Below are 121896 nucleotides of genomic sequence, written 5' to 3'. Positions count from 1 at the left end.
TCAGAAATGTTAAAAAGCGGGAAAGCGAGAGACTTGGGACCGTGGAAGTATTTATTTTAATGCCTTGGTTTTTGGCAAGGAGGGACGCCCTGGGCCTGAGGAGGAAACAGAGAGGATCCGAGTTGCGGACACGATCGCCTGGGGTCCAAACCCGACCGAGGGGAAGCCCTGCGGGGGATTCCCTGTGCAGGCCCGGCCCCCCAGCCCCAGACCCCGCCCCCGCCCCGCCCCGGCTGCGGGCCGACTCCGCGGCGCCTTCGGCCAGCGCCTGCGCCCCCGAGCGCGCGCGCGGGCGGAGTTGCGGGCGGGGAAGGGCTGTTTTGGGGGGCGGGGGTCCCGATGACGGCATCGGAGCGCGCCGCGCCGGGGCTGGGAGCCTTGACTGCAAGACCTCGGGCTGTGCTCGCGCCCAGGCTGGTGGGTCTGGGGCCGAGAGGGGGCGGAGGGCGAGGACCCGGACGGGTGGGGGAAGCGCGCGCTCGCTGCCCCCTGCGCAGGCCCGGGCGGGGAAGAGTCTAGACCCGGCGCTAGTGGCTCCCCAGCCTTGACCCCCCACCCCCGGCTTCCTGGTGGCCACTCCTTGGGCAGGCCAGCGCCCCCCAGCCCTAAATCTGGGGACGGAGGCCGGCATCCCGGGCCTGGCCAGGAGGAGCGAGCGCCGAGGCTGCAGGGGGACGGTCCTTGTTTGTAGTCGCTTCTAAAAACTTTTCGGGCGCTCTTGTCCCGTGCCCGCCGGGATCGCGCGGTCGCGCCGTGGAGTTGCTCAGCGAGCAGGGGTGCGGAGGAGGCTCCCCGGGCCGGGCTGCACCCCTGCCCCGACATTGCTGTGCAAAGCCGTGCACTGAGTGAGTGAACGGACCTAGGGCTGCGGTGCCCAGTGGTTCCACAGGAAGTGAGCGGTGCTGCGGGCGGGGTCCCCGACTGAGGCGAGCGGGCCGAGGAGCAGGGCGGAGCGAGTTCCTTGGATGGGGATTGTTCCTTACTGTGTTCTGGGCAGCGTCGGACCCTGTGCTGGGCGCTGGGGACCCAGCCGGCAGGGGAGCCTGGGAGGCGGGCGGACATGAGCACCCGAGTGGTCAGTGGAGGGGGCCGTGTGTATTGCCGTGGGGCGCCGAGCAGCAGTGTTTCCCTGGCCCCTGGAGAAAGGGGGGCACCCCTGCCCCGGTAGGCTGAGGAGGCTGGGGGACACCAACGTTGCAGAGAGAGAGAGAGAGAGCTCGAAGCAAAGTCTGGGGCCCAGGAGGTGGGTGGTTAAGGTAGACAGTTTATTTTAAGGCTTATCTTTTTTTATTTCTATGTTTAGATGTATTTACCTATTTGAAAGGCAGAGTGACATAGAGGATGAGGCAGAGAGAGAGATCCATTGGGTGCTAAACTCCTCGGATGGATAAAATAGCTGGGGCTGGATAAGCCTAGATCTCACCCAGGTCTCCCACATGGGTGGCAGGGACCCAAGCACTTGAGCCCTCACCCACTGCCTTTCCAGGTGCAATAGCAGGGAGCTGGATTGGAAGTGGAGCGGCCAGGACTTGGGCCATCTTCTACTGCTTTCCCAGGCCATAACAGAGAGCTGGGTCGGAAGTAGAGCAACCGGGACTTGAACTGGCGCCCATATAGGATGCTGGTATTGCAGGAGGCAGTTTTACCCGCTAAGCCCCTGTGGCTGCCTGTTTAAAAAAAAAAAATGCCCCCTGGCTGCCTGGTTGGAGCACAAGGGGAGACCAAGGCCCGCAGGGAAGGCCAGGCAAACTCATGCCACCAAGACTGTCACAGCCAGGACCAGGGCCTTGGCCGCAGGGTGGGGAGCAGCAGGTGGATGTGAGAGCTGTTGAGGAGAGGGACATGGGCAGGATTCGGTGGTGGGAGCTGGGGCTTGGCGAATCTGTTGATAGTTTTGAAGAAAGGGGGAGCGGGTTGCAGCGGTGACGTGATAAAGGCAGAGGCTGTGGTCTTGGGGCGGTGATGTGTGGAAATGCACACGGAGGCCTCTGCTGTCAGGTGGAGCAGTCGGGCCGCCTCTGGCCAGGATGGCAGCTGTGACTTGTGACTGTGTAAGGCTGTATCGGGCTCCTCGGCCCCCGGGCCTCAGGGCAGGATCTGGCCTCTGGTCACCTGCAGGGTTGTGTCTGGCCCCTGGAGTGCAGGTGCTGATGGCAAGGGCCTCTCAAAGCTTCTCCCCACAGGGCTTGGACCAGTCTTCCCTCCACATGGGGCTGGAGGCTCCGAGGCTGCCGGCGGTGGAGGAGGCCCCGGTGAGGGTGGCCCTGCGCGTGCGCCCGCTGCTGCCCAAGGAGCTGCTGCATGGGCATCAGAGTTGCCTGCAGGTGGAGCCGGCTCTCGGCCGCGTCACCCTGGGGCGCGACCGCCACTTTGGCTTCCACGTGGTGCTGGCCGAGGACACCGGGCAGGAGGCTGTGTACCAGGCCTGCGTGCAGCCCCTTCTCGAAGCTTTCTTTGAGGGCTTCAACGCCACCGTCTTCGCCTATGGCCAGACGGGCTCCGGGAAGACCTACACCATGGGGGAGGCCAGTGTGGGTGAGTGACCTTGATCGTGACCGCGGGCCCCTTTGAGGGATCTCAGTGTCTTCCGGGATTTCTGCTCCTGTTGAAGGTGGGGACCCTGGAGGAGGGGAGCAGGTTTCCCCACTGGGAAGCTGCAGCCATGTCAGGGGGCGGGGCAGGTAGGGAAGATGGGTCATTCATTGGAGAGCTTCTACACTCCATGGAGATGGGGCCATGCTACCTGGTCCTGGGGACCTCGGGGGAGCAGCTGGGAATGGGCACGGTTTGTCCTGGACGAGCTGTTGTCATGGCTGCCACAAGAATGCTTTGGATCAGTGGAAGGAACAGCCCCCTCTTAAGTAACATGAATTGCCTGCTCCTAGGCTGCTGTCCACCTAGGAGGGTGGACATTGCTATTAAAAAAAAATATTGGCGCCTGGGTGTTTTATGGAGAAAAAAAGCTTTATTGCAGCTTGCAGCTTTGGAGGCTGAAAGTCTTCAGAACAGGTGGCCCCCCCTGTTCAGCCTCTGGTGAGGGCCATCTGGCTGGGCTGCAGCGTGGCAGGTGCCAGTGTCCGAGGGACAGGGGACATGATGAGGCAGGAAGCCAGAGAGATTCAGGGGCCAGGCGGGGGCGCTAACTGGAGCCCCTGAAGAGCTACCTTAGTCCCCTCTGAGGGTGATGATGCTCAGTGACCCAGTGACCTCCCCCTGGGCCTCACCTCTTAAAGGGGCCAACACAGCCACCCTGGAAACCAAGCCTCTGACATAGTCAAGCCACAGCAGCTCCTGCGTTGGCCCGTTGGGCTGCCGTAGCAGAATGCCCCAGACTGGGCGGTTTATACACAGAAGAAGCTTACCCTGGAGTCAGCAACAGCAGATTCCAGGGGCTGATTGCTCCCAGGCAGCTCCTCCCCGCTCTGAGCCCATGTGCTGGAAGCAAGGCATGGCCCTGGGGTGTCTTCCCATGTCTTTCATGCCTCCACTCCCAGGCCCCACCTCCCCTCACCATGGGGAGTGTTGATTTCAGTACAGGGACTGGGGGAGACATACACATCCACATCCACATCATAGCAGTTTCAAAAGCATCCAGTGCAGAAAAACAGGTGCACGAAGTAAAGCTTACCTTATAACTGCCTTTCAGAAATCACTCACCCTCCTCACCCTCCCTGGATTCCAGTTTCTTTCTTTTTTTTTTTTTTAAGATTATTTATTTATTTATTTATATGACAGGTAGAGTTACAGACAGTGAGAGAGAGAGAGACAGAGAGAAAGGTCTTCCTTCCACTGGTTCACCCTCCAAATGGCCGCCACGGCTGGCACTGTGTCTATCTGAAGCCAGGAGTCAGGTGCTTCTCCTGGTCTCCCATGGGGTGAAGAGGTCCAAGGACTTGGGCCATCCTCCACTGCCTTCCCGGGCCACAGCAGAGAGCTGGACTGGAAGAGGAGCAGCCGGGACTAGAACCTGGTGCCCACATAGGATGCCGGCACTGCAGGCGGTGGTTTTACCCACCACACCACAGTGCCAGCCCCAGCTGCTAGCTCTTAAATTCTGTGAGTCTGCCTGACCACGTCAGAGCATGGCTGGGCTCAGCCTGCCCCTCCTAGGTGGGCCGCTGCCACTCGCTGGCTTCTCTATGCCGGAGCCCCGGGCCCCAGCTGCTGCCAGGGTCCTAGGGGCCTTGTGCCCTGTCCAGCTGAAGGCACCGCGGCAGGAGGCCCCGTGGTGTCTCCGCAGCCTCCCTCCACGAGGACGAGCAGGGCATCATCCCGAGGGCCATGGCCGAGGCCTTCAAGCTGATAGACGAGAACGACCTACTGGACTGCCTGGTGCACGTCTCCTACCTGGAGGTGTACAAGGAGGAGTTCCGAGACCTGCTGGAGGTGGGCACTGCCAGCCGTGACATCCAGCTGCGGGAAGACGATCGTGGCAATGTTGGTGAGGAGCTGACTGCGAGCGGGGCTAGGGAAGGCTTCTAGCTCAGAGCGGGTATCGTCCGTTCCCTCAGAATGCACGCCGCTCACTGGTGGGCAGCAAGCCGATCACTGCCCGTGGGGTGGAAGAAGAAAGCAGGGATTTATCACAAAGCCAGGAGCCAGGAGCTTTTTCCAGGTCTCCCACGCGGGTGCAGGGGCCCAAGGACTTGGGCCATCTTCTATCACTATCTCAGGCCATCAGCAGGGAGCTGGATCAGAAGTGGAGCAGCCGGGACATAAAGCAGCGCCCATATGGGATGCCGGCACTGCAGGTGGCAGCTCTACCTGCTATGCCACAGCGCCAGGATCAGGGGCTCTTGAGTCTGGGGATCCAGGACCCTGTCCCTTGGTTCAGCGAGTTAGTTTTCGTAGGATGCTGATTGGCTAAGGGAGGCAGACTAGGGCCTGCTGGTGTCTTGTATCAAAGGATTCCCCGGGGAGCTGGGTTTCAGGGGTGTGTACCTGTCAGGGCAGAGCACCTCCTCCGGGGAAGCTCCGGCCCTGCGTGGTTTTGCTTGACTTTCTCTGCATTGAGTCTGCACCCAGGGTGAGCAGCACTGAGCTGGGCGAGGGAGGGAGCAGAAAACCCGGAAGCCCTAACGGGGATGGGCAGCCCCCCCCCCCCCCCCGGCGGGGGCACCTGGGTCAGGAGGAGCAAGTGCGGGGCTCCTCCTGCCTGCCCAGCCCCGCCTGTGCACCTGCTGGCCGGTCCGGGCACTGCGCACAGCTCGCTCACGGTCTTCCGTGCCCACAGTGCTGTGCGGGGTGAAGGAGGTGGACGTGGAGGGCCTGGACGAGGTGCTGAGCCTGCTGGAGATGGGCAACGCGGCGCGGCACACGGGGGCCACGCACCTCAACCGCCTGTCCAGCCGCTCACACACGGTCTTCACCGTGACGCTGGAGCAGCGGGGCCGCGCCCCCAGCCGCCTGCCGCGCCCTGCTCCGGGCCAGCTGCTGGTGTCCAAGTTCCATTTCGTGGACCTGGCGGGCTCGGAGAGGGTGCTGAAGACGGGCAGCACCGGCGAGCGGCTCAAGGAGAGCATCCAGATCAACAGCAGCCTCCTGGCGCTGAGCAACGTCATCAGCGCCCTGGGCGACCCCCAGCGCCGCGGCAGCCACATCCCCTACCGCGACTCCAAGATCACCCGGTGAGCAGGGCCCAGGTGCGGGTGCCCGCGCTCGCGGGGTGTGTGGGGTGTCCCCCTCTGCCTTCCAGGCGCGGAACGTCTGCGGCCCCCAGGCGGCCACGCCCGGGAGCCGGTCCAGGCCTGGCGCGCGGGGCCCCTGACGCCCTGGCCCCCGCGTCCCCAGCATCCTCAAAGACTCGCTCGGCGGCAACGCCAAGACGGTGATGATCGCCTGCGTCAGCCCCTCCTCGTCGGACTTCGACGAGACCCTCAACACCCTCAACTACGCCAGCCGCGCCCAGAACATCTGCAACCGCGCCACGGTCAACTGGCGGCCCGAGGCCGAGCGGCAGCCCGAGGAGGCGGCGGCTGGGGCGCGGGCGCCCCCGCGGCACCGGTCGGAGACGCGCATCATCCACCGCGGCCGGCGCGCCCCAGGCCCCGTCGCCACCGCCGCCGCCGCCACCGCCGCCTCCTCGGCGGCCGCCGCCCGACTCGGTGCCGAGTGCGCGCGCTACCGGGCCCGCACCCACGCGGCCTACAGCCTCCTGCGCGAGCTGCAGGCCGAGCCCGGGCTGCCCGGCGCCGCCGCCCGCAAGGTGCGCGACTGGCTGTGCGCCGTGGAGGGCGAGCGCAGCGCGCTGAGCTCCGCCTCGGGGCCCGACAGCGGCATCGAGAGCGCCACCGCCGACGACGGCGGGCGGAAGGTGTGGCCCCGGGCCCGGCAGGCAGGGGGAAGGAGAAGGGTCTTTGGGCAGCAGGCTGGGCCTCTGCTCCATTTGCCAGGGGGGCGGCCGGGAGTCCGAGTCGCTCGCGCGGGTGCCCGCGGTCACTTCCTTAACTTCACCAAGTCCCAGGGCTTCATATGTAGCAAACCGCTAACCTTAATACCTATACGTGCATGGAGGGCCAAAGGCCAAGGAATGAGAGACGGTGTAGGGGTCCCCAGGCCGGGGTTGGGGGGAGGGTTGGGAGAGCCCTTCCCATCCCCCAGTGCAGGCTCTGCTTGGAGCAGAGGGGAAAGCAGGGCCAGGCCAGCCGGCGGCAGAGAAGGGGCCGGGGTGCCCCAGCTCCCCGCCCAGCCTGAAGCCCCTCTCTGTCCCACAAGGAGGACGAGGGGACGCAGCAGCTGCTGACCCTGCAGAGCCAGGTGGCGCGGCTGGAGGAGGAGAACCGAGATTTCCTGGCGGCGCTGGAGGACGCCATGGAGCAGTACAAACTGCAGGTGGGGAGCTCCTTACACGGTGCAGGGAAGGTTTCATGGAGGAGGGGAGCGGGTGCCTGCGGTGACTGTCCGAGGAGGAGAGGGAGACAGCCGGGGCAGGGTACCAGGAAGGCCCTGTAGAGACTGGGCGCGCAGCGGGCATGGCTCGGTCAGCCCCGAGCCATGCGCCCTCTGGTGGCAGAGGCTGGAAGTGGCGGCCTGGCACGGTAGGAGTATGGGGACCCGGCAGGGTGGGCGAGAGCTTGGGGTTGCGCTGGGCAGTGTTTGTGTGTTTGTGGCTGAGGTGCTGGGCGGGAGGTGGTCGGGGCGCGACCCTCTTCAGCTTTGCCCCCCACCCCGAGAGAGTTGCTGGTCTCAGACCTGTCCTTAAGCATTCTGCCCTTCCACCTGTTGGGAGCACCCCTGCTCCTGGCTGCCTCACTGTGCTCGGCGTGTGGCCCGTGTCTCGCAGAGCGACCGGCTGCGTGAACAGCAGGAGGAGATGGTGGAGTTGCGGCTGCGGCTGGAGATGGTTCGGCCTGGCTGGGGAGCCCCGGGGCTCCTGCAGGGCCTGCCTCCTGGTTCCTTTGTGCCACGACCTCACACAGCCCCCCTGGGGGGTGCCCACAGCCATGTGCTGGGCATGGTGCCCCCCGCCTGCCTTCCTGGAGATGAAGTTGGCCCCGAGCAGTGGGGAGAGGTGAGGAGACGGCAGCGAGGCTGGGTGTGTGCTGTGCTCTCGTGGGAGCGCCTGTGAGATGTGGGATGCCCAATTGTAGAGGAAGGGTCCAGAGTTGGGGGGTTGGGGGGGCCTCTCATAAGGGGCTGGTGCCGCTGGGCGTCCCTGGGGTAGCTGGGCGTTACTTGGAGTGAGGATTGGCTTCTGACAAGAGATGGGAATCTTGCATACCCCCAGATATGGGGAACTCACCACTGGAAGGCCACCTGCTTTGCAGGTTCACTTTCCCGTGAGCCCTCACCTGTCTCCCTGAGCCGTGGTCTGCTCCCAGTTCTGCCACTTTCAGGCCTGAAAGCTGTGGGTTATCTCAGCCCTGAGGCCCAAAAGGATGTGGACTGGGTGGAGGTCAGCTTGGCCTTGGAGGAACAGAGGGCTTGAGGAGGCAGGGACGTGAAGAGGGCTGGGTGCAGAGCAGAGGTGTGGGAGATGGGAGATGGCTCATGGACGGTGATGCGCCCCCTGCAGGTGACGGATGGCAAGGAGGCTGGAGCAGAGCTGCGGGCAGAGGGGGAGAAGCCAGGAAGTGGCTCTTCAGCTGCATCCAAGGAGGAAGAGGAGGAGGAGGAGCCACCCAGGCGGGCCTTGCACCTGCGCAGGTGAGTGGGACCCGCTGCACACCAGACAAGGACCAGCACTTCTCACGACAGCAGCGGGGCGACCCCTTGGGTCTCGAGGCGCCCTCACCTGCATCACCCTTGCCAGCCCCTTGTGGGGAGAGCAGGCCAGTGGCTATGGGCTGTGAGCCACGGGGTATCCCTGGGTGGATGTGATGTGGGGTGAGCCCAGGCCTCCTAGGTCTCAGCCTGCACCCCAGCTCTCAGTGTCCCCCACCAGCCGCCCTGCTCTGCCAGACACCTGGGGTGACGTTGAGCCTGGGGGACAGAAAGTCTGGTGGCCTCTCTTCCTCTCGCCTGGCCTGGGAGGTGACTGAGCTACAGGGTACAGATGCCTGCTTCTGCCTTCCAGAAATGGGATCAGCAACTGGAGTCAGAAGGTGGGGGCCCGCCCAGGGAGTCCATCGGACAGGAAGGGCCTGGAGCCCCACCTTGAAGAGCTGGATACAGCCGTCCCTGGGTCCAGAGGTAAGCTGGGTCCCTCCGTGGTCCCGGGACAGCCACCCTGGGCCCGTGCACACTGTCCCTGGGAGTGCTGCTCCTTCCCATTCCTCCCCCTCCCCCATTCTCAGTTGGGGTGGTGAGCTTGACCTTGACTGCCTGTTCCAGTGGCTGGTGGGAGCAAGGCGCAGACCTGCCAGGCCCCCGCTGCCATGGCCTCTGAGTGGCGGCTGGCCCAGGCCCAGCAGAAGATCCGCGAGCTGGCCATCAACATCCGCAGGAAGGAGGAGCTCATTGGCGAGCTGGTGCGCACAGGTGAGTGGCAGGCACCGGGTCAGGCCTGCCTCCTGGGGGTGGCTTCCCACCTGCCCCGTTCTGGAGCCGGCTCGAGGGTGGAGGGCTGAGGAGCAGGGGCCAGGAGACCAAGGTTTGAGCCTCACCTTCCTTTGAGCAAGCAGCGAAAGGCCTCCAAGCCTTCGTTTTCTCATCTCTGAAGTGGGGCGAGCGTCGCAGGTTGTTGGGAAGGCGATGTGGATCAGTTCCGCTGAAGTGCTTAGGAGAACTCTCAGCTCCTGCCAGGGAGCGCTTGGCACGACCCATGCACGCTGTGCACAGAATCTCTGGGTTACACAGTGTGACAGGGTACCACGTGTCCCCAGACCATACCGCACCTGCTGCCGGCAGGTGACAGGAATGGAGGAGCGGGCCAGTTTTAGGTGGCGGCCAGTGGCTCCCTCCGCCCTCTGGAAATCCCCATGTGTTGACCCGGTGGCCGACTCTAGTTGTTTTGGGTCTGTCTCCTGCCTCCTTGTGGTGCCATTTAACTTAGCCCTCTGTTCCCTTGTTTCCTACACGTGAGTTTGCTTCTAGAGGCTTGATGATGTGCGAGTTAAAAAGCTGGTTAATTTTGTAATTTGCTTGGGTCACTGCTGTGGATGAGGTTCATTCAGAAAGTGAGCTTGGCCTGCCGGTTCATCGTCCCAAATCCCACTCCCGCCTCTAGCTCCTGACCCCAGCTCCCTGAAGCACAGTGGTGGGCCCCTGCCCCCCATGTCGGAGAGCTGGATCCAGTTCCCAGCTCGCAGTCTGGCCCAGTCCTACCCAGCCATTGCAGGCATTTTGGGAGTGGTCCACTGGATGGGAGACCACCCCCCGAGCCCACCGCTGTCTGTCTTTCAAATGAACAAATAAAGAATGAGTGGACCGGAGGAACAGGCTGAGTCAGTCGTGGTGCAGCAGTAGCACCGCTCAGGGAACACGCAGGCCTCCATGGCTGACGCGGCTGGGGGTGGGGGAGCTGCCTGTTTGATGCGCTCCCCGCTGGCTTTCAGGGAAAGCAGCCCAGGCCCTGAACCGCCAGCACAGCCAGCGCATCCGGGAACTGGAGCAGGAGGCAGAGCGCGTGCGGGCTGAGCTGAGCGAAGGCCAGAGGCAGCTGCGGGAGCTTGAGGGCAAGGAGCCCCAGGACGCCAGCGAGCGGTCCCGGCTGCAGGAGTTCCGCAAGCGGGTGGCCGCCGCCCAGAGCCAGGTGCAGGTCAGTGTCGGGGCTGGGGATGGCGTGGGGCGGTGGGGGGAGGGGAGGGGTGTGCTGGCTCTGGCCTCCAGGCTGCAGTCCCTGGAGCCAGGGCACAGGCGCTGTGGGGCCCAAGCCCACTGTGGCTCCCTGGCTGGTGGCGCCGGCTCCCTCTTGGCATCTTGGAGCAAGGCTGTTATCAGTGAGCTTTGTGTAGGACCTGGCGTTGGCTCAGCTTCCGACACAGAGGCAGAGGGGCCAGTCCTGCCTGCCTGGTGCTGCCTGGGGAGGGGCAGCCGAGCAGCCCTGCCCTGCTCTGCCCACCTGTCCCTCCTCCACCCATCCCCCATCTGCCTACCTATCAATCATGTGTCCATCTAACCACCTATCCATTCCACCTTTGTCAGTGGACGTGTCCGTCTGTCTGTCCGTGTGTCCGTGCGCGGCCTGCCCATGGACTTGTGGGCTCTGCCAGGGCTGCCATCATCAAGTGCAGGCGGCCCCCAGCTGTGGAGGCTGGAGTCCAAGGTCAAGAGGGTGGCGGGTCTGGATTCCCCTGAGACCTCTGTCTGGCTCGCGGGTGGCTGCTTCTCCACTGTGTCTTTTCCTGGCAACTGTCTGTGCCCTGGCGTCCGTGCTGTCCCCTTCTGCTCACAAGGTCACCGGGCACCCAGCTTCCTCACCTGCCATTCTCTGTCTCCAAATTCAGCCACGTTCTGAGGTGTACAGGGGGTGGGGCTCCCACAAAGGCGTTCAGCCCCTAATACGTCCATCCTGTTTTTGACTGACCCGTGATCCCGCCCACCTATCCGCGTGTCCACCCTTCCACTCATCCCTGCAGTTGTCCGTCTGTCATTCATTCCTCAGTTCAGGTGCCAGAGCTGGTATGGTTCAGATGCTTGGGAGCGTGGCTCTGCAACCCAGCTGCTTGGGTTTGGGTCCCACAATGCCGCAGCCTGGCTATGTGTCCTTGGTCAGGTCTCCTAACCTCTCTGTTCCTTGCTCTATAAATGAGAGCTAATACTCATCATTTTTTTTTTAAGATTTACTTATTTATTTGAAAGTCAGAATTACACAGAGAGAAAAGGAGAGGCAGAGAGAGAGAGAGAGAGAGAGAGAGGTCTTCCAGCTGCTAGTTCACTCCCCAATTGGCCGAAACGGCTGGAGTTACGCTGATCCAAAGCCAAGAGCTTCTTCCAGGTCTCCCACGTGGGTGCAGGGACCCAAGGACTTGTGCCATCTTCTACTGCTTCCCCAGGCCATAGCAGAGAGCTGGATCAGAAGAGGAGCAGCCGGGACTCGAACTAGTGCCCATGGGCTGCTGGCGCTTTAGGCCAGGGCATTAACCCCTGTGCCACAGCGCCGGCCCCTCATCATTCTTTTTGATTGGGTTGTTCAGGATCACTTAGTACACAGAAGAGGACTTTGCACGGTGCTTGGTGTTTAGTGAAAGTCTTGGTAGAACCGTTACTAGCCTTCTGTCATCGCTACTGTTTGTTCGGCACGCACTGGCCTTGCGCTTCCGTCTGTCGCCCTGTCTGTCCGTCCATCCATCCTTCCGTCCTGCCCACCGCTGAGTGCCAGGCGCTGTGCCAGGCTTGCGCTATCTGTGTGTGGCCCAGGTGCTGAAGGAGAAGAAGCAGGCGACGGAGCGGCTGGTGTCGCTGTCGGCCCAGAGCGAGAAGCGGCTGCAGGAGCTGGAGCGGAACGTGCAGCTCATGCGGCAGCAGCAGGGGCAGCTGCAGAGGCGGCTGCGCGAGGAGACGGAGCAGAAGCGGCGCCTGGAGAGCGAGATGAGCAAGCGGCAGCACCGCGTCAAGGTCAGGGCCACGGCCGCGAAGCCCGGGCAGGGCGCCACTCAGTCCCCTCACCTCTCTGTGGTCTTTGCTGAGACGCTGGGGAGCGACAGAGACGTGAGGCCAGGGGGAGACTTCAGCGGGGTGATGGGGAGCAGGTGCTGGCACCGTGGAGGGACTGGGTAACCTGTGCTGTGTCTGCCTGCTGGGCCCAGACAGAGTGGCAGGTGGTACCGGGAAGACGCGCCCCAGGGCCGGCCGGCGCTCCCGTGGGCCTCTGGGCGTCACTGGCAGGCCCTGGGAAGGCTCCGGCACCGCAAGTGGCCCCGTCCACCGAGCTTCCTCCCCCAGGAGCTGGAGCTGAAACACGAGCAGCAGCAGAAGATCCTCAAGATCAAGACGGAGGAGATCGCGGCCTTCCACAGGAAGCGGCGCAGCGGCAGCAACGGCTCCGTGGTCAGCCTGGAGCAGCAGCAGGTGGGGCCGCGCCTCCCCGGTGGGCCCCGGGAGGCAGCCCCACCGCCCCGGGGAACTGAGTGCCCTCCCCGCCTGCTTAGAAGATCGAGGAGCAGAAGAAGTGGCTGGACCAGGAGATGGAGAAGGTGTTGCAGCAGCGGCGGGCGCTGGAGGAGCTGGGGGAGGAGCTCCGCAAGCGGGAGGCCATCCTGGCCAAGAAGGAGGCCCTGATGCAGGAGAAGACGGGGCTGGAGAGCAAGCGCCTGCGGTCCAGCCAGGTGAGCCCCGGTACACCCCTTCCTCGGGGGTCTGAGCCCTCTGTGTCTTTCCTCTGGGCCCCCTGCCTCCCCAAGCTTCTGGGAACTAAGAGTTGGGCCTGCCTGGCTGTCGGGGCTGTAGGTTTGCTGAGGGCAGGCCCCGGGTGGTCCTTAGCATCCAGGGACCGCCAGCCCGTGAGGACGGGATCTGCTCCGGCCCTGATCGCTGGCCGTGCCGCCCACAGGCCCTGAACGAGGACATCATGCGGGTATCCAGCCGGCTGGAGCACCTGGAGAGGGAGCTGTCCGAGAAGAGCGGGCAGCTGCGGCAGGGCAGCGCCCAGAGCCAGCAGCAGATCCGCGGCGAGATCGACAGCCTGCGCCAGGAGAAGGACTCGCTGCTGAAGCAGCGCCTGGAGATCGACGGCAAGCTGCGGCAGGGCAGCCTGCTCTCGCCCGAGGTGCGCCCCCGACGGCCAGCCTGCACGGCCTCGCCTGAGCGGAGAGCAGACCTGCGGTGTCCCAACACCGCCCTCCGTGCAGTGCCGGGGATCCAACTTCCTGAGTGCAGCTCACACCCTGGACATGGGCTTGAGAAAAGGGCGTCTTAGCGGGGCCCCACCCTCCCCCAGGGCCGAGTTGTGACTGACGTGTCCCTGCTGCTGTGATGAGCGGGGAGGGGGGAGCTTTTCTCCTGATGTGCTCAGGGCAGGACCCCTGAGGCTCAGTTGTGTCTGCCTAGTACACCCATTCACACACCCACCCACACGCGTGTCCCTGTCCCCACAGGAGGAGCGGACGCTGTTCCAGTTGGATGAGGCCATCGAGGCCCTGGACGCTGCCATCGAGTACAAGAACGAGGCCATCACGTGCCGCCAGCGGGTGCTGCGGGCCTCGGCCTCGCTGCTGTCCCAGTGCGAGATGAACCTCATGGCCAAGCTCAGCTACCTCTCGTCCTCAGAGACCAGAGCCTTGCTCTGCAAGTATTTTGACAAGGTGGGTCTGGAGCCCCTCACCTCCTCCTCCTGCCACTCTTGAGGACTAATGCCCGCCTCCAGGGCTGCCTGGCTCCAGTCTTCAAAGCCGGTTTCCCCTAGTGAAGTTAAGACCCAACCTCCTCCACCCCGTCTTCCTGTCTGGTCCGCTTCAGGGTGGCCTTGTCCAGTGGTTCCCAGAGCCCGGGGCCATATCTGGTGACACTCGTGGTTGTCACAGTGGTAGGGATGGAGGCCAGGGATCCTAAACATCCTTTATTTATTTATTTAAGATTTATTTATTTATTTGAAAGAGTTATACAGAGAGAGAAGGAAAGGCAGAGAAAGAGAGAAGTGTTCCATCCGCTGGTTCACTCCCCAGTTGGCCACAATGGCCAAAGCTTCTTCCTGCATGCGGGTGCAGAGGCCCAAGGAGTTGGGCCATCTTCTACTGCTTTCCCAGGCCACAGCAGAGCGCTGGATCGGAAAGGAGCAGCCAGGTCTCGAACCGGCACCCATGTGGGATGCCAGCGCTTCAGACCAGGGCGTTAACCCACTGCGCCACAGTGCTGGTCCCCTAAACATCCTTTAACATGCAGGGCAGGCCCCACAACCAAGAACCACCTGCTCAGGATGCCCGAGGTTGAGAATCCTGACCTGGAGGACATGCTGCAGCTTGAGGCCCTGCCTAGCAGCTCAGCAGGCTGTGGGCAGGACAGGATTCACAGCAGGAGACAGTAAATGCCACCCTGAGACCCAGCTATGATCACTTGGGGCTGGCTGCCTAAGGCACCGTTGGTGTCGGAGGCTACACCTTGGCTCAGCAGGAAATACCCCGGGGATTTCTTGGTGGCGTCTGCCGTGGGGGCACGTTGGCCAGATTTGGCGTCCCCACCAAGGCTTCCCAGGGGGACGGGGGCTGAGCCGGCTGGGTCTCGGGACAGGTGGTGACGCTCCGAGAGGAGCAGCACCAGCAGCAGATCGCCTTCTCGGAGCTGGAGATGCAGCTGGAGGAGCAGCAGAGGCTGGTGTACTGGCTGGAGGTGGCCCTGGAGCGCCAGCGCCTGGAGATGGACCGGCAGCTGACCCTGCAGCAGAAGGAGCACGAGCAGCACGTGCAGCTGCTGCTGCAGCAGAGCCGAGGTGCCGAGGCCCAGCCGAGCCCTGGCGGGGGGCGGGGCGGGGGCTGCTCGCACCCCCTCACCGCTCCTCTCTGCCTTTCCACCGTAGACCACCTCGGCGAGGGGTTAGCAGACAGCAAGAGGCAGTATGAGGCCCGGATTCAAGCTCTGGAGAAGGAGCTGGGCCGCCACATGTGGATCAACCAGGAGCTCAAACAGAAGCTCAGCGGCGGGAACGCTGCGGGCCAGAGCAGGGGTAAGGTCCTCCCAGCTGGCCGTGTGCGGCCCGCGTGCCTGGAGTCGGGCTTACTCTTGGTCTGGGCGAGAGCCCAGCAACCACTCTCACTTCAGATCTCATGGGGCATTTCTTGGCTTACAAGGGGGCTTCAAAAAGTTCATGGAGTTTAAAAATAAGGCAGCCAGAACTCAGTCCAGGCCTCCTGTGTGGTTAGCAGGGACCCAGGTATCTGAGCCGTCGCTTGCCCCCCAGGGTGCACATCAGTAGGACGCTGATATTGGGGGTGGAGCCAGGCACTGCATTATGGGATTGGGCGTCCCGAGTAGGGTCTTGACTGCTGGGCCAAACGCCCCCGTCCCAGCTGAAACTTATCTCTGCCGCGCAAGTACAAGCAGGCCCTACCCTGCTCAGCTTCCGATATCAGCGAGATGGGGAGCATTCAGGCCGGCATGGGAATGGATGAGACTTCCATTTTTCCCACAAACATTTCAAAGTTCCCTCCTGTTGTCCTGGAGTGTTGGAAAGCCAGGACCTCAGGAAGCCAGGCCGCCTCTCTCTCTGACAAGGACAATTCCTCTCCGTGACAGGTGGGGAGAGGAGGAGCCTCTGCTTGGAGAACAGACAAGCCCCTGGACACGAAGACGAACCCCAGCCAGCGCCCGAGCTTCCCTGGCAGTCCCCGCTCAGCGAGGCAGCGCCCCGCACCCGGGAGGAGACACGGGACTTGGTCCACGCTCCGCTGCCCGTGACGTGGAAACGATCGAGCCTGTGTGGCGAGGAGCAGGGCTCCCCAGAAGAGCTGAGGCCGCGGGAAGTGGCCGAGCCCCTGGTGGGGCGGGTGCTACCCCTGGGCGAGGTGGGCCTGCCCTGGAACTTGGGGTCTTTGCCCAAGGCCCGGCGGGAGCCAAGAAGAGCCAGCCCAGGAATGATCGATGTCCGCATAAACCCCCTGTAGGCCCTTCGGTGGGCGCTGCCTCTGGGGAAGCTTCCCGGTCCTGTTTGCTTTTGTGGAGGGTCTCGCCTCACCCCGAGTCCAGCTCCTCCTCTTTACACTTGGGGCAGTCAGCAGGGCCACAGCCCCTAAGAACTGGACTCCCGCAGAAGCGGGACAGACTTTTCCCGCCCTCGGCCTCGCAGCTGCGGGACCTGGTCCCTTTGCCTTGCTCTGGGGTTTCAGGCTGAGCCTCCGTGCCCACGGTCTTGGGGTTCAGGGAGGCTTGTTGAACGGCGTCCAACAACAGCTGGGTTGGGGTCTTATGTTCATGGGGGGACTAGGAAACCGAGCACATTTTTTAAAAAAACCGTTTAATAGTAAACAAGAATAATCTCTCAGTTTTCACTTGGAGTTTGATTTACAAGACAGCCAGGTTTGGTCCCTTTTTTGGAGGCCGTGGTGCAGTCCTCAGTGCTGTCACTGCCGGCTGGGCCCTTGTCCCAGACCCAACAGCAGGCCGGTTGCTGCTCCGTGGGTGCTCCGGAAGGAAGTGCTGTGCTCTGTGACTGGGCCAGGACTGCCCGGGACGGGCTGGCTCTCAGGGCACAGCTGGAGATGTGGTTGCTCTGGGAGCCCTGGAGCTGGACCGTGGTCAGTTAACCACAGGCTGAGCATTACAGAGAAGCACCGAACGCCGAGTAAGCAGAGATGGTTTTATTGTTACTCAGGGGATGCAGAAAATCCCTCTGCAGCAGCTCCGAGAAGCATCGCACACAGGGCTCCTTCTCTGTTCTCACCGCGGGGCATGGTGGTCCCATCTCACTCAGGCCCTTGTCTGGTCTCCTGCTCCCCAACTGCCCAAGGCACAGCTGGGCCGGGGATGGGCGAATGCAGGAGGGGACGTTAACACTGAGGGCATCCTTGCAGGAATCGGAAAGCCGACCATGCTGAACGGCTTGGTTCCAGGTCCCAGATTGCTCCAAGCCCGTGGGACCTAGCTGACTTCCCCGCATCTTCTGAGCTTTCTCAGTCCCATCAGGCTGCGGTCACGACTGTTCCGGGACAAACCGCTAGGATTCCTTTATGGTACGAGTGTGGAGTCCCCCGCGCGTCCGGAAGACCCACGCTCAGAGCACTTCTGCCCGTGACAGGCAACGGATCTGGACGGGTTCCGTGTGTGTGTGTAGTCCTGAGTCCGCCCGGCGCCTCCCTGGCTAGCTGAGGAGCTTCTTCCGCGTGTAAGTTCTGCCAATGGGGCGCCTCCTGGAGAGTGCTCGGCTGAAGGGAGATTCCTCGGCGTTGGAGGGAAACACATCCGCATCCTCATCTAAGGAAAGGCAGGGAGACTCAGCGGCCAGTGACTGAGGACCGAGCAAAAGGCCTAAACGGCAGAAGCCACACGCAAACATGGACTCGGGAGCCAGCTGTCGGCACTGCTTAGAGGTTTGTTCATCCCGCAGAAATGTTAGCCACGCTTCCTACGAGGCCCTCCTCCCTGACAGCAATGAGCCTCTGCAAGAACGCACAGCACCGTGGGACGAGTGCTTTTTAGATCTTGGGTCTGTGGGGTTGATGTTATTGTCTGATTTCTATCATGGGCTCCAGGGAAGAGAACCACAGAGCTCCCTCCACCCCGTGCTCCCCTGCAGTGCGGCACAGAGGGGGAAACACCCAAACAGTGCCATTCACGGGCCAAGTCCAAGGCCTTTACACTTGGGGGTGAGGAGGGGTGCCAGAGTCTGAGGCTGACCACTGCGGTCAGCGCTCATCTGAGAGTGCACAGTGCAAACCCACCGTGGGCTGTGGCTGGCTTCGAACACAGCAGCGATCACTCCTGCTGCTCAGAACACCTTCCTGCCCAGATTCCAAGGCCATGACTGACGGCTGGCGCCAACTGACCCTCTGCTGTCCCTATTGAGAGACTGCAACATTTCAGGAGGACCTGGAGGTCTGTCTGATGCAGATTTTCTAAGGCAGAGTTTCTCTGGGAAGGGCACATGACAGACTGGCACAAAACCCATCCACCCCATGCCTGGCATCCCTGGGGCTCCCCCCACATCCATTTGCCTGACAACTCTGGCTACCCCGGGAGGAGTCTCCAGGACCTGTAACAGACAAGTTACCTCTGGTGTCTCTGCACTGAGAGGATGGCGTTTTCCCCTGGAACAGCAGCGGGGACTGGGTCAGGGCCTGGAGACCACTGGCAGACAGGCAGCTGCGCACGGCGTAGCCGGGAGGTGGGGTGGAGCCTACAGAGATGCCACGTGTAAGACACAACCAAGAAGCAAGCCTGGGCCATCCCAAGGCTTCCCTGCCCCACGCTCTAGTCTGCCCAAGAGAAACAAACTCACCAGAAACGAACACCTCGTCGTCCCCCGTGGAGGGGAGTGGTCGCCCACTGCAGCTCGGAGACCTCTCTTCACTCTGCCCCTCTTCTGGGTCTTCTCTGGGGCCGGCACAGACCCTCTTGGTTCGATAATCAGGGTCTTCCTTGGTGGACAAGAGTCTCTTCCTGGAACCCAGCCCAAACTGTCCCCACGAGAAGGCGTCCTCAGCCTTGGGCACGCTGTCCCTCGGAGGTGACTGGTCTGGCAGCTGACACACACCCTCAAGCTCAAAATCGCCCAGGATGGAAGTCTTGTGCAAGCTGAGTTCAAGGCCCCGATCCTTTGCCTCGGGGTCAAGTGGTGGCAGGACGCCAGGAAGGTCCGCACCGACCTCGCCCCTCCCAGCAGAGGGGCCGGCGCTGCAGTCCACTGCCCTCTTCCTCCGGGGCCAGTCTTTAATTGTGTCGGGAGTGGTCTTCCCACTGTGCTTGGGGGATGGTGTCCAAGGAACCCCGACATCGGTTTGGAATGGGGAAGGGGTGCTAGAGGGGCAGCGGGTGGGGGTGCAGGACTGGCAGATGTAGGTTTGTCCCCCGCCCTTGCCGGGTGTGCTGTGTGAAGGCCGCAGGCAGGGGGGCGACACGTAGGTGCATTCGGGTTTGCCAGACGACCTGGCCTTGGCCACGCTGAGAGCAGGGAAGGGGCTCTCCTCCCCCAGGCCGCTCTCCTCCTTTCTCAGGGACTCAGCCTCACACAAAGAGCCGCCGTCGACCTTTTTAATCCGAAGCCTGGGAAGGCCAGAGGCTTGCATCTGCAGCTCAACCTCGTAGGTCTCTGGGCTGGCAGCAGCTTGTGGGTGCTCAGCTGAGGCCTGCAGCTGCTCCAGCTGCGCCACAGCCTGGCGCTGCCTCCTGTCGGCTGTGCAGCGCAGGTCGTATGATGGCATCAGAGGAGACAGGGGCCCAGAGGAAGGAGGAGTCGGAGGAATCCCGGGGTCGGACGCAGACGGCTTCTCACCAGCAGCTGAGGTCCTGAGCCCCTCCCCTCCCCCCACTGGCGAGATGGCACTTTTCAAGCTATCACTGCCCTGGCATTCAGCTTCCTCAAGAATCAGACACTCTGTGTCGCTGGAAATAAGCAAAGGAGAGGACCTGCGCCAGTCACTCCCGAAACCAGTGCCCAGGGAACTCTGACCCTCAGATGCAGACTGGGGACAGAGACTCACTTCTTTCTGGCCCCTTCTGCAGTCTGTGATGGCTGCCAGGGTGTCGGTCCTCACCACAGGGGACGCAGGGGTGTCAGGCTGGCACTGCAGGAAGTTTCTTTCGGGATTAGAGGTCCTTCTGCACCATTTCCCAGTTTTGGAGGGTGGAGGAGGGGGGACATCAGAAGTAGCTGCCTGGGAGGTTTTGCAGGGAGTCGAGGGCACAGGAGAGAGAGGGGGTGCTACATTGGAACACGCTGGGAGCGCTTTCCAATCCAGCTCTTCAGGGGGAGGAGACTCTGTTGGTTCCCTAAACAGACTCTTCTTGGAAACATCACATAGAGGAGGGTGAATGCGTTTCTTTGGAGAAGTGGGTGGGGAACAATTCGCAGTCGCCTTCCCTGATCTCTTCCGGGTTTTGACAGCATAGTCCTTTGGTCTCTGCGCTGGTTCCTCTGACCGAGCAGCTGGGGGGCTGAGGCGCTGTGGGTGTTTCTGATTCGGAGGTGAGCTCGCGCAGCCTGCCCTCGGTGGTGTTCTGAGAAAGTATCTGCTGGGGGTCGCACACGTGCTTCCAGGGTGGGCGGTCGATGGAGGCGGGGATGCTGGATGCTGGGGGCGGCCTTCAGGATTGGAATTAACTGAATGTGGCCAAGAACAACTGGGCAAAAACTCAGATGCCTGAGCACCTAGCCTCCTGGGAGTTCTTGGTAACTTTGTTTCAAGAACGGCACCTTCTCCTGCCAGGGGGAATCCTTTCCCAGGAGTCCCTCTGGATCCCTGTGGATCCCAGCCTCGCGAGGAATCTCCTAGGGGCTTCTGGGGAGCGGCCTGCTTTGCAGGTGTCACCTGCGGTCCATCAGCAGCACACGGCGGAGTCTGCGGCGTGCGCGGGAACCTCCCCGGTGTGGTTCCAGGAAAACTTGGAGATTTCTGGTAACTCTTTTTGGGAGTCTGTAGAGAAAAATGTTTATCTCAGTGCTTGAATATTATAACCCGTATTACCTAAAGAAGCGCTGTAGTCATCTCTAAGGTTAGTCAGCCAGAGGCAGGATCTGAAGTTGGAAGTCTCAAACAGGGACCAGCTTCCCTCTCCAAAACACCACTCAGGATTTGCTTGACCTCTTTTCTAGGACCAAGCACTGGATCCACCATCAGTTGCTTCTCCTAAGAACAGAGTTTCCACACCTTGCGCTCTAAGGCTAAGCTACGCTTTGCCTGCAGCTGCATCATCACAACTATTCACTTGCTCCTGTGCTCAGCTCCACCCCGCATGTGCTTACTGAACCCCTATTATGGGCCAGGGGATGTGTGTGGGGGATGGGGTAGAGCGAGGGAGGGAATATAAAGATACATAAGGCACAGAAGCAAAGATAACATTTCAGAGAAAACAAAACTTCCCTTCCTTCTTGCAAAAACACCTGTACTTAAAAGCTGCAATAGGTGAGGAGGTCCCACGCCTATCTCCCTGCAGCACCTTCCTGATGCTCTCCGGAAGTCCCACGTTCAGCGGGACACAGATGGGCAACACAGTGTGGGCAGGGCAGTGACAGGGACGGCACAGGCATCATGGAGCACAAGGGGGCGGTCTAAGCTGGTGGGGAGTGGGGCGGGTGAGTAGTAAGCGGATCTTCAGGAATGGATGTCAGCAAAGGCTGGCAAAGTTGGGGAGAGGGTCTGTGGGCACAGAAAACAACACGAGTAAGAGCGCAAGTGTGAAGAGCCGCAGCCGTGTGCCAGACAGTGCACACACAGCCTGAGGCACTGGGGAGGGGGAGTGAGGCAGGGAGGGCTAGGGCTGAGGCCAGCCAGGCTGGCAGGGACCCGACGCGGAGGACCCTCTGCCCGAGGGAAGACAGCGATCTGGGTCCTGTAGTGGGGCTGTGCTCTCCAGGCACGTCCCTGGCTCTGCTTCTGCCCCCTCGCTCTGAGCAACTTGTTGGGATTCACACAAGGTTCCATTTTAGAGAAACTGGGAAACCAACATTAGCAGATGGGGGGGTCTCTGGAGCTTCGAGCTAAGGACACATCTAACAGATGACCATTTCAGAAGGATCGCCGAAGCCTCGGGGAGATGGCAATGGGAGGGGGCTGTTGGAATGTTCTAGGCAGAACTGACCAAAGACCTGACTCAGGGGTGAGGAGGAGAGGCGGATACAAGACAGAGCAAGTCAAATGGGCGGGAATGGGTCGACTGGCCGTGCCCCAGGGGAGGGGGCGGCTGGGCATCACTCCTAGGTTTTTAACGAGTGATCAAGTGGGCTACCAAGCAGACACAGAGGGACGTTGGTACGTATTTCAGAATAACAGACACAGTGAAAAAAGCCCAGAGTCTACACAGGATCACCTCGGCCAAACCTGCTGCTTTAAGTTCCCGGTGGCTCACCCCCGCCACCCACACCTCCATCCATGTAGGGATCCATCAGCTGCTTGACTGCCTGATGTTTCTATGTTCCCTGAGACAACAGCGCTGTAAACGTTCTAGAGATTTATACCTGGTACGCCGTACGTATCTCAGACCCGGACATGCTTCCTGAAGACCTTTTAGTTCGGGCTGAACCCTTTTCTGAGGGGCTGATCATCCCAGATACTGCCCCGAAAAGAAGCCTTTTGGGAGATCGAATACTTCGGACTGGAGAATTTCCTCTTTGGCCTGTAAACCAAGAACAGCAAAGCTTTCATTCTTTCTCAACACTATTCAAACAGCCAGTCCATTCAGGAAAGACAATGAATGCTGCTGTCCTGAATTTTCATTAAGACTTCATATTAACCCCAGCTCTGGTGTCAGGAAATGGAGGCAACTGAAATAAGCTAATTTACAAACATAAAAACGTGCATTTATTAGCCAAACTAATTAATCATGGATAAAAGAATAAAGAACATATGAACACGTATCAGCTTCCACCTGGGAAATTCACGTGTAGGATTTTGTCACAGGAGGGAGATTACGGGCAGTTTCCTCTTTTCTTTTTTTAAGATTTGCTTGAAAGACAGAGACAGAGAGGGCAGGCACTGTGGCTTAGTGGGCTAAAACTTCCACCTGCAGTACCGGCATCCAATATGGGTGCCAGTTCTAGTTCTGGCTGCTGCACTTCCAATCCAGCTCTCTGCTATGGCCTGGGAAAGCAGAAGATGGTCCAAGTATTTGGGCTCTGCAACCATGTGGGAGACCCAGAAAAAGCTCCTGGCTCTTGATCGGCCTAACTCCGGCCATTTCAACCATTTAGTGAGTGAACCAGCAGATGAAAGACTTCTCTCTGTCTATAACTCTACCTCTCAAATAAGTAAATAAAAATCTTAAAAAAGAGAAAGAGAGAAAGAATGAGACGTGAAGAGACAGGATCTTCCATCCACTTTATTCCCCAAATGGCTACAACGGCCAGGCTGAAGCCAGAGGCAGGCACTCTATGTGGTCTCCCACATGAATGGCAGGGACCCAGGTACTTGAGCCATCACCTGCTATTTTCCCAGGCACATTAGCAGGGAGCTGGATTGGACGTGCAGCAGCAGCCTGGGCTCCAACCGGCACTCCAATATGGGATGCTGGGGTCACAAGCTGTAGCTTAAACTGCTGTACCACAATGGCCGCCCTGGCAATCTCCTCTTGAGTGAGCGAGCTACCCATAACGACTGTGGAGGATGAGTTTGCAGAAACCAAAGGTGACAGATTACAAGGGTCACGGATTATCCCTCTGGTCACTGCCCTGAACTTTGACTGCACATGACCATTCCTCTTCTTCACTGTCAGGAAATGTCAAATTTCATGGTGCTCCTTCCACTGATCAGCACGGACCAGTAAAGATGGACGGCCCTTGGGTTGCTGACTTACCTTGCTGGAACGAGTGGACTCTTTGCACACTTCGGGATTTTGGCTGAGACAAAGAATAGAAGGATCCAGAATGTGTCCTGCTAAATGACAACTGCTTGATTCGAGGACTCCTTCTCAAATTTAATTCTGCAAAACAAGAACCACAGTGAGCAGGGAGAAGTACAAGTCTGACATTTTCCCTTGTGTCAGAAACGGGCAACATTCATGTCCAAACACAAGATGGTTCAGTTTTTTTTTTTTTTTTTGACAGGCAGAGTGGACAGTGCAAGAGAGAGACAGAGAGAAAGGTCTTCCTTTGCCGTTGGTTCACCCTCCAATGGCCGCCGCGGAGGCGCGCTGCGGCTGGCGCACCGCGCTGATCCGGTGGCAGGAGCCAGGAGCCAGGTGCTTTTCCTGGTCTCCCATGGGGTGCAGGGCCCAAGCACTTGGGCCATCCTCCACTGCACTCCTGGGCCACAGCAGAGAGCTGGCTTGGAAGAGGGGCAACCGGGACAGAATCCAGCGCCCCAACCGGGACTAGAACCTGGTGTGCCGGCGCCGCTAGGTGGAGGATTAGCCTAGTGAGCCGCGGCGCCGGCTAAGATGGTTCAGTTTTAAGAGACTTCATCCGCTGCCTGCCAGGGTACACCTTAGCAGGAAGCTGCAACTGGAAGCCAGGATTTGAACCCAGGCATTCCTGGGCATCTCAAGCTGTGTCTTAACCACTAGAACATTTACCCCATCAAATGATTTTAGAAATTGTGGCTTCTCTACACTTTCTGATTTTTCCACAACAAACATGAATTACTTGAGCAGTTAACAAAAAAGAGTTTTCCAAAACCCCTTTGTCACCATATATAATTTTAAAAATAGGTCATAGCATGCTGTATAATACAGTGTTCAGCCCTCATCTTAAATCCCATTTCTGTTTCATAAGAACAGTTTTTTCTCCAGAAATTCTCTCAGTAGATTGTGTATAAAGGAACATTCACTTCAAATACTTGAACTACATAGTGCAACCAGAGCCAATACAACTTCTATAAAACACCTTAGCATATGCTGAGTAGTAAGTGTGCAAAGGTTTCCACAGCAGCTCAGCAGAAGGCGGAAAAGCAGCAGTGAGGGGGAAGGCATCGTGGTGCCGTGGGATAAGCTACCGCTTGGGATGCCCACATCCCGTATCAGACCCCACATCACAGAGTTTCAGCCATGCCTCCACTTCTGATGTAGCTCCCTGCTAATGTGCCTGGGAGGCACAAGTACTTGGGTCCCTGCCATCCACATGGGAGACTTGGATGGAGCTCTTGGCTCTGGCTGAGCCTGGCTTAGTCCTGGCTGTTGTATGCATTTGGGGAGTGAACCGAGAAGAGAAGATCTCTCTCTGTCATTCTTTCAAATACATACATACATACATACATACATACATACTGGAGGGAAAAAAAAGTCAGTAACCTCACCTTGTTCTCCTTTTTCAGGTGACTCTTCAACAACTTCAATATCAGGACCAGGATCAGAGGACCTCAAGAAAAACAAGCACAAAGATTCAGTATCCCTCATCATTACCACCATTAAAGAGAGACGACGTCTCATCCAAGGTAATGCCAGTGTCGGTAAGAGTGGTAAGAGATGAAATTGGTGGGGCTGGCTTCGTGGTGCAGCAGGTAAAGCCACCACCTGTGATGCCAGAAGCCCATAAGGGTACTGGTTTGTATCTTGGCTGCTCCACTTCCAATCCTGCTAATGCATCTGGGAAAAGCAGCAGAAGACGTCTGGCCAAGTGTTCAGGCCCCTGCTACACACATGGGAAACCCAGATGAAGCTCTTGGCTCCTGGCTTCAGTATGGCCCAGCCCTGGCCATTATGGCCATCTAGGGAGTGAACCAGCAGATGGAAGTTCTCTCTCTCTGTCTCTTGCTCTAACTCCTTCGAAATAAATAAATAATTTTAAAAAAAGCTTAAAAAATTGTAACTAAATGTTGGACTGTCACAATGAGCAGAACATTCAAGTTTCTGGACAAGAGCCTTAATTTCTGCCCATCTGTCAAGAACTTTATATAGAAATTAATTAGATATATACATGCCTCCTGACCTACCAATTTCTTAAAATTTATATATATAAATAGCACCAAGACAGAGCCTTGCAATAGAAGCCATCCTCTCTACTCGCCTTGAAAGCATCAATAAAACCCTAGATGCCATACACAAAACATCTCTGAAAGGTGGTGAGAAGGCGGCCTGGCTGGGGACCATGGGGCTCTAGGAGAGCAGGGCAGTGAGCTCCCAGACTGGGGGCTGGAGAAGCAGACAACCCAAAGCACCCACGTAAAGACAGCTCTCTTGAACCAAAGAACCAGGCAAGAGGCCTAGATCAGTGAAAGGACAGAAAATCCTGAGACAATAACTGCCCTATGCCACCGGATCACCATAGAAAACCTACAGCCCCACCCACGTCCCAACAGCAGAGGCCGAGTCAGGAACCCAGACTTCCAGCCTCGCCCATCAAGGAGCCACCTTCCCTGAGTCATACGTGAATGGATTTACAAAGTGTGGAATATCCACTCAATAGAAAACTACTCAACAAACAGGGAGGAAGTGCTGACGATGGCAACAACGTGGGTGTAGGCGGCCAGACAACTGCATGTCCTGTACGGTTCTCTTGCCATCCGTGAGAGCTTATGGGATGCTGTTTGGTGATGAGCCACACAGCTCAGAATTAAGTCACTGAAGGTCAAGAGAAGGCCACAGTGGCCCACAAGATGGTGAGGAGGGCGGCGTGGTATCCCTCACCTGCCTTTGATCTGTCTATGAAGCAGCCTTCTGGAGATCTGCTTATGTACTGGAGTTTCAGCCACACTCTTTGTCAGCAGTTTGTGATAACCTAAAAGGTAAAAGGAGTTTCAGTTATAAATTTCATCGAATCTTATCAAGAAGCAGCAGCAAGGTGGAGGGAGCAGTTTAAGCTTACTACCCAGCTGGGCTGGGTCTGAACCATCTTTGGCTAAGTTCTGGGCTCACAGGACTCAGTCAACATACTAGATCAGTTTATCAACACTATCAGAGATGACTGGCAGAAGCTGATGTGAAAATGTTATAAAGTTACTTCTCTAATAAGCAATCCCAAGAACATGAATAGTGCTCACTTGTCAGGACTAACACATCACAATCTATTCAAGGAAACAAAGAGACATAACATACACAGAAAACAAATATAAAATGGCTAAGTTCTTCCTTAGTCAACACATTAAATGTAAGCAGATTAAACATTGCAGTTAAAAAACAGAAATTGGCAGAGTGAAATAATACTACATGATATGTACGCTGTCTACAGGAGACTCATACATACAAAGATGCAGAGGTTCAGAGTGAAGGAACAGCAAAAGATATTCTGTACAGAAGAGCTGAGTGGTCACACTCCTGCCAGACTCCAGGAGAGATTTTAAGTCAAAAATGGTAATGAAAGACAAAGTATGTTACTCATCGATAAAAAATTTATCCATCAAGAAGATAAAAATAATGCACATCTGAGAGTATCAAATATATGAAGCAAAATCTGACAGAATTAGGGAGAAATAGATAATTTAACAGTAATACTTGGAGATTTTAATACTCAACTTTCAGTAACAATTGGAATAAACAGAAGTTCAATAAGGAGACCTAAGACCTGAACAGCACCATAAACAACTCGATCTACACACATCTATAGACAATTTTATGCAACAAGAATAGAACACACTTTCTCCCCAAGCACACATGGGACACTCTCCAAGACAGACCAAATGTTAAGCCATAAACAAGTTTTAATAAATTTGAGGGGCTGGCGCCGTGGCTCGCTTTGTTAATCCTCCACCTGCGGTGCCGGCATCCCATATGGGCGCTGAGTTCTAGTTCCGGCTGCTCCTCTTCCAGTCCAGCTCTCTGGAGGACAGTGGAGGATGGCCCAAGTGCTTGGGCCCCTGTAACTGGCTTTGGGGAATGAACCAAAGGAGGGAAGACCTTTGTCTCTGTCTCTCTCTCTGTAACTCTACCTGTAAAATAAATTAAAAAAAAAAAAAAAAAAAAAAAAAATCGCCTTTGGGGCTGACGCTGTGGCACAGCGGGTTAACGCCCTGGCCTGAAGCGCCAGCTTCCCATATGGGCGCTGATTCTAGTCCCACTGCTCCACTTCCCATCCAGCTCTCTGCTATGGCCTGGGAAAGCAGTAGAAGATGGCCCAACTCCTCGGGCCCGTGCACCCATGTGGGACACCCAGAAGAAGCTCCTGGCTCCTGGCTTCAGATCGGTGCTGCTCCGGCCACTGCAGCCAATTGGAGAGTGAACCATCGGATGTAAGACCTCTCTCCTCTGCGTCTCCTCTCTATGTGTAATTCTGACTTTCAAATAAAAATAAATAAATCTTTAAAAAAAAATTTGAAAAGACTGAAACCAGAAATCAATTAACAGAAGAGAATGTGGAAAACTCAAATACATGGAAACTAATGCACTACTAAATAATCAGTGGGTCAGAGAAGAAATCACAAAGAATGTCAGAAAATATTCTGGAATGAAAATGAAGAGAACACAAACACCACAACTTAAAGGACACAGCTAAGGCAGTGCTTGGAGGGGGATTTGTTGCTGTTAACATCTGTATTAACAAAGAAAGATCTCAAATCGATAACTTAACCTTCACCTAGAAACTAGAAGTACAAGCTAAAAATCATGGCAAGTAGAGGGAAGGAAATCAAGATTAATAAACAACGGAGAAAATCCAATGAAACCAAAAGAGAGTCCACTGAAAGGATGAACAAAACTGAGAAACCCGAAGAAGACTCAAATCACTCAGCCAAGACAGAAAGAGCCCCTCCTCGCTGATGAACGGAAACACGGTACCTCTGGTCTTTCTGTCCAGTTTATACTCCAGACCTTCGACAGCTGACACAGAATGGCTTCTGGGCAACCCCCGCTTAAGAGATCTTTTTGAGGGAGATAGTACTTCTTGGTTGAAGAGATTTCTCCGAACTTTGGTCACTTCTGGAAATATACACAAACACATAAACACACATACCCCCAAGAAATAACCAAATATTACCAACAATAATACAGAGAGCTGTTATCCAAAGAGAGGTTATATTCACATTTACTACTAAGCTTTCCTTAAATAGTACTCTCCCATAGGGTACTAAAATTAATCTTACAAATTCAAAAAATTGTGATTTTTGTGTCTTATTTTTGCACGAAGTAGGGGGCCAATGTCATTCTTTTGCATGTGGATATCCAATTGTCTCTGCACTATTGTGTTTGTTTTAAAAATTTATTTTCATTTGCAAAGCAAAGAAAAAAAAGCCAGATGGACAGACATCTTCCATCTGCTGGTTTATTCCCTCAGTGCCTGCAACAGCTGGGGATGGGCAAGGCCAAAGCTAGGTGCTCAGAATTCAGTAAGGGTTTCCCAAGTGGGTGGCAGGAACCCAAGTACTTGAGCCACCACCTGATGCTTCATAGGGTACGCATTAGCAGGAAGTGGAATGCGAAGCAGAATAGCTGGGACTTAACCAGGCACTCTGATATGAAATGTGAGAATCCCAACTGGGGACTTAATTGCTGTACCGGTTGGTCAAGATCGTTCATTCCTAATGAATTGCTTTGGCTCTTCCTGGTCAAATCAACTGACCACACTGAATGCTAGCATGTTCATTCTTTTTTAAATGTTGGGTAGAATTCAGCAGTGAAGCCATCTAGTCCTGGTGTATCTGTGGGAAGCTTTTGATAAACAAATTAAGGCCTTTAAAGTGTTATAGATCTATTTATTGAGATTTCTTATGTCTTCTCATCTGTTTTCAGTAGTTTGTATCCTTCCAGGAATATGTCCAACACATCTAGGTTGCCTAGATGTGTTGTATTTGTATTTATACAGTTTTATCCCCCAACATTTTGAAAAGTTGAATACCCACAGAAAATAGCAAGTAACAAAATAAACACATAGACATCACAAAAATTCACCAGTTGTCAACATCTGCTTTCTCCCTTCATCTCTCTCCACATGTACAGTTTTTCCCAGTACACTGGAGATTTAGCTGTGGACAATACAACTCCTTACTTCCTGGGTAAGTGGGCATTTCGCTTAGTAGTTAAGTACCTGAGTTCTATTTTCTTTCTTTTTTTTTTTTTAAGATTTATTTATTTTGAAAGGCAGAGTTACACACAGAGAGAAGGAGAGGCAAAAGAGGAGAAAGAGAGAGCGGGAGGGAGATCCTGCATCTGCTGGTTCACTCCCCAGATGGACGCAAACGCTGGAGCTGTGCCGATCTGAAGCCAGGAGCCAGGAGCTTCCTCCAGGTCTTCCCACGTGGGTGCAGGGGCCCAAAGACTTGAGCCATCTTCTACTGCTTTCCCAGGCCATAACAGAGCTGGACTGGAAGTGGAGCAGCCGGCACTCGAACCAGTGCCCATATGGGATGCCGGGACTTGCAGGCGGTGGCTTTACCTGCTACACCACAGTGCCGGCTCCCGCCAAGTTTGATTTTCAACTCCAGCTTCCCACCAACGCAGAACTTGGGAGTCAGTGGTGATGACTCAAATAACTGGGTTCCTCTCACCCACATACGAGACCTGGATTGAGTTCCTGGCTAGGGCCCTGGCTTAGCTCTACCTTGGCTGTTGTGGACAGTTTGGGGAGTGAACCAGAGGATCAGCATTCTCCCTCAAGTAAAAATTTTAAAAACATTTTAAATTGATACCATATTACCTAGCATGCAATCCTTCCTAAACTTCCCTATTTGTTTCAATAATATCTCTTATGGTTTTCCCCCCTAAATTTAAGATCCAAATAGGGACCCTGGAGTGCATTCAGGTTCCATACTTGAAAGCCTTTCACCTAGAACAGTTCCATTTGGGAATTGTAGGTGTTTGGCATCGTGGTTAAGACACCACTGGGACACGCATATTCCATATCAGAGTGCCTTGGTTTGACTCCTGGCTCCACTCCAACTCCAGCTTTTTGCTGACTGCATCCTGAAAGGCACCAGGTGATGGCTCAAGTACTTAGTCTCTGCTACTCACATGAAAGACTTGGATTGAGTTTCCAGCTCCTGGCTTTAGCCTGGCTGTTGCATGCATTTTGAGTGAACCAGCAGATGCTGTGGTGCAGCAGGTAAAGGCCCCAGCCTGCAGTGCCAGCATCCCATATGGGTGCCGGCTCGAGTCCCCGCTGCTCCACTTCCGATCCAGCTCCCTGCTAATGAGCCTGGGAAAGCAACGGAGGATGGTTCAAGTCCTTGGGCCCTTGCACCCATGTGGGAGACCTGAAAGAGCTCCTGGCTTCAGATTTGCTCAGCGCCAGCTGTTGCAGCCATGTGTGTGGAGTGAACCAGCGGATGGAAGGCCTCTCTCTCTCTACTTATCTCTGTAACTCCATCTTTCAAATAAATAAAATAAATATTAAAAAAAAAAAAAAAAGATTTCAGGCTGTTTTGTAGTGTAACATGTGAAGAACATGAATGTCTGATTTTCAAAGGGCATGGTATTTGGACATATTTTATTAACCAATGATTTATAATGGAATTCAGTTGCTTAAATGCATGTCATAAGAGTAAATGTGTCATTCTTGGGAGTCAGGCACATGCTGGGAAAACAAAGCCTACCTTGTCCTGTATCTTTCCCTGGAGGCGGAGGCTGCTGAAGGGCAGGGCGAGTGCTCTCCTGGAAGATGAGAAGATCCAGTAGGAACATTTAAATAGCATGCATTGAAAATCAGAGTAAAAATTCCACACAAAACCCCCACTTAAAGGGAACCATGAAACAAAGAGTAAAGCACACAGAAATACGTTATGTCCCATAGACAGTCGTTACTATACTATAATAAATTATACATCGCTCTAGTGCAGACATTAAAAGGTGAAGGGGCTGGTGCTGAGGGGTAGCGGGTAAAGCCACCCCTGCACCCATGTGGGAGACCTGAAGAAGCTCCTGGCTCCTGGCTTCAGATCAGTTCAGCTCTAACCGTTGTGGCCATTTGGGAAGTGAACCAGCAGATGAAAGACCTCTCTCTCTCCTTCTCTGTGACTCTTTCAAACAAATAAATGAATCTTTAAAACACACACACACACACACATAAGGAAAGGGAACCACCAGCATGGATTAAGCCTCCACTTGTGATCTGGCATTCCATTTGAATGCCAGTTCAAGACCTGGCTACTCTACTTTTGACCAGTTTTCTGCTATGGCCTGGGAAAGCAGTGGAAGGTGGCCCGAGTGCTTGGGCCCCTGTACCGCATGGGAGACCCAGATGGAGTTCTGGGCTCCTGCATTTGGCCTGGATCAGTCATTTGGGGAGCGAATCAGTGGATGGAAGCTCTCCGTTTCTCCCTGTCATTCTTTCAAATTAACAAACCTCTGGGAAAAAAGTCTAAGCACAGTAGATGAAATCATTTTTTTAAAAAAAAGATTTATTTATTTGCAAGGCAGAGTTAGAGAGAGGGAGAGACAGAAAGAGATATTTTCCATTTGCAGGATCACTTCCCAAATGGTTGCAATGGTCAGGACTGGGCCAGGCTGAAACCAGGAGCTTCTTCTGAGTCTCCCCCATGAGTACAGGGGCCCAAAGACCTGGACCTACTTCCACTGCTTTCCCTGCACATTAGCAGGGAGCTGGATTGGAATTGGAGCAGCCAGGACTTGAACCGGTGCCCATATGGGATGCTGGCATTGCAGGCAGCAGATTAACCAGCTATATTACAACGCTGCCCCCAAAATCACCTAATATTTTTGAATATGTGTTTGATAAGATGTGTGTAATCGTCCTGCTACTGGTCTATACAGGACACGGTCTGGATACACGTAACAGACTGTCTAAAGGGATTACTTCTGAAGAATAGATGGAGACTGCCGGCGCCGCGGCTCAATAGCTAATCCTCCGCCTGCGGCGCCGGCACCCCGGGATTCTAGTCCCAGTCGGGGCGCCGGATTCTGTCCTGGTTGCTTCTCTTCCAGGCCAGCTCTCTGCTGTGGCCCGGGAGTGCAGTGGAGGATGACCCAAGTCCTTGGGCCCTGCACCCCATGGGAGACCAGGAGAAGCACCTGGCTCCTGGCTTCGGATCAGCGCGGTGTGCCTGCCACAGAGCGCCACCGGAGCAGCCACTGGGGGGTGAACCAATGGCAAAGGAAGACCTTTCTCTCTGTCTCTTTCTCTCTCATTGTCCACTCTGCCTGTCAAAAAAAAAAAAAAAAAAAAAAAAAAAAAGATAGAGAAGAGCACTCTGACTTTAACTTAATGACTAACTTTTTAATGATGATCATGTATCTTTTATTCCCCATGCTGCCTGTAAAAGAGTGGAGAGTCATATAAACTAGTTAGAGGGTGAATATACACTTAGGAACAGCTCTAGATCCAACTCTTCTCTACTAGCCACTAGAGTTCAAGACTGCAGAGTCTGAACTCCCGATACACCTACACAAGGGAATAGTGTGTGTATTCAGTTTGCCATTGTAATAGTTGAAGAACTTTCATACAGAGAAACTTAATTGATCTTAGTGATACAAAACCAAGGTCTTGCTGCTAAGATATGTCATGTAATAATCCTCAGTCATTTATATTGCCCGGCAATAACTGTTTTAAAGAGGTAAATTACAACTATGAAAATATGTCATACACCAGATTCCCTAAAACAGAGATCAGCAAACTACAGCTTGTAGAGCAAATTGGGCCACTCTTATTTCTGAAAATAAGTATTACTGACACACAGTCACATCGCTTAGTTTACATGTTGTCTCTAGCTGCTCTCCCCTGCAACAGGAGAGCCAAGTAGGCGTGACACATACTGCATGGCTCACAAAGACGTTAACACTTGCTATCCAGTCCTTTACAGAAAAAGTTTCTCAATGCTTGCTAGTCCATATCACCAAAAGAAAAGCTGAGTACATACTGGAAGTACTGGAGCAGCACAGTCCAATCTTTTGCAGACCATTGTGCTCTTCTGAAGTTAAGATGCGCAGAGGAATTATATACATGAGGTAGTGAGCCGTAAGCGTCTACACCTATGCTATGATCTCACTGCTTCCTGAGTTAACTGCACAGATCCTCCAGAGACTCAGACTTAGTCTGTAACAACTTAACATCTGGTCACTCCAATTCTGGCACTTATCTATGGCACTGATTTGGACACAGGAAAAAAATTCTTTATTAACCAAAGTTAAACCCCGATCTCAGTAAATCTGATCATAAAACTGTGTTGGCCAATCTAAAACAAGTCTGCAAGAGTGCTAGAAAGGCCTTCAGGTCACTTATGAAATCCAGTGAGAGAGGAGGTCTGACCACTGTTCCTGTCCACTTTTGGATTCTGCATCCTTCATTCAGGATTACAAAACACCCAAAACGTGCATTTTATTCATGGGCAAGGGGTAGTAAGAAAGTGAACACCACTAACTCAGAGAAATCCCACCTCCAACTCCAGAGAGCAGCTCTAAACAGCTAGAAACACAGCTGCTACGGAGGTGGTTAATGCTTGTCCTGCTGATTCTCAGAGAATTTAACCCTTCTCACATAGGTCCCGTGTGTCATTTTTAGTCTCCCTTCTCTGCTTTGCAGGACATTAATTATACTCAGTGAACTGATCTCAGCTATTTTTCTTTTTCTTTGCAACCAGTACAACCCTCAGTTCCTGTATCTTCTTCCACAGAAAACCCAGTGACCACCTGGTTTCATGACGGTCTTCTTTTTCTAAAAACTTGTTATTGAAATAAAACATATAGTACTGAGAAGGACTTCCTGTTAGGTAATCACAGTCCTTTTGAACTATATTACTTCAGTGACTTCTTTGCTTAGTTATTGCTTTGGGAGTTTTCTCACATTAAAGATTTCTGAATTAATTTACTCATTCTTAATTGTCATTTTTCTTCATATTTCCTCTATCACATTTCTGGATAAAATGTTAATCTTCTAACAAATTATATTTGTTTATTCCTCAGATTCGAGTTTTATACAGTTTCATAAAAATACTGGCATTCTTTTTGCTATTTCTTTTTTTTTTTAAGATTTATTTATTTTTTGAGAGTCAGAGTTATACACAGAGAGGAGAAGCAGAGAGAGAGAGAAAGAGAGAGGTCTTCCATCCGCTGGTTCACTCCCCAATTGGCCGCAACGGCTGAAACTGAACCAATCCAAAGCCAGGAGCTTCCTCTGGATCTCCCACATGGGTGCAGGGGCCCAAGTACTTGGGCCATCTTCTACTGCTTTCCCAGGTCATACCAGAGAGCTGGATTGGAAGTGGAGCAGCCAGGAGTAGAACCAGTGCCCATATGGGATGCCAGCACTTCAGGCCAGGACATTAATCCATTGCGCCACAGCACTGGCCCCTATTTTTGCTATTTCTTAAAAGCAGACAAGGAGGGCCGGTGCTGTGGCATAGCCGCCACCTGCAGTGCTGGAATCCTACATGGGCGCCGGTTTCGAGTCCCGGCTGCCCCACTTCTGATCCAGCTCTCTGCTATGGCCTGGGAAAGCAGTAGAAGATGGCCCAAGTCCTTGGGCCCCTGCACCTGCATGGGAGACCCGGAAGAAGCTCCTGGCTCCTGGCTTCAGATGGTTGCAGCTCCAGCCGTCACAGTCAGCTGGGGAGTGAACCAGCGGATGGAAGACCTCTCTCTCTCTGCCTCTCTTCTGTGTGTAATTCTTTCAAATAAATAAATAAATCTTTAAAAAAAAAATAAAGTAGACAAACTGCTTCTCATTCTTGTTTATTGTGTAAACTAGAGCTGGAAGGAGTAACTGCCAAGTGCCATTTTACCTCTACAAGAGATTACTTACATTTTTTGTAGCTCTCTTGGACATTTTGGGAACTTCAATTTGTCGAAGATTCTGTGAAACCTCTGCAATGCTTTTATGTCTTATTAATGCATTTTTCCTTTAAAAATAGAAACAGTCAAGACACACTAGTTACAAGTTGCACATAAATAAGAGGCTTCTTCCCAGTTGCTGAAAGACCCCATGAGGATGGTAAAGAAGGGCTTTGTGAACTACAACATAAATGTCACGCACTCCCTAGAGTACACAGGGAATGTCAGATGCTGTGTTAGCAACTCCACAGTTAGCGTCTGTGATTCAACTACTAATTCAATACACCCAATGGACAAAGACAACTGGACTTTGTCAGAATTATAACTAACAGTGCAAATAATTCACTTGATTCCATGAGCTTCTTGGGTTAATATATTAATCTTTCAGAGGACTCAGATTTATTTCACTAAAAACTTAAAATATAGGGGCTGGTGCTGTAGCACAGCAGGTTAAGCCACCAGCTACAGCACTGGCAACCCATATGGGCACCAGTTCAAGTACCAAATGTTCCACTTCTGATCCAGCTCCTTGCTGATGTGCAGGGCAATATGGCCCAAATGCTCGAGCTCCTGCCCCCCCATGCGAGACCCAGATGAAGCTCCTGGCTCTAGGTGGCCCAACCCTGGTCATTGTGGCCATTTGGGGGGTGAGCCAGAGGATGGAAGATCTCTGTCTTTCCTCTGTTACTAACTCTGCCCTTCAAATAAATAAATCTTTAGGGGAAAAAATTAGTATCTAGTTCTTCTAGCTAACAACTGTACCTATCTGACACTGATATTGCCAAGACCTCTGTAAATGTGATGGTAAAGAAGGAAGCTGTTGGGGCTAGCACTGTGGCATAGTGGGCTAAGCCTCTGTCTGCAGCCCTGGCATCCCAAATGGGCGCCGGTTTGAGTCCCAGCTGCTCCTCTTCAGATCCGGCTCTCTGCTATGTCCTGGGAAAGCAGAAGATGGCCCAAGTGGTTGGGCCCCTCCTGTGTGGGAGACCCAGAAGAAGCTCAGGAGTGGCTTCAGATCAGCCCAGCTCCTGCCGTTGAGGCCATCTGGGGAGTGAACTAGTAGAGGGAAGACCTCTCTCTCTCTAACTCTGCCTTTCAAATAAATAAATAAAATTTTTAAAAAAGAAAAAAAGGCGGGGGGCTGTCTTGGCTAGTCTAAAACAAAAGTTTCAGGGGCCAGCACTGCAGCCTAGTGGGTTGGCCTGCCCCTGCAGTGTCAGCATTGCACACGACGGTGGTTCAAGTCCCAGCTGCTCTACTTTCAGTCCAGCTTCCTGCTAATGTGCCTTGGGAAAGAAGTGAAGAATGGCCTGAGTGCTTGAGCCCCTGCCACCCATGTGGGAGACCTGGATGGAGTTCCAGTCTTCTGGCTTCAGCATGGCCCAGTCCTAGTCATTGTGGCCACTTAGGGAGTAAACCAGCGAATGGAACCTGTCTTTTTCTCTCCCTCTCTGTGCTCTTTCAAATAAAAAAAAAAAAAAAAAAAAAAAAAAGTTAAGTTTCAAAGAGTGCTAGAGAGGCCTATAGGTCACTGTAAAATGTAGTGAGACAGGAGGTCTGACCGCTTTTGCTCTCTGCGCCCTCCGATCAGGGTTACAGACACAGACTCACCTTCTCTTCTTGGCTGATCTGGTGCGCAGCTCTTCCAGCTGGTCTGATTCGGTGCTGCCCGACACTGATCTGTGAGAACTCGGCAGGAGAGGCACGGAAGGAAGTGGTGATTTGCTCTCTTGTGTTATGGAGTCATCGCTGAAGAAGTCTGTAGGCAGGACGCCAGCCAGCTTCTGAGGAATCATAAACCCGAGGCTGTTGTAAAGGTTTCCCAGCGTCTCTGGGATCGAGTCAATGTACCTGCGGGACAGATGGGTGAAACGTGGAACAGAGGTACCGTCTCACCCGCTCTACTCCCTCCATCAACGCAGTGTTAGAAATACCCCTGACAATCCCATAATGCTGTGACGATAGCACACGTAGCTCATTCAGTAAAACGATTTTAAAGGTAGTTGCCAACAAACTTACAGTTTCAAAATTTCCTCCAGAAAGTTGGACAGGTATGCAGAGTCCTCAGTGAGACACAACATGCGCAGCAAATCTGTCACCTGGCGGAAAGGTGAGAAGTCACCGAATGCCCCCTGCAGAGAAGCCCAAGGCATCCAGGCCACACTCCCGACGGCACTGAGCTGTATACTTGCCTCCTCCACCGTGTGCTCCATATCATCAGGACTTTCAAGTACTGAAGGGCACTGTACACACAGCTCCAAACGAAGAAACACCTGGAGCTGGCACCTGGGCAGAAGAAAATATTTGGTCGTTATCTACTACGAATGCCACTTAGCTAAAAGCGCCTTCCTTAAGCATGCATCTATTTATTTAAGGAAGAGCTAAAAAGGAAAAGAACCACTGTTTTCTCTAATAACCGAGGCGATCATTAGGTAGGATCACAAAAAACCAGCAAAGGGCAATCAATTTTAAACTGACCCACACCACCTCAGAGCTCTGTTTCAGGACTTTATTTTTTAAATTTTTATAAATTTGACAAGCAGAGTTAGACAGTGAGAGAGAGAGAGACAGAGACAGAGAGAAAGGTCTTCCTTCCATTGGTTCACCCCCTAAATGGCCGCTACAGCTGGCGCTGTGTCGATCCTAAGTCAGGAGCCAGGTGCTTCTCCTGGTATACCATGCAGGTGCAGGGCCCAAGCACTTGGGCCATCCTCCACTGCACTCCCAGGCCACAGCAGGGAGTTGGGCTGGAAGAGGAGCAGCCGGGACTAGAACCCGGTGCCCATATGGGATGCCGGCACTGTAGGTGGAGGATTAACCAAGTGAGCCACGGCGTTGGCCCCTTGGAATAATATTTAAAGAGTTAAAATGCAGGAACTTACTCTCTGACTTTGTCTTCTTTATCCAGCTTTTTCCCTAGATTCTGTCGAAGACTTTTGCTCGTTTTTAAAAAGTTACTTTTTACTTGATTCAGACAAGTTACCTGAAAATATAAAATTTTAATCAAATAGTAAGCTACTTGCTATTTTTTAATTTCTTTCACATTTGACTAACTCCTTAAAATGGGAAGTATGTTACAAATTTCTCTATTCTTTCATTTGGATGAAGAATAGTGAATCAAATATTATTCTTTTTAGATCTTTAAAAAAATTGCAAAAAAGTATTTTTGGGCAAATATGCATGGTTACAGCAAGTCTGTAGATTTAAACTATCTTAAGTGGATGGTTCTGGGGGCCTGTTTTGTGGTGTAGTAGGTTAGGCTGCCACCTGTGTCACCAGTATCCAACATGGATGCAGGTTCAAGTCCTAGCTGCTCTACTTCTGATCTGGCTTCCTACTAATGTGCCTGGGAAAGCAGCAGAAGACGGCCAAGTAATTGGGCCTCTACATCCACGTGGGCCAGATGAAGCTCTTGGCTGTTGCAGCCGTTTGGGGAGTAAAGCAGAGGATGGAAAATCTCTGATTCTCCCACTCTCTGTAACTCCACCTTTCAAAAAATAGATAAATCCTTTTTTTTTTTTTTTTTTTAAAGAAAGATTCCACAAAGTAGTGACTCTTTATGCTCATCACACAGAAAGAGCCCTGCTTTTCTGCTTTCACCACTAAACATGAACAGAAATGATAATAATATGGTCTAAAAGAGTGGTGCAGAGAATCCTGTGTGTAAGGATCTAGGGAGCTTTTTCAAAGTATAGCTGTCTGGTTTCAACGCAAAATCTGTTTCAATTCATCTGGAGGAAGCCAGGCATTAACCTGGCTTTATTTGTTTATTTGAGAGGTAGAGTTACAGAGAGAGAGAGAGAAAGGTCTTCCATCTGCTGGTTTACTCCCCAAATGCCTGCAACAGCAGGAACTGGGCTGATCTGAAGCCAGAGCCATGCAGGTGCAGGGGTCCAGGTACTTGGGCCATCTTCTACTGCTTTCCCAGCCATAGCAGAGAGCTGGATTGGAAGAGGAGCAGCCGGGACTCCAACTGGCACCCATATGGGATGCCGGCAGCATAGGCAGAGGGTTAACCTAGTGCACCACAGCACCAGCCCCCGGTATCAACATTCTAAAAAAGATTTAAAGTACAGCTGGGATTAAAACACACACACACACACACACACACACACACACAATGGCACTCACATGAGCAAAACAGCTTTCCACAGGAGAAAAAGACATGTAACTGTCTGCACTCACACCACTTCTTTGATCTCTGCCTTAGCAGTCATTGTGTTCACCTTCTCGGATCTGGAGCTACAATCACTCCCTTGCTCATCTTATCATCCCTGCATCACACATAGCATAACAGACATCCCCCAACAGGTATGAAGCAAACCACTACTGCATCTATAACAGGCAACGACATCTGGACTCTTACTTCTAATTCCTTGATGCCTTTTGATTTCAGGAACACTTTAATGGTGGAGATTATGTTCCGAGCACACGAACACAATGTGGTTTCTCCTGAGGCCACAGTCTTTTGGTAATTTTCATGTATGTAAGACAGTAGTTCATCCTCAGTTTTAAAATCTGTGAAAAAAGGTAAAATTGATTATCACATCCAGCTCAAGCCCTTTTGTTTAATTTAATTTAAGCCACTGGTTGTCAACTAGGGGAGATGTCTGCCTCTTAGGGCTAATTTGGCTACGTTTGGATTATCCCAGCTGGTGGTGAGGAGTGGCGGCTGTTACTGGTATTGACTATGTAGAGGCCAGGGAGCTAAACATCCAACAGTGTGAGACAGCCCTCACCACAAAGAAGCATCTGGCCCAAAATGTCTACAATGTTGAAACTAAGAAAGTGCAGAGAGAGGTGATTAGTTTAGGGCTTTGCAAATCAAGTGTATTAGTAAAAAATGTAAGGGTAGGAAGAAATAAAATTGTCTTTGTTCACAGATGACATGGTCGTCTACATAGAAAATCCAAGAGTCAACAACTGCTGGAACTAACAAGCAATCACAACAAGGTTGCATGTTCGTGCACAGAAGACGCAATGTGTCACGATCTCAGTTCTCCTCAACTTGATCTACAGATTCAATGCCCTCCCAATCAGACTTTCAGGAAGTTACTTTGTGGATCCACAAACTTATTCTAAAGTTTACATGCAGAAGTCAGAGGTCCAGCCAGCAAAGTTAACTCAACATTGACATGAATAACAAAGTTGGAGGACAGATGTCATGACTTATATAAAGCTACGGAAGTGTGGTATCGGCAAAAGAATAAACAAACAGGTCAATGGAACAGATTACAGTACCACATTAACACAGCCAATGGGTCTTCGACAAAGGGGGAAAGAGAATACAATGGATAAAAAGATAGTTTTTCAACAAAATAACATATTAGTAATACACCTGAACTAGTCAGTAATCATGACTGTGAACATTTACTGACAAACCTGCTATAGTTAAGAAGAAATTATCAGACTGGACTTTTTAAAATGTATGCTTTTTACAAAGATATATCCAAAACATAATGACAAAGAGACACTGAAAATGTTAATAACCTTAAGGTATAAGGTTATTAGAAATAAAGTGGTTATTATTCATTGCAAAAGACATAAGAGCAAGGAAGATATAAATAATTATGATCTCGTATGAACCTAACAAGAAAGTCTCAAAAGATATGATGTAAAACTAGAAGGATCGCAAGGGAATTCTGACAAATATACATGGAGAAAGACTAATATAACCATCTCAGTAATGGATAAAAGAAAAATTTAATGGCCAAGAATATTGAATATTCAAACATTAATAACCAAGTGCTCAACAATTAAAGAATACACATTACTTTCGACTACACATGAAATATTAAAACTTGACCACATACTAGGCCAGGTTGCAGCAAATATTAAAGAAGCAATATGTTACAGACCACATTCACTGAACCAGTCCAAAATAGTAAAAGCTAATTATGAAATAAAACATTTTTCAAAAAAGATAAGCTAAACAAAATGGAGAGAGGAAAAAATAAGTCATAAATAAACAATGTTAGAAATGAAAAAAAGAGAAAAAGCAGATAACTAATAAGAGGGAAGGTCAAATTTTTTTCCATAGATATGCAGTTGTTCTAGCAACTTGTGTGAAAAGATTATCCTCTTCCTCTTACTGGGCTGCCTCTGTCATTTTACAACTGTTATCTAGGTTTATTTCTGGATCTAGTTTAGAAGTTACATGAAAACCGTCTGATCTTTAACACTGCTGTGTTTGCTCTCCCTTGCAGGTAGGTATCTATCAATCACCCAGATTCTCACCTACCTTTACGAGCTCATTAAGGATGCTTTGTCATGGCTGGTGCCGTGGCTCACTTGGCTAATCCTCCACCTGTGGCGCTGGTACTCCGGGTTCTAGTCCCGGTTGGGGCGCCGGATTCTGTCCCGGTTGCCCCTCTTTCAGGCCAGCTCTCTGCTGTGGCCCAGGAAGGCAGTGGAGGATGGCCCAAGTACTTGGGCCCCTGCACCCGCATGGGAGACCAGGAGGAAGCACCTGGCTCCTGGCTTCAGATCAGTGCAGCGCCGGCCGTAACAGCCATTTGGGGGGTGAACCAACAGAAGGAAGACCTTTTTCTCTGTCTCTCTCTCTCACTGTCTAACTCTGCCTGTTTAAAATAAATAAATAAAGGCCGGCGCCGTGGCTCAATAGGCTAATCCTCCACCTTGCGGCGCCGGCACACCGGGTTCTAGTCCCGGTTGGGGCGCCGGATTCTGTCCCGGTTGCCCCTCTTCCAGGCCAGCTCTCTGCTATGGCCAGGGAGTGCAGTGGAGGATGGCCCAGGTGCTTGGGCCCTGCACCCCATGGGAGACCAGGAAAAGCACCTGGCTCCTGGCTCCTGGCATCGGATCAGCGCGGTGAGCCGGCCACAGCGCGCTGGCCGTGGCGGCCATTGGAGGGTGAACCAACGGCAAAGGAAGACCTTTCTCTCTGTCTCTCTCTCTCACTGTCCACTCTGCCTGTCAAAAAAAAAAAAAAAAAAAAAAAAAGCAAGAGAGAGAACAAAGTCTTCTATCCCCTGGTTCACTCCCTAAATGGCTGCAATAGCCAGAGCTGGGCTGATCTGAAGCCAAGAGCCAGGAGCCTCTTCCAAGTCTTCCATGTGGGTACAGGGGCCCAAGTACTTGAGCAACCCTCCACTGCTTTCCCAGGAACGTTAGCAGGGAACTGGATCTGAAGAGGAGCAGCCGGGACACGAACCAGTGCCCATATGGGATGCCAGCGCTGCAGGTAGAGACTTAGTCCACTGCACCACAGCGCCGGCTCCAAGAAGAACCTTTAAACGAGCAGAAACCTTCACTCGAGAATTTCCAAAAGAACTCAAAGGTGGCATCATACAATCATTGCCAGAGTTTACAAGCTATGTTCACGCTCGTCCCATAGGACTAGCACTATCACTGAGTTAAGAATGTACATTGACAGTAAGAAACACACTTAACTTCCATCTATTTACCAGGGAAAAAAAAAGGAAAAAATATGCAAATAGGAAAATAAAAACAGTGCAACTAAATTCTTCTGCCCACCTCTGTAAGACTTCAAAAAGCCCAGCCCTAGGTCATTCAAGAACCTTTTCCCTCTCGCTCTACTCACAAAAGCAAGACTTCCTTAACCACTGTCCTATGGCCAAGCCATGGCTCTTCCTGGGGACTCCGCTTAGCTGATCCTGCAGATGGAACACTCGTCTTTTACCTGTCTGCCCTCTGACTGCTGCTCATTCTTGGAAGTGCAGCCTGACCTCCACGGTGTTTTAGAAGTCTTCTCTTGATCTGAGCCCTGACCTTCAACCTTCCCTCTGCCGGGTCCCAGTCTGGTCTTGACTTCCCACATGGGCATGTATTTCCTTTTTTAGATTTGTGGTTCTTCTAGATACTGATAGTTCATCAGTTTTGTCTCTACAGTTAGATCAGAAATCTAAGGATAGGATGCTTTCATTGTATTTGCCGTAACATACTTTGGGACACGAGGCAGATATCCAAGCAATCAATTAAGGGACGTGATACGAAGGCTTATTTTAAAACATGCAGACTATAAAGGAGTAAACGCAGACATCAGAATGCTACAGGCTGGAGGAGTACCTTTGGGTTTAGAACTTCTTAACGTCCTCCCTCTGTCTTCCAGCTTATCTGCTGCTCTTCCACCAGCTATCCTTGGGATCCCCTTTTCCCCAGCCACGTCTGGACTGCCATCCGGCTGTAACTTCTGAGCCTTTACATTGAGCCTGGCAACGTTCACCATCTTCAAGGAACGGCACATGGTATTCATCTTCTGCCTCACTGGAGTGCGGGGGACACCGCCTACAAAAACGGCATCAGGGGAAGAAAAGTCAGTCAGTGTTGCTTCTGCAGAACCAAGAATTACTGTAATTCAGATTACTGTGAAAGAATATTGAAGTACATCCCTTCAGAATGATCTGATTTGGTGGTTTTCTCCCCCCTATTCAGGGTGAAAAGAGCCTTTCTTTAAAAAAACTTTAGAAATTAAACATCGCGGGGCTGGCACTGTAGTGTAGAAGGTAAAGCTGCCGCCTGCAGTGCCGGCATCCCACATGGGCGCTGGTTCAAGACCCGGCTCCTCCACTTTCCATCTGGCTCTCTGCTATGGCCTGGGAAAGCAGTAGATGGCCCTAGTCCTTGGGCCTCTGCACCCACATGGGAGACCGGGAAGAATCTCCTGGCTTAGGATCAGTTCAGCTCTGGCCTTTGTAGTCATCTGGGGAGCGAACCAGCAAATGGAAGACCTTTCTCCTTCTCTCTCTGTGTAACTTCAACTTTCAAATAAACAAATAAATTAAAAAAAAAAAAAAAAAGAAATTAAACATCTCAGTGTGATGAGTTTTCTGTAAGGCAATTGCCAAACATGTATTCTGGGATCGCCTACTAGGCTGGGATGAAACTTTTCCAAAGGGCAACCTAGCAATCTGCATCAGGGGCCAGTTTTCATAACCTATGACACAGTAACTTGTTCCTGGAAACCTCCCCTTAGAAAATCAGTCAAAGATCATGTTTTTTACATGATGTACACTGTGGTATTATTTATAATTTTTTTTTTTTGACAGGCAGAGTGGACAGTGAGAGAGAGAGAGAGAGACAGAGAGAAAGGTCTTCCTTTTGCTGTTGGTTCATCCTCCAATGGCCGGCGTGCTGCAGCCAGCGCACCACACTGATCTGATGGCAGGAGCCAGGTGCTTATCCTGGTCTCCCATGCTGGTGCAGGGCCCAAGGACTTGGTCCATCCTCCACTGCACTTACCTGGCCACAGTAGAGAGCTGGCCTGGAAGAGGGGCAACCGGGACAGAATCCGGCGCCCCGACCGGGACTAGAACCCGGTGTGCCGGCGTCGCAAGGCGGAGGATTAGCCTAGTGAGCCGCGGCACTGGCTGTATTATTTATAATTAAAAAACAGAAAACCAGGAGCCAGCATTGTGTCACAGTGAGATAGGTTGCTGCCTGCAGTGCTGGCATCTCATATCGAGTTCCAGCTGCTCTGCTTTAGACCCAGCTCTGTGCTAACTCACCTGGGAGGGCAGTGGGGAATAGCCCAAGTACTTGGGTCCCTACCACCCCAATGGGAGACCCGGGTGACGCTCTGGCCTCCTGGCCCAGCCCTGGCTGTTGTAGCTGTTTAGGGAGTGAACCAGGGGATGGAAGATTGATTCTTTATTTCTCTCTCCCCTTCAAATAAATAATCTTAAAGAAAAAACAGAAAACTTAAATGTTCAACAAAGTAAAAATTTTGTAAATTTTGTTAAGCAATAAATGAGAATAACTGAAAATGCAAGGCACCAGATGAACAAATATGTATAATACAAAGTTGTTAACTTACATTTCTGCTATAACTAAAAATCAAAGTGTTTTACTCATGTATTTTTTTTAACATTATTGAACTAAAGTAATTTTTCCCTTCTTCATTTAGTTACCATTTCACCCTTACTCCAGGAAATGTCCATTATTTAAATTTTTATTTATTTTCACTTCATTTGAAAGGTAGACAGACAGAAAGTGAGAAACAAAGAGAGAGAGGCCTTCGATCTGCTGGTTCATTCCTCAATGCCCACAACAGCCAGGGCTGGGCAAGGCTGAAGATAGGAGCTAGGAATTCAATTCAGGTCCCCCAAATACTTGAGCCATCACCTGCTGCCTCCAAGGGGGTGCATTTGCAGGTAGCTATAACAGACAGCAGAGCTGGGACTTGAACTCAGGTACTATGATATTAAGTATTAAGGCACGCCAAGTGGCAGCTTAACCACTTTGCCAAATGGTCGCTCCAGATGTCAATCTTTTAAAACACATGATATCAAAGTAGTCTAGAGACAGGCCTTCTATGTTCATACGTTTCTTTCTGCTGTCCTCTTGATTAGTTGCAGTGGATTCTTCACGGGATCTTCTCTGGTAGAGCTCCGAGAGGCCCCGGGTTAATTCACTCTCGGTTTTAGAAGCCTCTTCCTTAATACATGAGGCAGCCTGTAGTAACCTGGAAAGTGAAGATGTCCAGCATAAAACCAAAATTCTAATTTTCCAAGAATTTTAAAAAATCAACAAAGCAGCAAAAGTAAATCTATCATCCTTTTAAAAACTTATCAAAAGACTGCCCCACAAGATGCGTCCAAAAGTAATTTCTCAGGAAGAAAAATGTCCCTACTGCCATTATTTACAAAGCTGCCTTGTTCACAAGATCACACCCAGTACTGGCTTTCAACAGGGTTCTTCATGTATTAGGAGACACATCTAACCATTATCTCAACAGTTTCTAGTTGAGGCTTCCACAGTTATTTTTCACTCAGCTTATAAAAAACATTAAAATACATTACAATGTAATACAGTGTAACAGGTATTGCAACAGTCCTTGAATAATTCTTTACCATTGAAATAAACAAAGGTGTATTGCCAAGAGGAGGAAGTGTGGGAAGTGAAATGATTAATGCTTTTTTTTCCCCATCTAGACTTAAATAAATAAATATCAATCACTAAGGAAATCATGAAAATGGCATAACATGCAAAAAGTGCTGTTTGTATTTCAATATTTTCTATCATCTGATATCATCTGATTATAAAACAGGAGAAAGTTATGGTGACATGAGGTGAACAGATATCACAGGTCAGAATACACGCTGGGGCTGTCAGATTCACACATGTAGTAGACTGATTCTCCCTAAGAGCTAGTGTTTCCTGCAACAGTGGGGAAGGTTTTTTTTTTTCTGTTAATATTTAAAAATATGAACTTCTCAGAAAAAGTACAGAAAGCAACATGAAACAGACAAGCATGTACCTCTCACCAAGATAAAATACAAAGTACTTGTTAGTAGTTTGCCATACTGCTTCACTTTTTAACAAAATGTCCCATTACACACACAACTAAAGCCTTAGCCCATTTTTTCCCATCCCTTCCTCCCAGTATTCTAGCATTATAGACAAACAAATGCAATAACATGTCATGAATTTTACATAAATGATGAGTTCTTTAGTAACTGGATGCTAATCTTTTGCTGTTTATATGGCTTGCAGCTGCCTTAAGTGTAGGATTTATTTATTTGAAAAGCACAGTTAAAGAGAGGCAAAGGGAGAGAGGGAGGGAGGAAAGGAGGGAGGGAGGGAGAGAGAGAGAAGACTTCCACCTGCTGATTCACTCCCAAAATGGCTACAAGGGTGGGAGCTGGGCCAATGTGAAGCCAGGAGCCTGGAGCTTCCTCCGGGTCTCCCACATGTGTGCAGGGGCCCAAGGACTTGAGCCATCTTCTACTGCTTTCCCAGGCCATAGCAGAGGGTTGGATCAGAAGTGGAGCAGCTGGGACTCGAACCAGCACCCCTATAGGAATGTCAGCACTGCAGACTGCAGCTTAATCCACTATGCTGCAGTGGCGGCCCCCTGCCTTTGTACTTTAATACAGAAACTTTTAAAAATAATTATTGTAAAACTTCCAGTGTTTTCCTTTATGGTTTGAATTTTTTATGTCTTGAATAAGAATTTCATCCTTACCTTGATATTCTCCTAGTTTTTTTTTTTCTTCTAAAAATTTCAACATTTGCTTCTCACATTTGGTCTACTGATCTATTAGAAGCTTACTTTAAGAGATAACTTCAAAAAGTGTGGAAAAATGGAATTAAAAGATAAGTTTTATTTTTGTGCAAAAATTGAAGTCCATATATATGCATAGTCTTCAAAAAGCTCATGGAAATGCATATTATTAAAAAAACCTATGGGAATACTTAAAGATTTTTTATACCAAAATCAACTCCTTTTAGTCCCATTTTCCATGAAGTTTTTGAAGTACCTTTGTATATTCTGTGAGGTAAAAATTTAATTTTTGTCTTTTTTTCTTGTAAATAGCCAATCATTATCACTATACAGTAAACTCAATTTTTTTTTAAGTAAAGGGCCACTACTTTAAAGCCATCCCCTGCCACATCCCAGGGTGAGCATTAGCAATCAGTTAGCATCAAAAGCAGAGCTGGAACTCAAACACAGGTACTCTGATATAGGAGTCAGATGTCCCAGTCATTGCACCAAACATCTGCCCCAGCTAAATCTATTCTTTCCCTGCTGATTTATGATGTGACCTTTGTCATATACCAAGTTGCCATACATGTGTGGGCCACTTTCTGGGCTCTACTACTGGTCAATCCTTGCACCAATACCACACTGCCTTATTATATTTTTAGACAAATTTATGTGTTTGTGTGTGTATTTAAAAAAGTGAGAGACAGAAACAGAGAGTGAGATGAAGAAATCTTCCATCTATTGGCTCACTCCCCAAATGGAAGCAATAGACAGGTCTGGGCCAGGCCAAAGTCAGGAACCAGAACTCCATCCTGGTCTCCCACATGAGTGGCAGGGGCCTAAGTCCTTGGACCATCTTTGGCTGCCTTCCCAGGTGCATTAGCTAGGAGTCATATCAGAAGCGAGCAGCTGGGAGTCGAACCAGCATTCTGCTACTTGATCTCAGCCAAAAGGCCAAGAAGCAATTGAACCAGCATTCTGATACTGGATGTCTGTGTCACAGGTGGTGGTTTAATCCACTGCATCACACACAGCCCCACACTGCCTTATTTACTAAAACTTCATGGCAAATCTTCATATCTCACCAGGGGATATGTACTTGTTTTGTTCTTGGCCCTTTATTCTTACCTACCTTTGTAAGCTTTATTCATAGGTATCTTAATAATTTAACATAAATTATATACATTTATGTGGATTACAATTTCTAATTGTTGTTGGCATATTATTTACTTTATACACTGACTTTTGTATACACCAACACTGTTGAAGTCTCTTATCAGTTTAATGATGTGCCTGTAGAATATTCCAGATTTTCTGTGAAAATTGTACTATTTTCAAATGTCAGTATTAATACTTCATGAAAATAGATGTATTTTTAAAATATGGGCCATATTTGTACAGTAAAACTACAAAATGCTGAGAGAAATTAAATGGAGAGATGTACCATGAACATTGCTAAGATATCAGATCTTCCCAAATTTATCTATGACTCAACAGACTCGCAGTCAAAATTCCAACAGGCTTTTTTTGTGGAAACTGAGAAGCTGACTCTGTGGAAATACAAAAGATCTAGAATGACCAAAGAAATCTGAATCAAACAGTAGAGAAGACTACCTGATTTAAAGACTTTACTATAAAGCTAAAGTATGTGGTACTACAGTATGTGGGTGTAAAGCCATATTAATGCATGTGGTATTTATAGTTTCCAGACTTTAGTCCATCTAGAAATAGATCTGCAAAATGATGGTAAACTGATGTTTCATAAAGATGCCACAGTAGCACAATGGGAAAAGGATCATCCTTTAACAAATGGTAATGGAACAACTGGCTATCAGTACACAGAAATTAAACCTCCACCTCACCTCTTAATAATAGTTTGAATTTTTGTTATACCTTTTACATTACTAATATTGTCATTTTTCTTTCTTAAAAAAAAGCTTAATTTTGCTATAATTATTTTATTTTGCTTTTCAAAGTTGATTTTGCTGATAATGTTATTCTTTGTTTTCTATTCATTTCTGTTCTTTATAACTGATTTTCTTGAGAATGGAGGGTAACTCTTATTTACTTGGATTATATTCTTAGTAAGTGGTTTTTAACTTTAATAAAACTATTTTAAGCCTATCAATATAGCCTAAGTATAAATTCAGCTGCAAGTTTGTTATTTCCTATGTTAACTGACACTTAGTATTAAATATTTTCAGATATCTATAATATGGGTATTTAATTTATATTTAATTTGACAAATTTCTTTGGTCATTTGAAAGAATCTTGACATGTATATATTTACATATTATCTAACAATCTCACAATATGTACCAAGTATGAGTGCTTTATTTTTGAAGTTAGTTTTTAATATTGGATTATACCCAAGAGAATGTGGTTAAAAATGCAGATAATTGAGAATTGATTTTGATAACCAATATCCAGAGAAAAATAGAAAAGTTTTACCAGAATGACTCCATCAAATTTGAACTGGCACCACTGGTGTTTGAGAAAGGAAACCAATTCTCCACAATGGTGGGACTCCAGGCAACGGTGCGGCCAAGCTCCTGCTGGGCCCACTCTGGAACAGGAGGAGCTGCAGGAACAGAGGAACGGAGGGAAGGAGGCATTACAACTACAGCAGATAGACCCCTGTGCTCATGCCTCCCCTACACGGCTAGCTTCCCTCCAAAGAATGTACAAAGCAACATCCTAAAAACAACCTGTGCTTGTGTGTGCTATCAACTCCTACAGGACTAGGTTGCCTATGAAAAAAAATACTTCTGGTAATGTACAAGCACAGTTTGAAGGTTTTCTGTTCTTGTTATCAGCAACAAATCCCCTAATTGATTTCTGAAACACTCCTCTAAAATAAGTTGTTTCTCTATATCTGTATTCCTTAAAAGTGGCGTTAACAGGGCCAGCGTTGTTGACACAGAAGGTAAAGCCAGTGCCTGCAATGCCAGCATCCCACATGGGCACTGATTTGAGTCCCTGCTGCTCTACTTCAGACCCAGCTCCCTGCTAATGCACCTTGGAAAGTAGCAGATGGCCCAAGTGATCCTGAATAAAGTTCCTGGATTCTATCTGGCCCAGCCCTGGAAGTTGCAGCCATTTGGGGAGTGAACCAACAAATGAAGATCTCTGTCTCTCCCTCTGTCTCCAACTCTGCCTTTCAAATAAGTAAACCTTTTTTAAAAAAGCCGCTGCCTGCAGTGCATATGGGTCCCGTTTCAAGTTCCGGTTACTCCACTTCCAATCCAGCTCTCTGTTGTGGTCTGGGAAAGCAGCGGAAGATAGCCCAAGTCTTGGGGCCCTGCACCCACATGGGAGAACTGGAAGAAGCTCCTGGCTTCTGGCTTCAGATCAGTGCAGCTCCAGCTGTTGCAGCCAGTTGGGGAGTGAACCAGTGGATGGAAGACCTCTATCTCTCTCTGCCTCTCCTTCTCTCTGTGTGTAACTCTGACTTGCAAATAAATAAATAAATCTTAAAAAAAAAAAAAAAGATTTTTATCTACTTATTTGAGAGAGAGTTACAGACAGTGGGAGACAGAGAGGTCTCCCATCCACTGGTTCACTCCTTAAATGGCCACAACGGCCAGAACCAGGCTGATCTGAAGCCAGGAGCTTCTTCTGGGTCTCCCACATGGGTGCAGGGGTCCAAGCACATGGACCATCCTCTGCTGCTTTCCCAGGTGCATTAGCAGGGAGCTGGATGAGAAGTGAAGCAGCCGGGACTTGAACCATATGGGATGTTGGTGTTAAAGGCAGTGGCTTTACTCACACAACCTCATTGGCCCTATTTCAGAGCTTTGAACATCACTCACAACTCCCATCATCTCCAGTGCAGGCAGACCAGCCACACTCCAGGCATGTGGATCTGACGTCTACTCAGAAATGCATTTGGATGTCTAACAGACAACTCAGACTTAACATGTCAAAACAAACCCCTGATCCTGGCCCTCCCAGTCCCCTGCTTCTCCCACAGCCTTCCCCATCTCAGAAGGCAACTGCAATCTACTAGTTGCTTAGGCCAAACATCTCTAGTCACTTTCAATTCCCTATATTTCACACCACACATTTGATTCAAGAGCAAATCCTGTTGGCTTTACTTTCAAAATATATCAACACTCCAACTACTTCTAAGTTCTGCGTTGCTACCATCACCTCTTGCCTGGACTCCTACAATATATCTGTCATCTCTCTGTTTCTCTCCTTGCCTCTCCAAAGCCAATTCTCAACACAGCAGCCAAAGCAATGCCACTAAAACTTAAGGTCCGATCAAGTCACTGTGGAAAACCACCCAAAGGGTTCCTTTCCTGCTCGCAGAAAAAGACAAAGTCTTTTCAACAGTCGGTGAAGACTACACAGTGTCCTCTGCCCTCAACTCCTACCCACTCTTGTTCCTTCCAGCCTCAGCCACAGGCTTCCTTGCTGTCCCTCTGACCAGCAACTTCTCCCATCACTTCTGTCTTTGTTCGGTATCATCTTTTCTTGGTTTTTAAATATTTATTTATTTACTTGAAAGGCAGAGATACAGAGAGGCAGAGGCAGAGAGAGGTCTTTCAACCACTGGTTCACTCCCCAGATATCCCCAATGGCCGGAGCTGCACTGATCCAAAGCCAGGAGCCAGGAGCTTACTCTGAGTCTCCCACGCTGATGCAGGGCCCAAGCACTTGGGCCATCTTCCATTGCTTTCCTGGGCCATAGCACAGAGCTGGATTGGAAGTGGTGCAGCTGGGACTCGAACCGGCGCCCAAATGGGATGCCAACACTGCAGGTGGTGGCCTTACGTGTTATGCCACAGTGCCGGCTCCTCAGTATCATCTTAACAAGGCCTTCCCAACCACCCTATTGAAAATTGCACTCTTTCCACCCCAACACTCCCTACTCTTTCTCTCTGCTTTATTACTATAGCACTTATCTCTTTCAAATATACTATATGGTTGCCTTATTTAGTTTACTGTCATGTCTCCCCTGATTAGGTGGCTGGCTCCATAAGAAGAGGCCTTTGTTCTGGTCTCTGATATATTCCCAGTACTCAGAACAGTGCCTGGTAGAGAGCAGAGCACTCAAAAACTCTGTTGAATAAATGAATGCATGGAAGAAATATCAAGCTGATTATATCTAAACCTATCTAGCTTAAATAGTTTGTAACAATGCAATGATTGCAAAATAGAATCACTACAGTCTTATATGCAGTCTTTATTAAACACAAGGCTATTTCAAAAAGTTCATGGGAAAATGGAATGAAAAAATAACTTTATTTTGGTATAAAAATTAGTTTCGGGGCCGCCACTGTGGCATAGCAGGTTAAGCCACTGCCGAGGACATTGGCATCCCATATGGGTGCCAGTTCAAGTTCCACTAACACATTTCCAATCCAGCTGCCTGCTAATGTGCCCGAGAAAGCAGCAGAGGATGGCTCAAGTGCTTGGGTTCCTGCACCCCATGGGAGACTTGGAAGAAGCTCCTGGCTCCTGGCTTTGGCTGACCCAGCCCCGGCCATTGCAGGAGTGAACCAATGGATGGAAGATCTTTGTCTCTGTCTCCCCCTCTCTCTCTGTAACTTTGCCTTTCAAATAAATAATAAATAAATCTTTACAAAACAAACAAACAAAAAATATTCGGCTTCTATTTAAGAAAGTTCGGATGCAAGAGATGCCTGCAAACCACTCCAGGCTACGCTGGCTGCTGGCTCAGAAGCTTACCAGAAGGAGCAGGATTTTCCAGTGAATCATGAAACTGATTCAGTACGTCATCCACAACATCTGGGAAAAGGGAAGCTGTATCCTGCGGGCCCTGGGCCACAGCTGCTTGGAGAAAATGGTTTTGAAATACAGCCTCTTCAGTGCGGAACACAGTGAGAACTGTAGCATTGGCAGAGAGCGGGGAAATAACTCCGGTGACCGGGGGCCAGCCTTCTCCAGGGTCCACATCAACAACCTACATAAAAAGTGTGAATTAGTTGAGAATATTATTGTAAACATGCAGGAAGAATGCAACTTAGTAAAAGAGTCATTTCCTCAATGATTATTAAGATAAAGAGAAAACAGGAAAAGATAGACTTGATAGCTATCAGAGGTAGAAGAGAATTTATTAATTATATAGTCCTAATCTTTCAATTCATAAATAAGAAAAAACTTTTTTCCCCTCATGGTGGAAAAGTTTATCGGAACACAGTGTAGGGAGGGTTTATAAATAAGAGGCCAGCCTTGAAGGAATCCTACACGGGTCTTCTCCCAGAAGAACCCCACGAGCAAATGGTGCAAAGGATTAAGACTCAGTATGGCCCATGATGGGGAGAGAGAAGAGCTTTGCAGCAACTGTGGGATGAGAGCCGTTCCTCTGGGCAGCCGAGCTGGGCTCTAGGGCCTCAGCCAGCCTACCAGCGAAGGCCTGAGGAGGGGGTCTTCTCATCTTACTGCTTTCCAGGGAGAAGGTGGGAGCCATCAGGTCTCTCAAAGCAGAACGTGCCCCACGTGTGCCCACTCGAAGCTTGCAGGAAGGTGTGGCTGCTATACTGAATGCCAGGAGGTGCAGCTGATTATCATCCCCGTCTATAGAGGGACTGAGGCTCAACGAAGAGGTAACCAGTTTAAGGTCACTTAGTAAGAGGAGAATCCAAGCTCATCTGACTTCAAAACCTGTGTAGACCCGGCTGGACTGTGGTACAGGTTAAGCCACAGCGTGTGATGCTGACATCCCATATCAGAGTCCCAAGTCCTAGCTGCTCTGTTTCTGATTCAGCTTCCTGCTGAAGCACCAGGCAGCAGAACATGGCCCAAGCACTTGGGCCCCTGCTACCCATGGGAGACCAGGATGAAGTTCTTGGCTCTTGTCTTCAGCCTAGCCTAGATCTGGCTACTGGGGCCACATATGGAGTGAATCAGAAGATAAAAGATCTCTCTCCTTCCCTCTGTCACTATGCCTTTCAAATAAATTAATATTAAAAAAAAAAAAGCATTCAATTAACCACGAGACAACACTATCATCTAAGGAATTTATCCACAACAGACAATGAGCAAAGGAGCTGAGACTTAATGCAGACTGCCCGATTCCCAGCCCAGCACTCTTTCCATCAGTGCATACAACTCTTAGAGTGGTAACTACTCAATCACCACCCCCTTTTTCTTTAGAATGCTTCCCAATGGCTCCTGAGACTAGAAGGGCAAAGGCAATGGTAAAGACTCTGCTGATAGTTTAAAAAGGAAGTATAGCCAGCGCCACGGCTCACTTGGTTAATCCTTCGCCTGTGGCACTGGCACCCTGGGTTCTAGTCACAGTCAGGGCGCCAGATTCTGTTCCGCTTGCTTCTCTTCCAGTCCAGCTCTCTGCTGTGGCCCGGGAAGGCAGCGGAGGATGGCCCAAGTGCTTGGGCCCTGCACCCGCATGGGAGACCAGGAGAAGCACCTGGCTCCTGGCTTCAGATCAGTGCAGCACCGGCAGTTGTGGCCATTTGGGGAGTGAACCAACGGAAGGAAGACCTTTCTCTCTCTCTCTCTCTCTCTCTCTCTCACTGTCTAGCTCTGCCTGTCAAAAAACAAAAACAAAAAAACAAAAGGAAGTAATGTTTTTATAAATTTTTAAGAAATTTATGTGAAAGGCAGAGAGAGACAGACAGAAATACTCCATCTGCTGTTTCACTACCCAGATGCCTACAACAGCTGGGGCTGGGCCAGGTCAAAGCCAGGAGCCTGGAATTCAATCTGGGTCTCCACACGGGTTTTAGTGACCCAAGTACTTCATCTCTCACCTGCTGCTTCCCAGGCTGCGCATTAGCAGGAAGCTAGATGGGAAACAGAATGAAGATCCAAACTCAGGTACTCCAATACAGGATGTAGGCAACTTAAATGATGAGCCCACACCCACCATATCTTTAAACCAAATTTGAGTAAGATAAGTTTCTTTTGGGAGACATTTCTCCATTTGTGTTAATTATTTTCTAATTCTATTGGGTAATGCTATCATATCTAACTTTAATTTCTTATATAAAAGTAAGAAATAAATAACAAAGCATTTAAAAAATAACAAAAAAATCTTTCTCATTTTACTACTTAATACACTTATCCCATTTGGCTGACTGCCCTTTTCCCTATGTGACTATAACGTAACTGGCCAGAGTTCATGCAATTTTATAAAGGGTTTCTTCACTAATGGGTATTATTGACAGAACACCACAATGCAGACACATCATCAGCTTTACTGAGACTGTTTTACACGGGGACACAGCGTGCTCCCTGGCACTCAGTGAACACGTTATCTCACTTTGCCAGTGTGACCGAGGTCAGTAAGCAGACATAGGGATGACACCCACCAGATGCAGCTCCTCAGCCACCAGCCTGCTCACCAGCCGCTGAAACAGCCTCTGGGTCGACGTGTGCTCCTCCGGAGTCTGCAGCATCCAGCTGTCGGTGCCTGCAATGCTGCTGGGCGGGAGGGACCACTGGGCCACGGAGCCTTTCAGAAAAATTCTCACTGGTTTTTGAAAATGTCTCTGGTGCATAGCCAAGGGCTCCAAGGTGACTGTCCATGTTTCTTGACTCTCTTGGCCTGTTAGAAATGAAGTATATTACAATTCCATTGTAAGGAATACAATAAATACTAAAAATACATTCACTAGTGAGAAAAAAGTTTGTCAGGAGAGGTACTAGAATTGTCACCTAGTTCACACTTCAGCCCTTATTCTACTGTCAACATGCCAGCTAAAGCTACCAGTTTTATGGGAAAAACCATACACAAACAACATTTGCAAAAGCAAGATGTGATGTCAGACCTTTTCAGGAATTACGACTTAGAAATAAGTATTAAAGCAAAGCTTACTACTTACAAGAAGATATCACTTTTTTTTATTATTTATTTGAAAGAGCTACACAGAGAGGAGAGGCAGAGAGAGAGAGAGAGGTCTTCCGTCCGCTGGTTCACTTCCCAATTGGCCACAATGGCCAGAGCTGCGCCGATCCAAAGTCAGGAGACAGGAGCTTCCTCCAGGTCTCCCACATGGGTGCAGGGGCCCAAGGACTTGGGCCATCTTCTACTGCTTTCCCAGGCCATAGCAGAGAGCTGAATCAGAAGTGGAGCAGCCAGGCCTCAAATTGGCACCCACATGGGATGCTGGCACCTCAGGCCAGGGTGCTAACCTGCTGTACCACAGTGCCGGCCCCATAAGATATCAGTTCTTAAGCCCATCAAACATAGTGTATCAAACCTTATGAAGTTAGATTCTAGAGACTGTAGGAAGCTATCCATTCCAGCTTCCTACTTACATGGACCTTGGGAGGCAGCAGGGATGGCTGCACCCACATGGGACAGCTGGATTGTATTCCCAGTTTCTCTCTCTTGTGAATAGCAGATGGCAGTGCTCTGTCACTTTAATTGTCTCTCACTCTCTCTCTGCCTCTCAAAAAATAATTAAAAGAAAAAAACTCCTCAAGAATTCCTTAACCTGCATATAGGATACAACATATTTATGGATACATCCCTGTATGGTGTTATTTCTCTGAATATATAATGTGCTTAGAGAGTCACCAAATGCTGAATCATGTGGTAAAGTAAATTTAGTAAGATTCCAACACTGGTTTTTCCTAGTCTCGAACGTCATTTTTGATTTCTGTAGACTAACTTATTTCCTCTCTAAGTCACTATTCCTCTAGGGTCTTCAATCTATCCACCTCTTCCTGAGGCAAAGAAATCTTCACCACCCACATGTTAAAATCATCTTTAAATCAAGCACTTGTTCTTTCTGTAAACAGGCTTTCAGCTGTACTAGAGTACAGTTCCTTCCTTTTCCGTGGTACCTCTGATCTTGCCTAGACTTCTTTTAACTACAAACATTAATTAAATGCTTATGCTGCAGGAAATGCTTAAGAAGTTAAAAGCAGAGCTGGTGCTGTGGCGCAGCAGGTTGAGTCACCTATGGTGCTGGTAGCACCATATGAGTGCTAGTTCAAATCCAGGCTGCTCCACTTCCCATTGTCCCTGCTAATGCACCTGGGAAAGCAACAAAGGAAGGCCCAAGTGCTTGGACCCTGGTACCCATGTGGGAGACCTGGAAGAAGCTCTTGGCTCCTGGCTTCCGCCTGGCCCAGCCCCAGCTGTTGCAGCGATCTGGGGACTGAACCAACAGATAGAAGATCTCAGTGAACCAACAGGTGGAAGATTTCTCTGTCTCTCCCTCTCCCTGTCTCTCTAACTCTGCCTTTCAAATAAATAAATTAAAAAAAAAAAAAAAAAAGTTAAAAGCATGGACTTGCCTTGAAGAAATTAATGTAACAAAGATAGGAAAAGAATAATAACAATTCAAAATACTTTTTGCTTACCTTCAACAGGGAGAAATAATGTCCCCTGCATCTGTGGAAATGAGGCTTCATACGCAGGAGAATTATAGAGCAAACGGTTTAAAGTGGCCTCTGCCGGCAGAGTTGAAATCCAGGGAGAGAGATGAGGCTCACTTGACAGTGTCTCCCCAGCTTTAGGAAAATCCCGGCTGAATGTTTCGGACGGCAAGACAGCGCCTCCTCCATGGTGGAGCAGTTCACACACTGTCCAGTACCCCAAGTGGTCTGGGGATTCCCACAACTAAAATAAAAATGACAACCTTAAGTTACTGTAAATAATAAATAAAGACAAGGGAAATCAGGAGAAAGTTGATAACCACATGGAAGTATCAGATTACACAATTAATATATGTACTGAACCAAACACAAATAATGGCCAGCATCCAGTTACTGTGCAGTGCAAGAAATGACTACTACATAACAGACTTTCATGAAAGCATCGGTTTAGTGAAAATACTACTTATATTTTTTATCAATGAACAGAAGTGATGCAAATCACTAGTTAAAAATCATGAAATGCCCATCAGAAGGTACATAAAACCATTACACATTAGCCCACGTGAGTCTGTGCTGTGCAAGTTAACACAATGACAAGCAGGTGCCACAGCAGTAAGGCAGGAGCACCTCTCTAGATGGTGACTTGCCATCTCAGCTCTGCTCAGGAACCAGACAGGTCTTCCCTGTTCCATCTTCTCTGCTTTAACTGGAACCTCTCATCTCCAAGGCCGTGTGCCTCCAGGACAGAAGTGACTCTTCAGCATAACCATAAACCTTTCGCAACTCAACCTCTAAACACATTATCTTCTATCTCGCTCACCCATCTCAACCTTCTAGGCACACTGAACCATTTGCTATTTCCTGAGTATGTCACACTTCATAATACTGCCATGCTTTTGCTGTTTCTACTCACATTTCTGTGCTCCCCTTCCCTCTCTACCGGCTGAATGCTCATTATACTTCTGTAGCTCCAATCCTACTTCCTACAAGCCCTCACTGCTTCACACATAACCAACTCCTCAGTCAACCTTGCTTCAACCAACTGCTGTTGAGCAACTTCCATGTGACACACAGAATCTTTTTTTTCAAATGTTTACCTCTCACAGTTAATCAATTTTTAAAAAAAATTTTTTTTAATTTTATTTACATGAAAGAGTTATAGAGAAAGGTAAAGAGAGAAAGAAAGATCTCCCCAAATGGCCACAACAGCCAGAGGTGAGTTGGCCCAAAGCCAGGAGCTTCCTGAGTCTCCCACATGGCTGCAGGGCCCCAAAGACCTGGGTCATCCTCCGCTTCTTTCCCAGGAGCATTAGCAAAGAGCTGGATCAGAAGTGGAGCAGCTGGGACTCAAACCAGCACCCATATGGGATGCTGGCGCTGCAAGCCAGGGTTGTAGTCCTCTGCACTACAGCGCTGACCCCTTCTAGAATCTTAAAAGACGGGATGGGCTGAGTCAAACAGCAATAACATGAAACATTTAACAGCGCCACAATATAACATTCAGCCAGCATGTGACTATGAAGAATATAGATCATATATAGAATGTCATTGTGCTGGCAAATAACTGTAAACTATGAATTACTACATGAATGTGAGGTATTAGGGTCTTCAAGGTCATCTAGGTCATTGGAAACTTTCCATTAGATTCAAGTTCAAAGAGGGTCAGGAAACTGCCCACCAATCACAGCAAGGCAAAAGTAGATCAAACAACCCGGGACAGCCTTGGACAGTGCTTTTAAAATCTCAGTTGTGATCAGCATTTGATGTGATCAGCAGTAGATTATGATCAGCATTTGTTTTTAAATTGATGAAAATATTAGAGCACAGTATGTATCAAAGACAAAAAATGTATCGTGAAACTTTCGCTTCAGTTACGCATACCAATCTGGAAAATGTATAATAAACAATTAGTGTTTCCCATGTGTCCATGCCTGCATTCACTGCTATCAGGGAGAACAGTGGGCTAGTTCAGAGTCCATAGGTCCAATTAGGATTTTCTACCAAAAAAAAATTGTTTCAGCTAGATTATAAGCCTGAAAAATCCCAACTTGACTAATCAAGTCAACTCTACTTATCAAATGAAAGGTGGAACTTCATTAAAATGAGTCAGGGGGTTCTTATCTTCCATGCAAATGTGAATTCAGATTTCAGTCCATGTGTCTCCCAGTTCTACTTCCCAGACTGAGTGCTCCAAGGACAGGGCCTAAGTCTCTGTCTGGACAGTGGAGCTGGACAAAGGCTTTTGAATAGGAAAACAACAGAAAACAATTCCACGAAAACTTGAGATTATCTGATGGGCATTTTCTTAGAGGAAACAATAAAGCAGACGCAGGAAGGGAAATCTCTGAGCAGACCCATCCCTCAGACAGTAGTTAGTAGACCTGGAAGTGATTATTAAAAAGATCCAATCACCTTCTTATTTATAAGCCAAAATGACAGCGAGGAGAGACAGAGATCTCCCATCTGCTGGTTCATTCCCTAGATGCCTGCAACAGCCAGGGCAGGGACAAGCAGAAGCCAAGAACTCCTTCTGGATCTCCCAAGTGAGTGACAGGAAACCAAGTACTTGGGCCATTATCTAATGCCTCCCAGGGTGTCCATTAGCAGGAAGCTGTGAAAGAAAGCAGAGCAGCTGGGACTGGAACCAGCACTCTAATATGGAATGCGGGTAGCTCATGCAGCACACAAAGCCCCACAAAGCCCACCCCTACCTGGCTATTTTAATGCTATTCCAAAAGGAAAAAGAATCTCCAAGCCCCCATCTGCTAAGACTTATTTCTTACTGGTATTTGATACAATACAATCCCTTAATAAAGTCTTTTTTATTATTATTATTATTTGAAAGGCAGAGTTAGAAAGAGAGAAAGAGAGAGAGAGAGAGACAGAAAGATCTTTCACCCACTGGTTCATTCCCCAAATGGCCGCAACAGCCAGGGCTGGGTTAGGCTGGAGCCAGGAGCTAGGAGGTTCTGGGTCTCCCATGTGGGTGCAAAGACTCAAGGACTTGGTCCATCCTCCCGTGCTTTCTCAGGAGCATTAGCAGGGAGCTGGATTGGAAGTGGAGAAGCCGGCACTGGCGAACAGGCACCCATATGGGATGTCAGCTCCGCAGGCCGGGGCTTCACCCGCTGCATCACAGTGCCGGCCCCCATAGACTTTGATGTGATTTATTAGGAATTACCCCAAATCAAGCATTTAGGTGTTTTGTACTGTGTGCAACATTCGATTAGGCCTTAGCACGTGTTAATTTCTAGGATTTCTATTTTCCCTATCAAGTGTTTACCATCCCCTCAACTTTTGTCCTTTCTTTGACAAGCTACCACTACCTTCTTTTGAGATGCTGTCATTTTGGGGCTTTGTACGGGAAACATTATTGGAAATGTTAACACTGTATCATTATTTAAGTACAGGCTTATTTCCCCATCTTGTCTTGTAACCTACTCCTTTAATGATACCTATAGCACACACTTTGTATAGTGACACCTTATTTCCAATAAGTGGAATCACATCCTTCATCAGGCTGAACAGCCTGCCAAACCACTTTCCAGTGATGACAACAAAACTATCCTCACCGCCTCGGCCCTGCGGGTTGGCCTCTCCTACTTTCTAACCTCCTCTTGGACTTTTTGCCCCTGGCCTTAAGGTCTCGGCACATTGGGCTTTTTTTGTTTCTGAAACACCACACTCCCTTTCAGCTCAAAGCCTTACACCCGCTCTTCTCTTTGCCCAGAACGTTCTTTGCCGACTTCACATTCTTCCTCCACCAACTATTCGATTCCCTGCCTAAAAAGGCCTTTCCTGACCAGCGCTCTACATACAGTTCACTCATTCTCCTTCCCCCTTTCCTTCAAACAGCTTTATTTTCTTCAGAAATAATTTTCACACCCAGCCTTATTTGCTTCGGGGCACGATTGGAAATCCTATCACCTAATTGCCTGGATATTTAATCCGTTAACCTTATCTGTTTGCCACTCAAAAAGTTTGAAATCCACAGCATATTTTCAAAATATGAATTTTCCACGAACTTTCTGAAGATCCCTCAAAGCGTGGATTTCAATTCTTTTTGCATCAAAATAAACTTACCTTTTGTTTCCTTTTTTTTGGAAGTGCCCTCATCGGATCGCCGGCCCACTTTGTTGTGAAAACTGTCCCCGATCGCTGGCGCCCCCGGGACTTCCTTCGGAAGGGACGCACAGTCGCCTTAGCCCCATCCGGCGCCCCCCCCTCCCCCGTTCGCAGCGAGACCACCACCCCCGTACCTTGGACGCCTCGGTCGTGTCCACCCAGTACAGGCGGATTTTTCGGGCGATCAGGATCTCCTGGACTCTCTTGGGCAGCAGCTTCTCCGTCACCTGCTTAGGCGTGGGCGGCTGGCGCTGGACCTGGGCCTCGCACCCGGACACGAACTGCAGCAGCTCCCTGCGCGAATGCGGGCAGGGGGCCAGCAGGAAGACGGCGTTCACGCAGCCCCCCGGCGCGGCCTCGGCCTCACGGGTCTCGCCCTCCACGTCCAGCAGCCTCCTCCCGCTGCTGCGCAGCACCGGCTTCGTGGGCGACGTGATCTCCGGCCGGTCCCACTGGTAGTCCAGCAGCGTCTCCAGCAGCGCGCTGTGCGTGAGGCTGGCCCTGGGCGCCGGGCCCGGCAGGTGGGCGCCGGGGGCGCGCTCGCCGAGCCGGGCCTCCAGCTCCTCCTCAAAGTCCTCCCAGGAGCGGACCCCCAGCTCGCGGAAGTCGCACCCGCGGGAGGGCCGGCTGCGCGCTCCCTGCGAGTCAAAGAACTTGAAGGCCCAGTGGACCCTGGCCAGGCCGAACCGGCAGCTCAGGTAGGTGAGGAGGCGCAGGGCGGCCCGCCGGACCCGGCTGTGGCGCTCGGCTCCGCCCGCGGTGTCTAGCAGCAGCATTACTTTGTGGCAGCAGGCCATGTCGGCCGCGCCGGGGCTCCGGCCCGGGCCGCGTCGCTCCTTCCTGGGTGCCGCTTCAGCTATACTGCGGCATCCCCGGCTTCCCAGAGGAGCCCCAGTCTAAAGGTTCCCGCGCTCTCCAGGAATTGCTGCTATTGGCGGAGCTAATTCCCAAGGCCGCTTGCTATTGGCTGTCTGCCTTACGTAAGTTACGTGAAGACTTCCATCGTTGAAGCCTATTGGAAGGGCGGTAGCGAGAAGCCTCCGTTTGATTGGTCGAGGGCGTGGCCGCGGGCTGGATCTGTGTTCCGGGCGGGCAAACTTAACACGGATTGGCTCGAGCCTTCATTTTAAAATTTAAAGAGGTGGTACCCGGAGGGCGTGTGGCGAGGTCTCCGGGCTGGGAGAAGACCGGCCTCGGGGCGATGGTGCGCAGGCGCGGGTGCCGGGTGCGCTCTGCGGGAAGGGGCCGAGAGATTTCCAAAACTTTGAGAATTTAGAATCGGAAGTTAGGGATAATTGGAGCCCAACTGGTTCGAAACCTCTCTAGACCGCCCAGGGAATAGAATCCTATGGCGAGTGCTTGGATTTTCTGTAAATTTTAAAGAACTATTAAAAATCAAATTTCACACCCTCTGCCCAGTAACTTCTAGGAATCCAATCAGGAAGGTAGTCAGGGAGCCAGATAACAGGCATATGCACAGCGTAGAGTTTGTTTATTTAACTTTAGAAAAATTGGAAACAGTTTGGGAGTGGTTCGGTGAGGTGTGGTGTAACCCCCAAGGGGAACAATAGTGTTTTTCAAGATTGAACCGGCGCCCATATGGGACGCCAGCACCGCAGGCAGCGGCTTTACCTGGCATCCTATATAGGCACCGGCTCGAGACCCGGCTGTTCCACTTTTGATCGAGCTCTCTGCTATGGTCTGGAAAAGCAGTATAGGATGGCCCAAGTGCCTTGACCCCTGCACCTGCGTGGGAGACCTGGAAGAAGCTCCTGGCTCCTGGCTCCTGGCTTCGGATCTGCTCAGCTCTGGCCGTTGTGGCCATTTGGGGAGTAAACCAGTGGATGGAAGACCTCTCTCTCTGTCTCTCCCTCTCTGTAACTCTGCCTTTCAAATAAAATAAATCTTTAAAAAAAATGTAATGTTAGACTAAAAAAAGACTCCTAATAGCACTTGAAGTGAATTCTCTGAATTTTTATTTCTATGCATGTTTTAAACTGTTAAGAATGCTGTATATGCGAAGTTGTGCTTGTCTATTGGTGGTGACTAAAAGACATTTTTTACACTGCCAATTTTTAAAATATTTGCAATTCTGTATTTCTTTATTACTTCCATAGAATGTGGGAAACATAACACATAGACAGGATCATCTTGTTGCAGATATAAGGCTCCTCCCTGGGAAAGGTGGTGAGCCCACCTGGGAGTGATTCCTGTTATTCCACAACAACAGAAAAGGATTTCACAGTAGAGAAGCATGTAAACCCCCTCTGGCCAGGACTGTGGCTTTGCATTTCCTCTCCTGAGTTCCCTGAGCCAGTCAAGACTTCACTGATCTTCTGCAAATTCCCTATGAATTTAAAAAGCCAGCGTTTCCTGACCCATACTGTCATTTTAAAGCAGGGGTGGGGTACTTTTTTCTGCCACAGGCCATTTCAATATTTATAGCATTATTCATGGGCCATATAAAAAATTCTCAACTTAAAAATTAGCCTGCTGGGGCCAGTGCTGTGGCATTACAGTAGGCTAAGCCTCCGCCTGTGGCACCAACGTCCAATATGGGCTCCAGTTCCTGTCCCAGGTGCTCCACTTCTGATCCAACTCCCTGCTAATGGCCTGGGAGAAGCAACAGAAAATGGCAACCCTTTGGGCCCCTTCTACCCAGGTGAGAGACCCAGATGAAGCTCCTGGCTTCAGCCTGGCCCAGCATTGGCTGTTGCAGCTATCTGGGGGAGTGAACCAGCAAATGGAAGATGCCTCTCTTCTCTGTCATTCTGACTTTCAGAATAAATAAATAAATAAGCCTTTTTAAAAAATTAGCCTGCAATAGATTTATTGAAATTTTAAAGACGTTTGCTTATTTGGAAGGTACAGTTACAAAGATAGAGAAAGATAAAGAGAGATCCTCAATCCACTGGCAGAAGCCAGATGCCCAGAACTCCATCTGGGTTCCTATGTGGGTGCAGGGGCCCAAACACTTTGGCCATTGTCCTCCGCTTTCCCAAGCACATTAGCAGGGAGCTGGGTCAGAAGCAGAGCAGCCAGGACTTGAACAGGAGCTCATATGAGATGGTGCATTGCATCTGGGTCTCAACTCCTGCCCCCAGATTTATTGGATTTCGAGTCCCACCTTTGGTTGCCTTGGCAGAGCCAGACCAAATGATTTCACTGGCTATATATGGCCTACAGGCCAGACATTCCCTACCCTTGTTTTAGGCCAATAAAAATTTGCTGATCTTAAGTGTATCAGACTCTTGCTAGAAATTCTGATAGCTAGGCCGGCGCCGCGGCTCAATAGGCTAATCCTCTGCCTGAGGCGCCGGCACACTGGGTTCTAGGCCCGGTTGGGGCATCGGATTCTGCCCCAGTTGCCCCTCTTTGAAATTTCATGTGGGCGCCAATTTGAGTCCTGGCTGCTCCACTTCCAATCCAGTTCCCTGCTAATGTGGCTGAGATTGGCCCAGCTCTGAAGTGAACCAGTGGGTGGGAGACCTCTCTGTCTGTCTCTCTCAATCTCCCTCTTTCCTCTGTATTCCCAGTATCCTTTGATTTCCAGCCAAGACTGGAACCAGTGCTCCAATCTGGGGTGTTGGTGACATAGGCCACTTAGCCTGTCCCCACCCCATTGCATCTTTCTAATCAAGAACAGTCTAATTAATAATTGGATTAAAATTGTTTTCAGTGGCTGAAAGAGCAGGGTTCAGGGAGCACATCATGTGCTTTTGCCTCAGTTAGCTGATAAAATACTTAAGATGAGAAAAAAAAAATAACCAGAATAGGTTGACAGGTTTAATTATACTTGTTGTGGTACAGCAGGTTAAGCTGCTGCTTGGAACACCCATATGCCATATCAGGGTGCTGGTTTGAATCTTGGCCTCAGTTAGGCCCCGGCTACCCCACTTCCCATCCAGCTCCCTGCTAATATTCCTGGGAGGCAATGGATAATGGCTCTAATACTCGAGTCCCTGCCACCCGCTTGGGAGACCCTGATGGAGTTCCTGGCTCCTGACTTCAGCCTGGCCCAGCCCTGGCCACTGTGGCATTTTGAGAGTGAACCAGCAGATGAAAGATCTGTCTTTCTCTCTCTCTCTCTTTTTAAGATTTATTTATTTGAAAGGCAGAGTTATAGAGAGGCAGAGAGGCAGAGAGAGAGAGAGAGAGAGAAATGTTTTCCATTTGCTGGTTCACTCCCCAGTTGGCTGCACAGCCAGAGCTGGGCTGATCCGAAGCCAGGAGCCAGAAGCTTCTTCCTGGTCTCCCACGTGGCTGTAGGGACCCAAGGACTTGGGCCATCTTCTGCTGCTTTCCCTAGGCCATGGCAGAGAGATGGATCAGAAGTGGTGCAGCTGGGACTCGAACCGGCGCCCATATGGGATGCCAGCATTTGCAGGTGGCGGCTTTACCTGCTACGTCACAGCGCCAGCCCCAAGATCTGTGTCTTGTCTGTCTATCTCCCTCTCTCTGTCTCGTCTCTCTGCCTTTCACATAAATAAATCTTTTTAAAAGCATGATCCTTGGAGCTCAATGCAATCAAATAGATTTTGATTTTTTTTTTTTTTTTTGACAGGCAGAGTGGACAGAGAGAGAGAGAGAGACAGAGAGAAAGGTCTTCCTTTGCCGTTGGTTCACCCTCCAATGGCCGCCGCGGCCAGCGCGCTGCAGCCGGCGCACCGCGCTGATCCGGTGGCAGGAGCCAGGAGCCAGGTGCTTTTCCTGGTCTCCCATGGGGTGCAGGGCCCAAGCACCTGGGCCATCCTCCACTGCACTCCCGGGCCACAGCAGAGAGCTGGCCTGGAAGAGGGGCAACCGGGACAGAATCCGGCGCCCCGACCGGGACTAGAACCCAGTGTGCCGGCGCCGCTAGGCGGAGGATTAGCCTAGTGAGCCGCGGCGCCGGCCGCAATCAAATAGATTTTAACATGGTGTGCATGTGTTTCTGTACACATATTGTAGCATGAAAAAAATCACAAAACTCCATCTGAAAAACAGTCTGCTGGGAACTCCAGGATCCCACGCCGGGTGAAGCAGCTGGTGAGACCCCAGGTGTCTTCCCATCAGGCTCTTGGTACTGTTTGGCCCGGGAGTGCAGAATCCCTCTGCTCTTCCACCTAACTAGTCCCTGTCTCAGCTGTGTGAGAGCCATTATCGGTTGGCTGATAACATGGGATGGTTGTGTTGGATTTGTTTTTAACTTCTGATTTTATTTATAGATCAAGTTTTTTTAATTTATTTAAAAAGATTTATTTATTTGAAAGGCAGAGTTACAGAGAGAGAGGGACAGACAGAGAGAGAGAGAATTTCTGTCTACCAGTTCACTCCCCAAATGGCAGCAATGGCCGGAGCTGGGCCAGGCCAAAGCCGGTAACCTGGAACTCCATCTGGGTCTCCCACATGGGTGGAAAGGGCACAGATACTCAGACCATCTTCTGCTGCCTTCCCAGGCACATTAACAAGGACAGGGACTCAAACCGATGCTCATACAGTATGCCACGCCAGCCCCAAGTTTTGATTTTTTAATCTATGGATGTTCAAATGATCTAGCACTGTATGTTGAAAAAAACTCTCATTCCCTCCTTGAACTGCTTTTGTGTGTAATGAAAATCAGGACTGGTCATTTAGCATAGTGGGTAAGTTGCCTGTGTCCCATATCAGAGTGCCTGGGTGCTGGTCCCAAAATACTATATGATTCCAGGGCCGGCGCTGTGGCACAGTGGGTTAACGCCCTGGCCTAAAGCACCGGCATCCCATATGGGTGCCGGTTCTAGTCCTGGCTGCTCCTCTTCCAATCCAACTCTCTGCTATGGCCTGGGAAAGCATTAGAAGATGGTCCAAGTCCTTGGGCCCCTGCACCCACATGGGAGACCTGGAAGAAGCTCCTGGCTCCTGGCTTCGGATTGGCACAGCTCCAGCCATTGCAGCCATCTGGGGAGTGAACCAATGGATGGAAGATCTCTCTCTGTGTCTCTCCTCTCTCTGTATAACTCTGACTTTCAAATAAATAAATAAATCTTTAAAAAATACTATATAATTCCAATTATATGAGGTTTCTGCAATACTCAAATTCACCGAGACAGAAAATAGAATAGTGGTGGCCAGGCTTGGGGAAGGGGAGGGGGAGGTATTGTTTAATGGGTACAGGGTTTCAGACTGGGAGGAGGAAAGAGTTCCGGAGATGGATGAATCTCACGCTTGAATTGGTCCCTTTTGTGTTACATACATTCTAGCACCAGTTCATAAATGCTTGAAGTGGTACATTGTATGCTATCTGTATTTATCACAAGAAATAGAAACTTTGAGCAAAGGGAAAAAATCAACTCGGCTTATTTATGTGGTCTACTGTTGGGTTTTCTATTCTATTCCATTGATCTCTTGTCTTTTCCTCCACCAATTCCAGTAGTCCTGATTTACTTCTGTAGAAAATCTTAAAATCCACTGTGTGATTCCTCCTACATACTCCTTCCCCACCCCCAGAGTTGTTTTAGCTAACCTGGTTCCTTTGTCTTTTTCTAAGTCTAGACATAATCTTGCTGGAATCGCATTATCCTATAGATTAATTTGGGAAGAATGGACATCTTTACCATGGTTCTTCTGATATATAAATGTGTATGTTCATTTATTCATATCTTCTTTATTTTATCAGTGTTCTGTAGCTTTCAACTTACAAATTCTATGTATGTTCTTCTAGATTTATACTTAAAATATTCCATTTTTTTTTGAGCAATGGTATATCATTGTATTTTTTTTTTTTTTTGGACAGGCAGAATTAGACAGTGAGAGAGAGAGAGAGAGAGAAAGGTCTTCCTTTTCTGTTGGTTTACCCCCCAAATGGCTGCTATGGCCAGTGCGCTGCGCCGATCCGAAGCCAGGTGCTTCCTCCTGGTGAATTTAGCAGGGTTATAGGATAAAAGGTCGACATGCAAAACTGATTGTAGTAAAAGTACAATACCATGGGTGGATGTTTGGCCTTCCAGTTAAGACGACATTTAAAGTACCTATGTCCCATACCAGAGTACGTGGGTTTGATGCCCACTGCCATCCACATGGGAGCCCTACATTGATTTCCTGGCCCTTGGCTTCACCCTCAGCCCAGCCCTGACTGTCGTGGGCATATGTAGAGTGAACCAAGGGATGGGATCTCTCTGTCTCTCTGCTTCTCAAAATTTTGTCAAAATGCAATGATAAGGGACTGTGCTGTGGCGTGGCTGGCTAAGCCTCTGCCTACTGCACAGGCATCCCATATGGGTGCTGGTTTAACTCCTGACTGCTCCTCTTCCAGTCCAGCTCTTTGCTTATAGCCTGGGAATGTGGGGAATAGACCAAGTTCTTGGACCCCTGCATCTGAGTGGGGGACTTGGAAGAAGCTTCTGGCTCCTGGCTTCAGATTGGCCCAGATCTGGCTGATGCAGTGATTTGGGGAATGAACCAGTGGATGGAAGACCTCTCTCTCTCTCTCTCTCCTCTGCCTCTCAAGTAAATAAAATCTTAAAAAATACAATGAGGCTGGCTCCACGGCTCACTAGGCTAATCCTCTGCCTGCGGCACCGGCACCCCAGGTTCTAGTCCCAGTTGGGGCGCCAGATTCTGTCCCGGTTGCTCCTCTTCCAGCTCTCTGCTGTGGCCTGGGAGTGCAGTGGAGGATGGCCCAAGTCCTTGGGCCCCTGCACCTGCGTGGGAGACCCAGAAGAAGCTCCTGGCTCCTGGCTTCAGATGGGCGCAGCTCCAGCCATTGTGGCCATCTGGGGAGTGAATCAGCAGATGGAAGACCTCTCTCTCTCTCTCTCTCTCCCTCTCTCTCTCTCTGTGTCTCTGTAATTCTGCCTTTCAAATAAATAAATAAATCTTTAAAAGGAACTCTAACTCTGACTCTGACCTTCAGTTAATGAAAAATTAAAAAAAAGAAATTCTGTAAATCTATAGCAGGCTAATTTTTAAGTTGATAATTTTATCTTGTCTGTGAGTGATGTTATAAATATACAAATGGCCCTTGGCAGATTCCCCACCCTTTGTAGTGGATTATTCTGATTGGTTTTTTGAGTGTTGAACCAGCCTTGCATACCTAGACTAAATTCCACTTGGTCATAGTGTATAATTCTATTATGTATGAGTACTGATGAATTCTATTTGCTAATATTCTTTTTTTTTTTTTTTTTTTTTTTTTTTTTGACAGGCAGAGTGGACAGTGAGAGAGAGAGACAGAGAGAAAGGTCTTCCTTTGCCGTTGGTTCACCCTCCAATGGCCGCCGCGGCCGGCGCGCTGCGGCCGGCGCACCACGCTGATCCGATGGCAGGAGCCAGGAGCCAGGTGCTTTTCCTGGTCTCCCATGGGGTGCAGGACCCAAGCACCTGGGCCATCCTCCACTGCACTCCCTGGCCACAGCAGAGGGCTGGCCTGGAAGAGGGGCAACCGGGACAGAATCCGGCGCCCCGACCGGGACTAGAACCCGGTGTGCCGGCGCCGCTAGGCGGAGGATTAGCCTAGTGAGCCGCGGCGCCGGCCTTATTTGCTAATATTCTTGTTTTAATCACGAATTATTTTTTTAAATTTATTTATTTATTTGACAGACAGAGTTACAGAGAGAGGTAGAGACAGAGAGAGTGATCTTCCATCCGCTGGTTCACTCCCCAGATGGCCGCAACAGCTGGAGCTGTGCAGATCCGAAGCCAGGAGCTTCTTCCGGATCTCCCACGTGGGTGCAGGGGCCCAAAGATTTGGGCCATCTTCCTCTGCTTTCCCAGGCCACAGCAGAGATCTGGATCAGAAGAGGAACAGCAGGGACTAGAACCAGCGCTCGCATGGGATACTGGCACTTCAGGCCAGGGCTTTAACCCACTGTGCCACAGCGCCGGCCTCTCACCCGTAATTTTTTTTTAAAGATTTATTTATTTACTTGAAACCAGAGTTACACAGAGAGAGGAAAGGCAGAGAGTGAGAGAGGGGTGCTTTTCTTTTTTAAAGACTTATTTGAAAGGCAGAGTTGGAGGAGGGAGGGAGAGAGAGAGAGAGAGCGAGCGAGCGAGTGAGCGCCACTGGTTCATGCTCCAAATGGCTGCAATTGCCGGAGTTGGGCTGGTTTGAAGCCAGGAGCCAGGAGCTTCATCCGGGTCTCCTATGTGGGTGCAGGGGCCCAAGGACTTGGGCCATATTCAGCTTCTTTCCCAGGTGCATCAACAGGGAGCTGGAGGGGAAATGGAGCATCTGGGACACAAACTGACACCCATATTGGATGCTGGCACTGCAGAAGGCAGCTTAACCCCCTATGCCACAGCGCCAGCTCCAAATATTTTTGCATCTGTATTCATTAGGGATATTGTTCTGTAGCTTTCTTCTGTTTTTAATACTGTCATTATCTGGTTTAGTTTCAGGCAATACTGACCTCATAAAATGAGTTGGAGAATATCTCCTCTTCTATTTTCTAAAATTGTTTGCATAGAATTGGTTTTTTCTTTAAGCATTTGGTAGAATTCTCCAGTGAAACCATCTGGGTCTAGAGAGATTTTTCCAATCACTCATTCACTCCCCCAGTGCCCACAACAGCCAGAGTTGAACCAGGCTGAAGGCAGGATCTGAGCGCTCTCTCCGGGTTTCTCACGAGAATGGCAGGAGCCCACCTGCTGCCTCCCAGGGTGCACATGAGCTGGAAGCTGGACTCAGAGGCAGCGCCAGGACTGAAACCCAGGCACTCCGACGTGGGACACGGGCATCCTGAGCAGTATCTTAACGGCTGTCCAAAATGCCCAACCCCAGACTTCTAGTTTGTGTTGGGTGAGTTGTGCTAGTTTGTATCTGAGTTGGTACATTTTTTTCTGAGCTGTCAAATGCGTATGTGGAGAGCTGCTGAGTGTTCCTTCACTATCCATTTGATGTCTGCAGGGTTTGTGGTGGTATTCTCTGTTTCATTCTTGATTTTGGTAATTTGTGACTTCTCTTTTTTTTTTTTTTATCAGTCTTGCTAGAGACGTGTTGAGTTATTGATCTTTTCAAACAATCAGTTCTTGATTTTATTGATATTCTCTATTTTTTTTTCTGTTTTGTTTTCAGCTCTTGCCGTTATCACTCCCTCCCTCTGCCCACTGCAGGTTTATTTGGCTCTTCTAGCTTCCTGAGGTAGGAGCTCAGATGATGGATTTCAGTCTGTTTTCCTTTTCTGCTCTACACATTAGTGCCATATTTTTTCCTCGGCATTGCTTCAGGTGTGTCCCAGATTTTGGCATATTGCATTTTCATTTTCCTTCATTTCCATGTATTTTTAAATTTCCCTGGAGACTTCCTCTTTGACCCGTGGATTATTTAAAAAGGTGTTGTTTAGTTTCCAAGTGTTTGGTGATTTTCCTGTTATTGTTCCCCTACTGATTTCCAATATGGTTCCATATGGGCAGTGAACACACTCTGTATGATTTCAGCTCTTTTCACTTATTGAGTCTAGTTTTGTGGCCAAGGTTATTTTATAGTCTTTTACAGTTCATGTCCCATGGGCATACATGAATATGTGCTTTCTTTTTTTATTATTTTGAAGATTATTTATTTGAGAGGCATAGTTACTGAGAGAGAGAGGGAGAGACAGAGAGAGAGAGAGAGAGGCCTCCCATCTGCTGGCCACATGGCCAGGGCAGGGCCAGACCGAAGCCAGGAGCCAGGAGCTTCTTCCAGGTGTCCCGTGTACATGCAGAGGCCCAAGCACTTGGGCGATCTTCCACTGCGTTACCAGGCTATTAGCAGGCAGCTGGATTGGAAGTGGAGCGGCTGGTAGTTGAACCAGCATCCATATGGGATGCTGACACTGCAGGCAGAGAATTAACTTATTATGCCACATTGCCAGCCCCAAAAATATGTGTTTTGTTATTGAGTGGTATGTTCTATAAATGGCGATTATAAATGGTTGATGTTTTTGAATTTTTCTATATTTCAATTTCCTGTTTTGTTGCTATGTCAATTGTTGAAAGATGGATGGTGAAGTCTCCAACTTAATTGTGAATGTGTCTATTTCTCTTTTCATTTCAGTCACTTTTTGCTTCCTTTATTTTGGAGAGCTATAGTTTGGTGAACACATTTAGAATTGTTGTGTCTTCTTCGTAGACCAACTCTTTTTTTTTTAAAGATTTATTTATTTATTTGAAAGTCAAAGTTACAAAGACGCAGAAAGAGAGAGAGAGAGAGATCTTCCATCCGCTGATTTACTCCCCAGATGGCCTCAATGGCTGGAGCTGTGCCGATCCAAAGCCAGGAGCAGGAGCTTCCTCCGGGTCTCCCATGTGGGTGCAGGGGCCCTAGGACTTGGGCCATCTTCTACTGCTTTCCCAGGCCATAGCAGAGAGCTGGATTGGAAATGGAACAGCTGGAACTTCAGGGAAATCCAAATAACAAAAAACCAGAGCAAAACTGTTGTGCCTTCTCTTTGATTCCAGTCTTGACAATGGTTTAAACAAAAATAAATTTTTAAAAAGTCTAGATTTGTTTTTACCAGGTTAAGAGTATGTGGGGAATTGTAGAATCCCTTTATCATCACTCTGTGATCATATACCAAAGCAAATTAACTCTATTGACACTTTTTATTCAGTTTTTACCCATACTAGAGAAAAATCAAACTTGTTAATTTTTCCAATAGCAATTTTTCTGCACCAGAAGGTCATGACTCTCAAAGAACAGTTGGATTTTTCTTGGCTTCAAAATGTTCATCAAATCCTGTATCTCACAGGCCCCTGAACATTTTCTTAAAATTCCATTTTGATTTATCAAATGTGGTCCTAAGTGTATTTATGTGTATGGCTTCTTTTCAGTATCACACAGGTATAATTTAACACGGTCTACTGGTGAGGGACACTGCGCACAGTGTGGAAAGAGTACCTCTCTTTATTCTCCCCTAGGTAGAATTGTCTTAAATGTTTCCTTTACAAATATTGGAAACCTGATTAGACAATGTTATGTTTTTGCTTTAGAAAACTCGAGAAGGAGAATCTTGATGTGAATGGAATGGGAGAGGGAGCGGGAGATGGGAGGGGTGCAAGTGGGAGGGAAATTATGGGGGGGGAGCCATTGTAATCCATAAATTGTACTTTGGAAATTTATATTTACTAAATAAAAAATAAAAAAAGAAAACTCGAGGAGGAGAGCTTGTTAAGTTTACTCCTGTTTTTCCTCCTCCCACCATCGGTTCCTTTTTCCTAGTGTTCCAAGGTTTCTTCTTTTCCCATTTACTTCCCATCTCAAAAACTTCTTTTAGCTATGCGTTTAGGGTAAGACCACTAGCAGCAAATTCTCTTAGTTTTCCTTCTCCTGAGGATGCCTTTGTTTGTCCTTTATTCTTAAAAGATATTTTCACAGGTTACAGGGGTCAGGGTTGACCGTCCGTTCATTTCAGCGCTTGAAGATGTGGGCGCTTGAAGACGCTGGATTACTCCCACCCGGCCCCACGCAGCCTCCGCTGCCACGCGGGTGAGGGAGCCCCAGCTTCCCACTCTGAGTCTGCAGGCAGGGAGAGGAAAGTGATCTCAGCATCACCAGGTGGTGGCCGAAGTGCCGAGCCCCACTGGGCACCTCGTCCGACCCCGCCCCAGCAGGGAGGGAGGTCATGCTGGCCTCATGACCACCGGATGGAGAAAAAAGTCCCAGGTGCCCACTTGGCCTTCTTGGACACCACCGTTCCGGCAGGGGAAGGGCCGTCTCCTGCCAGCCCGGCGAGGGCGAAAGGCCAGGCTCTGGGTCAGCTTTTCCACTGGGCTTTCCACGTGGTTGGCGAGACTAGTGTGACAGCTGTCTCGGGCTGCCCCCTTCCCATCCCTGGACGCTTCTCTGGGCTGTGTCCTTCGCTGGATTACGTCACCAGCTGCTTCTGGACCCAGGCAGAAACAAAATGCAGGGAACTTACTGCCACGCCACTGGTTGGCTTCCCGGAGCTCTGGCCAGTCTCCTCCTCTTCTCTCACCCTTTCAGAGTCTTTGTAAATTTACAGGATCTGATTGGGGGGCGCGGTTAGTGTTACTCGGTGGTAGGAATAGGAATAAATGCATTCCCTCTACCTTTCCTGGAACCGGAAGCTGAGAGGTACTGTATTTTATTGTGACTTTTCCCACTCGGCTATATTCAAGCAATCTGCTTGAGAGATTGTCCGTAGGGGTTGGCGTTGTGGTGTCGTGGGCTAAGCCTCCACCTGTGGTTCCGGCATCGCCTATGGGTGCTAGGTTAGTGTCCTGGCTGCCCCTCATCCAATCCAGCTCTCTGCTATGGCCTGGGAAAGCAGTGGAAGATGGCCCAAGTGTTTGGGCCCCTGCACCCACGTGGGAGACCCCGAGGAAGCTCCTGGATTCTGACTTCAGATAGGCTCGGCTCTGGCTGTTGCAGCCATTTGGGGAGAGAACCAGTGGATGGAAGACCTCTCTCCGTGTCTCTCCTTCTATGTCTGTAACTCCAGCTCTCAAACAAATAAATAAAATCTTTAAAAGAGAGAGAGATTGTCTAGGAACTGTGAGTTCATTGGTCTTTGTATCTCTGGTGCCTAGGAGCATACATACTTCATAAAATTTTAAAAAAATATTTTATTTGGGCTGGCACCGCCATAGCTCAATAGGCTAATCATCCACCTGCAGCGCCGGCACACCGGGTTCTAGTCCCGGTTGGGGCGCCGGATTCTGTCCCGGTTGCTCCTCTTCCAGTCTAGCTCTCTGCTGTGGCCCGGGAGTGCAGTGGAGGATGGCCCAAGTGCTTGGGCCCTGTACCCCATGGGAGACCAGGAGAAGCACCTGGTTCCTGGCTTCGGATCAGTGTGGTGCGCTGTCTGCAGCGGCCATTGTGGGGTGAACCAACGGCAAAAGGAAAACCTTTCTCTCTGTCTCTCTCTCACTGTCCACTCTGCCTGTAAAATATATATATATATATATATATATATATATATATTTTATTTGTTTTGTTCAAAGGCAGAGTTAGAGAGAGAGAAGGAGAAACATGGAGGGACACACGCACTCACACACACACACACACACACACACACACACAGAGAGAGAGAGAGAGAGAGAGAGAGATCTTCTAACCACTGAAACCAGGAGCCAGGAGCCAGGAGCTTCCGCTGGGTCTCCCATGTGGGTGCAGGGGCCCAAGCACTTGGGCCATCTTCTGCTTTCCCAAGTGCATTATCAGGGGGCTGGATCGGAAGTAGAGCAGCCAGGACTTGAACTGGCCTACATAAATTATTTTTAAAGCTGTATTGTAACATATTATCAAGCATTTACTAGTATTTCCAAACATGAAGTTGGGAATTTATACAGTGACCACTAGAGGGAAGCAGCAACAACCCTTTACAAAGGGTTCTGGGGCCTGACCACACACACACACACACACACACACACACACACACACACAGCTCTGGGGCCTGCACACCCCCCCCCACAGAGCTCTGGGGCCTGCCCCCCCCCACTTTGCAAAAGGATGTCCCCACACTCCCCCAGCCCCCAGTGAAGAGGAGACAATTCACTTATTCCCAGCACCTTGTGAGGGAGCCCCAATGCTGGGTACTCCTCACAGTCATGGTCATTCTGCAAGGCAGGCGTTACTTCCTGCCTCTCACAGCTGGTGAGAGGAGAGGGAGGGTCTGACGCAGGCCCCACTGATTTCAGGCTCTTTCCCCTGGTTCCCACTGCTTCCTGCCTCACCCCCTGGCTGAGCAGACTGGGAAGGAACCTTCCTGAGTGCTGAAGGGCCAGCGTGGTGGTAACAGAGGGCCAGGCCAGTAAGCAGCGAGTGCTGCCACCTCACACCCAGGCCCACACCCCACCCAGCAAGCCTCTGAGCTCTGAGCATGCTTTTCTGTAATGGAGTGGTGTTGGGGTGCAGCAGGGTAGGCCGCCGTCTGCAACCTTGGGGCTGCTCTGCTTCCAGTGTAGCTCCCTGCCAATGTGCCTGGGAAGGCAGCAGAGGGTGGCCTAAGTAGGTGGGCCCCTGCCGTTCATGTGGGAAATGGGGATGGTGTTTTGGCTCCTGGATTCTGCCTAGCTCAGTCTCTCCATTGCAGCCATTGGGGAGCGAACCACTGCATGGAAGATCTCCTTCTCTCTGTGTCTCTCCCTTTCGCTGTAACTCTGCCTTTCAAATACATCAAATAAATCTTTTTAAAAAAGAAAATACAAGGCCCTTTAAAAACAGAGTTCTAGGGTAGCAACATGAGAACATTAATCTGAGCACAGGGCTGGGGCAGGTGCACAGGTCCATACAAGGCGAGTGTCTATGAAGCCAGCCCTGTCTGGAGCAATAACAGAAAAAAGAAATATCAGTTGCTGCCATCTTTGGGGCACCTACTTAGTGCTGTATTCTGTCACTTTAACTATTTTATTTAAATTTTTTTCAAATTGTATTCATTGGGCCGGCGCCGTGGCTCAACAGGCTAATCCTCCGCCTGCAGCACCGGCACACCAGGTTCTAGTCCAGGTCGGGGCGCCGGATTCTGTCCCGGTTGCCCCCTCTTCCAGGCCAGCTCTCTGCTATGGCCCGGGAGTGCAGTGGAGGATGGCCCAAGTACTTGGGCCCTGCACCTCATGGGAGACCAGGAGAAGCATCTGGCTCCTGCCTTTGGATCAGCGCAGTGTACCGGCCGCAGCGCGCTGGCCACAGCAGCCATTGGAGGGTGAACCATCGGCAAAGGAAGACCTTTCTCTCTGTCTCTCTCTCTCTCACTGTCCACTCTGCCTGTCAAAAAAAAAAAAAAAACACAAACTGTATTCATTTATTTATATTATTTTGAAAGGCAGAGAGAGAGAGAGAGAGAGAGAGAGCAAGTGAGTGCTACCAACTCCCCAAATGCCCACAACAGCTGAGACGGGGCTAGGTCAAACTCAGGAGCCAAGAACTCCTGATTCCTCCTGGGCCTCTCATGTGAGTGGCAGGGACTCAAGCACTTGGGCCATCTGCCTCCCAGAGTATGCATTAGCAGGGAGCTGGATCTGAAGCAGAGGCAGGACTTGAACCCAGGGATATGAGTGTCCCAAGGGGTGGCCTAACTGCTGCACCATAACACCTGCCCCAACTATTTTATTTTATTTTTTAAGCTTTCTGGGGACTGTTGTATTCCCCCTGTGTGTTTTATACCTACAATGAGGAATTTGGAACGGACCAGCAGTTTTTAGCCCTGGTTACATATTAGAAATATTTGGGGATTTTAAAAAATTCCACAGCTGGCTCTGTTCCCAAGGATCTCAGTGGAATTGGGCTGGGGTGCAGTCTGAGTGTGTGAATAAACTCTCCCGTTGTTCTAAGACCTCTGCTTTCTATTTAAGGGTCACTGTGACAAAAATGTCATTCTCCTTCGACGAATAGCAGAGATATCTGGACAAGCCCAGCTCCCGCTGGACAGGGAGTCTGAAGGCCTGGGTCTGAGAAGACGTAGGGCCAATGGCACTGAGAAGCTGCGCCTTGTGAGGCCGAGCCCAGCGCTGGTCCTTGGGGAGCTTGTTTCCCCTCTGCAGCTGCCCCTTGCCCACATGTCTGCTCTGCCCAGGGACTCAGTACTCCCGAGCCACTGGTGGCCCCTCGGGAACCCATCCATTTGTGGCAGTATTCCTGGGCATGGAGAAACCCCAGTGGCTCTCTGGCTGCCTCAGGAACGTCTAGTGTGCCTAGGCTGAGCAGCATGTGCAGAGCTGTTACAGAGAAGATAAATTTTCTGAGTTAGTCTTTTTGTAATTCCCATTTTTTTAAAAGAATCTATTTACTTATTTGAGAGGCAGAGTTTCAGACAGAAGGAGTGACAGAAAGAGAAGTCTTCCTTCCGCTGGTTCACTCCCCAAATGGCCACAACAGCTGGAGCTGAGCCGATCCAAGGCAAGGAGCCAGGAACTTCCTCTGGGTCTCCCACGTGGGTGCAGGGGTCCAGGCACTTGGATCAACTTCCATTACTTTCCCAGACTATAAGCAGAGAGCTGGATCAGTAGTGGAGCAGCCAGGACACAAACTGGTGCCCATATGGGATACCAGTGCTTCAGGCAGAGGCTTAACATACTATGCCACAGCACCGGCCTCCTAACCCCCATTTTTTTAAAAAGATATTTATTTTTGAAAGGTAGAGTTACAGAGAGAAAGGGAGAGACAGAAAGAGACTTTCCAATCTGCTCGTTCACTCCCCAAGTGGCCACAAAGGCCAGCACTGGGCCAGGCCAAAGCCTGGAGCCAGGAGCTTCTTCCAAGTCTCCCACATGGGTAGCAGGGGCTACCTGGGCCATCTTCCGCTGCTCTCCCAGGCCACCAGCAGGGAGCTGTAAATCCCCATCTGTACCGGCACAGAAAGGTTAAGCAAGTTGCTGGATATCACATTTGGGGGGGAACCTTTTTTGTTTTTCTGCTAAGAGCCATTTGGATCTTGGTTAACATCATTCACAGACCATACAAAATCCTCAACTTAAAAATCAATCTGTGGGGGGCCAGCACTGTGGTGTAGCGGGTAAAGCCACCGCCTTCGGTGTCGGCATCCCATATTGGCGCCGGTTCGAGACCCGGCTGCTCCACTTCCCATCCAGCTTTCTGCTATGGCTGGGAAAGCAGTAGAAGATGGCCCAAGTCCTTGGGCCCCTGCACCCACATGGGAGACCCGAAATAAACTCCTGGCTCCTGGCTTCGGATCGGCGCAGCTCCGGCCATTGCGGCCATGTGGGGAGTGAACCAGCGGATAGAAGACCTCTCTCTCTCTCTCTCTCTGCCTCTCTCTGTGTAACTGTGACTTTCAAGTAAAAATAAATAAATCTAAAATACAAAAACAAACAAAAACAAAAACAAAAACGGTGGGGCCAGTGCTGTAGCATAGTAGGCTAAACCTTCGCCGGCGGCACCAGCATCCCAGATGAATTTCTCATGGGAGCCCATAGCAGATAGGGCTAAGGTGGATGGGATCGGGTGGGACCTGGATCCTGGTGAGACCAAACTCCTTCTCCCGGCTGCAGAGAACTGAGGCTGCTGCCTGGGACAGGAGCCACCGTCATCACTCCCCTGGCCTCGGTTACCTCTGACTCCGCCCAGTGCGGGGGGCGTGGCCTCACTTTGGCAGAAGGGGCTCAAATTCCCCTCACTACACTTGGAGTGGCTTCTAGAGGCTCAGGGGAGTCGTGGGGTCCGGGGAAGGAAGGAATGGAGACCCCAGAGAGTTTGGGAGGTGGCCAGAGGGAGAAGCAAGTGTGGGAGCAGAGGCCCCCACCCCCAGGAATCTGCCTAGCCCCTTCGGAGCTGCCTCCTGGGGTTTCACAGTGCTGAGCAGGACTGAGCCCTGACTTCTGTCACCACAGACCCCACGGCTGCCCAGGGGTGTGAGTGTGGAGGCTGAGGGACCTTCAGGAGCATGGGCTGAGATGGAAAGTACTTAACGGGATGAAACCGTGGTGGACGCTGGGTCAGCTCAGGAGGTGGGTGGTGGTGACAGTTACAGCACCATGAAAGTGCTTAATGCTGCTCATCTGTCCATTGAAAGGTGGTGAGAAGGGTGTTTGTGTCTGTCTTACCATAATAATTTTTTTAAAAGAAATGAAATTGGGTAGGATGGAGAGTGTGTCAGGCTGTCTCATTGGAGGCTAAGAAGTGGTTTCCATGCCCATAGAACAGCTGCAGGCTTGGGCTGACCTGATTCTGGGGGGGATACATTGTCTTATCTCTTCCTCAAAGCTCAAAACAACCAGTCCTTGCATTAGAAATGGATTCTAGAGGTCAGCGCCACGGCTCACTTGGCTAAGCCTCCGCCTGTGGCGCCGGCACCCCGGGTTCTAGTACCAGTCAGGGTGCCAGATTCTGGCCCGGTTGCTCCTCTTTCAGTCCAGCTCTCTACTGTGGCCCGGGAGGGCAGTGAAGAGTGGCCCTGCACCTGCATGGGAGACCAGGAGGAAGCATCTGGCTCCTGGTTTCGGTTCAGCGCAGTGCGCCGGCCATGGCGGCCATTTGGGGGGTGAACCAACGGAAGGAAGACCTTTCTCTCTGTCTCTCTCACTCTCACTGTCTAACTCTGCCTGTCAAAAAAAGAAAGAAATGGATTCTAGAGAGCCTGATCCGAGAGCCTCTCTCCTTACCCTTTCCAGCTGTCCCTAAGTCCATGAGGTAGGCTTCTCTGTCTCCTTGTTGTTTTGTGTTTTAAGATTTATGTATTTGAAAGGCAGAGTGACAGAGAGAGATAAAGAGAGGGAAGTCTTCCATCCACTAATTCACTCCCTAAATAGCCCCTGCACCCACGCGGGAGACCCAGAAGAAGCTCCTGGCTCCTGGCTTCGGATCAGCCCAGCTCCGGCCATTGCAGCCAACTGGGGAGTGAACCAGCAGATGGAAGACCTTTCTCTCTGCCTCTCCTCTCTCTGTGTAACTCTGACTTTCAAATAAATAAATAAATAAATCTTTAAAAAAAATAAGTTTATTTTTAAAGATGTATTTATTTGAAAGCCTGAGTTAGAGAGACAGAGAGGGAGAGAGGGGAGGGAGAGAGATCTTCCATCTGCTGGTTCACTCCCCAAATGGCTGTAACAGCTGGGACTGGGCACACTGAAGCCAGGAGCCGTGGAACTCCATCCAGGTCTCTCACATGTGTAGCAGGGGCCATCTTCCACTGCCTTCCCAGGTGTATTAGCAGGGACCTGGATTGAAAGTGGAACATCCGGGATGCTCATATGGGATATGGCTGTGCCACAACGCCAGTCCCAAGATAAGTTTATTTTGCTGCAAGAAATTACTTATTTGTTTGAAATACAGAAATTCATGCACAGAAAGGATCTTCATAAACTTGGAAAATGTGTATTATGAAAAAGAAGACTACATGGATTTCAAACCTTTTCTTTTCACCAAAATGAGCTTATCATTTAATTCCATTTTCCATGAACTTTTTGAACCTCCCTCACATTTGGGGCTAACTGTAACCCCTGAGCCAGTGAGCCAGGGCCTGGCCTGGCAGGTGTTTTTGCTTTCCTGTGTTAGGACTATTGGAACATTTCAAGGCATCACTGCTGGTGCGAGAGAGAATGGTGTTTGCAGTGGAGAGTGTACGCATTGGGCTGGGAGAGCCACGTCATCACCAGCAGACAGCATGCTCTTTGTGTCCCAGGTCAGGATCCAGGGCAGTACGCGAGAAGCACAAGAAACCACAGGAGAGAGCCGGCGCCGTGGCTCAATAGGCTAATCCTCCACCTTGCAGCACCGGCACACCGGGTTCTAGTCCCCGTTGGGGCGCCGGATTCTGTCCCGGTTGCCCCTCTTCCAGGTCAGCTCTCTGCTGTGGCCAGGGAGTGCAGTGGGGGATGGCCCAAGTGCTTGGGCCCTGCACCCCATGGAAGACCAGGATAAGTACCTGGCTCCTGCCATCGGATCAGCGCGGTGCGCCGGCTGCAGCGGCGGCCATTGGAGGGTGAACCAACGGCAAAGGAAGACCTTTCTCTCTCTGTCTCTCTCTCTCACTGTCCATTCTGCCTGTCAAAAATAATTAAAAAAAAATAAATAAATAAAAAGAGAGAAAAAAAAAAAAGAAGCCACAGGAGAGAAGACTTACCTGCCCAGAGCGGATCTTCATTTAAAAGTTAAAGGGAGTGGGGGTGGGGGAGGGCTGCGCTGCGGTACTGCAGGTTAAAGCCCTGGCCTGAAGCACCGGCATCCCATATGGACACTGGTTCTAGTCCCGGCTGCTCCTCTTCTGATCCAGCTCTCTGCTGTGACCTGGGAAAGCAGTAGAAGATGGCCCAAGTCCTTGGGGCCCTGCACCCACGTGGGAGACCCGGAAGAAGCTCTTGGCTCCTGGCTGGTTCGGCTCAGCTCTGGCCATTGCAGCCATTTGGGGAGTGAACCAGCAGATGGAAAACCTCTCTCTCTTGTCTCTACCTCTCTCTGCAACTCTTTCAAATAAATAAAATAAATCTTTAAAAATAAAGTTAATGAGGGGAGGGCTGGCACTGCAGTGCCAGTATCCCATATGGGTGCCAGTTTGAGTCCCTGTGCTCTATTTCTAATCCAGCTCTCTGCTATGGCCTGGGAAAGCAGTAGAAGATGACCCAAGTCCTTGGGCCCCTGCACCCTCGTGGGAGACCCGAAATAAACTCCTTGCTCCTGGCTTTAGATCGGCACAACTCTGGCCATTGCGGCCATCTGGGGAGTGAACCAGCAGATGGAAGACCTCTCTCTCTCTCTCTCTCTGCCTCTGCCTCTCTGTAACTCAGCCTTTCAAATAAATCAATAATTTCTTTAAAAAGTTAACCGGTGGTAGTGGTGGTAGGGGTGGGTGTTTGGCCTAGTAGTTAAGATACCCACGTCCCAGATCAAAATATGGCTCCTGACTCCACCCTCCTCTGTTGCAGGCATTGGGAGGCAGCAGTGAGTCGGGGGAGCTCAAGTGATTGCCACCCAGGGGGGAGACTTAGATTGAGTTTCTGGCTATCAGCTAAATATGCGATACTGTGTTTAGCTGTTCAACCGAGAAGCAGCAAGGTGGAAGCCCAGGGTCCCAGCACCAGGCCAGGAGACCCTCCCATCATGGCCACCCCCGCCACGTCTCATTGGCTTTTACTGCCAGGTGGTGACCGCCTCGTTAACCTGGGAGTGGAGGGGACCAGCCTGAGCCGCTCCTGCCAGAACTGGCAGGGGTGGGTGTGGGGACGCAGCTGTCTGGGAGAGGGCTCATTATTAAAGACCACGATGACAAGGTGCTTTCAGCTCAGGGCCAGTGGTCCTGGTCAGCCTGTGCCTGCCCAGCCTCCCATCGCCACCCTGGGATTAGTGGGGTGGCTGTGAGTGGGGTCCGTGTGGTCAGGATCCACTGGGACACGACAGGGACCGCCGCGAGGGTCAAAGTGGAGGAGTGGGTGCACCTGCGGGCCTAGTGTTGTGTCCCTGCAGCTGAGCAGCTCCGACTTCCTGCCTGTGCTCCTGGTCAGCACAGCTCCTGTTTCCTCACCCGTTCTGTTATTCGTGGAGTGTCCTTGTGTGTTTATCCCAATTTCTTTGTTTTAATTTATTTATTTTATGAATTAATTTAATTTATTTCTATTTATGTATAAGTCAGTATGAGAGAGAGAGAGAGAGAGGTGTCCTCCACTCACTGGTTCACTCCTCAAATGGCCTCACCTGCTGGGACTGGCCCAGGCTGAAGCCAGGATCCAGGAGCTTCTCCAGGTCTCCCATGTGGGTACAGGGGCCCAAGCACTTGGTCCATCCTCCATGGCTTTCCCAGGTCATCAGGGAGCTGGATCGGAAGCGGAGCTGCTGGGGACTCAAAGCGGTGCCCATATGGGATGCTGGTGCTGCAGACGGTGGCTTAACCTGCTGTGCTATAGCACTGGCCCCAGCCAGTTTCTTTTCATCTCTATTGCTTACAGAAAATTTAGGAAATTTGGGCAAGCTAATTGAAGAAATTGAAATAATCACCTGAGATAACCTCTTACTATCCCCAAAATGTGGCATCTGGGCCTTCCAAGGAAACAGGTTAAGCACCCAGCCTCACCTGGGATATATTCTTGCCAAAATGCTAGCCCAAATTTAATCAAGATGTCAGCTCTAGGGGCCAGCGCTGTGGCGCAGCGAGTTAACGCCCTGGCCTGCAGTGCTGGCATCCCATACGGGCGCCAGTTCGAGACCCAGCTGCTTCACTTCCGATCCAGCTCTCTGCTATGGCCTGGGAAGGCTGTCGCTCCCCCTCTTCGTGGAGGAACGACACAGGACCCTGCGCTGTTCTTTCGTCTGCTCGGCCCTCCCCGGGTTTGCTGCTGGTCCTTCCCGGGTTGGCTACTATCCCTTCCACCTCCGTGGAAGGGCAGTTCCCCCTGGCCACATTCCCCACTTCCGCAGGGGAGCGGCACACCGCCGGCCGGCTTTCTCGGGGGGCTGCACAGGTGTTCCTTCAGCTAGATGTTCCCCTTAGATGTTCCTGGTGAATGCCGTCTCTCTCCTCCTTTATAGTCCTCCTCCGCCAATCCCAACTCGGCTGCCCACACGCCGAGTACGCTGCTCTCCTCCAATCAGGAGCAAGTCCTACTGTTTATTGGTTGAACTGGAGGCAGCTGTGCGGAAGCTGTTTACTTCTCTCCCAGCGCCATATTGTGGGAGAGCAGATGCATAGAATAAGTCTTAATTCCAGTAACTCAGTCCAGTCCGGATTGCTCCCCACAGATCCCCCTTTCTTTTTATTTTTGGCGTTGATACGCGCCTGTCTTCGGTGCCCCGTGGCACACACTCTGCTCTGCTTGCTAGAGTTGCCACAGGTTCTTACAAGTCCTATCAATCAGGCAAACCGAATCCGGGTCCTCTCTTCGCCATGTTGTGAGGAGGTTTTTAGGCGCTGATGCGTGCCTGTGTTCGGTGACCTGCGGCTCATACTTTGGTCGAGCCGCCTGCTGGCGCTTACCGCCTTAATCAGGCAGACCGAATCCAAGCTTTCTCATTGCCGTATTGTGGGGGAGACTTATTAGTGTTGGTTCGTGCCTATCTTCGGTGACCTGCAGCTCATACTCTGGTCGAGCTGCTTGCTGGTGCTTACCGCCTTAATCAGGCAGACCGAATCCAAGCCTCCTAATTGTTGTATTGTGGGGAGGCCTTACTGATGTTAATTCGTGCCTGTCTTCGGTGACCTGCGGCGCATAAGCTGCTAGCCGCCCGCAGGTGCTCATCGCCTCACTTAATCAGGCAGACCGAATCCAAGCTCTCTCATTGCCATGTTGAGGGGAGGCCTTTCTATTTCTCTATCTCTGGGCATTCCTATTTCTCCCATTTTACTTCTATCTTCCAGCATTCCTATTTCTCTCACTTTACTTCTAAACTTCTATTTCTCTTATCCCTGCAGCTTCCCGGCGCCTCGCCCTGCCGGCAGCTTCACGGCTCCGCGCGGCTTCCGGGCGCCTCGCCCCGCCAGCGGGCTCCGCCCCGAGGCTGCTTCTCGGCGCCTTGCCGGCTCTGAGCCGCTTCAGCCCGCGCCTCTCTCATCTGCGCGGCTCGGCTTTGCGCGCACACTCCGCGGTCTCGCACTAGCCCCGCGTTCCCTATGTACTTGAGCCCCGCACGCTCTGTCTGCGCGGCAGCCTCCGCGAGTCACACAGCGTAGCTTACGTGTCCGCCACTAGCATTCAATCTAAGTTCCCCGGGCTAGCCTGGCGAATTCAACCCAGCATACGTCTCCGCCCCACGGTTTGGCTTCCCGTCCTTTGCTCCCCGGGCTAATCAGACGGATCCCAACCAGGCTTACGTTTCAGCTTCTGGTTTTAACTTTTCGCCCCCTATTCCCGGGCTAACTTGAGAATCCCAAAGTGGCTTTCATATCCGCCTCGGCCTGCCCCCCGCGGCTTCAATTTCCCTAACATTTTTCTCTACCCGGTATGTTTCCCCAAGCTTTCCTCCAACAATACTCCTCCCTCATTTCTCCTGGCCTCTCCCCACAGTCCGCATCCGAGTCTGTTTGTTCTAGCTTTCACTTTCGCTTTCGACCTTAGAGATTTCTCCCAGCTTCCCCCCGTAGTCCGCATCCGAGTCTATGAAAGCTTTCACTTTCGCTTTCAATCCTAACTTCTTTCCCACAGTCCATATCCGAGTCTATGCCTAGGCTTTCAATAGCTTCTTCCGGCACCTATTCCGTCCGGCTTTTCCCTAGGCTCTTTGCTAGTCTCTCTCTCCGGTATTTTCCACTTCTTCCCGTTTCTTCCCGCTTCTTCCCTCCTAGGTTTCCTATCCGTCCTAGGTTTCCTATCCGAACTAGGTTTCCTATCCGAGTCACGGCACCATTATGTCGCTCCCCCTCTTCGTGGAGGAACGACACAGGACCCTGCGCTGTTCTTTCGTCTGCTCGGCCCTCCCCGGGTTTGCTGCTGGTCCTTCCCGGGTTGGCTACTATCCCTTCCACCTCCGTGGAAGGGCAGTTCCCCCTGCCACATTCCCCACTTCCGCAGGGGAGCGGCACACTGCCGGCCGGCTCTCTCGGGGGCTGCACAGGTGTTCCTTCAGCTACATGTTCCCCTTAGATGTTCCTGGTGCATGCCGTCTCTCTCCTCCTTTATAGTCCTCCTCCGCCAATCCTAACTCGGCTGCCCACACGCCGAGTACGCTGCTCTCCTCCAATCAGGAGCAAGTCCTACTGTTTATTGGTTGAACTGGAGGCAGCTGTGCGGAAGCTGTTTACTTCTCTCCCAGCACCATATTGTGGGAGAGCAGATGCATAGAATAAGTCTTAATTCCAGTAACTCAGTCCAGTCCGGATTGCTCCCCACAGAAGGCAGCGGAGGATGGCCCAAGTCCTTAGGCCCCTGCACCCGCATGGGTGATCTGGAGGAAGCTCTGGCTCCTGGCTTCGGATTGGCACAGCTCTGGCCATTGCAGCCAATTGGGGAATGAACCATCGGATGGAAGACCTCTCTCTCTGTGTCTGCTTCTCCTCTCTCCGTGTAACTCTGACTTTCAAATAAAAAATCTTAAAAAAAAAAAGATGTCAGATCTAACTTCCATTTTGTATGCAGGGGATAGGGGCTGGCACTGTGGCACACCGGGTTAAAGCTCCGGCCTGCAGGCCGGCATCGCAGATGGGCGCCGAGTGTCTCTGTTGCTCTGCCTTTCAAATAAGTCAACTTTAAAAATCACTCTATTTAGTAGAGGGAATAAAATATCTTTTTAAAAAAACAACAAAGTAAAGAAGCCGGCGCCGTGGCTCAATAGGCTAATCCTCCACCTTGCGGCGCCGGCACACCGGGTTCTAGTCCCGGTTGGGGCGCCGGATTCTGTCCCGGTCGCCCCTCTTCCAGGCCAGCTCTCTGCTATGGCCAGGGAGTGCAGTGGAGGATGGCCCAGGTGCTTGGGCCCTGCACCCCATGGGAGACCAGGAAAAGCACCTGGCTCCTGGCTCCTGCCAGGATCAGCGCGGTGCGCCGGCTGCAGCGGCGGCCATTGGAGGGTGAACCAGCGGCAAAAGGAAGACCTTTCTCTCTCTGTCTCTCTCTCTCACTGTCCACTCTGCCTGTCAAAAAAAAAAAAAAAAAAGTAAAAAAATAATAAAGACCCAAACCAGTGAGAATCTCTATAAATTATTAAAGACACTGATGATACCTACCAACCAGATTCAATGCTGGTTCCTCAGTTGGATTCTGCTTTGCACAATCCATTTGGCCTGTTACTGTGAAGAGTGGAGGAGGGAACATGGCCTGGAACCCAGGCTGTCCACCTCCTGGATCCTGGGTCACTTTGGGAATCAGCCCCCAGTGAGATGCTGGGGTGTGCATGGGTGCAGGGTGCTGGGCAGGCATCAGCAGGGGGACTGCTAAGGGAGCCAGCCACTGCCCCACTGGAGAAGTCTCCGAGAAGAGCATCCTCTTGCCCACCTTGGCAATCTCCTGTCTTGGCTAGGAAGGCTCCGCCTTGCTAATCGGCCGGGCAAAGGCATCTTCCTGCCTCCCTCAGGGGCTGGAACCTGGAACCTAACCTCCTAGGCACGTGTGGAGACAACCCAGCAACCAGCTATGCTGGAGCTTAGGGGAAGTCCCTGGGGTGATGAGGACTGCAGAGAATAATGACTTAACAGCAATGCCTGGGACCAGCACCATGCTCACTTGGTTAATCTCTGCCTGTGGCGCCGGCATCCCATATGGGCACCGGGTTCTAGTCCCAGTTGCTCCTCTTCCAGTCCAGCTCTCTGCTGTGGCCCAGGAGGGCAGTGGAGGATGGCCCAGGTGCTTGAGCCCCTGCACCCACATGGGAGACCAGGAAGAAGCACCTGGCTCCTGGCTTCAGATCGGCACAGTGCCGGCCGTAGTGGCCATTTAGGGAGTGAACCAACGGAAGGAAGACCTTTCTCTCTGAAAAAAAAAAAAAGTAATAATAATAATAATAATAATAATAAAAACAGTAATGGCCACAGTTTAGACAGTGCTTCTTCTATGGCCTCGTTTAAGAATGGCAGTGAGTTACCAGTTCACTTTCACAAGAACTCCATTGTCGCTCCCCCTCTTCGCGGAGGAACGACACAGGACCCTGCGCTGTTCTTTTGTCTGCTCGGCCCTTCCCGGGTTTGCTGCTGGTCCTTCTCGGGTTGGCTGCCGACCCCTCCACCTCCATGGAAGGGCGGCTCCCCCTGCCACTTTCCCCACTTCCGTGGGGGAGCGGCACACTGCCGGCCGGCTCTCTCGGGGGCTGCTCAGATGCTATCCGGATGCATGTTGTCTCTCTCCTCCTTTATAGTCCTCTTCCACCAATCCCAACTCTGCTATCCACACGCTGAGCACGCCGCTCTCCTCCAATCAGGAGCAGGATCAGCTCCTGCAGGTTACTGGTCGAACTGGAGGCAGCTGTGTAGAAGTTGTTTGCTCCTCTCAGCGCCATATTGTGGGAGAGCAGATGCATAGAATGAGTCTTAATTCCAGTAACTTAGTCTAGTCCGAGTTGCTCCCCACACTCCATGAGGTCAGTACCAGTACTTCTTCAGTTTGAGATACAGAGAGGGACCGGTGTTGTAGCCCTGCAGGCGGCACCAGCATCCCATTTGAGGGCAGGTTCGTGTCCTGGCTGCTCCCCCTCTTAATCCAGCTCCCTGCTAATGTGCCTGGGAAAGCAGTGGAAGATGGCCCAAGTGCTGGGGCCCCTGCACCTATATAGGAGACCCAAATGGAGTGTTACAGGCTCCTGGCTTCGGCTTGGCCCAGCCCTGGCTGTTGTAGCCATTTGGGAATTGAAGCAGCAGATGGAAGATCATTCTTGTGTGCCTGCTGCCTGTTCTCTCACTGGGCTGGAAAGCAAAGTGGGAAGGCGTCTGTAGGACTGTGCCCTGGCTCCTGTGGCGGGGTGGGGTGGGGTCCCCTCTGAGAAGGCCTGGAGGGTGGGGACTTTGCTCTGGACTTTCTGTGATCACTTGTGGGGCCTTTTCTCACTATCCTCACGGCTTGCAGCTCCTGGGGGGACAAGCACCCACGAGGAATGCGGCATCTTGGTTCTCCTCTGCCCAGATGTGGCACCTCTCGTGACCCCTTGGAGTCCCAGTGTCCTTCTCTGTGGGTTAGACTAGCGATGGCACGAATACTGCTGTGAAAATGATGTAGAGTGCGTACACAGAGCCATGGAACGGTTTCTCAGATGTACAGTATCTTCCCCATCATCCGTACCACACAGCAGCGTGAGCTCCCGTGGAATGCGCTCAGGACAGATGGAGAGGCTCCAGGCTGCCTGGAGCAGTCCCGTGAGAAGATGGTAGAAAACCCCTGAGTTCAGGGGAGGGCACAGGTCACCAGACAGCACTGGCCTGCAGCAAACCCCCTGGCAGGACACAAGCCACCTGTTGCAGGTCTTGAAAGACAAACAAAAGTGGGAGATGCAGACGAGACAAACCAGTGAGGGAGCTGGGGACAGCCCCACCTTAACCATGAACTAGGAAGCAGAGGATGAGAGAGGGGAGAGGAGGGAGCCAAGAGGGAAAGGACAAGTCGGGCTGGGTTCAAGTGGTCCTGCAGCTGCGGATCAGGGCTGGAGCTGGCACCAGCATGGGCCTTTGCAGAGTCTGGTTTTTAAAAGATGTATTTATTTGTTTGAAAGGCAAAGTGTCAGAGAAAATGACAGAGAGAGAGAGAGAGAGAGAGAGAGAGAGAGAGAGAAATCTATCTGCTGGTTCACTCCCCAAATGGCTGCAACAGCCAGGGTGATGCCAGGAGTCAGGAACTCCATCTGGGTCTCCCACATGGGGGACAGGGGCCCAAGTGCTTGGGCCATCATCCACTGTCTTCCCAGGCACATTAGCAACAAACTGGACCAGAAGTGGAGCAGCCGGGATTCATATGGGATGCCGGCATCGCAGGCGGTGGCTTAACCCGCTGAGCCACAGCACCGGCCCCTTTTATTCTTTATGTGTAGGTTCAGAATTATGTAATAAAAACCTGTGGATTCACCCAGCCTGAGAAGTAAAGCATTACCCAGATGACTGACACACCCCGTAGCTCCCCCTCGTCTTGCTCCAAGTCACACAGTTACACACAGGTGACTCTGTGTGACTCCCATGGCTGCCTATGCTCTCAAGGACCCTACACTATGGTCGCTCCCCAACCGGCTGAGTCGGCTCCCAGCAGCCCTCTCCCTCACCCACTGTGGGGGTGGGGATGGGGTTTGGCAGATGGGGAGGGAGGGTCGAGAGGGGCTCCAGAGGCCCTGACTTTACCCAGGGTCCCCAGCTGCCTTGGTGTAGGGACCATTTGTAGGTTCTGGCCCCAGGACTGTCTACTCCGCCTCTCTCCACCACCCTTCCCTCTGTCTCTGCCCTCTTCCTGCCCAGGGCGGGTGGGAGCCTGGTGGGCTGCTTTCTAGATGTGATAGTCTCAGCTGGCTGCTTCTCCTCCCCTCAGAGCTCACCTTATCTTGAGCCATCGCAACCTCCTTCCACAGGGCCCCAGCTCAAGGTCACCAGTATTGCTCACGGCACAAGCCTTGCCTGGAAGTGGGGTGGGGGTAGGGGTGGGAGTTAAAGAGCCGGGTCCTTGCCTGGAGTCTTTCACTGTCCACCCCTGGACCGGAGCCAGAGTCAGGCTGGGAGGGGAAAGGACGGCTGGCTTTCAACCGGAACACCAGGGTTTTGTCCCAGGCCTGCGCCTCACCTGTATAACCTTGGTACCAGCCACTTCCTCTTTCTGGGACTCAGTCTCCCCAGCTGGGCACAACCAGACACGCTCCAAGATCCTTGTCTTCTAGGAAAGGGTGACTAAACCTGTCCTTGGCACCAAAGCGTTGTATCTGTGACAGGTGCATATTTATTTATCTATATATATACAATTTTTTCTAAATCCATGCATAGGGGCCGGCGTTGTGGCAGAGCAGGTAAAGCCACTGTCTGTGATGCCAGTGTCCCATATGGGTGCTGGCTCAAGTGCCAGCTGCTTCTCTTCCAATCCAGCTCTCTGCTAAGGAGCCTGGGAAAGCAGCCAAAGTGCTTGGGCCCCTGCACCCATGTGGGAGACCCAGAAAGATGCTCCTGGCTACTGGCTTTGGCCTGACCCAGCCCAGGCTGCTGTGGCCATCTGGAGAATAAATCAGCAGATAGAAGACCTCTCTCTCTCTCTCTCTCTCTCTCTCTCTCTCTCTCTCAGTATCTCTGACTTCCAAATAAATAAATAAATAAATCTTTAAAAGAAGAAGAAGAAACAGGTATAGAGCCTAAGCAGATCCCAGGGGCCCTCATACAGTAGTTTGAGAAGCTGATGACTAATGGGAAGGGCAGACGTGTAAGGGAGGAGGCAGGAGACAGCACAACCAACCCTGCCACTGGGTGTGCTTCTCGTGTTCCAGAAGATTCTGCCGTGAACTGGCTGCCAGGCCCGGAGAGACCGCCCCCACAGCCTGCTGCCCGGCAGGAGGGCCCCACATCCCAGCGCCTCCATGAGGACAGCTATGGGTCAGTGGCCGTTGCCTGGAGCGGAGCGCCTGAAACTGGAATTCTGCTGGGTTCAGCAGGGCGCTCGCCCTCCGCTAGGTGGGGGCAGCGCAGGTGGGGGCTGTGTTTGCATGTACTCCATCCCAGGTTGGGACAGAGGCCAGGTGTGGAGCTCCAGAAGACCCCTGGCGAGGCCAGACCCTTGGAGCTGCTGTGTCTTCTGGCAGGGAAGGTGATGGCAAGGTCTCAGGTCTTGTCAGCCACAGGCCATACAGAGGCCTGGGTGGGCCAGGGTGGCTGTGTGCCCCGTTCGCCCAGGCGGGCCTGTGTACACCTGCTGTCCTGGTGTAATGGTTGCTAATGTCCCCTCTCGTCCTAGTTTGGGTGGTCGATTTCAAGGGTCACCCTTGGCAAGGCCCATGATTGATCCCAGAGTGCAGAAAGGTGACTTGGGAAGGGCACTGACCCAGAGGACGGAGGAGGAGGAGTTTCCCGTCCTGCTCAGCTGTTGACAGCTGGGGGACTGGGCATGCGCCCCTATGCTGTCTGGTTGAAGTCGCCTCCGTCTGCACCGAGGAGTGGGATCTTGGGAGAGTAAATGAACCTGAGACGCTGTGCCTGGGGGATAGGACCCAGCTCTTTCTCCACAGTCTTTGACCCCCACCTTCTGCTGGTTCCTCCTATCTGAGCCACAGCTCTCAGGAGCCAGGGATGGGGTCTCATGTCTCTGCCCGGGGGGCTCTGTGCTGCCAGGAACTCGCTAGCTGTCCGCCTGCCTTCTCACTGCTTGCTCCTCTAGAAACACACCCCACTTTGGCTGTATTTCTTGGTGGGGTGGCATGTGGGACTGTGATCACCTGTGACTGTCTCTCCATCTGTCTCGGGGCCAATGACATCAGTGTTGCAGGATGAGAGAGGATGGAGGAAGTGTTTGTCTCACTGCAGGAGCTCCCCACGGTGTTACTGTGCCTCTTCTCCATATTTTTATTTACTTATTTTTCTTTAAAAATATTTATGAATTTGTTTGAAAGGCAGATTGACAAGGAGAGAAGGGAGAGAGATCTTCCAACCACTGGTTCACTCCCCAAATGCTCACAACAGCCAGGGCTGGCCAGGCTGAAATCAGGAGCCAGGAACTCCATCCTGGTCTCCCACGTGGGTGGCAGGGACCCAAGTACTTGATCCATCATCCACCACCTTCCCAGGTATGTTCCCACGAAGTTGGATTGGAAGTGAAGGCAGGACTCAATCCCAGGCACTCCCGTGTGAGATGCAGTGCCTCAACCCACTGTGCCACAACACCCGCCCTCTCATTGATTTTTTTTTTTTTTGACAGGCAGAGTGGACAGTGAGAGAGAGAGAGCCAGAGAGAAAGGTCTTCCTTTTGCCGTTGGTTCACTCTCCAATGGCCGCTGCGGCTGGCGCGCTGCGGCCGGCACACCGCGCTGATCCGATGGCAGGAGCCAGGTGCTTATCCTGGTCTCCCATGGGGTGCAGGGCCCAAGCACTTGGGCCATCCTCCACTGCACCCCCTGGCCACAGCAGAGAGCTGGCCTGGAAGAGGGGCAACCGGGACAGAATCTGGCACCCTGACCGGGACTAGAACCTGGTGTGCCAGCGCCGCAAGGCAGAGGATTAGACTAGTGAGCCGCGGCGCCGGCCCTCATTGATTATTTTAATTGACATATAACATGTATACATATTCATGGAATACAGTATTGGAATTTGATAAAATGTGTGATGACCAAATCAGGCTAATTAATACTTGCATCTCATCAGATTAGGAGAATGCTTCCAGAAGTTCCTGGAAATGGAATGAAAAGATCAGCTTAGGAATGGGCGTTTGGTGTTCTAGTTAAGATGCCTGTTAAGATACCCTGTCCATGGGGCCAGCGCTGTGGCGCTGGGTTAAAGCAGCAGTAGGGTAAAGGGCAGTGGGTTAAAGCCCTGGCCTGCAGCACCAGCATCCCATATGGGCGCCACTTCTAGTCCTGGCTGCTCCTCTTCTGATCCAGCTCTCTGCTATGGCCTGGGAAAGCAGTAGAAGATGGCCCAAGTGCTTGGGCCCCTGCACCCATGTGGGAGACCCAGAAAACGCTCCTGACTCCTGGCTTCGGATTGGCGCAGCTCCGGCCGTTGCGGTCATCTGGGGAGTGAACCAGTGAATGGAAGACCTCTTTCTGTTTCTTTCAAATAAATAAAATAAATATATATAAAAAAAATACCCTGTCCTATATCAGAGCACCTGGGTTCAAAATTCAGCCTCACTTTTGACTCCAGCTTCCTGCTAATGCTGACCCTTAGAGGCAGCGGCAACAGGCCAAGTATTTAAGCTCCTGCCACTCACGTGGGAGACGCGGATGGAGCTCCAGGCTCCCAGCTTCAGCCCCATCTAAAGACCCTTGTGTGTATTTTGGGGACTGAGCCAGTAGATGGTGGCAGTTCTCTGTCACTTTGCCCTTCCAATAAATACATTTTAAAAAATATGAAAAATAAAACATTTATTTTGATGCAAAAATATTTGAAATTCATGCATAGTTTTTCCCCTTTTACAAAAAAAGTCAGAAATTGTTTCAAATTATATTTGAAAGAAAGACAGACACAGACAGATCTTTCACCTACTGATTCACTGCCCAAATGCCTGCAACGGCCAGGAGTGGGCCAGGCAAAGTCAGAGGCCTGGAACTCAATCTGGGCCTCCCACGTGGGTGGCTGGGGCCCAAGTACTTGACCAATCACCCGGTGACTCCCTGGGCTGCATTGGCAGGCCCTGAAATCAGTGGCAGAGCTGGGGCTCAAACCTAGGCACTTCACCATGGGATGTGGGCTTCCCAAGAGTCATCTTAACCTCTATGCCAACCCCCCCCCCAGTTTCTTTCTTTAAGATTTATTTATTTATTTATTTGAAAGGCAGAGAGAGGTGGAGACAGAGACATAGAGGTCTTCCATCTGCCGGTTCACTCCGCAAATGGCCACAATGGCCAGAGCTGGGCTGATCTGAAGCCAGGAGCCAGGAGCTTCTTCTGGGTCTCCCACGTGGGTACAGGGGCCCAAGGTCTTGGACCATCCTCCATTGTTTTCCTTGGCCATTAGCGGGGAGCTGGATCAGAAATGGAGCAGCCGGGACTTGAACCGGCGCTCATATGGGATGTTGTGTCACAGGTGGTGGCTTTACCTGCTGCGCCACAATGCCAGCCCCTCTTTTTATTTTTATTTATTTATTTGTTTATTTTTGAGAGAGAGAGAGTCAAACAAAAATTCTTGTTTGCTGTTTGATTCCCCCAAATGCCTGCAAAAGCCAGGGTTGTGCTGGGACCAAAGATTGGAACTAGAAATACAGTCAAGGTCTTTCACATGGAGGACGTGGTCCCAACCCTGGAGACTCTCCGGGTGTGCATTAACAGGAAGCTGGAAACAGGAGCAGAACTGGGACTTTAACCCAGCACTGGGAAATGGGACGCAGACATCCCCAGGAGCAGCTTAACTGCAGGCAAAATTCCCGCGCCATCTGATTGCTGAGAATGCGATTGTCTGTGGGGCAGGGTAAGAAAGCAAGCAGGCGGCGCTGTGGCTCAATAGGCTAATCCTCCAACTAGCGGTGCCAGCACACCGGGTTCTAGTCCCTGTCAGGGCACCAGATTCTGTCCCAGTTGCCCCTCTTCCAGGCCAGCTCTCTGCTGTGGCCCGGGAGTGCAGTGGAGGATGGCCCAAGTGCTTGGGCCCTGCACCCCATGGGGGACCAGGAGAAGCACCTGGCTCCTGCCTTCGGATCAGTGCGGTGCGCCGGCCGCGGCGGCCATTGGAGGGTGAACTAACGGCAAAAGGAAGACCTTTCTCTCTGTGTCTCTCTCTCTCACTGTCCACTCTGCCTGTCAAAAAAAAAAAAAGCAAGGGTTTTTATTTCCTAGTTGCCATAGCTGTACAACAAGGCATCCCCAAACGTAGTCCTTAAAGCAGCCATAATTTTTTTCTTTAAGATTTATTTTATTTATTTGAATGACAGAGTTACAGAGAGGCAGAGAGAGAGGGGCTTTCTATCCGCTGGTTCACTCCCCAGATGGCCGCAACGGCCGGAGCTGCACAGATCCGAAGCCAGGAGCCAGGAGCGTCTTCTGGGTCTCCCACATGGGTGCAGGGGCCCAAGCACTTGGGCCATCTTCCATTGCTTTCCCTGGCTATAGCAGAGAGCTGGATCGGAAGTGGAGCAGCAGGGACTAGAACTGGCACCCATATGGGATTCCGGCGCTTCAGGCCAGGGCTTTAACCCGCTGCGCCACAGCACCGGCCCCAGTGGCCATGCTTCGCTTGTGATTTTGTGGGTCAGAAATTTGGAAAGGCCGGTCTGTTGGCAATTCTTGCCGGCAGTCCCCCTGCAGCGGCAGTCAGGTGTTGGATGGGGCTGTCCCCATCTGAAGGACCAACTGGGCTGGAGGTGCAGGGCAGTTCCCCACACGGCCAGCAGGTGGCGGCAGCTGCAGCTGCGAGCTCCTTCTGGGACTGTCGGCTGTCCCACCCACATGCATCTCTCCAGCATGCATTTCAGGCCGTCAGATTTCTTCTGAGGGGGCTCAATTCCCCCCACAGCAAGAGGCATGGATTGTTATGACCCGGCCTCAGAAGTCACACGCCATCACTTCTGCCATGCGTTGTTCATGGGACGTAGACCTCACTTCTCCTGGCAAGGTTATATTGTTGGCCAGCAGGGAAGGTGGGAGAAACTACTGAGGCCATCTTGGAGAGTACCATCTGTCATGTCTCCCAGATGCATTTTTTAAAATTTATTTCATTTTTTATTTATTTGAAAGGCAGAATTACAGAGAGGCAGAGGCAGAGAAAGAGAGAAAGGAATTCCATCTGCTGGTTCACTCCCCAGGTGGCCAGAATGGCTGCAGCTGTGCCAATCTGAAGCCAGGAGCCAAGAGCTTCTTCTGGGTCTCCCACGTGGGTGCAGGGGCCCAAGGACCTGGGCCATCCTTCACTGCTTTCCCAGGCCATAGTAGGGAAACGGATCGGAAGTGCAGCAGCTGGGACTCAAACTGTCACCCACATAGGACGCCAGCACCGCTATGCCACAGCGAGGGCCCTCCCAGTGCATTATAAGTTGGGGCCTTTAGCAGTCAGAATTCCTGCTCAAGCTCTGATTAACTTAGGCAAGGATAACCTATTGGAAGACCTTTAGGGCTCACAGAATTGATGGAAGTTGGACAATGGGCCAGGACCCAGGAGGACTGCGCAGCAGGGACCCCACAAGGAAGCGAGCATAGGGACCGTCTGGTCAAGACAGCCTGGGCCACCACTGCTGGGGCAAGTGAGACCTCCCAGCACCAGCTGCTTGCGGGACCCCCTGGAGAGCAGGGAGTTGATTGGTTGAGTCAGATGCTTGTCTCCTGATTGGACCAGTGTGGCTAGAGGGAGGAACCAACAGGACCTCCTACTTTCCTAATGAGAATTGGGGCCTCCTCCCCAGGGACTGTGCACAATAGGATTCTCCAGGGAGACAGAGGGTACTTTGGGGTCAGTACCCTCAGTGCTGAGTGGGAGGGACAGAGCTGAAGAGGACTAAAGGACTGCCACTTAGAAGAGGAATTTGACTTGTTGACCATGAAATTGAGAGACCTGAGCCTGGATCAAGGTGCAGCTATTTTAGAATAGGCCTCCATCTTGTAATGTGGGCCTGACCGGGCCCTGAACCCTAAGCCAAAAGCTCCTAAAAAAAGAAGCCAGGAAGTATCCCGTCCAGCTCTGTGCTGTGGCCTGGGAAAGCAGTGGAAGATGGCCCAAGTGCTTGGGCCTCTGCACCCACATGAGACACAGAGGACGCTCCTGGCTCCTGGCTTCTGATCAGAGCAGCTCTGGCCATTTCAGCCAATTGGGGAGTGAACCAGCAGATGGGAGATCTCTCTCTCTCTCTCTCTTTCTCTCTCTGTGTAACTCTGACTTTCAAATAAGTAAATAAACCTTAAAAAAAATTTCTCCTTGGGGTGGTGCTATGGCAAGTGGGTGGACAAGTCTGCGTGTAGAGTGTACTGGCTACACTAGCCACCCTGAAGCATTTAGTTGAGCATTCACACCTATGTTAAGAGGCTTGGGCCACAGCAGGCACTTGATACATGGTCGCTACTGCTGCTATTACTCTGGTGGTTCCTGGCTGCTTTGCTGCCAAGGGGGTGGGGACACCCTGAGGCCCTGTGCCAGCATGGCAGGGCCACACTTGTGTTGCAAGCACCCTGCTTGGGTGCTCAGCCTCAGGTGGCTCAGCAACTGGGATTTTATTTGGTAAGGATTGTTTTTAAATCCAGCGTTCATGAAGGTACAGGGAGAGCCCATGCACACCTTGCTCGTGGGGTGCATGGTTTGCTTGGGAGAATCTTGGGGTAGGGGGATTTAGCAATGTGTAAAACCCTTGCCTCCAGGAATCCACAGAAACGTGTATGAGGCCTGATGTCTGTGGATGTTCATGAAAGTGTTATTTATACGCTTGTGATGATGGTATCCCAGATCGGAACATTGGTTCAAGCCCCACCTGCTCTGCTTCCAATCCAGCTCCCTGCTAATGTGCCTGGCAGGCTGTGATAGGTGGCACAAGTGCTTGGACCCCTGCCACACACATGGGAAACCTGGATGGAGTTCCTGGCTCCTGGCTTCAGCCTGGCCCAGCCCCAGCTGTTGTGGTCATTTGAAGAGTGTAAGAACAGATGGAAGACCTATCTCTCCCTCTCTCTGTCACTCTATCAAATAAATAAATTTTAAAAACAAGCAAACTTGTTGTGGCACACCAGAGGTTGGCTAGATGAAGCTTGGTATCATCCTATTTAAAATGATGTTGGTAACTTGCACTGAGCCTAGCAGTAAGGATGTCCACATCTCACATCTGAGTGCCAGCTCTCTCCCTAACTCCAGCTTCCTGCCAATGCAGATCCCGGGAAGCAGCGATGTTGGCTCAGGTAAAGGGGTTCTTGCAGTTTGTATGGCAGACCTGGGTTATGTTCCTGGCTCCAAGTTTAGGCCCTGGCCTAGCCCAGCCGTTGTAGGCATTTGGAGAGTGAACCAGTAGATGTGAGCATTTGCTCTCTCTTCCTCAAGAAAGAAAAAGAAAGATGGAGGGAGGGAGGGAGGGAGAGAGAGAGAGCGAGAGCGAGAGCGAGAGAGAGAGCTGTAGAAGAAGAAAATGAGAAGATGAAAAGATATTTAAGAAAATGTATGGCAGTGTTGCGGCCTAGCAGGTTAAGGGAACACCGGCATCCCATATGGGTGCCGTTTCGTGTTCTGGCTGCTCCACTTCCGATCCAGCTCCCTGATAAACCAGCAGGGGGTGGCCCCAAGAACTTGGATCGCTGCACCCTCTAGGGAGACCCAGAAGCAGCTCCTGGCTTTGGCCTGGCCCAGCCCTGGCTTGTTGCAGTCAACTGGGGAGTGAACCAGCAGATGGCAGAGCTCTGTCTGTCTCACCCTTTGTAACTCTGCCTTTCAAATAAATTAATTAATCTTTTAAAAAATTGAAAAGTTATAAAATCAAACTTGACAAAATACAGACTAAGCCTAGATTTAAATCTTGTGGCTAAGTTATGTGAAGATCACATGTATTAACCAAAAGACTACTGCTGATCATCAGTGGGTGGACTTGTGAAAAATTCACATACAACTTTTACATGTGTTTTTCTTTCTGAATATCCTTTTTATTTTGGCATGATTTTAGAGTTACAGAAAATTGCAAAAACCCAGCTGACTCTAAGGTTAGCATCTTCCATAACTCGGCTCCTTTGTCCTGAGAATCAGCCTGGCTATAGCACCATTCACCAAACTGGACTTCCTTTGAATGGCACCAATTTCCCCTTTAAAATCCCCTCCCGGTCCAAGATCCAGTCAGCGTACCTCCTCCCAGGGAGTCGCTCCCACATCCTGTCCCAGCTTCTCTGGTCTGAGCTAGTTTTTTTCAGAACTCCTTATTTTTACATGGGCCCTGTAGGAATTCTGCGATCTGGGAAAGGGGATGGTGATGGTGGTGGAATTCCTGCATCCTGATCTCGGTGGTGGTGGTGGGGGGGGGGGGGGGCTAGCATCCCACGCCCTCCTTTCTTGGTTCACCAAAGGGGAAAAGGCCGGGTCGCCAAGGGGTCCACAGAGGCTGGGATGCCCCAGCCCCTGCCCGCAGCCCCAACGCAGGGAGCTTCGGGGGCCCGGGAGCCCGGCCGCGCCCCGACGGCGGCCGAGCGCGGCCCGCGGGTCCCCTCGCCGGTTGGGCGAGCGCGCGGGCCGCGCGGGCTCAGCTGTTCCGCGGCTCCCAGCGGCCGCCCCGCCTCCTTCCCGGGTTTTATAAGCCCGGCTGGCCTCGGTGGGTGAGAACCGCCCGCCCGCGGTCCCTGCAGCATGACCTGGAACACCAACCTCCGCTGGCGGCTGCCGCTCCTCTGCCTGGTCCTGGAGGTGGCCATGGTGGTTCTCTTTGGCTTGTTCGTGCGTTACAGCCCCGACGCCGACAGCAGCTGGAGCAACGAGAAGAGGAAAGGCAATATCACCAGCGACCTGGAGAACGAATTCTACTATCGCTACCCGAGTAAGTCCCGGCCCCGCATGCCCTACGGAGGCGGGTCCTTGCCGGTCGCCACGCGGCTGCACCGCCCGGCCCTCTGCAACGCAGATCCCGCTTGAGAAAGTCAGGTGTGCAGCCTGTTGCCTGGGAAAAGGTCGTAGGGAGCGCCGGCCCCGGGGAAGGTTTATGTCTCACAGCTCCCCCAGCCATCAGGGGTCTCTGGACATCTGCAGGAGAGCCCCACCTCCCACGCCCACCAACCAGCCTGCAACTTGGTTCCTGTGTCCAGCTGTGCCCATCTTCTCCAAAGAAGGTGTCGGTGGGGAGTGGCAGAGATGGCCCCATGAATGGCCAGCCTGGGGGACAAGGAGGCCTGGGCACCGTCTGGTGGCTGGGACTGGAGAGCCGCTCAGAGCGTGGCCTTGGAGACACAAGGCCCTGGGCCTTGGGATGCTGGAAGAACTGGCCCAGGGTCATCACCAGCACCCCAGCCTTGGGACTCCAGGCCAGGGCTTTCCATGCTCTGGTGCTTTGATTTTCCACCCTATCTCCCGGCCGTCAGTGGCAGTTTTAATTATTGCGGCTGCTGTAGTCACAGATTGTTAGCGTTGGATTGTTAGCTCACCGCCAACAGCCACCTACATCCGCTAGTGTCTCCTCCAGGGCTTCTAACCTGAGCTGCTACCTCCAGACACAGTCTTCTCCTTAGGTGCAAACACCCACACCATTCAGAATGGCAATCTGCTTGACAGAAGATTGGGGTTTCGGGGCTGCAGGCTCAGTGCAAGCAGCCATATTATATATTGCCCCCTAAGCCAAGGCTATCACTGACTACATTAATAGATGTCTGGCCCCTGGAAGAAGGGAGATGATGGAGGAGGTAACTCCACAATCTCTCCTGGGCTCCATGTTGTAAAAAGAGATCTTGACAGCCATGGCCTTGGGATTCAGACTCTCCATCCTGTCCTCGGCGGGGAGCTGAGCAGGCAGGCAGTGAGGCAGGTGCACCTGACACCTGTTCCTCTGCATCCCGCCGGTTCTTTCTCGCCTCTTGGCTTCAGGAAAGCATGAGGAGCAAGGCCGTCCCGGGGATGGGCGGGTGCTCCCAGTGTCCAGGGTGGTGGAGGGCTTATCCGCCCTGTGACAGCAGTGGCAGAATCTCACCAGTAGGGGTGCTGTCTTCACATCACCCTCCAACTCGACCACCCTCCTTCATGCTCCCCCTTCAAGCACTTGTCTCTAGGATGTCCACGTGTGTATTATCCTAAAGAAGGCACTTCAGAGAGAGAAGGGAGATGCTGATGCTAACTTGCCAGGACCCAGGCATAAGCCACGAGTTTCCCAGCAATCCAGGGCTTATAGTCACTCTGGACCAACAAGGCACTCTCAGACTTGTTGGGAGCAGAGAGGTGCACCCGACAGACACCTGGGGTCCAGGGGGGCCAAGTGCTCCTGCAGACAAGATCTGTGATGAACCTCCTTGGCAGGTAGAGGATGGGGGCGGGGGGAGGAGCAGGGCAGCTGCAGGGCCCTACTAAGGGAGGTGCTGGGAGGTAGGGGTGAGTGACTCAGGTAGGGTTTTGAGACCCTCACCAGTATGGTTGTGAAAGGGGTGGGGGAGATTGTTAGATGGGAGAACCCCAGCCATCAAGGAGAGCTTCGAGTGTCTCCAGCTACTGTGAATGCTGGGAGTCTTGGCCATCAGAACAGCAAGGGAGAAAGAGGAGGAGAGAGGGGAGGAGGGGAGGGAGAGTAGAGAGGAGGGGTGAGGAGGAGAGGGGAGGAGAGAGGAGGGGAGGGGAAGGGAGGGGAGGGGGAAGAAGAGGAAAGGAGGAGAAGGAAGGGGAGGGGAGAACAGAATGAAGAGAGGGGAGGGGTGAGGAGGGAAGGGGAGGAGAGAGACTAGGAGAGGAGAGGAGAGGTAAAGAGGGGAGAGGAGAGCTGAGGAGGGGAGGGGAGGGGAAGGGAGGAGAGGGAGAGGAAAGAGGAGGAGAGGGGAGGAGAGGGGAGGACCTTGGCCTCAGGTCTCCTTGGCCAGGGCAGGAAGTGCTGCAGTTGCAGCCCCTCCAGCCGAATGTGCAAAGGAGAGGTCCTTTGATCATCACTACAGCCAACGAGGGAAGCACTACTGTGGCCCCGTTCTACAGATGAGGAAACTATGGCCAGGAAGAAGAGCCTTGCCGCCGGCGCCGTGGCTCACTAGGCTAATCCTCCATCTTGCGGCGCCGGCACCCCGGGTTCTAGTCCCGGTTGGGGTGCCAGATTCTGTCCCGGTTGCCCCTCTTCCAGGCCAGCTCTCTGCTGTGGCCAGGGAGTGCAGTGGAGGATGGCCCAAGTGTTTGGGCCCTGCATCCCATGGGAGACCAGGATAAGTACCTGGCTCCTGCCATCGGATCAGCGCGGTGCGCCGGCCGCAGTGTGCTGGCCACGGCGGCCATTGGAGGGTGAACCAATGGCAAAGGAAGACCTTTCTCTCTCACTGTCCACTCTGCCTGTCAAAAAAAAAAAAAAAAAAAAAAAAAAAAAAAAAAAAGAAGAAGAAGAAGAGCCTTGCAAAGACCACTCAGCTAGGACACCAGGAGTCGGGGTAGCAGTCCTGGGCATCCGGACCCCACTCCCTGCTCTGGCCTCACCCTTCCCTCTCCCCCTGCCCCACTCTTTTCAGCCCACGAGGTCACAGTGGTTGAGAACTAGAGCACACTGGGCTTTCTGGGCAGTGAGCTAATGCTGGGCTGTGGGCTGAGGGTGGGCCCCAGCTCTTGGCTCCATGCAGACCTCATTCCTACCCAGGGGGTAAGTGGAGCCAACTGGTTAAATCCAGCTTCCGGAAGAGCCCAGTTCCAGGTGGCTCGGGAGGGCCCCTCTGCAGGCAGCGGGCACAGCCGCGACCAGCCTGGCAGTGTCCTGGGAGGCCTGTGGTGTACCTGATGCTGAACAAGAAGTGACCCAGGGCAGTGACTGCTCAAAGGCTGGAGTGAGCCGACCGCCTAACCACTCCGAGCCTCAGTGTGCCCATCTGTGAAGTGGGGACATTATTTAAAGCAGACAACAGGCAGCTGAGGGCACTTGACTCATGACATCAAGCGGGACACAGCGAGTGCTGGCGGGGGGCTCCTCAGAGGGCAGTGAGGCTCCACCTCCTGTTAGAGACGTGGCCCAGGACTGTCTCCCTGAGCCCTGGTGTGCACGATTGTAGCATCTCAGTGTCGCGATGCTCTCGCCGGGGCTTTCCTCCTTTCCATTTAGTGGTGCAGGAAACCGAGGTGACGCCTGGCGTGGGAAGGGAGGAAGCCAAGTCCTCCTGCCATTCTCTCCACCTGCTTCCCACGGCCCCCTGAGGCGCGGCTGCCCACTCGCCTTCTCCCCCAGCAGATTTTGCAGTGTTGGTGTGGGGAACATGGGGCCTGGAGTCTCAGAGGAACTGGGGGGCTGGGCAGTAGGTCTCCAAGTGGCCCCAGGGAACAGGGTGCTCCCTGCAGGGCACCACGGGTCCTGTGCTGATACGGCAGAGGGAAGGGCCCTGCAGTGGCCGTCAGTGCCAGATGAACGCTTGGTGCTTGGATTTCGGAGCCTCAGCCGGTCATGGGGGACTTGTGCAGGGAGGAAGTGGGAACCAGACAGAGGGAAGAGGTGGCCGGAGTTGAGAAGGGGAGAATGCCAAGGGCTCTGCTTGAGCTGTCCGCTGGCCCCAGCTCCCTGCACTGGCGGCCACTGTGCCAGCCCTGCCCCCATCAGAGCTCTCCCCATGGAGGAAGCAGGCTCTGGCTGGGGAGAGGGGCCGGGGGATAACTAGATCTAGGCTCTGGGTCCTCATTAAGTGAGTGCCACAGGCCTCGGGTGGGCACTGTCTGACCGCTGCTACTGCCCTCTCTGCCCAGGAGGAAGCTGTGGGGGAGGGGACAGGTTGTGTTCTTTGCTGAAAGTTGTAGCGTTTGCATCCTCACGTCACCACTGTTTAACTCACTGTAAGAGCACCCAAGGCTGTGAAGCAGAAATCAGTCAACAGATAGACTTTGGTGCTAGGTTAGGACCCTTTGGAAGAGAAAGAGAAAGGGATGATGGGAAAGAATTGAGGAGGAGAGGGCAGCTGGTGTCTGCACCTGAGGGATGAGAGAGAAAAAGAGACACCCCAGAGGGGGCCAAAGGGGGACACCCCAGAGAGCAGGGAGAGAGTTAGCGAGAGGGGCTCGGGCAGGCAGGAAGACACCACCACCACCACCACCACCCCCGCCCAGCGTCTGCTCAGGGGACAGAGGAAGAGAAAGGCAGCCTCCAGACTGCGGGTCCCTTCTCCCTCCACCGGCTGAGGCTCCCTCAGGCCTCTACAGCTCCAGTCAGGTCCCCAGGGCCCCTGCTGGGCTGCCAGCAGCTGAGTGACACTCCCCTCCTTGAGAAGTCCCGCCTTCCCAGGGGTCCCTCCCGCCTGCCCGCCATTGCCTTCGCGGTCCTGCCTGCTGGCTTCAAGGCTGGGCCCATTCTCTCCCTGTGTCTCTCCCTCTCTTCCTTCCCACCTTCCAACTTCCAGCTCCGAGTATTTGCAACCTCTGACCCCCACAGCCAGGCTGTCCTGTCTCTCACGCCCCCACCGCCATGGTCATCCCAAAGTCATAGGAGCCAGGACTGGATGCACCCAGCAGCCTGGTCCCTGTCTGCCAGCAGCCCTGCTGCCCTGCCCCTCTCCCCTGAAGGGGTCGCTCCTCCCTCTCCTTGCTGTAACTGGGTTTCACATACAGCGGCTGCGTTTGCCCACCACAGCGGGGAACGTGGTAAACCACGAGACGCTGTAATAAGGGGGGGTCAGCTGCCCACGCTGAAACACCTGAGCCGAGGTGCATGCGTTTGCATAAATGCTGCACAGAAAGCGGAAGCCTGGAGGGGAGATGGAGGAGGAGATGGGGCAGCACGGGCATCGCTCCCTACTACCTCTGCCAGGCTGCAGTGGGCACAGCCCTGTGGGGAGGAGGGGTAGATGCAGGGGAGCTGTTGCAGGCCCACCGGCCTGTACAGCCCCACTGGGGACTCCAGATTGCCATGCAGCTGGTATGCCTGGGTGCTGCTGAGACAACAGTAACTCACTCATTCATTCATTCTTGGATTTTTTTTTTTTTTTGAGAGTCTGCCTTGGGCCCTTGTAGGAGTACCACTGTCATCAATACAGAAATGGCTCTGTCTTCTTGGAGTTGTATGGCCTAGTGAGCTAGACAAGCAAACACCTAAGTTGAAACTGTAGTGAGGCTGGCATGTGTAAAAGCCTCCTTGACACTGGGCAGTGGGGAGGCCTCTCTGAGGAGGTGGCATTTTGCTGAGACCCATAGGAAGAGGAGTTCGTTGGCCATTCTTTGGGGACAGTACCCAGGTGGAGGGAATGCTGCAGGCAGAGACCCTGGAGTGGCAGTGAGGAGCAGGAGGGAGGCTGGTGCAGCTGGGTAGAGGGGAGGTAGGGTAGAAGGGGGGGCAGGTGCTGAGGGCAGCCTAGGCCTGGCCTCGTCTCTGAATGGCTGTGAGAACTGGGTATGAGCCAGGCAGGAACCAGGATCTAGAAACTCCATCCAGGTCTCCCTCGTGGATGCCAGGGCCCAAGCGCTCGGGCCATCTTCCACTGCCTTCCCAGGCGCATGAGCAGGGAGCTGGATTGGAAGTGGAGCCGAGGGACTGACGGGTGACTGCTTACCCTGCTGTGCTGCAGCCCAAGCCCCTGCAAACAAATTTTTGAAATCTGTGAATGGGATGGGTCTTCTACAAGTTCAAACACTGCATAGATTTCAAAAATTTTTGCACCCAAATAAACTTTATCTTTTAATTTCATTTTCCATGAGTGTTGCAGAAGACACCAAAAATACACGCACTTTTGCCCTCCTGAGCTTTTGAGCGCCTGTTATGTACATCAGAGCCTTCTACCCTTAAATGCCGATCTGTTCCTAAGGACGGGGCATTCTCTCCCTTAATCACAGTAATCAATGTCATAGATTTACAGGAATGCAACACCTTCACCTGTTGTTTATATCCAGTTTTCCCAGTTGATCCAGTAATGAAGGGCACCCCACCCACCAGGGGGAGTAGAATTGTTTGGTTTAGTTGGCATGTCTTAATCTGGAACATTTCAAGGGTCTTTGTCTTTTATGACCTTGGTGTTTTCCAAGAATGCAGCTTCACACCTTTTCCATGTGTGTTTGCTTGATGTCTTCTTTTTTTTCTTTTTAAAGATTTATTTATTTATTTGAAAGGCAGAGTTACAGAGAGACGCAGAGAGAGGTCTTCCATCTGCTGGTTCACTCCCCAGATGGCTGTGCTGATGCAAATCTGGGAGTTAGGAGCACAGGTGCAGGGACCCAAGGACTTGGGCCATCTCCCACTGCTTTCGCAGGCCACAGCAGAGAGCTGGATCAGAAGTGGAGCAGCCGGGACTCAAACTGGTGCCCAAATGGGATGCTGGAACTGAGGCGGTGGCTTTAGCTGCTACACCACAGTGCCAGCGCCTAGTGTTTTCTCGTGATGAGACTGAATTATGCGATCCCAATGGGAATACAACATAGGCAATATGCGGCGATGCGTCCATTTTAGGGTTTGACATCCAGGGGCACACAGAGTCCCTGTGCCCCTCCTTTGTCATGTAAATTTGCATCACCCAGTCAAGATGTTGCCTGATTTGTCTACTGTACAATTACAGGGGTTCCCTACCCCCCACAACTAGCAAGCCATCTACAGGGAGACTCCTTAAGACAGTGCAGATGGGCCGGCGCCGCGGCTCACTAGGCTAATCCTCCGCCTTGCAGCGCCGGCACACCGGGTTCTAGTCCCTGTCGGGGCGCCGGATTCTGTCCCGGTTGCCCCTCTTCCAGGCCAGCTCTCTGCTGTGGCCAGGGAGTGCAGTGGAGGATGGCTCAGGTGCTTGGGCCCTGCACCCCATGGGGGACCAGGAGAAGCACCTGGCTCCTGCCTTCGGATCAGCGCGATGCGCCAGCCGCGGCAGCCGTTGGAGGGTGAACCAATGGCAAAGGAAGACCTTTCTCTCTCTGTCTCTCTCTCTCTCTCTCACTGTCCACTCTGCCTGTCAAAAGAAAAAAAGAAAAAGAAAAAGACAGTGCAGATGTCTGCTCCTCGTCAAAATGCCCCCCCCCACCCAGGCCGCAGCAGCTGCTGGTGGAATCTGCACTGTGAAGCAGCTGGCTCTCCAACTCCAGTGCTCTCCGTGTTTGCCAGCAGAGCGCTCAGCCCTCTGTAAGCAAGAGGCCTCACCCCGCCATTTATTCCCTGGCCTACTTATTGTCAGTGTGGACTTCCAAAGCCCTATTTCCTAATGGTCTTAATTCATCCCATGAGGATCTTTCAAAAAGTTAATGGAAAATGGAATTAAAATGTTACATTTATTTTGGTGCAAGACAGTTTTGAAACCCATGCATGAATGCTCGTCAAAACGCTGAGAAAAATGTCTTATTTTTAAAACCATGGATTTCAAAATTGTTCTGTACCAAATTGAACGTATCTTCGAATCCCATGTTCCACACACTTCGTGAAGCTTTTTCATTGCATGTAAGGATCTTGGTGTTCGAGTCGTTCCAGCTTCGGCCAGGGAGAGGCGTGCAGGCTGGCCCGTGCCCCGTGACACCTGCAGTAACTGCTGCCCACAGCTCTTTGCCTTCTGCTGTTCTCTTGGATTCTGGGACCATGCAGTGTTAGCGCTGGGAGGACAGCTGAGCTCACTGCAAACTATCCCTTTTAGTTTCAGCGTGGAAAGGGAAGCGGCTTGCCGAGGCTGCACCATCAGATGTTGTGTCGGAACTCAGACTCAGGCCGTGCCTGATTGGCAATAAATAATGACACCTGGGGACCGGCACTGTGGTGCAGTGGGTAAAGCCGCTGCCTGCAGTGCCAGCATCCCATATGGACACCGGTTCTAGTCCTAGCTGCTCCACTTCCAGTCCAGCTCTCTGCTGTGGCCTGGGAAAGCAGCAGCAGATGGCCCAAGTCCTTGGGTCCCTGCACCTGCATGGGAAACCCAGAAGAAGCTCCTGGCTCCTGGCTTCAGATTGGCACAGCTCTGGTTGTTGCAGCCAGTTGGAGAGTGAACCAGGGGATGGAAGATCTCTCTCTCTCTCTCTCTGTAACTCTGCCTTTCAAATAAAATAAATAAGTAAATAAATATGTAAATAATTAAGAAGAGAGTGCATTGGAAAGAACACTGGCACCTGCACATTTTGAGCAGCTGTTCTGGGGGTCACTCAGAGTGCTGAGTCCAAGTACTTCCCAGAGTCGTCTCCCAGGACAGAGGGCAGCTGGGGTCCAAACTCCATTCTCAGTGACAGGGGAAGTGTGTTTGGGGGACGTGGGGTGCTTGATCTGAGGCCCTGCTTGGCCAGAGGAACACTGGGTGTCCACAGCAAAGGACAGGGACGTGGTGGACGGGGTAAGAAAGTCCGGGCCCCAGCCCTAAACCCTGGGTGTAACCCGGGGTCTGGCCCCAGATGCAGATACTCAGCCGCCCATGCCCACCCTAGGCCGGCAGAGCCCTCCGGGGAGGAGCTGTCGGCCAAGGATGGCCCGGGAGCGTCTCTCGCCGCTGGGAACTCGTGCCCTCCCAGGTCCTGGCGGCCTCTGTGACAGGGGCTGTGTGTGTGTGTGTGTGTGTGTGTGTGTGTGTGTAGTGCCCGAAGGCGGGTGGAGCAAGGAGATGGCTTGGGGGCCTGGTTCGGCTCGGCCAGCGTCGGGGAGACCAGGCGGCGCCCTGGGCCATGGCTCGCCTTCGCCAGGCCGCTGAGCCCCGCGGCTGCGCTGTCCCCGCAGGCTTCCAGGACGTGCACGTGATGGTCTTCTTGGGCTTCGGCTTCCTCATGACCTTCCTGCAGCGCTACGGCTACTGCGCCCTCGGCTTCAACTTCCTGCTGGCGGCCTTGGGCGTCCAGTGGGCGCTGCTCATGCAAGGCTGGTTCCAGTACACAAAGGATCGCCTCATCCTCCTGGGCATCAAGAAGTGAGAGCGGGACCCCGGCGGGACTGACGGGGCGGGGCCGGGCGCGGGAGGCTCGAAGGGCGGTCCGGGGGGCGGGGCGAGGCCATGGGGCGGGGCGAACACATTCTCCCTCCCCCTTTCCCTCCCTCCCTCCCCCTCTCCCTCCCTGGTACATCAAAATCGCCCAGCCCTCGAACCCGAACCCTGAGCCAGAAGCCGGTGGGACGCGGGTGGGAGCCAGGAGGTCTCTGTGAGGAGGGAGCGTTGAATGGGGATTGCAGCCCAATGGCGCCCCTCCCCACCCAGCCCGGCTGTCCCCAGGACACAGGCCTTGGAGAAACCCATGAGGCAGTTGGGGGTGACAAGGGTTGGGAGACCCCTCCCCTGCCTCAGCCTCCGAGACTGGGGCGCCCTGTCCTCGTTTCCTCTGACTTCCATCCTTCTGTGGCAGCTCAGGTTCTGATGAATAGCACCTGCTTCTCCCATGGGGTAGCTCAGATCTCTGCTGTGGGGGGGGGGGGGGGAACTCCTCCCAGCCTCAAAACACACACACACACACACACACACACACACACACTCAGATATAAAATAAATTAACCTGAAACCAAGTCACCCAAAACCAACAAGCACAGCAGCCAGCTTTCTGAATGACTCATTTAAAAAACTTCCGGCCGGCGCCGCGGCTCACTAGGCTAACCCTCCGCCTTGTGGCGCCAGCACACCAGGTTCTAGTCCCGGTCGGGGCGCCGGATTCTGTCCCGGTTGCTCCTCTTCCAGGCCAGCTCTCTGCTGTGGCCAGGGAGTGCAGTGGAGGATGGCTCAGGTGCTTGGGCCCTGCACCCCATGGGGGACCAGGAGAAGCACCTGGCTCCTGGCTCCTGCCTTCGGATCAGCGCAGTGTGCCGGCTGCAGCGCGCTGGCCGCGGTGGCCATTGGAGGGTGAACCAATGGCAAAGGAAGACCTTTCTCTCTGTCTCTCTCTCTCACTGTCCACTCTGCCTGTCAAAAAATAAATAAAATAAAATAAAAAGTAAAAAACTATTCCATGGCAACTTAGGAAACCTCAGATTGTCCCCATGGTAGCCAAGTTTTACTTTGTAGGGGATTCTTTGTCTAACCCTAATCCCTAACCTTAACCCTAACCCCAACCCTAACTCTAACCCTAACCCTTAACCCGAATCCCAACCCCTAACCCTAACCTTAACCCTGTTTGATCCAAGTCCCAGGTCAAGTCCAGTTGAGCTGGCCTTCTATTCCTGCTGACATGCAATGCTTTTGGCTAGTGGGGAAAATGTTTTTAATTTGAGGAAATCATCACTGATGTGTGAAAACGGACGCTCACAGTCCTCTCTCAAGCTTAAATCCACAGAAGAGGCTTAGAAGTCAGCTGGTCTAAAACCAGATTTCCAGGGCCAATCCCTGCTGGTCACATACGGGTCACCAACCAGGTATCCCAGGCCATGTGTCTGAAATTGAAAACCCTCGTGCAGTCTTTGCAGAAGACACATCCGCTCAAACCAGCTAATAACTCCATCAGTCAGATGAAATGGAAGGGACAGCTGACCAGATGGAATATGTGTTGGAACCAACACCTTAGCCTTTTTGTATATAAAATCCGTGGTGTGCACCTCACCCTGAAACACGAGATACACAAGAAATTCTCATTCCCAAAGCCATAGACCCAAAGTGTGAAACGCCTGCAGTGTATTTAAGCAGCCACCACAGCAAAGTAGCTATGGCTAAATGAGAAAAAAAAAATCTGCAAAGGGAATTATGTCAAATGTTTTGTTAACAAATTTTTGGTGAACCAGGTGGTCAAGAACTTGACCACTTGATAAATTGGGTTTTGGCAAACTGGCTTTGGAGACTTGATTGTCTCCAGATCTGACCTTGTGAACTCAGACACAGACCCTCATCCTTCTTTTTTCTCCACCCTTTTTTTTTTTTTTAAGATTTATTTATTTATTTGAAAGGCAGAGCAACAGAGAGGGAGAGACAGAGATCTTCCATCTGCTGGTTCACTTCCCAAATGCTCCCAACAGCCAGGTCCAGGCCGTGTGGAAGTCAGGAACTAAGAATTCCATCTTCGTGTCCCATGTGGGTGGCAGGGGCCCAATCACCCGGTCCATCTTCTGCCTTTACAGGCCCAGTTAGCAGGAAGCTGGATCAGAAACAGAGCAGCCGGAACTCCACTGGCACTCCAATATGGGACACTGGCATCACCAGTGACAGCTTAACCTGCTGCGCCACAATGCGTGCCCCTCATCCAGTCCTCTGTCCTGTCCCTGTTGAGCACTGCGCGTCCTAGCAGCCACTCTAGGGCAGTGCCCTTCTACAGGTCTTGCCCAGGCCTCCATGGGCCCTCCTGGGACGTGGCACCCAGCTCTTCCTCTCCCAGATGCTGATGGCCCTAGGAGAGGCTCCCTGTTCGTAATCCTTCCTGGTGGCCACTCCCATTACATGCAGTTATGGGACTTTGGGCAAACACGTGGCCCCTCCAGGCCTCCGTCTTCATCTCTGTGTGGTTAACGCTGGTGCCTGTCCTGTATGGTCTGGGCATTGTGGTACTGAGCAGACCTCCCATTGCCTGGCATTTAGTGGCCACTATCATTCGCTCAACTGGGCCCTGAGGTCACAGTGGGGATCAAGTCCACGCTGAAGTGGACATTCCAGTGGATGTCCTCTGCCTGGGGAGACTCCATCCCCATTGCACAAACTGGCCCTACAATTAGTGCTCTTCTTACTCACCCTTGATTCACACACACACACACACACACACATACAGCCTGAGTGTGGGAGGGCTTCTCCCCTGAATGTGACAGCCTTGAAGAAGCAGCCCCTCTGCCCCTATATCCACCCCACTAACAGCTTACTGAAGCCGTACTCCGGGTCTCCCTCGGAATCCAGGTAATGTAGGCACCTGCCACTCAGCGCTCACCCCGCCCCCTGCCTGTGTCAGCCTCCGGCTGGGCCTTCAGGGTTCAGAATCTTGGAGTCTGCCCTTTTGCCTTCAGCCTCTCTGTGAGCCTCCTCCTTCCACCTAGGCCCACCCAGCACCCTGCTTCCTCTCTCTCCCCTGGACACACACTCACAGGTAAGGTGAAGGGAAGGTCCCAATAGCTCGCACGCAAGCAAGGTCCTGGGCAGAGAGAGACAGAGGTGTGCATAGAGTGAGGCAGGAACCACAGATGCGGGAATGATGGAAGGCTTCGTGAAACCAGAGGCTGTGAGAGAAAGTTCTGGAAGGACGGGTAGAAGATACAGAAGTCTGCCCACATGGTGCCTTGAGCGCACGCTGTCTGCCAGGGCCGGGGGTGCAGAGGCAGGTGTGGCCCTTGCTGTGTGCCCATTGTCACAGATGAGGAAGCCGAGGCTCAGGAAGCTGGAGCCACAAGCCCGAATCCGTAGGTGACCCAGGTCCAGATTCAAGCAGAGCGCTTGGAGCATCACGTGTTGCTGTTGCCCTGGCCCCTCCCACAGCCTCATCGACGCCGACTCCTGCGTGGCCTCCGTCTGCGTGGCCTTCGGGGCAGTTCTCGGCAAAGTCAGCCCCATCCAGATGCTCCTCATGACCTTCTTCCAAGTGGCTCTCTTCTCCGCCAATGAGTTCCTCCTCCTGCACGTGCTAGAGGTGAGCAGGGCTCAGCATGGGGACCTGTGGGGGACACACAGGAGCAGAGAGATCCGGGGAGATGCGGTAACCTGGCACTGAACCTCCCGAGCCTCGCTCTTCTCATCTGTAGAGTGGGAATAACGACACCGGCCATGCAGGTGTGATAATTCACCCAGGATACCAGCCCAGTACTCCGGCAGAGTGAGGTTCCTGGGATATTGGTCGTTCCCTCCTTTCTCTTCCCACACTGCAAAAGTCGAAGAGCAGGAGGCGAAGAAATGGGTGTGGCACCAGAAAAGCAGCCCCCAGCTCAAAGACACCATGGAGATTTCTTTGAAAAAATATTTATTTTAAAGATTTATTTATTTTATTTGAAAGGCAGAGTTACTGAGATGCAGAGGCAAAGAGAGAAAGAGAGAGGGATCTTCCATCTACTGGTTCACTCCCCAAATGACTGCAATGGCCAGAGTTGAGCCGATCTGAAGCCAGGAGCCAGGAGTTTCCTCTGGGTCTCCCACGCCAGTGTAGAGGCCCCAGGACTTGGGCCGTCTTCTACTGCTTTCCTAGACCATAACAGAGAGCTGGATCGGAAGCAGAGTAGCTGGGACTTGAACCAGTGCCCATATAGAATGCAGCGTCATAGGCAGTGGCTTAACCTGCTGCGCCACAGTGCCAGCCCCCACTGCGGAGATTTCTGAGCTAGAATCAGAGGTTTAAGGGAACCCGTATTCATTAAGGGGCCAATGACTTGACCATGCAATACATATGACACCCCTAGGCTCTGTGCCAAGAAACCCAATGTTTGGAGGGGGCCAATCTATGAGGAAGGCTCCCAGAGGAGAGTGGCTCGGGTGGCTGGGACAGCTGCCCAGGTTGTGACATTTGCAAGAAATGCTGTCCCAGGTGGGGTGGGCTTGGTTAGTTCATTGGCTCAGGTAAGATGCACCTTGCACCTCTGATTCTAGCTCCGAAATCCTGATGCCTTGGGACTGGGGGTGTCATTCAGGGGTCCCCACCCATTTCTAAGCTGACTCTGCTTAGAAAGGTGGCCTTTCCCTGGTTAGGACCTGTCGGCAGTCCTAAGAGTTTCACTTAGAATAGACGCCACACTTGCCACGATCCCCTCCCTCCCCACCATGTCATAGCCCCTGCCTGCCTCTCCCCATCTGCCTGCTGCTCAGACACACAGGTGTGGGCCCATCTCAGAGCCTTTCGGCTCCCTCTGCCCTGAGGCTCTGCCAGGGCCCCTGCCGCGGTGCTCCCACTCCTGGCCCCCAGCCACCATCTCTCTCGTGGCCTGGGTTTAACTTCTTCATGGTGCTTTTCTGTGGGTGACAAGGCCAGGACACCTGACGGGGCTGGGCCACCCCTGTACCCTAGCACCTGTCCCAGAGCCACGGGTCTCAATAAATATTTGTCAGGTGTGTGACCCGTCAGGGACGCAGAGGTGAGGAGGGTTGGCACAGAGACCCCTAGGAGCGCATGCTCCAGGGAGAGGAACAGAAAGTAAACCTTGTGCTGTGTCCCAGAGGAAGAACCTAAGTCAGCCTGGCGGGCTGGGGAGGTGGGCGCAAGCCAGGCAGTGGGGGAGCAAGGGCATTTGAGACCAAGGGACCGGGGAAAGACACACAGTGAGGCATCTCCAGGATTGGGGCTGGCTGGGGGGCCAGTTTTCAGGAAACAGGGGTTAGGGGAGGAGCATTGGTCATCCAGACTCCTGGAGAGTGTGTAAAGGAATCTCAACCATCATGGGGCAGTGGGGAGCTATGGAGGGTTTAGGGAGGCTAGGGAGGGTTTAGTGGTTTGGCTGTGATGACAAGAACAGTTGGAGTCCAGCTGAGAGGCTGTGCTAGTCTCCCTGGGGACTGGGACTGGGTTAGGGCAATGAGAAGTGGATGATTAGAGAGACGCAAAGGAGATGCAGACATAGGCCTTGGAGACAGGCGAGTGGGAGGGAACGTAGCCGTCAGTTGAAGGGCAGGCCGAGAGGCCAACCTCTGATCTGAAACAGGTTGAGCGGCAGGAGGCGGGGCTGCTCTGCCCCTCTGCGGCTCTCTCCTGCCTGCTGCCCGGAGTCTTCTGGTGCGCTCATTACCTAGTCACCTGTTAGGGGACCCGCCTGTTAACACCGTTGTGTTGTAGGACTAAGTCTCCCACACATGGACCTGGGGGGACACGACTGGACCACGGCACTATCTCAAGAGGGCAGGAAGGGGAGGCTGAAGGAGAGGGGAGGTGGGGGAAGGGCCTGAGACCAGGCCTGCAGGTCTAATTCAACCTGGACAAGGACCCTGCTAAGTCCCTCCACCTCTCACCCTGTGAGGACAGAACCCGAGACCTAAAGGAGTGCAGTCACGTAGGACAGGAGGCTCAGGAAGGGACGGATGGGGGCGCCCAAGTCTGCTGCTCTGACTTCTGGGGGTGGGAGGGGCTGGGAGATTGGCAAGCAAAGGGGAGTGGCAGGGTGTGGGGCAGGGGGAATGACAGGTTGTGGAGGGGGAGACCCACAGGGAGAAGGAGAGTTTCTGGGAGTTGACATAAAGGGAGGCCAGTGGGTGACAAACTAGACAGGGCTGGCGGGGCTCCTTGGATTCCAACCCTGCACCACCACCACCCAGCTCTGTACCTGAGTGAGTCCCCCTCCAAGCCAGGTCCCCGCCTCTGGAAATGACCCTGGTGGCTAGGTGGGGGTGCCCTGGTGTTTGGCGGACAGGCTTACAGCTGGGGTTCCTTCTTTCCCTCCCCAGCTGTCTGGCTGGTACAGGGTCCAGCCTCCCTCCTGCAGCCCACGGAGTCAGGGACAGCTGGACGTGTGTGTGTGTGTGTGTGTGTGTGTAGAGGCGTGGGAGGTGCTAGGGGGAGGGAGGGGGAGACGGTGCCAGACCCTGACAGGTCCCTTGCATTCCAGGTGAAGGATGCAGGCGGCTCCATCACCATCCACATATTCGGCGCCTACTTTGGGCTCACGGTGACCTGGATTCTCTACCGACACAACCTAGACCATAGCAGGGAGAGGCAGAGTTCTGTGTACCACTCGAACCTGTTTGCCATGATTGGTGAGGGCAGCCATGGTGGGTGGTGAGGGTCATCATGAAGGGGGAAGGTGGGGCCATGGTGAGTGAGGGCTGTCACCATCACACCTGGTCCCCAGGAGCCCTGGCAGGTGGCTACCGGCTCCTTTTGGAAAACGTGTGCCCGGTGCACACGGTGGAAACCCAGAACGAGCTGCTCCGTGCCTGAATGAGGGCAAGAGGGGTGCACTTCCGCTTCCGCTGTCCATTTCTCCAGTGCGCGCACGCTGACCACGCCCACAGGGCCTCCTCAAACCCAGCTGCGCCCTCCACGAGCCGCTCTGTGCAGTGGGAGAGCCGCCAGTGCCGTCCTAGGATCCCCGTAGCGGTGCAGCTTTTCGCCCAGGGTTGGGGGTCAGGACAGACTCCTGGGGCCGACTGGAGGACTAAGTAGGACTTGGGTGGGTAGTGAGGCAGAGAGGGCCTTCCAGGGAGAGCCCCCACCTGAGTTCAGCTGCAAGGGTGGGAAGCAGTGGGATGTGCAGGTCACCTTGCACCCCTGGACCCCCCCCCCACCGCAATGCCTCTCCCCGGGGCTCCCTGGCCCTGTTACTCTGCCTCAGGCACCCTCTTCCTGTGGATATACTGGCCCAGCTTCAACTCCGCCATGTCCAACTACGGGGATGCCCAGCACCGGGCTGCCATCAACACCTACTGCTCCTTGGCAGCCAGTGTGCTCACCTCCGTGGCCATGTCCAGCGTCCTGCACAAGAAAGGCAAGCTGGACATGGTAAGCAGGGGGTGCCGGGTACCTCTGCCTGTGCTTGGTGGGCGCCCAACACCACGCCATGCCAACAGCCCCACGAGGCCGGCAGCATTTGGCCCCATCTTGCCCAAATGAACAAACTAGGACTGGGGGAGCATTGGTCTGTCCAGATCACACAGCTGATTTCAGCAGAGCCCAAAGCCAGGCTGTCCGAGGTTCTGCCGCGTCATTGCCTGGTTCTCCCGCTGAGCCTGGGTGTTGAGCACAGTATCCAGAGTGCTCAGCAGGGTTGCAGGACCACTTACCCCTCTGCCAAACCCACATGCACTATAGGGTCCAGGACAGGGGTGTTGGATCCACACAGACCTGGATCAAAACACCTGTCTGCCTCTGGCGGGCTCGGTTGGTCATCGAGGAGTCATTTAAACTCCCTGCTCCTTGGTTTCCTTATCTGCACCTGTTGAGAGGTACCTGCTGACCTCACAGGCTGGCTGTGGGGATGCCCGAGCTCAGCCCACAGCCAGCAGCACGGCACCTGACTCAGACAGCAACAGCTGTGATCAGCACCAGCTGTGCCTGGGTGTGTGTGGGTCCTGCAGGCACCTGACGTGGCTGTACGTGTGTGGAGAGAACTTCTAGACACAAGAGCCTGGGCTGAAGGTAGAGGGGAAATGTGCAGGCAGCAGGGCTCACCAGCATGCACACAGGAAACACCTAGATTACCTGGGTGGTGGTGGTGCGGGGGTTGCCTTGCCATGGCCAGAGCCCTCTGCCTGCTCCTGGCTTGCTGAGCTGGACTCTGAGCCATCCCTGGTTCTTGGGGTGCAGGTGCCACCCTAGCGCAGCCCACAAGCTCCATGCGGCCAGAGCCCCAGGGAAGGCACTGAGTCCCCACCCGCCCCGCGCAGGTGCACATCCAGAACGCCACCCTCGCTGGCGGGGTGGGCGTGGGCACCGCTGCGGAGATGATGCTGATGCCTTACGGCGCCCTCATCGTCGGCTTCATCTGCGGCGCCGTCTCCACGCTGGGTTTTGTGTACCTGACGGTGAGGGGCCCCAGGCAGGGGGCTGGGGGCTGGAGAATGCTGGGGTCTCGGTGTTCCCGACAGTGGTGGAGAGTGGGGGGGAGCTCCCCTAAGCAGGGGACCGAGGGCTGGAGAAGTCTGAGTCTCTGCCTCTGAGGGTCTCTCGACTTCTGCCCCCCTGCCCCTGCTGCCCCTGCACCAGCCTGAGCAGCACCCACCTCCCCTCCCCAGCCATTCCTGGAGTCCCGGCTCCGGATCCAGGACACGTGTGGCATCCACAACCTGCACGGCATTCCTGGCCTCATCGGCGCCATCGTGGGTGCCGTGACAGCAGCCTACGCCAGCCCTGATGGAGATCGAGGGTAAACGTGAGAGGAGCAGGGCGTGCAGGCTGCCTGCATCCTCCCCCACCCCTCCTTCCTACTGGCCCTCCACAGGGGTCTTCTAGACACCAGCTGACCTGCCCATTCCCCCACTGAGGGGAAGGTGGAGGGCCCACGTTTCCATGAGCCTTGGTGCCAATGCACATTTGTGGGGTGGCAGTCAGGGGTCACCTGGCTTCTCTTTGGGCCCTCACCTGCCCCTTGTCTTCACCCCAGGTTTGTGTATCCCTTTGGTTTCCACAATGAAAAGGATGAAAAAGTACAAGGCAGGTTTCAGGCTTTTGGCCTCCTCCTGACCTTGGCCATCGCCATGGTGGGCGGCACCATCATGGGTGAGTGGCCAGGCCAGAGAAAGGTGGGGGCACTGTGAGCCCCGCCGGGTGGGAGACTCAAGAGCACGTAATGGAAGTGGGCCTGGGCTGTGGGGCTGGCTGTGAGCCTGGGGAGGTGTGGGATCTCCCCGGCTCGGGGAAGGGCTGGGGCCGGTGATGGGCTCTGGTGACCTCCAGGCTGTCTTTAGGGCTCATTTTGAAATTACCATTCTGGGGACAAGCCATGGACGAGGACTGCTTTGATGATTCCATCTACTGGGAGGTGAGTTCTGGGCACTCTGTTCTGCACGAGGGCAGGTGCATCCCCTCTGCCCGGGCCCCTGCGTCAGTTGAGCTGAGGTCTAGGGAGCCAGAAGCTGGAGGTGGGAGACACAGCCAGCATCACTGTCACCCTGCTCCTTTATCTGGGAGGCTGAAGACCTCTCCCTCCCTCCCCTGTGGACCCCCCGGGCTCATAGGGGGGGCAGTGTGCACATACTGGGGGTCGGGGTGTGGAGGGGAGGTCACAGAAGCAGCCTATACTGGGGGCCGCCACTGGCATTGTTCCCTAAAGACCTCAGTCGGCTCTATTCTGGAAAAGTGACTCCCAAGCTGTGGCCCCAGCCGCACCAGGCATCAGCCAGAGAACTTACTAGAAACGCCCATTCTCAAGTCCCACCCAGACCTGAATCCAGAGCTAAGGGCACGGGGCCCGGCGCAGTGTTTGACAAGGACTCCAGGTGATTCCAATGGCAAATGCATTAGAGCGGCCCCAGAGCAGGGCTGGAGTGCCCCGCGCAACTTGAGTGGCACTTCCGTGCCAGGCCCAGCCCACAGAGGCTCAGGTGTAATTGGCCTGGGGTGAGGCCTGGAGGTGAAATCTTTTTAAAGGTTCCTAGGTGGGTTAAGAATCAGAGCCCAGTGCGCAGCTTCAGTCTCCACGAGAGCCACCTGGGGGGGGGGGGGGCACTTGGCTCGGTGCTTAAGCTTAGTACACCTGCTTCCCATGTCACCGTGCCTAAGTTCAGGTCCAACTCCAGCTGCTTGCTAACTAGAACACACCCCGGGAGGCAGTGTTCCTGGGGGAGTGAACCAGCCAATGAGAGAGCTCTGTCTGTCTCTTTGCCTTTCAAATGCAAAACAAACCTGGAGACCTTGCAACAGTGCTTCCCAGACTCCAGCCAGGGGCTCTGCGTGTGAACAAGCTCCTAGGCCACTGTGGTACACAAACGTGCATTCTCCTTTCAGCCTCCGAGGCGTGGCGGAGACACGTGGAGATCTTGCATCTGCTGGTTCACGCCCCAGGTGGCCGCAGTGGCCAGAGCTGGGCCAGGTTGAAGCCAGGAGCCAAGAACTTCTTCTGGGTCTCCCAAGTGGGTGGCAGGGGCCCAAACACTCAGGCCATCTTCCACTGCTTTCCCAGGCACATTAGCAGGGAGCTGGATCGGAACTGGAGCAGCCAGGACACAAACTGGTGCTCATATGGGAATGCTGGTGCCGCAGGCGGTGACTTTACCCACTGCACCACAACTCCGGCTCCAGCGCTATTACATTTTTAATGAACCTGCTTTTTCTTTTTCTTTTTTTTTTTTACAGCATTGTTTGCATTCTGTATTTAAAGTCAGAAGGTAAACTATGTTAGACACGGATCAGACAGAATGGGATCAATTCCCTTATGTAGAAATTTCCTTTGGGTTCTGTTTCGATCTTTGTATTCCAAGCTTATGCCTTGTCTCAGCGAGATACCTTCAGGAGCCGGGAGGAACAAAGTTCTATGCCAACGGAGGTGAACACCATCAGGTGGTCCCTGAGGCCCTGCGGGGGTTTACCTGGGGCAAAGGTCGCTTCCCAAAGGCCAGAGGAGAGAGAGAAGTTCCCGGGACCAGAGATGAGCAGGTCGCCCCACCCCCTCCTCCTTCCCAATCACTTCTGGCCCGGCACCTTCCCTGGCCCGAGTTCTGGACCTGTCCTTAGCTCAGGGTGCTCCCCAAGCTGCCTCTCACCTGGACTACACACACTGGGCTTTCCCAGCGGGCTCAGCAAAACCTCCCAGAATCCTCTTGTGCGCACTTTACAACTCCTGCCAACTGAATGTTTCACGTGACTGCCTCGCCGCTGTTCTCTCCCGGCAAGGCTCCCGCCGCGACCTTGCTGTGCCTGAGGACAGAGGGGACGGCGGTGGTCTCCGCGGCTTGCGGTCTGCACGGTGATCACAAGGTGGCGCTCGCCACACACTATTTGCAGCTCCTGGCTTGCTCCCACAGCTCCAGTTCCACCGGGGACACACTGCCTGCCTGGGACAGGGCCCTCAGAGTTGCTTCCCCTCTCTGCAGATGCACGAAGAGAAGAGTAGCAGTCCTGAGGACCACACACACAAGCCCTCGGTTCCCACAGAACCTGTGGAACAGCCTACATCTTCAGCAACTTTGGCACCCTAAGGTCCCAGGGCAGGGGAGAAGCAGGTGAGCATGGGTTTGGCTTGGGGGGATGATGGGCAGGTTCTCCCAGCAGGAGCCCAGCTCTCAGAATCAGATGCCACCAGCAGAGCGATGCAAAGCAAGCGTTCAGAACTGAGGATGTGAGCTGAGGGGAGGGAGCACACTAGGGTTGGCAGAAAGGGCCTCGGGGCAGACAGGGCAGACACAGGCATATGCAGAAGGCAGGCTGGACACGAGGGAATAGAGAGAACTTTTTGTTTTAAGTTTTATTTTAGGGGCTGGCGCCTTGGCGCAGTGGGTTAAAGCCCCAGCCTGCAGCACCCGCATCCCATATGGGTGCAGGTTTGAGTCCTGGCTGCTCCACTTCTAATTCAGATCTCTGCTAATGCACCTGGGAAAACAATGGAGGATGGCCCAAGTCCTTAGACTCCTGCACTCACTTGGGAGACCTGGAAGAAGCTCCTGGTTCCTGACCTTAGATTGGCTGTTCTAGCCATTGCAGCTAGCAGATGGAAGGCCTCTCTCTCTCTGTAACACTTTCAAGTAAATAAAATCTTTTTTAAAAAGCAACAGCTGGGGCTGGGCCAGGCTGAAGCCAGGAGCTTCATCCGGATCTGCCACATGGGTGCAGGGGCTCAAGCACTTGGGCCATCTTCTGCTGCTTTCGCAGGTGCATTAGCAGGGAGCTGGATTGGAAGTGGAGCAATCAGGACTCGAACCGATGATGCCAGCATTGCAGGCAGTGGCTTAACCCACTATGCCACACAGCAGCCCCACGTGGGAACTCTTAAAAGCTCATTGAAAAATGAAATGAAAAGGTGTTTATTTTGATGCAAAAAATTTGGAAATCCATGCATATATGGAGTCTTCAAAAAGTTTGTAGAAATGGAGTAGCCAGGAATAGAACCGGTGGGTATGTGGGATGCTGGCACCACAGGCAGAGACTTAACTTACACACCACAGCGCTGGCCCTTCCCCCTTTTTAAATAGACAAGAAATTAAGGCCAAGAGAGATTCCGGCTCTTCAAGGCCACACAGCTGGCAAGTGGAGGGAGAGGGGTCTCTGCAGGTCACTGTCATTTTTATTGTTATTTGACCTCGTTGAAGGCCACAGCTGGGTTGGGAG

General features: G+C 52.1%; 3 protein-coding genes across 6 annotated transcripts in view; 2 read left to right on the top strand and 1 right to left on the bottom strand.

Annotated features, from left to right (window-relative positions):
• The first annotated feature begins 266 nt into the window (after positions 1–266).
• On the top strand, positions 267–16291 carry KIF7 (kinesin family member 7). Of its 3 annotated transcripts, none has more exons than XM_070054527.1 (19): positions 267–417; positions 2184–2535; positions 4241–4441; positions 5234–5627; positions 5791–6313; positions 6715–6831; positions 7283–7510; positions 8015–8145; positions 8516–8631; positions 8773–8919; positions 9936–10138; positions 11740–11937; positions 12265–12390; positions 12471–12647; positions 12872–13087; positions 13416–13622; positions 14545–14743; positions 14831–14977; positions 15547–16291. In XM_070054527.1, exons 1-19 carry the CDS (start codon positions 340–342, stop codon positions 15912–15914), a joined length of 4128 nt encoding a protein of 1375 aa, XP_069910628.1. In that variant the 5' UTR covers positions 267–339; the 3' UTR covers positions 15915–16291. The 3 variants fall into 3 exon arrangements, with proteins under 3 accessions (XP_069910628.1, XP_069910629.1, XP_069910630.1); XM_070054528.1 differs by having other exon boundaries at positions 269–417; positions 2171–2535; XM_070054529.1 differs by lacking the exon at positions 267–417 and adding an exon at positions 525–845.
• On the bottom strand, positions 16015–62360 carry TICRR (TOPBP1 interacting checkpoint and replication regulator). 2 transcript variants are annotated; one of them, XM_070054526.1, is made up of 22 exons: positions 61588–62360; positions 57314–57572; positions 55312–55547; positions 52706–52940; positions 49460–49589; positions 45345–45484; positions 43090–43308; positions 39407–39558; positions 37923–38023; positions 37233–37326; positions 37060–37139; positions 36652–36891; positions 35012–35108; positions 30852–30909; positions 28102–28242; positions 26020–26110; positions 24690–24751; positions 23254–23379; positions 21920–22077; positions 18245–20378; positions 18017–18142; positions 16015–17405 (listed from the first exon to the last, which is right to left on the bottom strand). In XM_070054526.1, the coding sequence occupies exons 1-22, from the start codon at positions 62248–62250 to the stop codon at positions 17359–17361; spliced, it is 5589 nt and encodes a 1862-aa protein (XP_069910627.1). In that variant the 5' UTR covers positions 62251–62360; the 3' UTR covers positions 16015–17358. The 2 variants fall into 2 exon arrangements, with proteins under 2 accessions (XP_069910627.1, XP_069910626.1); XM_070054525.1 differs by having other exon boundaries at positions 16015–17220; positions 61588–62359.
• A 37753-nt stretch (positions 62361–100113) lies between these two features.
• The window catches only part of RHCG (Rh family C glycoprotein), a 22290-nt gene continuing 507 nt past the window's right edge, over positions 100114–121896 (top strand). Inside the window, 10 exon segments of the mRNA NM_001082729.1 lie at positions 100114–100300; positions 109058–109244; positions 112704–112854; positions 115745–115892; positions 116471–116637; positions 117522–117659; positions 117870–118000; positions 118238–118353; positions 118542–118615; positions 120666–120794. Of these exon segments, the coding sequence (NP_001076198.1) occupies positions 100114–100300; positions 109058–109244; positions 112704–112854; positions 115745–115892; positions 116471–116637; positions 117522–117659; positions 117870–118000; positions 118238–118353; positions 118542–118615; positions 120666–120770 (1404 nt within the window). The 3' untranslated portion in view covers positions 120771–120794.

This window comes from Oryctolagus cuniculus, chromosome 12 (assembly GCF_964237555.1).
Source record: "Oryctolagus cuniculus chromosome 12, mOryCun1.1, whole genome shotgun sequence".
NCBI classification, from domain to species: Eukaryota; Metazoa; Chordata; class Mammalia; order Lagomorpha; family Leporidae; genus Oryctolagus; species Oryctolagus cuniculus.
Note: the sequence above shows the minus strand (reverse complement) of the source record. Positions and strands in the feature narration are given on the sequence as shown.

Bases quoted from the DNA above. Each gene is read 5' to 3' on its own strand.
- TICRR (XM_070054525.1), bottom strand. From the start codon at position 62,250: ATGGCCTGCTGCCACAAAGTAATGCTGCTGCTAGACACCGCGGGCGGA. The intron at 49,590-52,705 runs GTAAGCTTCTGA...CTGTTCCTGCAG, and splicing joins GGAAAATCCTGCTCCTTCTG to CTCCTCCTGTTCCAGAGTGG. The intron at 30,910-35,011 runs GTAAGTAATCTC...CTCATCTTCCAG, and splicing joins CCAAGAGAGCTACAAAAAAT to GAGAGCACTCGCCCTGCCCT.
- KIF7 (XM_070054527.1), top strand. From the start codon at position 340: ATGACGGCATCGGAGCGCGCCGCGCCGGGGCTGGGAGCCTTGACTGCA. The intron at 2,536-4,240 runs GTGAGTGACCTT...GTGTCTCCGCAG, and splicing joins CATGGGGGAGGCCAGTGTGG to CCTCCCTCCACGAGGACGAG. The intron at 14,744-14,830 runs GTGCCGAGGCCC...TTTCCACCGTAG, and splicing joins GCTGCTGCAGCAGAGCCGAG to ACCACCTCGGCGAGGGGTTA.